Source organism: Scleropages formosus, chromosome 15, assembly GCF_900964775.1.
Source record: "Scleropages formosus chromosome 15, fSclFor1.1, whole genome shotgun sequence".
In the NCBI taxonomy this organism is placed as follows: domain Eukaryota; kingdom Metazoa; phylum Chordata; class Actinopteri; order Osteoglossiformes; family Osteoglossidae; genus Scleropages; species Scleropages formosus.
Window position 1 is genome coordinate 19,615,910 of NC_041820.1, and position 120,987 is coordinate 19,736,896.

The 120,987-nt window shown below is 45.2% G+C and overlaps 8 protein-coding genes across 13 annotated transcripts; 5 read left to right on the forward strand and 3 right to left on the reverse strand.

Moving 5' to 3' along the window:
* Positions 1 to 1,377: 1,377 nt before the first annotated feature.
* Positions 1,378 to 23,038, forward strand: mthfd1a (methylenetetrahydrofolate dehydrogenase (NADP+ dependent) 1a, methenyltetrahydrofolate cyclohydrolase, formyltetrahydrofolate synthetase). Of its 2 annotated transcripts, none has more exons than XM_018727732.2 (28): positions 1,378 to 1,590; positions 5,166 to 5,250; positions 6,979 to 7,038; positions 7,376 to 7,429; positions 7,531 to 7,667; positions 8,464 to 8,564; positions 8,688 to 8,824; positions 9,026 to 9,137; positions 9,256 to 9,383; positions 10,100 to 10,197; positions 10,363 to 10,536; positions 10,687 to 10,823; positions 10,988 to 11,034; positions 11,116 to 11,223; positions 11,345 to 11,419; positions 11,543 to 11,645; positions 11,810 to 11,886; positions 12,021 to 12,161; positions 12,268 to 12,336; positions 12,822 to 12,933; positions 13,210 to 13,349; positions 13,590 to 13,631; positions 15,217 to 15,317; positions 15,437 to 15,614; positions 16,058 to 16,165; positions 16,354 to 16,506; positions 17,426 to 17,538; positions 18,493 to 23,038. In XM_018727732.2, the coding sequence occupies exons 1-27, from the start codon at positions 1,553 to 1,555 to the stop codon at positions 17,513 to 17,515; spliced, it is 2,805 nt and encodes a 934-aa protein (XP_018583248.2). In that variant the 5' UTR covers positions 1,378 to 1,552; the 3' UTR covers positions 17,516 to 17,538; positions 18,493 to 23,038. The 2 variants fall into 2 exon arrangements, with proteins under 2 accessions (XP_018583248.2, XP_018583247.2); XM_018727731.2 differs by lacking the exon at positions 1,378 to 1,590 and adding an exon at positions 4,673 to 5,080.
* Positions 23,039 to 24,100: 1,062 nt separating this feature from the next.
* Positions 24,101 to 28,668, forward strand: LOC108919389 (uncharacterized). The gene is made up of 2 exons (XM_018727351.2): positions 24,101 to 24,703; positions 26,210 to 28,668. Exon 2 carries the CDS (start codon positions 26,226 to 26,228, stop codon positions 27,957 to 27,959), a length of 1,734 nt encoding a protein of 577 aa, XP_018582867.2. The 5' UTR covers positions 24,101 to 24,703; positions 26,210 to 26,225; the 3' UTR covers positions 27,960 to 28,668.
* A 6,014-nt stretch (positions 28,669 to 34,682) lies between these two features.
* Positions 34,683 to 39,172, reverse strand: zbtb25 (zinc finger and BTB domain containing 25). 2 transcript variants are annotated; one of them, XM_029258643.1, is made up of 3 exons: positions 39,099 to 39,172; positions 38,003 to 38,189; positions 34,683 to 36,755 (listed from the first exon to the last, which is right to left on the reverse strand). In XM_029258643.1, the coding sequence occupies exons 2-3, from the start codon at positions 38,173 to 38,175 to the stop codon at positions 35,618 to 35,620; spliced, it is 1,311 nt and encodes a 436-aa protein (XP_029114476.1). In that variant the 5' UTR covers positions 38,176 to 38,189; positions 39,099 to 39,172; the 3' UTR covers positions 34,683 to 35,617. The 2 variants fall into 2 exon arrangements, with proteins under 2 accessions (XP_029114476.1, XP_029114477.1); XM_029258644.1 differs by lacking the exon at positions 39,099 to 39,172 and adding an exon at positions 39,018 to 39,085.
* A 677-nt stretch (positions 39,173 to 39,849) lies between these two features.
* zbtb1 (zinc finger and BTB domain containing 1) lies at positions 39,850 to 45,784 on the forward strand. Of its 2 annotated transcripts, none has more exons than XM_029258744.1 (2): positions 39,850 to 39,914; positions 41,981 to 45,784. In XM_029258744.1, exon 2 carries the CDS (start codon positions 42,011 to 42,013, stop codon positions 44,150 to 44,152), a length of 2,142 nt encoding a protein of 713 aa, XP_029114577.1. In that variant the 5' UTR covers positions 39,850 to 39,914; positions 41,981 to 42,010; the 3' UTR covers positions 44,153 to 45,784. The 2 variants fall into 2 exon arrangements, with proteins under 2 accessions (XP_029114577.1, XP_018582788.2); XM_018727272.2 differs by lacking the exon at positions 39,850 to 39,914 and adding an exon at positions 40,206 to 40,456.
* A 1,856-nt stretch (positions 45,785 to 47,640) lies between these two features.
* LOC108919344 (glycine-rich cell wall structural protein-like) lies at positions 47,641 to 49,238 on the reverse strand. The gene is made up of 5 exons (XM_018727271.1): positions 49,207 to 49,238; positions 48,882 to 48,939; positions 48,589 to 48,599; positions 48,448 to 48,468; positions 47,641 to 47,945 (listed from the first exon to the last, which is right to left on the reverse strand). The coding sequence occupies exons 2-5, from the start codon at positions 48,895 to 48,897 to the stop codon at positions 47,757 to 47,759; spliced, it is 237 nt and encodes a 78-aa protein (XP_018582787.1). The 5' UTR covers positions 48,898 to 48,939; positions 49,207 to 49,238; the 3' UTR covers positions 47,641 to 47,756.
* A 7,488-nt stretch (positions 49,239 to 56,726) lies between these two features.
* ccdc9b (coiled-coil domain containing 9B) lies at positions 56,727 to 79,560 on the forward strand. Of its 2 annotated transcripts, XM_029258498.1 has the most exons (14): positions 56,727 to 56,978; positions 60,554 to 60,661; positions 61,894 to 61,998; positions 62,114 to 62,263; positions 62,482 to 62,628; positions 65,583 to 65,660; positions 68,390 to 68,574; positions 72,562 to 72,611; positions 73,142 to 73,192; positions 73,737 to 73,833; positions 74,947 to 74,980; positions 75,239 to 75,911; positions 76,013 to 76,095; positions 76,715 to 79,560. In XM_029258498.1, the coding sequence occupies exons 1-14, from the start codon at positions 56,880 to 56,882 to the stop codon at positions 76,739 to 76,741; spliced, it is 1,887 nt and encodes a 628-aa protein (XP_029114331.1). In that variant the 5' UTR covers positions 56,727 to 56,879; the 3' UTR covers positions 76,742 to 79,560. The 2 variants fall into 2 exon arrangements, with proteins under 2 accessions (XP_029114331.1, XP_029114332.1); XM_029258499.1 differs by lacking the exon at positions 65,583 to 65,660.
* Positions 79,561 to 86,275: 6,715 nt separating this feature from the next.
* LOC108919505 (uncharacterized) lies at positions 86,276 to 88,889 on the reverse strand. The gene is made up of 2 exons (XM_018727495.2): positions 88,850 to 88,889; positions 86,276 to 88,365 (listed from the first exon to the last, which is right to left on the reverse strand). The coding sequence occupies exon 2, from the start codon at positions 87,719 to 87,721 to the stop codon at positions 87,035 to 87,037; it is 687 nt and encodes a 228-aa protein (XP_018583011.1). The 5' UTR covers positions 87,722 to 88,365; positions 88,850 to 88,889; the 3' UTR covers positions 86,276 to 87,034.
* A 2,191-nt stretch (positions 88,890 to 91,080) lies between these two features.
* On the forward strand, positions 91,081 to 116,437 carry plcb2 (phospholipase C, beta 2). Of its 2 annotated transcripts, none has more exons than XM_018727294.2 (32): positions 91,081 to 91,369; positions 92,977 to 93,054; positions 93,815 to 93,883; positions 96,545 to 96,685; positions 97,837 to 97,916; positions 98,197 to 98,250; positions 98,450 to 98,525; positions 98,725 to 98,825; positions 99,117 to 99,283; positions 99,484 to 99,630; positions 99,834 to 99,991; positions 100,503 to 100,585; positions 101,769 to 101,853; positions 102,532 to 102,718; positions 103,774 to 103,853; positions 103,943 to 104,039; positions 104,450 to 104,534; positions 106,116 to 106,240; positions 106,590 to 106,741; positions 107,228 to 107,392; positions 107,492 to 107,591; positions 107,766 to 107,870; positions 107,965 to 108,026; positions 108,405 to 108,501; positions 108,895 to 109,623; positions 109,885 to 110,068; positions 110,958 to 111,093; positions 112,304 to 112,380; positions 113,103 to 113,177; positions 113,321 to 113,378; positions 114,311 to 114,397; positions 115,112 to 116,437. In XM_018727294.2, exons 1-32 carry the CDS (start codon positions 91,286 to 91,288, stop codon positions 115,277 to 115,279), a joined length of 4,092 nt encoding a protein of 1,363 aa, XP_018582810.2. In that variant the 5' UTR covers positions 91,081 to 91,285; the 3' UTR covers positions 115,280 to 116,437. The 2 variants fall into 2 exon arrangements, with proteins under 2 accessions (XP_018582810.2, XP_018582809.2); XM_018727293.2 differs by having other exon boundaries at positions 110,961 to 111,093.
* The last annotated feature ends 4,550 nt before the right edge of the window (positions 116,438 to 120,987 follow it).

The window sequence follows — 120,987 nt, forward strand, 5'->3', positions numbered from 1 at the left end:
TTTCAGCATTCAAGAAGGGTTTTTAAACACACCTCTGCACGCACTTTTCACTTGCGATCTTAATAGCTACATAGATGCATCACACCATTTGCTATGATTGTACCCTGGTTAGAGTAACACCTTTTGCTTTCACAGGACTGCGCAGACTGAAACAGCCCAGCTTAGAACAGTGGTTATCTATAAGTGTCATAACATTACCATTAATCTTAAAAAAAAGCAGGATCTGTGTATTGCTATTGCTGTGCATCAGACTTTGCTTCAGAAAGTATGTGCAATTAGCCTAGTAAACATTACCCTACCATTGATTGAGAACTTTCTAGAGCTCACTTCTACAACGTTACCAATCAAGTTACAATTCTAATTAAAATACTTTTGAGTACATTTAAAGAAAAAAAAAACTAAGTTCTTTGTAGACTTTAGGTCCTAAAAGATTAAAGAGGCGCAAAATGCCCTTTCTGTTAGGCGTGACTCACGGAATAACTCAAGATGAATTTATGCAAACTTATAAAAACTGAGCTCTCGCAATACGCAATCATGAGTCTCAACCTAAAGTGATACTGATGAATGACAGGTGACATTGGCCAATGAAATCCACGTAAGAAGGTCGCGGACGGAGAGGAGGTGTTTCTATTGGGTCACATAAAAGTGGCTTGATGAGTTTAGGGAAACCTGTGACTAGCAGGGCGAATGACCAATGAAATCCACAGAAGAAGTCAGCTGACACAGAAGGTTGGTTCGCAGTAAGTGTTCAGTTATATATTAAACAGTTAAACACACACTTTCAGAACCGCTTGTGCCATACAGGGTTACGGGGAACCGGAGCCTACTCGGTAACACAGGGCGTAAGGCCGGAGGAGAAGGGGACACACCCAGGACGGGACGCCAGTCCATCGCGAGGCACCCCAAGCGGGACTCGAACCCCAGATCCACCGGAGAGCAGGACTGCGGTCCAACCAACTGCGCCACTGCGCTACCACACCCCCCCTAAACAGTTAAACATTAAATGCAAAAATTCAGCAGTAAGGAGAAAATGGTGACACAAATGTAACTGAGTAAAGTACATGTGACTCTACATACATGCTCTAATAAAAGTTTTTAAGAACTCGCTGCCAAGAACTATTCTGAAAACTGAAAATTTTCCAGAAATTTACTGTTGGTTTGTTGGGACACTCATTGTAAGAACTGAGCAACTTCATGTGAGACAATGTCTTTAAAAACTGTAGTTGAAGTAGGCTTGGGCTTGCCTGACTGGTTGAATACTTTGCATTCTGATTTGTCAGTAAGCGTGCCTGTCTTTTTGCTGGCCTCAGTCTTGCCCAATACCGTACAGGAGAATACCGCTAAGCTCCGCCTTCCGCAACATGTGTACGTGGTCACGTGGGTCCTTATTCATGAAGGACAGTACGAAGTTCCACTCGGCGTAACATGTGCGAGGGGGTGTCGTCGCTTACATTAAACAGCCAGTTTTAGGTGGACGTTACACAGTACAGCTTGAAGTCTGGAGGGCAAAGTGATCCACTGAAATAAATTTTAAAAAAAAAAAAAAAAAAAAATGTCTGCACAGATCATCAGCGGAAAGGAAGTTTCAGAGTAAGTCCGCGCACGCTTTCGGACTCCGTCCGTGTGTGTGTTTTACATGTTTTTTAAATATGCAGCGAGTGGCTGGTTTTCGGACGTGTGTCTGCCTGCACTGCACGCGTGTATGCAAAGGATGTATGGTCCCTACCTAGTTCAAACGATTAGATCCTCATCATGAGTTCACAAACTCATATAACCGCGTGCTGTGAATTTGCTTCGCGTGGGCTGTGCAGCAGAACAGATGTAACCGGTGGACATGGACGAGTTGTACCTCTCTAGTTGACACAATGTGTCCATTCTGCACAGAGCTGGGGATCTGAACATGAAAGTGACGTCACTGCACTCATCGGAGGGGCTGGTTTCTGTGCTCTGGGTGTGTTGACAGTTATGCAGTAAGTTGGAGATGTCAAATAGTGCAGTTCTACATTTTATTTACCTGGAAAGACCAGGCAAATGAAATCATGTATAACTGCAATGATTGTATCCTGTGGAGAGGCAGTGATCAATCAATTCAAAGGTTCAAAGTCTCAGATGGCCTCTTGAGTGAAATGCTTGTTACCTGAAACTCAGTAGACTTGGGGTAAAGTACAACAGTATTGTGAAAGCATCCAGTTCAGCTGCAGGACTGACCTGTCGCCACTAGTAGTACAGATTTGTGTTGAAGCCTTGATGCTGATAACAACAAACTGTTTTATAGCTTATAGCAATCTATTTTGACATTCTGAAGTTTGCATGTCTTCCCATTTTTGTGTGGGTTTTCGCCCACAGTCCAAACATGTTTTAGTGACTCCAAATTGCCCCTTGTGTGTGAGTGTGTGTGATTTGCCCTGTGATGGACTGGCATCCCGCCCAGGGTGTACCCTGCGTCAAACACTGTGTTTGAAGGGTCAAACTCTGGACCACTGTGACACTCCATTGGGAAAGCAATTATTGATTATAAATAAATATTTAATAATGAATTAAATTAAAAAAAAAATCTTATGAGCTGCACTCTACTTACTGGAATGTTTTTACCAACTGAACACCAATTACTGAAATATCCTCACTTCATAACATAAAATATTTGAAGCAAAAAAAATTACATCAACCAAATATTGCAGGACATTTTCAAACAAAATAGCCACTGTTATTGCACAGATCTTAAAACGATTATTAGAACTATTACATATACTGTGTATAACCTTAATTCATGGATCAAAAAACAGTGAAATGAGAAAACCAGAAATGTCAAACTCAAAGAATTTTAGTTAATATTTGATAGAATAAAACACAACCATGTAAAGATAACCTCAAGTACACAGAGTCAGCATTATAAACCTCAGACTAAAGAACCTAAGGATTGAATCTATCAGCTTTACATTCTTTCTAAAAATAACATTCTAGAAAAATCTTTAATATGTTATTTAAAAAAAAAAAGAAAATGCATACACAGTGAATAAAAAGACAGTCGTCCTGTTATGTCAAAGGTATTGAAGCAAGTCTGGTCCTGGTTGTGTCAAGAAGTATTACAATCCACTGAATGCCTTTAAAGATTATTGTTGTAACTTCCTAAAACAAATATTTGCCCCAAACTCAATATCTGTGTATCTTTCTAGGGTCCAAATGCAAAAGTTAGATAATGAGTTGTGTGCTTTCATTGTGTAAAGCATCATATCTTTGTGACTTGGTTTTAATTCTATGTTTAACCCATGCTTGTCACAAGACTTTTTGCATGGCTTTTAATTGTACCCCTGACTTATCCCATTAGCACATGTTTCAGAAGACAGGCTGGGGCCTGAATGAAAATCTTTTCAGTTTTGTCTCTTTACCAAGGACCTTTTCACTCCCTTTTTTTTTTTAAATTTTTTTAAACTGTCACCATTTTGATTTGTAAGGCAGGGTAATAAAGATCTGATGCCCTGTTGGGACAGATTTTGCAAGAAGTTGCATATAAATATTTATTTATTAGCCTTTCGAAGTTAATATTTTGCAGGTGTGGTTTATGCTCATGTTTCTCGGTATATATGGAGGATGTTAGTGATGCATTTTCTTCTTTGCAATATTAATCTGTGTTTTTGGCTTTGCCTCTGAATGTCACTGTGACACAGTGTTACTATTCACAACGTCTGAAACCGCTTGTCCCATGCGGGGTCAAAGCGAGCCGGAACCTAACCTGGCAACACATGGCGTAAGGCTGGAGGGGGAGGCAACACACCCAGGACAGGGCGCCAGTCTGTCACAAGGCACCCCAAGCGGGACTCGAACCCCAGACCCACCGCAGGGCAGGGCCCGGTCAAACCCACTGTGCCACCGTACCCCCCTAACAGTGTTACTGTTGTTTCAGTAAAATAAAAAAAAATAAAAACTTTTCACAGGGACAGCTGGTACCATAATGGTTAGAGCTACTGCCTTTGGACCCAAAGGTTTGCAGGTTCAATCCCCACCTCTGGCTGTAGTACCCTTGAGCAAGATACTTACCCTAAAATTGCTCCAGTAAAATTACCCAGCTGTACAAATCGGTAAATAATTGTAGGTAGACTAACGTTGTAAGTCGCGTTGGAGAAAAGCGTCAGCTAAATGAATAAATGTAAATGTGTGTGGCTGTGAGATGTACACGCACGTCCTGAGTTTGCGCGCACGAGGACGGCAGCGTTCGTTCGTGTTTAAACAACGCGGTATAACACGGTGCAAAACAGAGAAAAATAAAGAGATCCCAGTTTCATGCAGTCTAACACAGTCCTTTGTGGCGATCCTCTTTTTTTTTTCTTTTCCTTTTTTCTCCTTTTTTTTTTTTTTTTTCCCCCCCGTGAGTCTTGTGACTTCAAACTCTGGAAGAAATCTCAGGAGTGGTTTATGTAAAAGCCGACGGGAGCGGAGAGAGTAAGCGCGCTTCCTGGTTGAGCTCAGAAGCTGGGCAGCGAGAGCAGCAACGAGAGGAGTGGAAAGGGCGGATCTTCTCAACGAAAAACTCTTTCGAATGCTCTCTCTTCACAGGTCCTAAGTTGCTCTCGGTCCACTCCCATCCGTCACGGCTCCCGATTGGCTGAGAGGGCTGCGCCTTGCCGACTTCCCCCACCGCGGTTACTCCTTAACCCGTCTTCCCTGTTCTTCCACGCGGAGAGCCTCGATGTGGCGGCTATGCGCTACTTCTACAGCTTGAGGGAAGCGGTCTGGTTTACTGGCAGTGTGCCCCTCCCCCGCTCTCACACCCGAGGCTCTCCCGCAGAGAGAGCGAGAGGCCCGTCTTGGGCCTGACAATGGTGTTCGCTCCGGCTCCCTCGGGCTCCAATATGGACGCGGCACCGATTGCCAATCGTAGCTGTTTTTTACCTGCACGGCAGTAGCTGTTGCTTGGGTGGGAAAAATTGGCTATTCGGAACACCACTCTTGCTTCTTTCCCCATCTTCGTGCTCCATCTTAAGGTTATGGTGTCCTGGTCTGGCCTGAGACTCTGTCGGCAGTGGCAGTGCTTTAGAGGAAGGAGATCCATGGCTGCTGTGGTCTCTGGCAACAAGAGCTCTACGTAAGAGCTGCCTCATGTCCCCCATCTGAGCGTTGGTTTCATAGGCCCTTCTGTTGGCCTGATGGATTTGTGGTTCTGTCTTCAGACAGGTGAGGAAGAGGCTGAAGAAGGAGGTGGAGGAGATGAAGACCCGTTTTCCAGGTTTCCGACCCGGTCTTGTAGTGCTGCAGGTAACCTGAGGGGGTTTTTGCCTTTTTTCTTTTGATGTTTACCACGTTTGTTGCGTTTTACCCTCACAGCCATGTATCTCTGTCTCTCTGCTCTTTCCATTGCTTGCTCCTTCAGAGTGACAGCAGGTAAGGTTTCGTGTCAGAAGGTTGCGTGCAGAGCCGCGGGTGTGTAGAAACGCCATCGGTTGACTTTGGCTCTCCCACCTCAGCGTTGTGTCCATTAGGAAAACGCCCCTGGCAGAAAAACTAATTCTACTGATCAATTATAGCTTGGAGCTGACAGAAAAATCAATTTAAACTCCGTGTTCCACAGATAAAACGAATTTATCATTATAAGCAGACTGAAGGCTGAACATGCTGTTTGTCTGAATTTCCCAGAGGAACAGAATTCAGACAGTTTTTGTTCAGTAGAATTAATATTGCAGTTTAAGGGCATAAGTAGAACACGTTTGCAAAAACGTCTTTTGATGCCCTTTTTTTTTTTTTTTCTTTTTTGCAATGATTTAAAAATATTAATATGTTCAGCCTTTCCCTGTGTGCAGTTGCAGAACTCGATTAGTAACTTGGCACCTTATAAAACTGTGGAGTGGGTGGGACAGAGGGCTGGTGGCACCATGAATTGTTGTTGGACTTTATTCATTCATTATTTATTATCAGTTACTGCTACACCTTGCGGTGTTCCCAGGGGAAGGGAGATTAAGAGGAAGTGTTATTTTTGTGTTTTGTGGACGTGTGTATTTTTAATGTCTTCAAAACTGGACTTGCTTGTTTCAGGTGCATAACTCTCACACATTTATTCATTTGGCTGATGCTTTTCTCCAAAGCGACTTACAACGTTAAGGTCACAATTATTACATGCTTAGAATCATTTACCCATTTATACACCTGGGTGATTCTACTGGAGTAATTTTAGGGTAAGTACCTTGCTCAAGGGTAATACAGCTGGAGGTGGGGATGGAACCTGCGACCTTTGGGTCCAAAGGCAGTAGCTCTAACCACTACGCTACCAGCTGTCCCCAAAAATATGACTAAGGTCCCAGTGAGGATCAAACTCGCGACCCCTGGTTTACAAGACCAGTGTTCGTACCACTGAGGTACGGAGCCTCTGTTTGTCCTCTGTCTATTGAGCCACTCACGCACACTGTCTGAAACCGCTTGTCCCAAGCGGGGTCGCGGCGAGCCGGAGCCTAACCCGGCAACACAGGGTGCAAGGCTGGAGGGGGAGGGGACACACCCTGGACGGGACGCCAATCCATCACAAGGGACCCCCAAGTAGGACTCGAACCCCAGACCCACCAGAGAGCAGGATTCGGCCAATCCCGCTGCGCCACCGCACCCCCCCCCCCAGGTGCATAACATTGTCTTCAAATTCGGGTGAAATTATTTTAATGCAACATGGATCATGCTGAAAGATCGCCTCCTTTGTATGAATCTGTCTGAAAATTAACCTGAGGTTAAAAGATCTGGCTAGGAGGAGGATGTTATTACACTTACGTCCCGAATGCTCCCATCAAAATAGAGCCCAAGGTGGAAGTCAAGGCCTCGTTCTTTATTTAGACTATTTTTATGGTTACACTTTAACAACACCACAGTGACTTTCAGTGGGCAGGCTGCTCTCAAGGGTAAACTAAGTGTTTTCACAGGAATTGGAATCTCTCAGTTGTGCCCCAGATCAGCTTTCATAGTGACACAGGGCGTTTGAGGGGAGTGACGCTGGCTGTTTTCCAGGTGGGGGACAGGGAGGACTCCAACCTGTACATCAGCGTGAAGCTGAAGGCCGCAGCAGAGGTAAAGATGGGAGGAATGTTGACATAGCGGTACTGCGGATGCTGGATTTCATCTTGTGATCATCGGATATTATCGCGTGGTATTTTCAGGATGTCTTTATTAAGATGACACTTTTAAGACGGCATGCCGTGTTATTGTTATACACAAAATAACATGTGACAGTATATTCACAGCTGTATTTGCTAGGGTGGGTACTTTGTGTGACAGTACTAGAGCAGGAGTGGAATTCAGATGAGGGACTGTCATACTGAAAGGCAACAGCCCGAAGTGATTTTCTAGCCATTGCCCAGCATGTGTCCCCTCTGCTCTCTCCTAATTGCATCTCTGTTTTCTGAAGATTGGAATCAATGCCAACCACTTGAGGCTGCCAAAATCTGCCACGGAAGATGAGGTGGGGTTTAAATCAAACTTTGACCTTCATGTCCACTTGGTTGACCTGTGTGATTTGTGAAGCAAGGCCACAGTACTTCCCCCACTTCGTCAACCCTGTAGGTGCTGCGGAGCATCATGGTGGTCAATGAGAACCCTGCCATTCATGGACTCATTGTCCAGCTACCCCTGGACTCTGTCAACCGCATAGACACTGAGAAGGTCACCAATGCTGTGGCTCCGGAAAAGGATGTGGATGGGTGAGTTCTTTAATGCTTCTGGCGAACCCCTAAAGTCCAGTTCTACAGCTTTGTCTCATCTATTGAAAAGTTCAGTTTTTGTGGAGGATTCTTACGATTTGCGACTGGATTTGGTAGTCCAAAAAGCGGATATGTTCTGGTTTTGGGGACAGTGAGACGTCCTTTCTCCCTTCTCCTCCTCTAGCTTTTTAGTCAAACTCCAGGGTAGAGAACTCCAGGGTTTGGAGCAGTTCACATCCAGAGACTTTGAGCAGATGGCATAGGCCGTGGTCTTTGGATGATGTAAACCTCTACAGCACGCACCCACTGACATGTCTGGCAGCGGAGCATCTGTGCCCCCTTCACAGGAAAGGCTGTGTCCTGCCGTATCTGAGCGGCTCAGCGCATAATGGTGCAGTCACGTCTGAGGTTTATTTACATAGTAGGAAATGTTAAGACTGATAGCGTTGTACACATGGTTAAAGATAGTTTACATAACGTGAATTTGGAATGCAAATATTAATTTTACTGGTCTGGAGTATAGATAACTTGGATAGGATACTATATGAGAGTCCAGAAGGAGACCAAGAGTGACCAATTGGCCAACTGACAGACCATTTGGACCAAATTAGAATTTGACTGGAAGTGTGGAATAAATAACCTCTCAGGAGGATTGTTGTAGTATTGAAACAAACCTGATGATTGCCATGAAAGCTGAGTTTGTGTTAACCGGATGCTTGAACGTATTTTGGCCTCTAGATACAAAGGAGAGCTTGTAATCACAGGGAGATCATCTTAATTTCTGTATTATTCCCAGTCTGACCAGTATAAATGCAGGAAAGCTGGCCCGTGGTGACCTAGGAAACTGCTTCATCCCCTGCACCCCCAATGGCTGCATGGAGCTTATCAGACAGACAGGTAGGTGTTTGGCAGGTAGAGCCACTAACGCTACTAGCAACTTTTAAGGTCAGTGGAATAAAATTAAAATGAATGCAAGAGTGAATGGCTCAGGTTTGGTTGACATAAGACTTGTATGCTGAGGTGTGTCGGTGGCGGGGAAGAAGGCAGTGGTGATTGGCCGCAGCAAGATCGTAGGAGCGCCCATGCATGATCTGCTGTTGTGGAACCATGCCACGGTGACCACCTGCCACTCCAAAACAGTAGACCTTGCAGCTGAGGTGAAAAGTCCATTTCCTTGTCAATTATTCATTAGATCTGCAGTGTGAAATCAAGGCCCTTCTTGCATCATGGCCTCTCTTACTCTAGGTCCTGTAATGCTAAGGTTTGGGGTTTACCTGTTTTTATTCACTTTTTAAGTATTAGTGTAAATACTGCAACTGTTTCTATTTAAGCAATCAGATGCAATCCCCTCTCTGCAGGTGAGCATGGCAGATATCTTGGTGGTGGGGGCTGGAAAAGCTGAGATGGTGAAGGGGGAGTGGGTGAAGCAGGGGGCAGTGGTCATTGACTGTGGAATCAACCATATCCCAGGTGCGTGAGGACTGCGCTGAGAGTGTGGTCTGGGACTTGAAGCCTCGATTCAGTGTTGGAATCATTAGGATGAGCAATGGGGCTTATGATGAGCTTGCCTTGTGTCTCTGATTCCCAGACAGCACCAAGTCCAATGGCAAGAGAGTAGTGGGAGATGTCCACTATGCATCCGCTAGGGAGCGAGCAGGATTTATCACCCCCGTGCCTGGCGGCGTGGGCCCCATGACTGTCGCTATGCTCATGCAGGTACCTCACTGCTCTGACTATCATGGTAGCCACTTGCAGTATGTTTGGAATGCTCTATAATGACACGAGTGTTCTGTTGGCATGAGTGCCCATTGTGATGTTCATTGCATATGAATAGCGTGATTCACTTGTGCACCATTTCTAAAAATCGTAGCTGTAATTAAGGCAGGGAAAGAAGCTTCTGCAGTCATTCTCAATTATGAATGATGCCCATTTCCGGCTTTTAACCATGATGCAGGTTGCTGCAGAAAGCCACCTTAGCATCGCTTTGGGAAGGAGTGCTGTTTCGGATAATGAATTCAGATTGACTTGACAGCTCCGATTTAAAATTTTAAAATGTATTTAGTGAGGCTCACATCAGAATATTGATCATACGCTATAATGATTAGTATAACACTGGAGTTGTTTTCCTCATGTAAATATCTGTCAATGTAGAGTTGGCTGCATTTTAAGGGTAAGCCATCCAGGAAGATGAAATACCTCAGTAACTGAAATAATTTTCAATTGTTTGTCATCATGTCTTTTTCTCCCCAAAATTAGATAGAGTGCATGAGAAGTTTCTTGGTGCAATAAATGTTTTAATATTGCATTTGCATGTTTCATTTTGTCTGCTTGGGTTTTTTCCAAAATGGAAAATCTCATTAATTTCCAAAAAGCATTATAGCAGTTTTAATATTCTTAGGTGTTAGATTGTTGTACTTTTTTCCCCACCTCAGAACACAGTGCAGAGTGCAAAACGCTTCCTTCAGATGCACCAAGGGGGAAAGTGGAATATCTCTTATACCAAATTAAACCTGCAGACACCAGTGCCAAGGTACTGAGTCTTTCATTGATTTTATAAATTAAGTTATTGTTGAGTTGTTAGTATTTGCTGTACTACATTAATAATTTGGCTGCCCTGAGGGGGAAGTAACGTCAGTGCTGTGATCCCTGATCTGGGATTCCTATGGTTGTGCGTCATCTTGTTGCATTCATACAGGGACATAGTGATCTCACGCTCCTGTCCACCCAAGCCCATCGATCAGCTGGCCAGAGAGGTCGGCTTGCTCTCCGATGAGGTGGAAATGTATGGGAAGACCAAGGCAAAGGTGCAGCTGAGCGTTATCAAGCGCCTGGAAGGGCACTCTGATGGGAAATATGTTGTGGTGACTGGGTAAGATATTCTGTTAAATTATACCTTGGTGTATTTTTAGAGGAAATTTTATCTACTGCATTAGTTTTTACAGCTGTACTATGGGGGAGGAGTTATTTTGGGGTATTCAGATTAATGAGCTCAGTTGCTGTTCTTGGTCTCTCCTCTAAGCATCACTCCCACACCCCTGGGTGAGGGGAAGAGTACCACCACGGTGGGGCTAGTGCAGGCAATGGGGGCACACCTCAACCTCAACGCCTTTGCTTGCGTCCGCCAGCCTTCACAGGGCCCCACTTTTGGGATCAAAGGTCAGCATTGGCACGAAGAAAGTATACTTTTTGGAGCATACGATCCCCACTCTGTAATAGGTTGTGGATTGCTTTTCATGTTATGTAGAAAATTGTTTATCAGCAACTGCTTTGTTTGATTTAATGAAGAAAAAATGATTTTGCATGCTTTTTTTTTTTCTCAGGGGGAGCAGCAGGTGGTGGTTATTCACAAGTCATTCCTATGGAAGAGGTATTGTAGTGTCTCCTCATGTCCGGTGGGGAAGGTGGTAACGTGCAGCAGATGCGTATCTACTGTTCTTATTTCTCCTAGTTCAACCTCCACCTTACTGGTGACATCCATGCCATCACAGCAGCCAACAACTTGGTGGCTGCTGCCATCGATGCACGGGTGTTCCATGAGGCCACACAATCCGACAAGGTAGCGATGACAGGGAGCAACTTGTTGGATGTTCGATGTTTACTGACGGCTCGAATCCACCTTCGTTCAGTCTTAACACTCTGTCTCTCTTAATCTCTTTTTCTTGTATCGCTTTTTACAGGCACTCTTCAGTCGGCTGGTTCCACTTAGTGGCGGACAAAGAAAGTTCTCCCCCATTCAGCTCAATCGCCTGAAGGTAAATGCTGTTTGGTTTGGCATTTCAGTGGTAATGATGACTCAAACTGAACAGGTGATAAAATAGCAGAACAGATCCAAAAAAAAAAAATCAACATTCAGTTTCATTTGGCTTTTTCTTCAGAGACTGGGAATTGAAAAGGTTGACCCCAACACCTTGACCGAGGAGGAGGTAACCCGCTTTGTCCGGCTGGACATCGATCCAGAGAGCATCACCTGGCAAAGAGGTATCTTGAGTTGAGAGGAATGAGGTTTCTCCAAATGTGTTTTTTTTTTTTTTTTTTTTTTTTTTGTTCTTTGCATTCGTTATATTTCAAAATGCAATTGCTGGTAGCTGGAATGCCTTTAGAAGTTGCGGCAAAGGCAAATGAAATCCTTTGCTCATTTACAGTGATGGACACAAATGACCGGTTCCTGAGAAAGCTCACCATTGGCCAGTCTTCCACAGAAAAGGGCTTCACAAGGACTGTAAGTGGCTTCTGACAATGGCCTAAAAGCTGGTACGGCATCATCGTGTCCAGTTACACCACGTTCAGACCGTGATGTCCAACCTATAGAGTTACAGTATCTAATTTGAAAGAAGCACTTTGTGCTCTTTTCAGACACAGTTTGACATCTCTGTGGCCAGCGAAATCATGGCCGTGCTGGCACTCACAAGCAGCCTGGAGGACATGCGGAGTCGTCTGGCTAGGATGGTGGTGGCCACCAGCCGGAGCGGAAAGCCCATCACCACCGAGGATCTTGTAAGCGCTGTCTTCATGCCGTCTGATAACTTTTTGCTTCATTTACCCTAGGTGTGCATGTATTCTACAGAGAGACTGTCTTTAATGGTGCTGTCGCCTTCTGCAGGGTGTTAGCGGGGCGCTGACGGTGCTGATGCGGGATGCAATCAAGCCCAACCTGATGCAGACCTTGGAGGTAGGTGTGTTATATGGATAGAGAGCTGGGAGGCTATGTTAAAGATGCCCCGCCCCGACTCCTAGCTACCCGCTTGTGGCTTCCAGCCAAGACTACTACAAGAGCATGCACTGGAAAAAAGTAGCAAGACAGTGTGGGCAGGCAGGACGCCAGGCATCTGTTGTTGGGAGATTGGCTTAGATCACATGGGCTATTAGTTTCAAATGCATACAGCATGTGTGGGCAACCCTGCAGTAACTGAACATGAAGAAAACCACCCACAATATAGACAGGAACATCACAGGCGTTTTCGATGTGTGTTTTGAAATCACAAACAAAGTGACAGTATTCTTATCTTAGCTGCTTTTTAGAACAGAACAGGTATTTTTATGACTTGTGTTGTATTTGTGCTGAAGTTGATATGATCAAGGCTGACTGCTTTGCTCTCGATGCATGGGGGAGGCTCTCCCCTTGGGTTTGAATCCTGAGCTGTTTTCCGTCCCCAGGGCACCCCCGTGTTTGTGCATGCCGGCCCATTTGCCAACATCGCCCATGGCAACTCCTCCATCCTGGCTGATAAAATTGCCTTGAAGCTGGTGGGCCCTGATGGGTTTGTTGGTGAGCGAATCCTACTGTGACGCTTCTGTCGAGTTGCGTTGCGTTTACCCTGGCCAAATGGCTGAGCAGTTGTTGTTGTTATAGAAATAACAGCAGAACATTTCGCCTAGTGAAATTTTTCTTATACACCTTTTAAAATAGGTTTGTTTTATTTATTTATTTTTTTTTATAATATAATCCTGACTGTCCCCTCTCTTCCTGAACCTCCCTCCTGCCCTGTCCCACTCCTGGTATAGTCCTTGCAAATACTACTAACGCACACACCTTTCCAAACAGTAACGGAGGCAGGGTTCGGAGCTGATATTGGCATGGAGAAGTTCTTCAACATCAAGTGCCGATACTCAGGTCTGCGGCCTCATGTGGTGGTCCTGGTTGCAACAGTCCGAGCGCTAAAGATGCACGGGGGTGGACCTACGGTAAGGAATGCCTGAGGGTGTAGAGCCACGCAGCCTTTTTTAATTAGCAAAAATTGAAATTGGTTGGACGTTTGACGTCAAAATGAATAATTTTTTTTTTTTTTAGTATTGGAGTGTTTCAGTTGGAAGACAGTGGGAGGAAGGTGCAAAAATTTGAAGACGTGCCCTGTCCCACCCTAGCGTTCAGGGATTTGGCTAATGGGACACTCTTCTCCTCTCATCTGTGCTCTTTTCTTGTAGGTCACTGCTGGGCTAACTCTACCTAAGGAGTATACTGAGGAGGTAAGTCACCTGTAATTCTTCTCTCTTTAAGTAGAAGTTACATGATTGATCTTTAGAATGGGGTGGGACAATGAGTAGTGCTGCTGTGTCACAGCGCCTGGGTGGTGCGAGAGAACGTGGGTTCGATCTCCACTCGGTGTGTGTGGAGTTTGCATGTTCTCCCCTTGTCTGCGTGGGTTTTCTCTGGGTGCTCTGGTTTCCTCCCACAGTCCAAAGACATGCTGTTCAGGTTCACCCATAGTGTGTGTGAGTGACAGAGGGAGTGTGTTCCACTGATGTATGGATGAGTGACCCATTATAAATAGTGTATCTAGCAGTGTAAATCACCTTGGTGAATAAGGTGTGTGGGCTGGTAACACTACATAGAGTTCATTGGAAGTCGCTTTGGAGAAAAAAGTCTGCTAAGTAAATAAATGTAAATGAATAGGCCATTAAAATGGGTAGTGTTTATAACAGGCAATATGCTCTTGATATTTCATTTGACTTTTAAAGGTGACCTCAGGCAGCAGATAATTGAAAACTTTATCCTCTCAAAATGTTAACCCTAACTATAAGGATTAAATCTTAGCATAGGCTCTCTCTTCTATATTAGCTGAATGATTTAAATACAGAATCAGCTGAATAAATGGGTTAAATTCCAGAAATGTTTAGGTGATGCTTTTCTCTGATGTGACTTAGAATGTTAAGCCACCTGCAATTATTTACCCATTTATAAGGCTGGATAGTTTTGTTGGAGCAATTTTAGGGTAAGTACCTTGCTAAAGGATACTACAGCTGGAGGTGGGATTTGAACATGTGACTTTTGGATCCAAAGGCAACAACGCTAACTGCTACGCTACCAAACTACTCGCAGTTCTAGTGTGTTGCCGGCAGAACTTCATTCACATCTTTTCCTTCATTCAGTAAATCTGATATTTAAGCAGACAAATATAGACCAATTTCTCTTATGTGGGGGCGTGGTGGTGCAGCGGGTTTGGCTGGGTCCCGCTCTCTGGTGGGTCTGGGGTTCGAGTCCTGCTTGGGGTGCCTTGTGATGGACTGGCATCCCGTCCTGGGCGTTTCCCCTCCCCCTCCAGCCTTGGGCCCTATATTGCCGGGTTAGACTCTGGTTCGCCATGACCCCCGGTTGGGACAAGCTGTTTCAGACAGTGTGTGTGTGTTTGTTCTCTTCTATGTAGTTGTTTTATAAATACGCTTCTTTAGAGGACAGCTTCCTTGTTCTCTGCCTGAAATGTTAATTATAATGATAAGAAGAGGAGTAAGAATAGATGTCCATTAAAAATGTTTCTTCTCATGTTTTCCTGGTACCTAGTGACCAAGTTAGTCTTGTTATCAGTCGTTAACATGTGTTCAGAGCTTTCAGAGACCATTCTTATGTTACGCCTGCTATACCAAGTGGGCACTGCTTGTACTGAGTGGGTGGGTTGTTTGACTTGAAATGCTGGCATTGCTCTCTGTTCTGCAGAACTTGGAACTGCTGGTTGATTGGTTTTCTGATTCATTGAAATCTGAGTATCTGGATTTTTTTTTTTTTAAATGTGTTGATTGGGTGATTGAAATGTGGGCATTGCTCTGTGCCTTGTAGAACCTGGAGCTGCTGGAGAAGGGCTGTTGCAACCTGAGGAAGCAGGTGCAGAATGCTATGGCCTTTGGGGTACCTGTGGTGGTGGCTGTCAATGCCTTTAAGTGAGTATCTCTAAAAATGGTTTGGGCTCGTTTCTGACATCTCACTGGCTTCAGAACTCATTTCCTCATCCCTCTAATGGCTCATTTTTAAATGACCCCATGGTCCTCTAATTTTGAAGGACAGACACGGATGCTGAGCTAGACCTGGTTTGCCGCCTGGCTAAGTCAGCAGGAGCATTTGATGCAGTGCACTGCTCTCACTGGGCCAAGGGGGGCGCTGGTGCCGTTGCATTGGGACAGGCTGTACAGAAGGCAGCAGAGGCCCCTAGCGACTTCAAGTTCCTCTATGATGTTGAGGTAAAGGCTGAAGTTGCTCCCTCCTTTCCCCAGGAGGTCTGTGCTGTGGAAATCAGTTAATGTTCTCTGTATTGCAAATCACATACCAGAGCATCTGATTTCCTGGTTTTCTTGTACACTGTAAATTCTTCACATGCTGTGACCGTAATATCTTGATTGTCCCTTCCGTACACTTTTATAACTCGAGGAAATGTATCAGAGGAAATGTATCTAATCGTATAATCCAGGCTCTAAACATACTTCATACATTTGTATGCATGCATTGCAGTCGCAGATGGGGAAAGGAAAGGAACAGAGTGTTGCTGTAGTTTGTCTCTTTTTCAGATAATAGAATTCCGTCCTTGTCTGTGGTTGATCTGTTCAGCGCAGCTCCCATTCTGAACACAGAAGAAACCCGAGAGAAGTAAATGACCTGTGTGCATGTGTGTCTGTGAAACCCACAGCTGCCTATTGTCGACAAGATCAGGATCATCGCCCAGAAGATTTATGGCGCAGATGATGTGGAGCTCCTCCCAGAGGCACAGCACAAGGTGGAGCTGTACACCAAGCAGGTGAGGTCCCAGGGGTCCGGAGCAGGCATGCCTAGTACGACCTCTGTTTGTCTTGTTTCTGCGAGTCACTCGGTATATTCTAGACCTTGCTGGTAATGTCTGATTTTGACTGTTTCATCAAAATATTAATAATTTTCCAAAGCGAAATATTTCACATTAAGACATGGATATTTTTGTTTCATTTAAAGGGCTTTGGAAATTTGCCCATTTGCATGGCCAAGACCCACCTTTCACTATCACATGACTCCGAGAAGAAGGGGGTGCCCACTGGATTCATCCTGCCCATTCGGGATATACGTGCTAGTGTGGGTGCCGGGTTCCTGTACCCACTAGTTGGCACGGTAAGTGCTCTAGCTAAAGGTTGTGAGTAACTTTTGAAGGAGATGGACGACGTTCAGAATACGTATGCTTTTGGCAGTCAGGGACCTTATTAGCTAGCTGTTGTAAAAGGTTTGACTGCATAATGCAGAAGTGCACAGAGGAGCACAATTTGTAAGGCAAGTTCTAGAAAGATGTGAGAAGTGACTTATTCAAGCTGATCTGAGAACCTCATTGATCAGAGACTGGTTTGCTGTATTAATTGTATTGCTTAGGAAACGGGAAGTGGGGTGGTTTAATCAGCAAGCACTGAATTTGTCTTTTTTTTATTGCTTCCGGTAATTTATTCACCTTATTGATGATAAACTCATAGGATTTATGATTCCTCCCTCCTGTGTGGAGTTTTGATTTAATTGTAAATCCTGCAGTAGCTAATCCCACTCGAATACAGCATAAAGAAATGGTCCTACTGTTTGGTAAATAGGAATTTTTCTTATTATACTTAAAGGTGTTGGTAAAGTGAGGGGCAGCATGTTGGCACAGCAGTAATGCTGGTTCCTCATAGTGCCTGAGCAATGCATTTGGGTGTTGGGTGTGCTGAGTCTGCATGTTCTTCCCGTGTTTGCAGTCTAGAAGATATGTGCAGAAGAAGGCACTGGCAAACTAGTTCTCTACCTAGGAGACAAATTTGACTGAACGGCATGTCCCCTACCCTAGTTAAGCATACAAATTTGAGAAGAAATGAGTGTGCGGTATAGTTATTTGCCTGTGTAGTCTGAACAAACACTCCTGTCCAGGCTTACCTGACCAGTAGCTCCATCTGTCTTCACAACTGTGTTCAGAAGTCTGATGGATTAAGCAAGTCTCACTGACTGAGTGCCTGCTATGAGCTCAGCTGTCAAAAATAAACTTGGTTCTTTGTTCCCTGACCCACCCTGTTAGATGAGCACCATGCCTGGACTCCCCACCAGGCCTTGTTTCTATGATATTGACCTCGATCCAGAGACCGAGCAGGTTGATGGGCTCTTCTGAAATGAGCACAGCTGATGGTACAGGTAAGGAGCCTGGTCCATTGAGGGGGAGGTTACAAATAGTCAAGACAGCAAGTTTCAACCAGAGGTTTTTGTTTTCACTCCATATTTTTGAATTTTAGATGACCATGTAGCCTTTATGGAGTCACTTGGTTTTGTTTATAGTCCCTTTCCATAGAGGATTTTCTGATATAAGCAAGGAAAATGGATAAGAAAACAATCTTAATTCAGTTAATGTAATTTTATTTAGACTGTTCTCTACAAAGCTTATCGGTTAACACTGAACTGTCAGTTGGCCCCAGTAGATACGAAGAAGACACTAGTGTATAGTGGTTAGAGCTGCTGGCTGATGACTCAAAGACTGCAGGTTTGAATCCAGCCTCCAGGTGTTGTACCCTTCAGCCAGGTACTTGCCTTAAGTCACTCTAGTAAGATTACCCAGGTGTATAAATGGGTCAGTCATTGAAAGTTGCATTGAAGAAGTCTCAGTTAAATAAGGAAATGTATTAAAATAAATGCTTTGGCAACATGGTGGTACAGCGAATAGCGCTGCTGTCTCACAGTTCCTGGGGGATGTGAGAGGACGTAGGTTCGACCTCCACTCAATCTGTGTGGAGTGTGCATGTTCTCCCCATGTCTGTGTGGGTTTTCTCCCACAGTCCAAAGACATGCTGTTTCCCCCATAGAGTGACAAGAGAGAGTGTGTTCCACTGATGTGTGGATGAGTGAGTGACCCATTGTAAGTAGTGTATCTAGCAGTGTAAGTCACCTTGGTGAATAAGGTGTATGGGCTGATAACACTACATAGAGTTCATTGGAAGTCGCCTTGGAGAAAAGCATCTACTAAATAAATATATGTAAATGTAAATATGCATGGCAAGAAAAATCCACTCCCAGGAGTTGCTGTCCTGATTTTCCTTAATACTTCTTTGTGGGCTTGTTTATTCTAATTTACACCATTATTATTTTCTCTTATAGTTTGGTTCGATTGACTGGAACATGGCCTGACCTTCAACTGGAGTGACCTGCAATTTGCCCATCAGTACTGTGATTTTATTTTTATTCCTTATCAGGAGATGTTTGGTGTGTTAGTTCAGTGACCCATCCCTGACCAATTTACATTTACTACTGATAACAGACTAAGTCAGAGGTCTTTAGCCTTCAGAAAACAGTTTTTACTAACACATATTGCATTTTCGGAGTTAAACTGCAACCGTTCAAAAGTAATTAAATCACAACTGACTGCAAACAAAAATACCTATCATGCTCCCCAATATATGTGACTCCCCCCTCCCCCAGTGTATGCTAGACCCCTTTAGTAACCCTTTCATACCAAACAGTGGCTGAACTTCTAACCTTTGAAATCATTAATTACTCAAGTAGGTTGTTAAGAGTTGGGGGGCTCTTTGTGCTGGCTTTGTCTGAGCAGTTTCTACTGCAGACTGCGAGGCCTTGTGAAACAGTTGCCGTAAAGCTTGCCTATGGTGAGCCCATCTGGTGTTTAAAATAAAAAAAAGCCTCTACTCTGTAGTGCCAGCCAATCAGATCTTTAGTTGTTTTTCAGTATTATTACTCATCTTTTCTTAATTGCTTTTGTGTTCTCTATTTCTGATTTCTGCGGGACTCTGCCTTAGTCTTGACTGAATTACTTTAAACTGTACTAAAACTGCCTTCTGAATTTTTGGGGGGAGAAATTTAGACCTTTTGTACAGCAATAGGAATAAATCCTAAATAATTTGCGAATGAAATTGCTGTTTTTGTCCTGTAATATTCATGTTGGTAATTATTATTACAAGTTGGGTTCAGGGACACTCCTGCTAAGTTCAAATAAGCATGTAATGATGAAGACACTGATAAATCTAAACAAACATACAGCACTGCTCCTCTTCCTAACCTAGATAATAAGCCTATACCTTTGCGCCTTTGCTTAACGTTGGTAATGTTGGGATGATGTTGGTTTAATATATTACATCTTGGGAAGCCCACATTAGCCGAGGGCTGCTTGAGGGGACCTGCAAAATCACATCTTCTAAAAGCAGTTCTACAATACTTTGGGGAAACTGCACTATATCTTCAGAAGATAATTTCCCACTGACCTCCTGGGGATTTTATGTTCAGACCGTGCAAAAAGCCTTGTTTGTCTACATGTCCTTACCCTGCAAATTACAGTTGCTCCCAAAACACTCATTTGCATAGACCTGTGTCATGTCAGTTTTGGAAGACTATCAGATTTAATAATTTCTCTTTGCCGAAATAAAAATACCCTGGCATGGAGACACTTTTGGAAGCCTGGGAGTTGCATAAGATGTCTGTATAATAAGAATGGGATGTGTAGAAAAGTGGGTGTGGCAGTGTGTCACTGGGAAAACGCATGAGACACTTTGCGTCACTGAGGCATCCGTCATCCTGCCAATGCCCTCCCTTCTTTTTTTTTTTAATTTTGCTCCGTCAAACCCCACCAGCTTGTTGTGAACGTGAGAAAGCTATCCGTTGACTGCTGAAATCTAGCATCATGTGAGTGTTGCAGAAGTGTCTCTGGTCATGTTGAATATTTCATCGGGGGGGACACCTCACCTTTCCACCACAGCTGTCATTGCCGCCATCGGAAGGAGGGAAAGGGGAAGGATTTTCTAATGTTGTCGCTACCTCTCTCTTCAGAGAATTCCTGTCACGTAGCATTTAGCACAATGTCCTCAAATCTCCGGCCAGCCCTGTGGTTATAAAACCATTAAAATATATATGCAGAGAGAAAGTAGCTTGCTCTCTGAAAAGTGGGTTCTGGTTTGTCATCAAATGTAGTCATTATAACTAACCAAAGCAGATGGTCAAGAGCTGCAGATGGAGGTGACTAGATCACTTCATATCCAAACTAACCACTGACCCCATTTCTAGCCTATTTAATTTCGGAGGTCTGGGTTTGAGTCAAGTCTGAGGAATGTGATGCGGAGCAGTCTGGCTCTCATCTGGGAAGTACTGCAGTTTCCTTTTAGCATTCTCCAGCCTTAATTATTCACTTCGGTGTTTCCCCAGAAAACGGCCCTCTCTTGGTAGCATCTTCTCTGTGCTGCTCTTTATGTTCCCAAAATAAATACAAAGAACACGTGTTTACACATTTTACGCATTTTTAAGATAATGTGTTGAAGAAGCAATGGGATTATGTTTAAAAAAAAAAAAAAATCAAGAATATACAATTGCTGGTCACAAGTTAAGCAACTCGAGCTTCTGGTTTCCTCATTCCAAAAGATACTCGGCATCCTCTCCGCTGCTGTTCCTCTAGGCTGATGACAAATTTATTAATGCTGGGCTGTGGGTGGGGACTTTTCCATCAGGCTCTTTATTCAAAGCCTCTGTGAAACCCATCATGTCCCAGCATTAAAGCAATTAATAACCAGTGGAAACTGACCCCCTGCTTGGTCTTGTTCCTCCCTTGCTGTTGACTTTCAGAGGTATAGAGTGAGAGCACAGTGGCCAGGCTGTTTTTGAAATTGGATGATTTTGGCAAATTAGACAAAGCAAGCCTGATGCGTGCTCATTGATTTAATGCAGAAGTGTGCGTCAGAGGATTAACGCGCGGATGGCTACTAATGACCGACGTGGCTCACAGTGTTCCCAATTTGATGGTAATGGATGAAGAGAACCGTTATGCATGTCTTATTGGAAATTATCAATGAATGCACATAGCACAGGAACTATTGTGAGTGTGGTTAGGCTCTGCCTACTGTCAACATGTTTTGGTTTGGAATTGGATTGACTCCACTTTATTATTAGGTTGGTCAGCAAGACTTGGTGCATCTATTTTGCATTAGCTGCAGTGCAGGCTATGGTGAGTGCATTAATACAACTTAATATTTGGATGCCAAGTGTGAGCATAAAATAACCATTGATGGAAATTAGTGGGATTGTCATCAGTTGTGTGTTTGCAGATAGACTCGCACAGGATTACACTGACAGGTAAGAATGGGGCAACTCTCAAAAACTGGTCCAAATCCAGTGGATTATCCACTGTATCTTAAAGAAAGTCTTTACACCTTAATACACTTCATAGCCCAGTGGACTAAAATGATCTAAATAGTATGTGTATGTTTACCATTCTTTTGTTGCTCGGCCAACACTAGTGCAAAACAAATTGTAAGTTTCCTTGGTAAAATGTACAATGGCACCGCCCATCCTGAGACCTGAACTGGAAATTTTCAGGTGTACCCTTAAACACTACGCCACGTCCTCTACTTTTTGATCCATAATGCATAAAAGTTTGACAGATTTGATCTTTTTACAGTGTCATCACAAATGATTGTTTTCCAGCAGATGGTAAAAGATGGTTCTGTATCAGTACCAGCTAGAAATTGCTCAAGGCGTAGGCATTAGGCTCATTTTAAAAGAGTTTTTGTAATTGTGTCAGTGGGTTTTCTGTGTTTCTTCCTCCTCTTTGCCCCTCCTCTTTTGCTCAAGGGCATCTTGACAGGAATATAACCCTGGAAAAAAGCAATTTTTGGTGGCTGTGCAATTTGGAGCTGATCCGATAACCATGCGGACAAACCGCTTTAGTGGAAGCAAAGGGCTGTTCTTGCCGACAGCCTCGCGTGAATCTCATTGCTGCTGTCTGATCTTAGATAAAGTTATGGGCAGAGCTCACCTGTCTGGATTGTGTGGTAGTCACTTGACTTTTACCTTATTATTTCATGTGTGCACAGAATGTTATATTCCATGACTTTATTGTTCTGCAATGGCTGCTTGTATACAAGTTACTCTGTATGGCATTTTTCATTAATTCTGAATACATGTTCTAAAGAATGATCAACACCGTTTTTGTCCATGTGTACAGATTCATACTAGCAGTAAAATAATGACAATTTAGGTCTGATCTGATCTGATGTTGATTTATCTTGGTTACTTGGTAGTTTAGTGGAAATGTTCACCTCTGTTACTCTTCCATAGCCTTAGGCTTTGAAAGCCCGGGAAAGACTCCCAAACAGAGATCACTTAGTAATGAACTTACAAATATAAAGCAGTTGACTTTGGTGGGCCAGTATTATTAGCCTAGAAATGAGGTTGGAAAAGCTCAAGGGGTACAGTTTCTAATTTGTGGTGTAAAGGGGAGCGATATTAATTTTCAATTGTGATGGAATTGAAAAGCCAGGGCAAACGAGAATGCCCTACTTAGAATTTCTCAATGTGTACTTCAGTGTAAATTGATGGAACACAGGACATTCAAAAAGCACACAGCCTTCGCATTTCTAATTTTTATCATATTGCATCATCAATCTTATTGTAAAACCTGCCTGGAGAAGTAGTAAATAGGCTGCAACATATAGCAGGCTTCCGAAACAGTAGCCTTTTCCGAGGAGCATTTGTCAATTAGCATACCTGGCTTCCCTGGTCATTTTCCCCTGCTTTCCAATTAAAGGGATAAATATAGGAGTGTTGTATCTCTGTCACTTATAGAAAGCACTCATCTTCTCAAAAACTTTGAGGGTAAATGTAATTACAACATAAAACATAGGATAACACTTGCTGTGGAGAAAAAAAGCATAATTTAAAGCCTTTAACATTTTTTGTTTCCTTGGAAAAATCCCTTTAAGGTTTTTTTTTTTTTTTTTTTTTTTTCCCCCCCCCCCCCCCCACACTATTCCATGTAATCTCCTTCACAGAAGACAATTTACGTGGTGGACATTTTCAATGAAGTATGTGAATATCTTTTAATGAGAATCTTGAAATAAAAAATGTTATTGATATCGTGCTGTGAGAAGCCAGGAAGAAGTTGGTTGTTCTGCTTTCGCCAGCAGTTCTCAAAGAAACACTTCAGTGCATCTATCCAGAGACCAAACACTAGTTTGGATCCACATTAACACCCTTTTAAATAGTGTGGGCGTGGGAAAGGGAACCGGATGACTTTTAGAAAGACGTTTAAGGCAACACATCTTGTTTATGTGACAGCAAAACCTGATACACCACACTTGTACCTTCAAATAGGTTGTCTACAAGATTATAAGATGTTTATTACATTTACATATTCATTTATTCACTTAGCAGATGCTTTTCTCCAAAGCGACTTACAATGGATACTATGTAGTGTTATCAGCCCACACACCTTATTCACCAAGGTGACTTACACTGGTAGATACACTACTTACACTGGGTCACTCATCCATACATCAGTGAAACACACTCTCCCTGTCACTCACACACTATGGGGGAACCTGAACAGCATGTCTTTGGACTGTGGGAGGAAACCGGAGCACCTGGAGGAAACCCACACAGACACAGGGAGACATGCAAACTCCACACAGACTGAGTGGGGATCGAATCCATGTTCTCTCGTACCACCCAGGCACTGTTATGTTGTTGTTATTATGTGTACTGTGTAATAGTACAGAGTGGAACATAAAGGACAGCAGGTAGTATAGTGATTAGAGGTGCTGCCTTCAGACCTGAAGGTCACAGGTTTGAATCCCACTTCCACCTGTAGTAGGTTACCTGTAAGCATGGTATTAACCCTAAAATTACCCAGCTGTAAATGGTTGAATAATTGTAACTTATTGTAAGTCCCTTTGGAGAAAAGCGTGTGCTAAATGTTTTTTTTACTGAAAATGTATGCATATTCAGACAAATTAATTTTAAAAACCTACACTATTGTGGTAAGTTGGATGCTGCAGAAATATTCCCAGTGCATGGCCCACATTGCTGTGACTATTGCTACTGGTAATTATGCACAGTTGTTTAACTGGCTGATTCGTTTCTCCAAATGAAATTCTGAAATGCTCCTTCATGCATACACTTATAGGGGTGTGTCTGCTGGGCGCATTCACTAAAGGTACCGCAGCAGCGCTGGGAGTGGGACTCAGTTCGGGGACCTTCAAGCTACCTGTGTCGGTGTCCTTCCCCGCTTCGCTGCTTAGTGCCCCATTGACGCAATTTAATGTCGTTTTTCCTCGCGTGGTAGTGAATGGCATCTTTCTCCATTACAACCATTCGATCTTTGAGTTTCCATGGAAACAGCGCCCGACACCTCCCTGACCGCCGGACGCCTCTGCGCGCGCCGTTAAAGGCTCGCGGAGCCCCGCGCGGCTGTAGAAGGCGGGCTCCTCGCGCCCGTGTGGGACCTGCGGCTTTATTTTAAACTTCGGAAACGAGCCGCTGGTAGAACGACCTGGGAACCCCATTAAATACGCCAATTTCTTCTTTTTCAAAGGTAAATTGAACATTTTTTCATCTTACTTTTATTTTTAGTTAATTTATTGTATGCAATACCGCGGCGCGCTTAACAACAGCAAAGCTTGTACTTACAAAAGAAAGCACTGGCTACATTTACTTCTGTCTGAGGTACATTTATGCCAAATAAATGGTATATAACATTTTCATTTAAAAAAACTACCTACCTACCGTCGAGGCATTTTAATAAGTGTTTAAACTAAGTCAGCATGAAGACAGTATTAGCAGAGTATACGTACTTGTATTTTTGTCATAGCGCCGTAATGCGTCTAAATAGCGTCATGTGTGGATAAATTTAAATCACATGATTGTGATGATTATTCCGTTTCTACAAGTTTCGAGTATACGAACATAGTTAGGAGTATGTTAACTAGGAGCATGTGCTAGTGGTGTGTTGTGGTTTCTGAGATAGGTTCGGTCCAGCAGGACATAGTTACACTGCCTGTGGGCTCTGCACTCAGGGGTCTCGCGATCTGGGCGGGGGGCGCTTTGCGTATCAATCCATATGTTCAATAAATCTACTTGTGTGGCGGAATCTGGATGCGGGTCGTGGTTCGTGTATGGCGAATGCGAATTACGATGCATGGTATTTCCAAATTAAGCCCAAATTAAAAATTACCACATTTATTTAAAATTAGATGTAGTTCAAGTACGGTTGTTTCCTTAAGAATACGTAAAGTCGTCGGATATTCAATCCATACAAACAGTAACTATGTCCCTTTCTGCAAATACCCTTATCAGGCTTATCATGTACACCGATCAGCCGCAACATTAAAACCACCTGCGTAATATTTATGTAGGTCCCCCCTCCTGCCGCCTTGAACTAAAGCGGGGTACGCGGTAGTGTAGTGGTTAGAGCTGGTGCCTTTAGACCCAAAGGTTTCAGGTCTGAATCCCACCTCCAGCTGTAGTACCCTTGAGCAATGTACTTACCCTAGAATTGCTCCAGTAAAAATTACCCAGCTGTATACATGGGTAAATATCTTTACATTGTAAGTCACTTTGGAGAAAAGCATCAGCTAAATGAGTAAATGTAATTAGTATATGAATCAGTGGGCATAAAAATAAAGATCAAAAATGTGTAACTGTTTATTTAACTCTACCATTGTGACCCATTCTTGCTGAAGGGACTGGTTAATTGTCCATGATTATCATAGTGTTCTGAAATTAAAGACAATAAAAAAAAAAAAAAAAATGAAGGAAACAAACTTGTTTCTGAATAACTGAAAAATTGTTGTGAACTGGCAGCATCAAACATTTAGCATTTAAATATACAAAGCAGTTAGAAATCCCAAAATATGTTTTAATTTTTTAACCTTCCTCTTTATTTGTTTTGAGCTTTTTCAGTAAACATCGTTTTAAAAATCCTAAATGAATTATCCTGGTGTCATAAATGTATTAATACCTGTGTCCGGTGCATGATGTGTTTTGTATTGTGAAAAGAACATTATATGCTGGTGAATTTATTAAAATATAGTTCTGATAGTGTTGCCAGGTTTGTCATGTCATCCCAGAAGTCTCCATCTGCAGAGACTCAGGAAAAAGTAGGACTGAAGAGGAAGCTGACCGGTCCTCCAAGACTCCTGTTGAGCAAATCCAAGTCAAAAGGCCCCCACAAGGAGAAAGAATACAGTACAAATAACACTACTGGCTGTAATGGGACTCAGAGGGGATCCATGTCAGAACATCGGTTGGCCATCAGAGAAGAGTCACTAAGGGCTGCATCTGAAGATCCTGAGAGATCCACAGAAGAGTGTGGAGAAACAACACCTAGAGATCCAGCTGGGTTGTCTGGAGGCCCTGTCATCTCAGAAGGTAAAATGGGAGAAGAACACACTAACAGCAAACAAAATGTGAAAAAACATGTGAAACCGAGGGGTTGGAAAAACTGTTGCTACCCTTCTCTCATTTGCCTAAGAAGAAAGCCAGGAAAGCTAGAAAAAGTGTTGGCCAAGGAAGGGGATCAGTGTGCTGGAATCAGTTTCTGTGAAACACAGTCCAGGAGCTATGTAGACTCTGGTGAAGACAATGTTAAGGGAGATGCAGTTTCTCTAGTGGGGACAAAGTCAGAGGTTACTGTTTGCACCAACACTTCTGGTACAAAAGGAGACAGATTCACAGCTGGAAAATGGGGGACTTTTAAGAGACTATTAGGTACAACCAAATATGCCCCAGAGACCAAAGGAGGTCTTCCACGGCAGGCGCCTCCTTTTGAACCTGAGAAAAGTCCCCATTCACATTTTTCCTTCAGGAATAAATTAGGCACTCTCTTAAAGAACAGAAACAAAAAGCCTTCTCCTTTCTTCCAGGAGAGATTTGTGGAAAGCCATGAATACATAGAGGAGGAGAACATAGTTCTTTCAAACAAGTGTGCTGATGATCTTATGCCAGACACAGCTCATGTTATCCAAGAGGGAGGATATTTGGAGGGGGGGGAAATGTGCAGAGGGCCATGCTCTGAAATGCTGACTGTGAGCGTGGAGGTAACTGCCATAGCTTTAGGGGGCAAAGAAAGCCGAAACCTCCCAGAACTAAGCATGAGCTCTCTGGAGCCTGAGGATCACACACCCACTCAAGGTCAGAAGCAAGGTGGAGGAAAATCAGCAGAATATGCAGAGGAAAGACTAGATTCAATTAATGGGATGTTGAGAGTAGTGGATGCTTCAGAGATTGGAGATGCTGCAATACTTGTGCCAAATGATGTATTGTTGGAAGAGAAAAAGGAAACACTGGTTCTAAAGAAAGATCTAATCTCAAATGTACCAGGCAAAACAGACAGGGATTTCAAAGAAGCCCTGCTACAGGAAACGGGACCTGTGACTGATAAATGCAGGGATTTAGTGGCAGAGTCTCATGACTCTGAGGAATATGACAGTGTAACAGAAGTAAACTCCCCTCCAAACAGTACGGCAGGTGAAAGCAGTGTGCAAGATGACTTGCCCTTGAAAAATGTGGAGTTTGACTGTGCAGTATGTTGTGAGGAAATTAATGGGGCTGTAAAAAACATTAGTGATGCTTCCCCTATAGAGAACCTCCAGTCTGGTGACAGTGGCTACCAGTCAGAGCTCAGTGCTGAGAAACTTGGTCCTCAATGCAATGAGATGTTACTTAGGCAGACTGCATATAGTCTGGTTCAGGCAGCCATAAAGGCTGCTCTGGATCAGCTTGAGGGGGAGCTGAAGAACAGTACAGTAAGCACCCACAGAGAGCTGCAAGAGCTTCAGGGTCAGGCTTAAACCTTCTGTGTCCACACCAGGATGATTTGTCCTGCAGGTTAAATAAACATCTCCAGAGTTTATCCATTTCTGTTCCCCGGCTCTGAGGACTATCAGACTGGATTAAATTAACTTCAGAATGCCCTGGAACAAATCTGTTTTCTTCTGCTTATTATTAGGGACAGTTATGAAAAACCGTGACACACCACTCCAGTTGAATTAATTGGAAGACATCGGATTTTCATAGTCACAGGATATGTCCCTTTCTGCAAATACCCTTCTATAGACCAATCAGCCACAACATTAAAACCACCTGCCTAATATTCTGTAGGTCCCCCTCATGCTGCCAAAACAGCTATGACCTGTCGAGGCATTGACTTCATAAACCTCTGAAGGTGTCCTGTGGTATCTGGCACCAAGATGTTAGCAGCAGATCCTTTAAGTCCTGTAAGTTGCAAAGTGGGGCTCACGTGCCCATTGTAGACACTTTCGACAGTGGACTGGGGTCAGCATGGGCTCTCTGACCGCTCTGCTCAGCCCCATACGCTGCAAGCTGCGATGCACTGTGCTTTGACACCTTTCCGACATGGCCAGCATTAAGGTTCTCAGCAGTTTGTGCTACAGTAGCTCTTCTGTGGGATTGAAACAGATGGGCTAGCCTTCACTCTCCACGGGCATCAATGAGCCTTGGGCGCCCATGACCCTGTTGCCGGTTCACCGGTTGTCCTTCCTTGGACCACTTTTGGTAGGTACTAACCACTGCATCCTGGGAACACCCCACAAGACCTGCAGTTTTGGAGATGCTCTGACCGTGTCATCTAGCCATCACAATTTGGCCTGTGTCAAAGTCGTTCAGATCACTACGCTTGCCCATTTTTCCTGGTTTCAATACATGAAATTCAAGAACGGACCATTCACTCGCTGCCTAATATATCCCACCCCTTAACAAGTGCTATTGTAACGAATCAATAATCAATGTTACTCACTTCACCTGTGAGTGGTTTTAATGCTGTGGCTGATTGGTGTATATTTAAACAAAAAAAGGATTTCTTTTAAATTTGTTTGTTTTGGTTGAATTTGAAGTAAAACTGTAGATAGAAAATGAAATATGTGCATGAGCTCACTGTAGTCTATTATTCTACAGTTTCACTCAAGGTGATTCAGTGTGACAAGGAAAGATTATATGCTGCACAACAAAATGTTTAGAATTAATTCTGTTTTTACAATGAAAGTTTTAGTTCCCACATTCCCACATGAAGAAGCACTTGTGCTTTGCAGCAAGTCTCCTTTACATTCAGCATTTTAGTATGACTTTCTACACGGCAGGCGTATGACCTCCTCCTCTCTGCTAAATAAACCCAAGTATCAGACACCTAAGTGATGAAATATTTTTTTATGTGCTCTTTTGGATTGTCTGTCCACCGCAGTGATTATTTTATTCCACAGGACTCAGAGCCTCTCCATTAAGTTGTTATAAGAAATAATATTAGGCATTGAATTGTAAGGCCCCATTCTGATTTTTAGGCAATTTTCTGTCCCTTCCCACCACACTTTGTTCAGTTTTAATATCACTGGTTCACTATTGATTGGTCCATCCATTTTTTTTTGCCATTTTAAATAATATCCATGGCATTTACAGTCTCAGTGTCAGTAATGTCTGTGTGGCAAGCAATGCTACAGTTCTTGACTGTCCTGCAGGCTCAGTGGTGTGGGCAGATTGACCTTGAGTGAAGCCAGTGAATGGGACTGCAGGCTACCTCTACTTTGATTGGTAGCAATCTTTTTCCAGGCTTTGGCTTTCTAGATATGGAATAGAGCATAATAGACAGTAGTTATGAGCTGGCACTCACACACATATTTTTAAAATTGACAAAGTTTTACACATGATATCAGTGCCAAACTATAAGCTCTGCTGGAGAAGATCTTGAACAATGGCCTTACTCAAAAGGCAAAATGACAAAACCTTTCTTGAAACTCAGTTTCTTAACTACTATGGGGCCAGTGTTGTGATAAAGTATATAAAAGGTCTAAATGAATAACAGGATTCATTTAATCTAGTGCTCCGGAGAAATGGAAAAACAGAACTAACAGAAATGTCAAATAAAGCAGCATCTTTACACAACTACTCAGGAGTTCACCAGTAAGCACATAACAGTGTCGACCACAGGTCATTAGATAAAAGCACTGACAGAGGAAAGGCGGGTTGTTCCTAACATCACAACCTCTCTCTGTCTTCTTCTTGGCTCTCTTTTTCAAAACAGGCCTTTGATAGTCCCCAACTTGCTGCACCTTGTGCCCACTTCCTCCTAGCAAGCCGATTTTCCGTCCAGACAGGAAGTGGGTGTGGTGAGGCTTCAGGCTACCTCAGTCTGTTTCATATTTTTGATGGATAGCAAAGTCCAGTAACCATTTACTCTCTGCAGCAATGCATGACTGGCACATTAGCTGTCATCTCCTGCAGTGTGTCTGATACTGGAAGCCAGATCAAACTGATGATGGGCTTTGTTTTTAATTGTACCTTAATTTGTTTTTAATGTACCTTATTTATTTTTACATTTTTTCGCCTCATTGACTTCCATTCACTTAGTATGTGAACAAGTATTTAACACTTGTGACTGCAGAGGTCTTGTTTCCATGGCAATGAATCAGCTCAAATGCAGACAAAACCATTATACCTGTCAATTTCATATAAACTAGCAGTAGTACAGACCTTTACTCTTGGAGCTTACTTCAGGAACCATACAGTCCTGTCAAAAATGCAGGGGGTTCCAGGAATAGTATGGTTCTTTTTGCAGATTGGCGTGCCAGATTATAGGATGTGCGATGGACATTGGACATCTTTGATAACAGACAAAAAATTACAATTTCCCTGACCATCTGCCATTATTTTAGCCTCCCATTAAAATTTTTTGCACAGACCATCCATCAGAGGCAAAAAAATTATACTTGTGTAAGACTGAGCTCCTTCTTATCCCTATCTCTGTTTCACCTATTGTGAGCTTACAATCAGCAAGGACCTCATGACCATGACGTCCACCACAATAACCAAGAACCTGGACATCATCTAAGACAAGCACCTGGACCAGTACTAACACAAAGCTGTAGTTAGCAGATCTGCTCCTTCCTTACTGTTAGGATAATGTTGCTCGGATTACTCAAGCTCCTTCAAACCCGAAACCGTCAGCACATGTTTCCTGACCACAACAGCTCATTCAAAATGCTGCTGCATGACTTAGCTAAGCATTCCCATGTCAAATCTCTGTTGGTCTCCCTTCACTAGCTACCCATAAAAGCTCAGATCAAGTTAAAAACCCCTCATATTAACGTTCTGGGTTTCCAGGGGAGCAGCCCAGTACTTTTTACAAATGTTCCGTTAATCGCCCTGTCTTGATCTGGGCGTTCTGAATCTTCAGGTTCACCGATTGTCCTTTCTGAGATGCCATGAAGTAGGATATTTGTGCCATTTTACCCCTTGACTACAGTGGGAAACCATTGACTCCACTGACCTGCCTAGTATTTTTATACATGTTGCTAAACTAGTGAGCACTTTACATGTCTTCTTATGGTACACTACAAGTCACTTGTCTCTTGATTATTTACAACTGTGTTAACATACTGATTTTTGTAAGGAAGTGAATAGTGAATATGGACCTTACAATGACCAGCTTGCTAATGTACACCAGCGTTCAGGTTGTCTGCCCACTGGTGGCCTATGTGAAGTGAGTCTGCTTTTAATTCTTTGCACTTTCTGTATCAGTTTCAGTGTAATGTCTCATTTTTTAATGTATGTATTGTATCTGAATGTGTTCAAGCTGCCTTGAAGAAAAAAAAATCTGTGAAGTGAATAAATGTAAATATAAGCAACACATCTTTTTTGGTTTTGAACAGCCCTCTAGTGGTCAGAAGATGCATAGATAGGATAAGGCTCAAGCATTCTTCTGTATTTTTGGGATATGACATAAATGTATTTTATATAGTGCATATAAAAGCAGCAATTTACAATAAAAAGACATAAAACCACAATAATAAAACTAATTTGGATAATCAAAGTTACAACAACAAGACATCAAAAAAGACAAAATAATACAAAGACAAAGAAGGCGTGCTCAATTGTGCCGTTTGAAGGCAGTTCTAAAGATGTAAGTCTTAATCTACTCAGAAGTTTTTAAGAGCAGAAGAATCCACAATACTCTTGGGTAGCACACAATAGCAGTTTGGGGGCAGAGCAGGAGAAAGCCTCGTCTCCCACAGAGTGTAGAGTTTGAGGAGCCTGTAAAATTCCAGAGTCACATGAACGAAAATTGCGAGATGTGAAATAGTTTGACAGAAGTTTGCCAAGGTACAGAGGTGTCAATCCTTGTAAAGCTCCATAGGTAAGAATGACGATTTTGAGGTCGACCGGAACCCTAGGAAGCCAGTGTCTCCTCATGTGACGTGGTCATTTACATGGGACTTGGTGCGCATTCTATCTGCTGACTTTTGAACATACTGGAGCGTGTTTAAGGTATATCTTAAGGCTTCAGCAATGAATTACAGGTGTCTGTCCCAGAGAAAACAAATATTAAATTGCCTTTCAACAACAGAAAAAAGGTAACATGGGACACTGGCTGTGTTTCTTGGGTGAAAAAAATATATTTTAACAGTGCTGCCCACAGGTGGATCAGAATTAAGGCCAGCATTACATACTACTCCTATGCTTTTTAATTTTGATTGAAACTGAATTACTACAATATTTATGCATGTGGATCCAACATTTACCTGGTGAAAGTGAAGGGGGATGCCAAGAAGCATAATCCAAGTCTTGTCACAGTGTAGATGTAGAAAGTTTTGAGCCATCCAGGGTATAGTATTAGAAATGCACCTAGGGGTGGTTGAGACAGCTACAGAATCAGGTTGGATGGAAATTTGAGCATCAGCATAGAAATGATACCTCAACTCAGGAAAATGAGTTAATATGTTACCAAATGAGAACATGTATACGTTAAATAGCAAAGTGCCCAGTATTGCGCCTTGAGGAACACCAAACTTCACAACTTCAGAAATGAAAATACTGTATTGACAGAAATGTGAAAGCAGCAGCAACAGTGAGTGGAATTGGACGTGAACCATTTAAGTGCAGTATTTTAAATTGCAAAGACTGTTTCAAGATGGGAAGTAAAATGACAGTTACTGTGAAAAGCAGTGCAGATGTCTAGGAGAAGCAGAACGGAAAGAACCAAAATCAGTAACCATCAATAGGCCATTAGTAGCATTTACACAGGCAATTCCTGTGCTGTGTAAGCTGGCTGAAGCCAGATTGAAATTGCTCAAGCAGATTTTTGCAAAAAAGGGCAAGTTTGAGATAGCACTGTATTTTTTAGGTTATTTGGGGCCATACTTGTTTTTCGGATATGGGTTTGACTTACGCAGTGTTCGAGAACAAAGGGGCTAAGAGCTGAAAAGCAGGACTGAAACAGAAGAGAAGGGTTAGCACCTAATGGTGTTTTATACACGTTGTCAATATCTTTCCAGTGCCTTGTTTCCTTCCATTCATTGTCTCTAATGCTTATCAAGTTCTGGGTCACAGTGCTCCAGAGCCTATCCCAAAAACACAAGGTACAAAAAGAGGTAGGGTACAACCTGGAGAGCAGTGCATCACAGGGCAGCCACACTCTTGCACACGCTACGGGTCGAGTCATCAATCCACCTGAAATCTGTGGCTTTGGAGTGTGAGAGGAAACTTTAGCACTCAGAAGAAACCCATGTGAACACGAGGAGAACATATGACCTCCACACAAAGCTACATACTACACCACCGTGGCACCCTGCCTTGTTTCCTGTCTGGGACTAATTATTCAGAATATCATACATAATGTTTATGGCTTCGATAAGCCTACATTTTTTTTTTAATTTACAGATCTTTCAATTTGCTTTGACAAAAAATAGAAATTGTGGAAAACCAAATATAAAAAAATCTCTTGACAACTTCCCATAAATATATATATCAAAAGTCTGGAAAAACATTTTATTTACAAATGACTTTTTTTCTAAATATTCTTCAAATGAACACGCATTAATATGATAAAGAAAAAGAAATGTCTCTTACTGCACTGTAAAGGTTACCGAAAAATTGCAATATATAAACCATTAACCAGAATAGACAGGGTGGATTGTAAAATGAGAGACTGTTGGAAGCCAAAAATACAATTTCCACTTATGCTGTTAATTACAGAGTTGGAGGATAAATAATTGCAACCATGTGCAACGAATGTATTTAAAATTTTTCTTGTTAACGCAAATAGCTTTACAATAAAATACTGCAGTTCAGTTTTTCTCTGCCTCGTGTTAGTAGCTTGAACTGTCATCACCAACACAAAGCTGCGTGTAAAAGCACATTTTATGCTGATTGCCAGAACTAATGTCTGCCAATATTAAGTAAAACTTGGTATTTTTATTTTCCTGTTATAAATAAGCCCATGTCCTTCCCATCTCACCATGCACATATCCATCAAATTTAAATTTATAGAATCTTATTAAAGCTTATATTGTTTCTTTATAATTTATTTTCCATCTGCAGTTGTATGCAAAAAATAAATTTTAAAAAATGTGCTCATTAAAGATTTCTTATCACAAATTGTAGTCTATCTTCATCATTACTATAAAATTTAAAAATTGGAGTATCAAAAGAATAAGTCATTCATTATTGCATTAACTGGAATTTTATTGTTATTTTTCATACTGTGTTTTCTAATTAATTGTGGATGATAAATATACTGTTTTAAAATATTTTACAGTCAGTGGCCTATATGATATGACAGTGGACTTGGTTGATATGATGGGGAAGTATTCTGTTCTCATTGTCACAATGTATTTCAGTGGATTCTCATTATGATTTAAATGTAAACTCCATTAGGACTTAATTGCAAACATGGTGTTGCAATACTGGAGTCTGAATCTTTACAGAATCTTGTCTATAAAATTTTGTCTGTATTCTCCACGTTACTGAGTTCCAGTCCTTGCAACTGGGGGAAGAAAAAAAAAAAAAAAAACTGAACAAAAATAAGAATAAAACTTGAATTACAACTGTATAGAGAGGGAAAAAATGGCCAAAAAAGTTGTCGTGCATTTCATTATGACGCTAATAATTTCACAATGAAACACATCCTCTGTTGTCCCATGCTGAAAATGAGATTTGCCCAATGACTGAACGAAAAACAAAATTCCACATGAGGTTCAGTCACAAGAATGGAGAGAATATCTATAGTACCTTGTAGTATGTCAGCATACCGCAGTTAAAAAAAAATAAGAACCAGCGTCATGAATAAAAAAGACTCGACTCTGCCAGTGTTGCTCGTTGAGATAGCTGAGCATCTCAGAAGTGTAAAAAAATACCAGTCAGTGTCCCTGCATCCGAATGCATTCTAATTCATCAAACCAACAGCCTAAATGAGCTGAATAAAGGAGTGACGATGACACGAGCTCTTTACACCACTATTTTACAACTGTGTGGACGTACACTGCGCAAATGACTAGATTCACAAATACTGGAACGAACAACACGGCATTATGGGAAGCAGACACATGTCGGGGTGTGGAGCTCACATGACAGATAGCGGGGTGGGGGGGTCTAGACAAAGGACGCGTAAAAGGGAATGTCTGAAGGAGGCCTATGGCCTGTCCCAGTTTTTTGTTCATTCGTTCTATTCCACGACAACGGTGTCGATGCTCTCCTGGGAGATTTCTGAGTCGAGCGAGTAGCAGGAGCTGACGTTGTCCTGAGCGTCCCTGGCGCCCTCCTCGGCGGCGAACTCGCCCGGGCTCTCGCAGAAGTGCTGCGAAGCCTGAATCAGCTGGCTGCACAGGTGGTTGTAGCGGTGGTAGCGGGCGTGCTTTCCCGTGTGTGTGTACATGTGTTCCTGCAGCTGGCTCTTCTGGGCGAAACGCAGACTGCAGATGGCGCACGCGATCTTGCGCTTCCGCGAATTGCCGCCGCCGCCGCCGCCGCCGCCCTTCAGCTCCGCCGCTAGCTCCTCGGACAGGGCCTGGCTACGCCGCAGCGCCTCCTCCAGGCTGCCTGCCTCTGGCTGTTCGGGCCCCCCGGGGCTCTTCCGCAGCAGAAAGCCCTGCTGGAGGCGTCGTTCGTCCGGGCCCTCCAGCTCCTCACCCCCGGACCTGGGGACCTCCCCGACGTGGCTGTTCTCCAGGACGGCGCCAGGCATGCCGAAAGGCAGCGATCCAGCCGCGTGGCTCAGGAGGTGCTCTCGCAGACCCTGCCGGGAGCCACATCGCTCCCCGCAGAGGTGGCAGAAGAGAACGCGGGGGCTCTCCTGGCTCGGGGACGGGGAACCGGCCTGGGACTTGGGCGCCACCTCCGTTTCCATCTTCTCCTGCTTTATCCTCACCGGCGCGCCGGACGCCTCAGAGTCCTCCCGAGAGGCTGCGGACGGTGAGCGGTGGAGGCTGGCCGGCGGTCTGACCGAGGCCGCCCCTTCTGGGCCTACGGCCAGCGGCGGCTGAGTTGGAGGTCTCTCGCCCTGGCTGGTGGAACGTGGCTCCTCCGGACCCCGCACCTGGCCCTCCTTCAGACTCAGGCGCTCCTTGGTGGCCGACTGGGATGAGATCTGGATGCCATAGAGGTTGGACATCTTGGTGGTGTCTGAGTCCGGTCCACCCTCGCCGCTGCTTCGACACAGCTGGTAGGCATGCAGGAACTTGATGCCCTCTTGCAAGCGGCTCTGGTCCACCTGCTGCTTGGGACCCATGCCCGTGTACATGATGTGAAGCAGGTAGCTGAAGATGTCCGGCTGGATGTCTGTCGGCTGGATCTTAATGCACTCGCTGCGTGGGGGGACAGTCGGTAGCACAGAGCTTTTGACAAAAGCTGACTGTCGTGCTCGTGAAAAACTAACAGTGCCTTGTGAGGAGGGTTTCACATCTCTCAAATACTCTACATTCTGCTCATAGCTTATGCTGAAACACTGTCTGATGAAATGTTACACTACTGAGTGTACAGTACACTGGTACACCCAAATGGCAGGAAGATGGGACTGGATTAAATCAACTGGCTAACAATATGACACTTGAGTTGTGCATGTTTATAGGATGAATCAGCCAACAATGAACACTGAATCAGAGCCTGTGTACATTTTATTTTCAGTGATTCTAGTTTTTGATTAAATTTAATCACAACTACATTGCACTCATAATGTAATAATACCGGTAATGGGCAGCTGGTAGAATAGTGGTTAGCGTTGTGACCTTTGGGCCCAAAGGTAGCAGGTTTGAGTCTCACCTCCAGCTGTAGTACCCTTGAGCAAGGTACTTACCCTAAATTTCTCCAGTAAAAATGACCCAGCTGTATAAATGGGTAAGAAATTGTAAGTCACTTTGGAGAAAATAATTATTAAATGTAATAAATTAGATTAAAACATGTCTTGCAGTGTATGTTTTAATTATTATGTATATTATATACTTCCTAGACTTTTGCAGAACCTACCAAGAAAACAGATAAGCTAAATCAGCATGCTTCTATTATACTTTTATTGTTTGTATCGATAATTATTCAAACCGAAAGTGGCCAAATGCTGACAAACGCAGCACATGCTTATGAGATGAATCAGGCGAAAATCTACATTAAATAGGATATTTTCTTACTTTCGGTCATTTTAAAAAGGACTATTTTGTTTCAAGTAATAAATTGTCCAGGATATTCCCTGCTTTGCACACTATCATTCCAGGAAAGGCTCTGAACCTACAACTCTGGACTGGACAAGTGGCTGATTAAAATGGGATGAACTGAAGGCATTTAGAGTATTTTTGTACCTATTATAGCCTCTGCTGAGTTTTTATAGAGACTAAGGAGGAGATAAACTGAGGGATGCTTTTCTTGATTACACAAGAATAAATGGAGTTATGAACATACTTCTGATACCAATTGTGTCTGGATGTTGCGGACCCTGTGCAATTATGTAAGGAACACATGTTCTATAGAGATATTGTATATAATGATATTTATCTTCATCTTTATCCAGTTAAACTTATGACTGCAAAGTAACAGACACTGAAGAGTTAACTAGGTTTCTGACCTGGACTGGTGGATGAAGATCATCTTGAAGTAATTAGAGAAAGCAGCCAGAACAGCACGGTGGGCCTTGAAGTAGACGTTACCGATAGCGACGGTGCAGTCACAAAGGAAGCCAAACTCCCTCTGAACGTTCAGCTGCTGGAGGAGGAACAGGCTGTGGCTGGATACTTCCATGGTGCCCTCTCGACCTGCCACACACAGCACATGCTAGTTACACATATCATCAACAACTTGTTTGTGAAGGGCGCCCCCTACTGGTCACACTCATGATTGACAGATGAAAGCTGGACAAAGGTGGGCTGTTACATTTATCCCTTTAATTTAAAGTAGCCTTTGGCTTTCTGGATTCAGTGGATCACCACGTACACAAATATGCAAAGCCGTGTGCAATATGCATAAAGGAATCATTTTGGTGACAATTTCTATCCCACCTGAAAATCCACCGATAATATGCCTAAGAGATGATAAAAACGGTGAGGTGTGACGTAAATGTGCTATGTTACATGCTGTCACTAGGCGTAGAGCCGCCGATGATGACAGCAGCGTTGGAGTCGGAGCCGGAGCATGAGGGTCTCTTTGTATTTTAAAGCATGTCTGTGTTTAAGGGCAGCGATCGCGCTCGCTGTGCTGCGTCTCACACACGCCTCCCCCCGGCAAACACCGCGGCTCGTCCTTCTGTGATGCTGCGCGCACACACACCTGGCTGGCACACGGCGCATCGAGCCACAAACTTGTCACTCGCATGCATCCATAACGTGCCCTTACGGGTTTTCCTGCTGGAAAAAGGGCACGAGACGCCGGTGCGTCTGTTTGCCGCGCGTCTCAAAAGGGGCGCACGCACGAGCCGCCGGAGTAAGCGTTACCACCGATCCCCCCCATCATGCATTACAACTAGATTGCAAGATACCCGAACTAATTCCAAGGCACCACATCCATTTTTTTTCAAAAACGGTCTGCGCTGGAATCGAACGCTCGCGCTGGAAACCCCAAACCCCCGCGCGGATCGTGTCACGCACCCGGGTCCACGCAGCCAAACGGCGCACATACCGCCAAAAGAGCAAGATCATTAACATCTACGACGGAAAACTATTTCTTACCACCTATGCGCGAGAGATGGGCTTTGATTTCGTATTTGTTGCTGCGGGGAAGTTCTCGCGCGGTCTCGCGCTCCTTCGCGTGCGAGCGCAGTCGATTTTTCTGCGTCACGTGACCACACTGTAGCCGTACATTATTTGAGCAAAAGGCACTTTCTACCTGAATTTACCTGTATTTGGCGAGTGTTTGGCGCTGGCGCGAACCGTTTAATGGACTTTTACTCGCTGTCAGGTGTTGCTACGCGGTTTGATGTTAGCGGATCCAGCGAAGTAATTCCGTGTTCATGACATTTGATTTCACATTTTTGGTGCTAACATACAGCAGTGCTTGCGATAAAAATGGTTTATTTTATATTTCTCTGTCTCGGCTGTCATCAGTTATTTAAGGATAAATTATCGGAGCACTGGAGACAGCGAGACACATTTGCACTGGATAGACTCGCTTTTTATGGGGGTTTCTGTGAGGGTCCTAATAAGTTGTGGAGAAAATCAGTATATTTCACTGAACTGATTTGCACACAAATCTTGGGCAGGGAGGGTACAGGCTTCGAGCACGGGGGACACGCCCACCCTGCATATGTGTCTTTTGACACGCTATCTTTTAATATTCTTCACAAACCTGTGAGGGAGAAGGGGCTCAGATATGGGGGGGGGAATCCGTCTTTTTAAGTTGTCCGTCTGCTCCGGAACATGAGTGAGACGCACAGCTGGAACTGAATCTCCCACTTTGACCTCCACTTCAGAACTTTCGCTTCACTTTTGCTGAAGAAACTGAACGGCCGCAACGTCGTAAACGAATCCTCAAGATTAAACTTTAAAGTAATTCAATTTTTTAAATGTATTTCATAATACGTCTGCTCTGTGTTTACCTGAACTAATCATATTTTAACACCATGTGACGGCGCACTGCTGCAAATGGTCCTTCCTTATCCAAAAAAAAAAAAAAAGAAATACATCGAGGATTCACTGATCTCGGTCACACTGAAGACTCGGCCGGCCAGCGCGTTACGCACCGTTTACCCCGGTGCTCCGGGGTATTCCAGTGCGCTGCGGGGTGTACGATACAGTGCGGTGCGGTGCGGTGCGGTACTGCAGGCTGCAGTGAGGGCAGGCGGCGGGAGGGCTGGATTTGCGTGAGCGGGGCTGGATCTGCTGTACACAGCCTCAGTGCGGTGACAGAGCTCGCAGAGCGGCTGTGCGGAAGTTCTTTCATCCGTGCTGCAGGAGGGGTTCGCCTCTCTCTCTGCGATTATTCTCGCCACAACTTTACTGGGATAAAAGAGGGGGAAAAGCGCGACTCCCGCACGATACCCAGCCCGTTCGGAGTTGGCCGCCTTCTCTACGCGCTCACCTGGTCGCCGGTAAGAATTGTGTGCGTGAGAGTTGTCCCGCTTCGGAGGATCATTCCTGCGTACAGTATAATGTGTGTGTTTTTTTTCTCAGCGTGAATGCGGGAAGTAGCGCGGGGGTGGCGGTGCGTGAGAGCTGAGCCGTCCGCGCTCTACCGCCGCGACGCGCTCTCCTTTCCGCCCCCAGGCTCCACGTCCACCCGCGAACGCCGATCCGTGGCTCGCGGCGATGCTCGCGACGGCGAAGGCCCGAAGAGACATTATTTTACACATAGTTTTAATGACTTTTGGTGCGGTATGATTGACAGCCATACTGCCCGCATGAGCGAGCGCTGGCGCGAGCCAATGAGCGCGCGCGTGGGCGGGATGAGGAAGAGTCCCCTCCTCGCGAAACTGTCAGTTAAAACCGACGCGCCGCCGTCAATGGGGGCTTTTATTTAAAGTTCTCCGTGCCCGGTGTTCCACAGAATGCGAGCTGGTTTCATAATTCAGACGGTGGAAAATGTGGAGTTTAGTATGAATTCTGAGTGGTCGCTAAACCGCCGTCCCTCCTCCAGCTTGGCCCCCGCCACACACACGCACACACACACACACACACACACGGTGTTCGCCTTCCGTGACACGGTGTGTTGTAAAAGACGGCGAGCCTTCCTCCCACCGAACCCGTGCTAACACGAACTGGCCCGTGCGTGTCTTTTAGCCCGCTAAAATGTCCCCGGGCTTAATTTTCTTTCCTTCGGGGTGTCAATAAAGCTCGTTAATAAACTAAGTTGAACGTGGCAGACAGGAGGGTAGCCCCAGTGCTAACAGTGCTTCACTTAGCCGCCGCTGGGGGGGTCAGAGCTCAAAATAGTCGTCGCGTGAGCTCACGTTTACACCCAAGTGCGCTTCGGGCGCGGGAGAAACAGGAGGTATGTGCGCGAGGCGGTCTTCCCGCCGTATTTTTAGTAGGTGGACGCCGTCGCGCCAGTGAGGTACCGGCCTCTCCCTGGCGCGCGGTGCCGGCGTTGTCTCGCGAGGCGCTCGCGCTGTCACCCGAGTGACGGGCGCGCGGAGGTCCACGTGGTCACCGCGAAGCGAGCGAGCGAGCGCCCGCCCGCGTGCCTGTCAAGGTGAACCGCGCGCACTAAAATAGCGCCGTGCGCGACTGTAAGGCTCGCGCGAGGTCGTCTGCCGCGGACGTGCTGTGGGGGGGGGGGGGTCCGCGCTCCTGCTGCTGTTTTGCGTTATCTCTCGAAAGATAAAGTTTTATTTCTTCTGAAGTGTGAAGTTTGCGGATAAATGAAACACCTGCTGCGCTCATCTGAGAAGAGGCCCCGAATAAGTATATATATATAAAGTGTGAAGGTGTTATTCAAGCAGCACAACTAAGTGTGTGAGAAAGAACTTGCCACTTAGTCCAACAAGCATGGGCCGCTTTGCGGACTTTGTCACCAGTCCTCTGGGTTTGGGGAAGAAATCATGTGCACCGTCTTTGAATCACCGCAGCTCACTGTATCTGCTCTTTCTCTCCTTCTCGGCTGAGCCGCTCTGTAGGCAACGTGTAGGCTCTCCCAGCACCCCGCGATGACTAGGCCGAGTCACAGTGAACATGTCCTCCAGCAGCTCAACAACCAGCGCGAGTGGGGCTTCCTTTGCGACTGCTGCATCGCCGTGGGTGACATTTACTTCCGAGCCCACAAGGCCGTGCTGGCGGCCTGCAGTTCCTACTTCCGGATGATGTTCATCAAGGACCAGCAGGTGATGGCGCGCGTCAACCTGAGCAACATGCAGATCAGCGCCGAGTGCTTCGACCTCATCCTGCAGCTTATGTACCTGGGTCGCATCTCCGTGGGCAGCTACGAGTTTGACGAGCTCAAGGCCGCCATGGTCTACCTGCAGATGTACTACATACCTGACTCCTTGGACGACCTCAAAGATGTCCACAATTCCAACCTCGTGCCCTCGTCATCTTCTTCGTCGTCCTCGTCGTCCTCGTCGTCTTCCTCCTCCGCACTGGCTCTAGCCGGGAGGAAGATGATGTTCGGCGTGCGCATGTACGAGCAGCAGCTGCAGCGTCAGGGAGCGGCTGAAGGGCAGCGCTCGCAGACGGCCACGGGTTCCTCTTCTGCCCTTCAGGGCATCGGAGGCTCTGCTGCCGGCGTAGGCAAGCACGCGGATGACGTGGGGCTGTCCCTCAGCTTGCCCATGCTGATGGACAGCGTGGCAGAGCAGCCCTGTGATCTGCGCAAGAAGCCATCGGGCAGGAGCGCCACCATGAAGGAGCGGCCACGCTTCGGGCGCACGTACACGTGCGACGACTGCGGCTTCGTCTTCAGCTGCGAGAAGCTCCTCATTGAGCACATCCTCACCTGCACGAACCGCAAGGCCTTCCTGGCTCCCAAGGCAGTTGCCGGGCCGGACAATGACTCCAGCAAGGCGGAAAGCTCCGCCTCCGAGGGCTCCGAGGACCACGGAGACGTCTGCAAAGGCGAGGCCGACGGGCTCAACTGCAAGTCTGACAAGGAGGCCTTCAGCAAAGAGACCGTGATCCGCTCCGTGGGCGCAGGCTCGGACCATCAAGCCAAGTCGGTGAGAAACAGCATCATCATCAAAGTGGAGCCGGAGGAGAGCTCCGAGCTGGATGCCATCCAGGTGGTGCAGGTGGGGGAGAACTGCCGGGAAGGATGCAGCATGCTGAGGAGACGGTACAAGGATCTGGTCAGGGACCAGGGCGCCTTTGACCACGACGAGGACGTCGGCGTCTCCGCTATGGAAGACTGCAGCGACCCCTTTGAGGGTCACATGTCCACTAGCGAGGACAAGAGCACGGGCACGCGGGTGCGGCAGATCAAGGAGGAGAAGGAAGGCCGGGTGTGCCTGCCTTGCGAGCTGTGCGGCGCCCTGCTGACGGAGGACGACCAGTCCGCCCACTACATCGCCAGTCACATGGGCCACATCTGCGCCTGCGGCAAGTGTGGCCAGATCCTCATCAAAGGCAGGCAGCTGCAGGAGCACGCCGAGCGCTGCGGGGAGCCCCAGGACGCCGAGACGGACTCGCTGGGGGACGACTCGCTGTCGGAGGAGCGGCAGGTCATGGAGGAGAGTCTGATGGAGGCCGACGGGCCTTTCGAGGGCGAGCTGGGAGGCCACTGCCACGACTACGCCGATGACGGCTGCCTGGCCTTTCGCTGTCCGCACTGCGGCGTGCACCTGGAGGGCGAGCGGCAGGCCGTGGAGCACGTGGCCCAGTGCCCCGAGCAGGAGCTGCTGCGCTCCTCGCTGCTGGAGGAGGGCGAACGGGACCACCGGCGCAAGCACTTCTGCAGCATCTGTGGCAAGGGCTTCTACCAGCGCTGCCACCTGCGCGAGCACTACACCGTCCACACCAAGGAGAAGCAGTTCTCCTGCCAGACGTGCGGCAAGCAGTTCCTGCGCGAGCGCCAGCTGCGGCTGCACAATGACATGCACAAGGGCATGGCGCGCTACGTGTGCCCCGTGTGCGACCAGGGCACCTTCCTCAAGCACGACCACGTGCGACACATGATCTCCCACCTGTCGGCCGGCGAGACCATCTGCCAGGTGTGCTTCCAGATCTTCCCAGGCAGCCAGGACCTGGAGCAGCACATGGATGTGCACCTGTACATCTGCGGCGTGTGCGGGGAGAAGTTCCGCCTGCGCAAGGACATGAGGAGCCACTACAATTCCAAACACACCAAACGATTATAATGACGGGAGGTGGACGTGCTTTTGTTTTTCTACTAACGCGTGCAGACGCGATGGCCCTTGTGCTTCTTGGTGTCTGCGTTTGTCTGGTACAGAAGCCATAAATGTGAGAACAACAGTAACCACCTCAGCACCAAAAAATAATTAATTAAAGACAAAAAAAAAAAAAAAAAAACTAGCGTCAAACATAACTTCCAAACCGTATGAATATAAGCTGCAATATACATTTATGTAACGTTACATTTTCAAGCAGGGCACCTAATACAGTATATCAGTGTATAACAAGCATATGTAGTAGTATTGCGTGTACGTTTTTATTCTCACTCACGTACGTACATTTCATTTGGTGCAGGATGTTGCTGCGATGTCGCTCGTTTCGGCCTGCGTGCGATTTGGCTCGTATCACGACTATCGGTGTAGATTTTGGCAGACCTTCCCTGAACGGGCCTCTCCGGATATTTAGTGGGCCCTACTTTATTTATTTATTTATTCTTTTGTTTACGAGATGCCTACTTTGTTACCCACATCCAGTATGGTTTTGTGCTTCGATCCATTTTCCTGTTGGCCTCGGAGATGAAAAGTGGTTTTTGGCTTCTAGTGTTTTCCTGTTCCCAGAAAAGCACATCAGCGAACCTTTGACAGCCGTCCGATCCCCTGGGGAAGCTTTCCCGACTCCAGGATGCGAGTGTGGGGGGGGGGGGGGAGGGATGACGCAACACTTGGACTGGCACGCCGAACAGGGTTTTACCGCGCTGCGTCACAGCTGGAGTGTTATATTTAAGGTCACCTGCCTCTGCCACCCAGGGAACGGTGCTGCCGCAGAAGGCGAAGGTGCGCGTGAAAAGTGCCGCTACGTCGCCTGATTCAGAACACTAGGAGCCGTGTGTTCGGCGTCGCCTGCGCCGACTCGGTGCACGTGGACGTTCGCGCTCAAGTCCTTGTTTGATCCATTTCATGTTAACAGCTGTATCTTTGCTAATGCAACAATGTTCTTTTGCTCTGCCTGTTATGTTTACATTTTTTAAAAAAAAAAAAAAAATCTTAATACATTTTCTTCCTGCCTTTTTTTTTTTTCTTATTTTAAGAAATATTGTTAGCTATGTGTGATATCAAAGTTCTTAGCGATTCAACCCCTTTTCGCACTCTGTGGCACATTTGGGTAGGAAATGGTACCCCGGCTTTTGAAATCCCTGACGAGCTCACCCTCAAATTTTCTGGATAGTTCTGAGAAAGTGGTTTAAGATTCCGTGCCTCGTAGGAGATTGTAAATTGAATTTTCAAGATGTACGAGCAGTCTCGGAGGAGCTGGATTAGTAGAGCAGGTGAAGATTATAGAGTTATACACGTAAAATTCCCTGCCAAAACGGCTCTGGCCTGCTTCTCCTGGGCATACGGGGGAAAAAAGTCAGAGATATTGTGTCTTTGCACCTTTTTCTGCAAACTTTGTTACATATAACTTATGTATACATTTAACATTTCAATCGATGGACCCGATACGTGGTCGGATCCATATCTGATTAGTGTATTGTTGTAACTTGACTTTGTTATCTTATAAATACCATCGTTTTTTTGGTTTATTGATAATTGAGTTTGGTAATGAGAATATGCATCTTGCCATATTTCACTTTTTTTTTTTTTTTTAAAAAAATCCTGTGTATTGAGGAATTGTCCAAGTAGCTTTACTGTTCCAGCGGCGGGAGCACTTTTTGCTGAGGGCTAAATAGTTTTTTTTTTTTTTTTTTTTTTTTTTTTAAAAGGTGCTGAATTTTACTGTTTACAAATTCCAGTGACCTCTTGGGTGAAATTACGTTTTAAAGGGATCTTGTACGTCATGTTTGAATAAATTACTGTTTGCTTGGTAAATGTTTGCTTACTCAAAGGGAGAGGAGCCTTATCCTGCGTGTTGCCCCTCTCCTTAAGAATAGAGGGCAGAGAAACTCCGAGTCTCCGTAGAGAAGCTCCATGTACCGATGAGCCATCTTCAGGCACAGGAACTTGTTTTGTGACTGCGCACGTGGCTTTTCCTCCCCAAAACCCAGCTCATCGCGTGCAACGTTTCAAAACCCGACTGCAATTGAGTTGTCCAGGTAGCCTCACGTTTCACGGTGTCTCGATTCATCACAAATCTCAGCGGGGCAGTTGAACAGCAGTGCATTATGGGTTGCGCACTGCGTGGTACTAAGCTTTGGGAAGTGACGATACCGTCGCTGTGGAGGGGTAGCTAGTAAGGGGGCAGTTGGTGGTTAAGTGGGTAGAGCTGCTGGACCTCCAGCTGTAGTACCCTTCGGTGCTTACCCTGAATTGCTGCAGTAAAATTACCCAGCTGCATAAATGGGTGAATAATTCTAAGTAGCTTGATGTCGTAGGTCACTTTGGAGAGAACTGTAAGCTAAATGAATAAATAAAAGAGCAAATAAAAAAACTTAAGAGGCACTATGTGTCGGCATCTCGCGCGCTTCTGTTCGCGAGGCCCTTCTCGAACGCTGTCGCTCCCATGTGGACCATGACCCCCCCCCCCCCCCAACCCCCGAGGTCTTCAGCCTCCGATCAGAAGTGGGCTGTACCCCGAAGTGTGAACCGACTGGTTGTAACCGCTTTTTCATCTGGGTCTGACGTTCCTGAACTCGCACGGAGGAAACTGGAGTACGGAGCATCGCCTGCGGTTTGGCTGAAAGGTTTAGCACAATAGTTGTGCCTTTCCCCTTTTCTTCAGACCCCCGTGGGACAAATGTAAAGATTTGTAATGCGACGGTGGTAAAAGTTAGGCAGAAAAGACCCTTTTGTCATTGGCACTTTTGATAAAGTCCGAACTGATGCAGAATATATATAAATATATATATATATAGATACAGATATTTGTACTCTTGAACATTGAAAGCTAAGAAGCTGTGTAATTTTTCTTGCCAAATAACGAATGCTTATGGATTGATGTTCACAAGTAGGGGCCGTACTTCAGTATCGACCTATTAGTCCTACAGTCGTCGTCTTGCTGGTGTTTGAGCGGCTCTCCGGTTCCATGGCAGTTCGCCTCTGCGTTCGAGGGGCGCGGGTGTCAGACAGACTGTATTTACGAGGTCATACCTACGTCGTTTTGTTAGAATTGTGTTTTTTTTTTTTTTTAAATCTTCTGCAATAAATGTTTTAATTAAAAAATAACAACTGTTCTGTTTTTTTTTTCCCCCCCGATCCGTATGGCAAAGCAGGAGGAATTTGCAGATAGGGGCCTGTTGACGCCCTAGGACCGTAAAAACACCTGGGCGAAAGTACAACAGTTCCTCCCATAAAATGAGTTTTGCTTCAGGGCTGGGTGATGTCCTTGGCGAGAGAAAACCAGTCCTCTCCCCGCGTGTCTGTCTTAGCTCGTTTCCTGGAGTTTCGTCAAAAGTCGGCTTTTCCCCACCGCTTGGTTTCGGTGTTTATTCATCTGAGCGAAACGCCGTTTCGCGGCGCATCTGGATTCCAGCTCGCAGAGAACGCACACGCACAGCATGTTTGAAACATACCATTTTATTGTTGATTTGTCTTTAACACATTACAACGGTCGCAAAGGAGCTGTATCATCTTCTTGCACAATGTGAGTTGCACAAGGAAGGTTATCTTAGTTCCTTCACTGACCACCTTGGTCGCCTCCTTGGTCATGACCATGTCCATGACTGCCACGCCCATGACCGCCGCCACGCCCGTGACCGCCGCCGCCGTGCCCATGTCCGCCGTGCCCATGTCCACCGTGCCCGTGGCCTTGTCCTTTTTCTCCTTCGCACTTCTTCTCTCCTTTCCCGCCCTTCTCACACTGGCCCTGAAGACCCAACGAGAGCAACGTCGAACCACAAAAAACGACAAGGCGGAACTTGTTCAACAGGAAACTTTTGAAATGAAATTATTTTAAATTAAATTAAATTTTAAATGTGCCGGGTGTGAAACGAATGACCTGCACCAACCACTAGGGGGCGCCACACCACATTTGCTCCTCCCCTGCTTTGGAATGGTGTGACGGTGGAGCAAAAGATCATTGAAACAGAAATGCCATTCGCAGCGTGCAAACTCTTGGAAATTCTTCGGCGCATGGCACTGAGGGCTGTATGCCAAACGAGAGGAGTGAAACGGGGGAGCTATGCGCGACGTCGTTATGGACGGAGAACTTCCTAGCCGCGTTCACCACAGCCGCGCTTCCCCTACCGCGACAAGCTCGTGCTGTTCTTCCCGACATGACAGTACTGTGGCACTGATGTTTGTACCCTGTCTCTGAAACTCTTTCAGATAAACATAGAAACAATGACAATGAGAGGAAGAATACTTACATCGTGGCCGTGCTTAGCCTTCTGTTTGCCCAAATGACAATAAAGATGGATTAATCATTTCATCTGCAGGTGTTGATATGTGATGTATAATGTCCATGCACTCATGCAGAATTTTCTAGAAAAAAAAGTTTTTTGTCTTACCTCTGGATTTTCTGTGGGGAAAAAGGGCAACGGTGTCAGTATTTCAAACGATACACAAATATTGCCAAAGCCTGAAGGCTTGTAACAAATTGCTGCAAGCTTTTGGTCTCAGTGTTGACCGCAGATACGAAACCTTGAGAATAACTGCAGTGATATAGTAAGACTTGGTGCATTAATGGTTTCGCGAGTTTTTCAGTGTTGTTATTGTTAAGCCAGGGGTGTGTTGACCGTGCCTCTTGGCATGTCACCCAGAGACCGATCACACACACACACACGCACATACACACACTTACTTGGCTGATCGCTCATGATGCTCTTGTCGGAGACTCTAGATGATGATGTAGACAGCTGCTGCGACAGAAACGAAACGGATCAGTTGGGAACTCGTGGCGTTCGATTCCGTAACACATGCGCCTGCATTAGATCTACACATTTATTGTAAATCAGTGCGCTTAGCTTTGTATAGAACATTATTGCATATTATACGTTATATTATTTGTATGTCTTTTAACACAGGCCGAGCTGTGACCCAAAGGAGCTGGCTATAAGTTGAATGCGTGGAGTTGCTCACACGGAAGAGCGAGCACAGATCGAGCGATGTAAATGATGGTGCCTCACCTTGTGCTGGAGCTCAGCGGTCTGTACCAGCAGGGTGCTGTACCGCGGTATTTATGGCACTGGAGGCAGGGCGAGGCAGCGGCTCCAGACCACTCCCTCCAGCTGGGAGCCAGGTAAAGGAGGAGACGAGACTGGCTGGCGCGCTTCAGACGGTGGAAAAAAAGACAGACAAACGGAAAACAACAGACTCGAAGCGCTGACGGCGCGAGGTGTAAGTTTTGGTGTCCGATGGTTCGACGTGCGTGCTGAAGGCTGTCTTCCTGCCACGAAGCGCCGTCGCGAACGCTGTGGTATGATTCCATTCGCGGTTTGCACTCCTCGTGACTTTGTGATTCATGCTCCTTGTGGCAATATTTGATACACAGCAACATTGTGAGCAAACAGAAAAGATCAGTGGCCTTTCAGACTCTCAAAAACTTCTTTATGCTCAAGAGAGACCGTTTCAGACTCTCTCTGCTGGAATCGGTATCGGAACGCTTTTATGGTTTACGCGCGCGCCGTGCTGAAGCAGCCCTGCTGCGGACTGGGGTGCGTCCACGACGTGCCCTGCCCTCGAGGCCTGCTCTCCCAGGAGCGGCTCCGCACCACGTGGATCCCACGCTGGATGAGCGCTTACTGATTTTCCACGGATAGACGGAGGCTGTATTCGTGCGTCCGTCACCGGCTTGTTTTTCACATACGACAAAAGTCAGATTCGGGCTCAGATCATCTGACGTACTCATGTACAGCTTTGGATTCTTTGAACATAAGGACTACGAAGGGCTTTATGTTTTTCTCCTCTCCCCTTTGTGAATTAATTATGGGTTTAGTTTGCGAAAATGATGATTACACTTTGACAAGTAAAAGGCGACGCCTTATTTCTCATGAGCTCCCAAGTGAGGAACAATCTCATAATGCCTCTCCGCCGTTCTCATTTTATGTTGAAACCTGAAAATCCACTAGAATGAAACTGTAGGAGGGCAGAGGTGCAACGCCTCTCTTCTGGGTTGCCCAAGACCTGTGACGAGAGTCACCAAGGCAACAGAGAAACTCTTTCTTCACGCCTTAGACGCGAGCATGGCGAGACACGATGAGGGAGGGCGGGACACGACGGGGCAAGAAATCCTCGTCTGTCCGCACCTTGAAGCGATGGCTGAACACAAGGCACTGCAGTGTGAGGAGCCTCGGAATTGTGAGATACGGATCTCAACAATGCAACGCCTAAGGGCATTTCCATTCAGCGCTCGACCGGTAAAGCAGCGAAGAGGACAATGTGAGAAATGCAGGCAGTTGAATGAACGATTGTAAAGTGGAGGATCAAGGATCTTGCTTTTACACGTGCCGACGCAACAACGATAACGACAACAGCGGCGCGAAACCGAAAGGAAGCTGCAGTGGAAGAGTGACCCCTGTGCTCCTTCCTCCACACACACGCTCCGATGTCCGCGTTCGCGATTCCTTCCTCGTTCTGGTTCCAGATTGTGACCCTTTCGGTGTTTCTGCTTTCCAACAGCGTCAATTAAAAAAAATCCCGTTTTTTTTTTTTTTTTTTTTTTTTTGGTTGACTTGACAAACAGGAAACATTTTAGTGAGGTTTTGGCAAGGGTGGTGACAGCCACAGCCGACCTGTTTGACAAGCAGTTCATTTTTTTTTTTTATGTGTTTCAAGAGATGAGAGCCTATAGATGTTAAGCAAACAAGAAATGAATTTCAGGCCTGCAATTTCTGCTAACAAAGATGACACTGTAATCCACCAACATCAACAGCCACTTGTTGCACTGAGCCACAGCCTATCCCCAAAACACAGGGCATAGGGAGAACATCCTGGACAGGACAGTGGTTCATTGCAGGGCATCCCGGGTGGGACTTGAGCCCCATCCCCACCACACAGGGGGACACCTGCCAATCCCCTTGCGCCACCACACCCCCCAACAGCGTGATCAATTTTTCAAAAAGATAACTCAAAGCACGATGTTCGTCCTTAAAAAAGCCGATAGTGTAGTGGTTAGAACTGCTGTTTTTTGGACACAGAGGTTGCAGGTTTGCGTCTCACCTCCAGCTGTAGTACTCTTGATTAAGGTACTTACAGTAAACTTGCGCCAGTAAAAAAAAAAAAAAAAAAATTACCCAGCTGTATAAATGGGTAAATAATTGTAAGTAGCTTTGGAGAAAAATATGAGCAAAATGAAATAATGTAAAAATAATACAGTAGTGAAGCAAGAGGGTGCAGTGGACTTGCCTGGGTCCTGCTCTCCTGTGGGTCTGCGGTTCGAGTCCCGCTTGGGGTGCCTTGTGATGGACTGGCGTCCCGTCCTGGGTGTGTCCCCTCACCCTCCAGCCTTGTGCCCTGCTTGTGTTGCTGGGTTAGGCTCTGGTTTGTTGCGACCCTGCTTGGGACAAGGATGTTTGGACGCAATGTGGTTATGTGTACAGTAATGAACTGCAATTTAATACTCGCTAAAGACCACACCAATAGAAGCATCTTAGTGTAGTTAACAGACAAAAAGTGGTTTATATAAGTCAAACCTTATAGTGTTTCCGCAGGCCTGGTAAGGCTTTCCAGAGAAATACATTAACAGCGCAACCCCTCACATTATACTCAGATCTTGTTGGTGTAGCATTTATTTTCTCGACTTCGTTACACGTGAATATTAACCAAATAACAAAGTGTGTGCAGAAGAACCAGCCGCCCGAATCCGACGCTGGGGGACCACTTGCGTTGCTTTCTAGGTAAGGAAGAAACAGAATGAAAAGCAAAAAAAAGAAATACAAATATACAATTTATTCTTTTTAAAAAAATCAGCAGAAAACCTTGCATTTGTTAAGGTTTTTGCTTCTGATTCATTTTAGTTGTTCACTTTCAGGGAAGCCCAAACCTGCGTCTAAATTAACTTTAATACTAGCCTGTATTCATAAGAAGCTCTCCTCCAGCACATCGGTATTTGAGTCAGTGCTGTTCATTCAGCGGGTCACACCCATGCTGTGTAGAAGAAGCGGAGAAATAAATTCTCTTTAACATTTTGCTATATGTCCATGAAGATGGACTCAGTCCGGCGTGCAAGCGAAGGACACTGCAGGAAGGATTTCGTACTATATTGTACCTTGAGCCATGAACATCAACCAGTGGACACAGAAGAGAGCTAAGACGCGCCTGACTGCTTATTTTGGGTCACCAAGATTCATAACGGGTTGTGCAGTGGCACAGCGGTGCAGCGGGTTTGGCCGGGTCCTGCTCTCTGGTAGGTCTGGGGTTCGAGTCCTGCTTGGGGTGCCCTGCGATGGACTGGAGTCCCGTCTGGGGTGTGTTCTCTTCCCCTACAGCCTTGCGCCCTGTGTTGCCGGGTTAGGCTCCAGTTCACCGTGGCTTCAACCAGTGTGTGTGTGTGTGTGTACGGACAAGATTCATAATGTCTGTTTCTGAGAAAGGAACACAATACCCCTTTTCATTCACATGTACAGTACTGTACTTTATTGTGCTGGTTTCAGCCAGTGTGTGTGTGTGTGTGTGTGTGTGTGTTTGCAGTGTACTGTACACTCACATGGGGCTGTGCTCCACCTTTGGTTCTCTGTCGCCGTCTAGTGGCAACACCGGGAATTCATCTCTCTGCAGTTCACTGAAATACAGTACAGTAAAGTACAGTAAATCCCCTGCCAGTCTTACATGTTTTATGAGTCCAAATATAAATCTCCTCCTCCATACTGTAGACCCTCTGTAACATTTAGTGGAACAGCATTGAATTACATCATTAGTCTGGACAGATATGAGGCTTGTGCCATCCTTTATAAATATTACTAAATATTGCACATCATATCTACTGAGCTGTGAGAATGGACTTGGGTTCAAATCTGGCAGAGCTGTGTGTTCATGTGGGTTTCCTCTGGTGTTCTGCTTAATTCCAGTAGTCCAAAGACAGTTGGGGCATTTCAGAATAATTGTTGACTCAATATTGTCCTTACTGTAGGGATATCTAAGAGAATGAGTGTGTGTGTTCTTGTCCTGCCACTGGCTGGCATCTGGTCCAGGGTGTATCTTGCCTCCTCACATCTTGTGCTTCCTGGAAGGGCTCTGAACCACTGACATCCTGCATTTGAAAAGTACTGATTGATTCATGGATGTTATTTGAAATATCTAATTTATTTTTTTACTTATAAGAAAAAGTCATATTTGTCTTATTTATTACAGTACAGAAATGAACAGTTTTCCCATCCATAAACACTCGTTGCATAAGAATTCAGACTTATTAGACTTACAAATTATACACTTATAAGTCTAGACTTATAAATTACTGTATACCACACACATTTACAGAACCGCTTGTCCCATACAGGGTCGCGGAGAACCGGAGCCTACGTAAGGCCGGAGGGGGAGGGGACACACCCAGGACGGGACACCAGTCCGTCACAAGGCACCCCAAGCGGGACTCGAACCCTAGACCTACTGGAGAGCAGGACCCGGTCCAACCCACTGTGCCACTGCACCCCTGCTGTATACTAATCTTATGAATTTTATCATAGTGTAAAACCATCTATCATAATAATGACCACACACACACATTGTCTGAACCACTTGTCCCATTGGGGGTCGCGGGGAGCCGGAGCCTACCCGGAAACAGAGGGTGTAAGGCTGGAGGGGGAGGGACACACCCAGGACAGGACGCCAGTCTGTCTTATGATGACCAATAAAGCAAAAAAATTCAAAGTGCTAAAATAAGTTGAAGAAGCAAAGGAAAGCCTTACCTATCAGTTTTAAACGAGAAGTGACTCTCTTAAAAGGCAAAATCATAAAAATGACTTTTTTTCTGATGTACTGTTCTTTAATAAACAATACACACACACACACACACACACACACACACACACACACACACACACTTTCAGAACCACTTGTCCCATACAGGGTTGCGGGGAACCGGAGCCTACCCGGTAACACAGGGCGTAAGGCCGGAGGGGGAGGGGACACACCCAGGACGGGACGCCAGTCCGTCACAAGGCACCCCAAGTGGGACTCGAACCCCAGACCCACTAGAGAGCAGGACCCAGTCCAACCCACTGCGCCACCACACCCCTTAATAAACAATAATGCTTTACAAATAATTAAACAGACTGTAATTAATATAAATAACAATAATTACACTGCAAGTAGTGTTCTGTTAGTACTCTCATAATATAAATAATTATGTATATAGTTCACTTCAAAGAAACTTCTCAAAGTGCTTCAGCTTAAAAGAAAGGTACGTGGATTACAACTTTAAAGCAATTAAATTCACTATAAATATCAGTATTTTAAAAAAGAGGGCAAGAAAAGAACAAGAAAATCCATCTCATACCAGTGGCAATATCACCAGTTTACCTGAAACATGTCTTTGGACTCTGGGAGGAAAATGAAGCACCAGGAGGAAACAACATGAACATGGGGAGAACATGCAAACCCTGCACAGACTAAGCTGGGAGCTCTTAGGAACCAGTGCAACTTGCTGTGATGCTGTATTACTGCCTAACAACAATAGCATGAATGATGAGAAACAAATGATAAAATAGGTAACAAAAATGGCACAGAAAATGTGCTATGTACACACACACACACATACACGGGTCTTAATCTTGGATTTAAAGGTGGAGGTATTCTAGACTTGGTTTTGAATTAAATTTTTTGTGTTTAAAAAAACAAGCACGAATGCTGCATATTTATTGAAAACTATGAGAATCTTTCGAGACACTCTAACACATTATCTATTTTTCCTCGTTTAAATTAATAGCAAGTAAGAATTTGTTATTCACTTTACAGGTAGGCTTTCAGTACAGTTGATGGTGTAGGGACTAGAGCTGCTGCCTTTAGGTCCAAAGGGTGCAGGTTTGAATCTCATCCCCAGTTTACCACCCTTGAGTGAGGTCTTTACAGTAAACTTGTTCCAGAAAAAAAAACCCTATATTAAGGGGTAAATTGTTGTAGACAGATTAACATGGTAAATTGCTTTGGAGAAAAGCATCAGGTAAATGAATAAATGTAAAGAATGAAATATGCTTATTATTGCAGGGAAGCCTGTGGTACCAAACAGTTCCCTGAACCTAAAAAATACTGTAACATTTTTAATAATTATTTCTAATGAGCTCTAATTCCTTCACCTCTGATAAAGCTATTTTTATATTTTTACAATTTTGAAGTTGTCTACAGTCCTTTTCTATTACCTGTAATTCAACCTCAGATTTCTCATCTTTTCTTTTTTGAGAGCTGAAGTTGCCATAATATGCAATCTTAACACTATATACATTAAAGAACTTTGTAATTCCAAATTTGTCACCAGTGGACCTTTGATGCTGTTTATGTTATGTGTTTGTGTGATCGGTGAGAGAAGTGTTTTGTGTTCTTTTTGGGATTTGCTTTTGTGTATCAAGTGACGTGTTGTGCTAACCTTCTCTAATGTGAGGCCCGCAGAGCTCAAACGGAGCCCCTGTGCATCAAAGACCCCCCCCTCGTGTGGAGTCCTGAAAGGCCCTAGGATGACACCCGAGTCTGAGACTCGTCCGCGTTCACATGTATCTCCTGCCATTGAATGTAACTCCGTTGGTTGTCTGGGGGCCCATTAGCATGCATGGCCATTGGTGTGCAGGGCCTGTCCTGCATGTGGAATCGTGGGAAACCGTGGACCTGCCCCCTACCAGTCCATTCTCACTATGGGTCCCTACAACAGCTCCACAGCATGTGATCTCACACACACACACACACACAGGAGCTGGACTGTTGGACGATCAGAAGAAATGTGTCTTCTCTGAGCTGCAGGCTGGTGCTCGTGGACGTGTAACGGGGACGTGACACACAAACGTACACGTGAAAAACTGGACTGCATGTGTGTTCGGCTCAGAGGGCTATTTTCTTCTTGCGGCCTGTATCTCAGGTCGCCAGAATCGTTGGGCTGTGCCAGTTTTCGGTGAAGCTCAGATAACTGAATAATTAAGCCGAGGGTCATTTGTTCCGCTGGACATTTTGCAGTGTAATTCAGACACGAATTATGACCTCTTCTCCTCTCCGGGATTGGAGCTTGTGATCCTTGATTCGGGGAGTACTGCTCACGGTGTGACTTTCACGTGGAGGCCATGGCTTCGCCCGGGAGGAATGAGGTTCGGCGGTGTGTGTCACCTCCCGGAGATCTCAGAGGATCATGTGTTTAGATCCGGATTTTCTCCATCAAATCGCTCTTTTTGTCATTTATTTGCTGCTGACAGTAAGTGCTCTGTGTGGTATTAAACTTTTTTTACTGTGCAAAGGTAGAGTCTGGATGATGAGGCCTGGGTGGTATTCAGGGATGGTCATGTGCTTGCTGCCTAGACGCCTTAGGGCTGTTTTTCGGTGGCTGCGGGCAGGCAGGGCTGTACCGGCGGGTTGTTGTCACTGTAACTTTGCCTGAATGTCCCTTTAAATTCTGAGGGGGGGCGCGGCGGCGGGGGGCAGCATCCAGAACGGTGAGTAAGCGATCAGAGGAGGGGGAGGAGGCGAGCTGGGGGAAGGGGGGGTGTGAAGGGTAATTTTACCCGGAGAGCAAGTGTCCGCGAGCGAGAGAGGGAGCGAGCGAGCGAGCGCGCGGGCAGGCGCGCGGTGGGTCGCCGTGAGACACGCGACGGTGCGGGGGCCGCGCTGCGCGTCCGTCAGCCTCGCTGGCCGGCCGTCCGCCGACCGGGGCTCTTTGGGCAGTCAAGGCATGATCGCGGACCCCTCGCAGCTCCCTGCGCCGCTCCCGGCTCACGCACGCTTGGAAGGAGCCCAGGATCGGCCGCTGACAGCCGAAATGCACCGACCCGTGAGTGGCTCCCCCCCCCCCTCCGTCCAGCTGTCCCTCCCTCCCTCCCTCTGTGTGTCTGTCTCTCGTCCTCCCTCCTCCTCCTCGGCGCGAGAGCGGCGCACGCGCTGGACCGATCGGCGATGCTGCTCCCGCACGGCTCTTTTCCGCTCCTCGCACCCGCGACCAGCGCCGGCGCTCACGCGGGCTGTGAGTGTGACAGGAGGAGCGGCCGTGAAGGAAGTAGTGTGTGTGTGTGTGTGTGTGTGTGTCAGCGCTGGCCTGCTGCTGCTGTGTTTCTGGGCCGCTCTCTGTGTGTGTGCGTGTTTTTGTGGATGAGGACTGTGGTGTTCCGAAATATGCACTGTTGTTACAACCTCCCCCCCCCCCCCGGGTCTCCACGACAGCGTTATGATTCTCCCCGCGCGCGGCTCTCGTGTCACTGTCCCCCCCCCCCTGCGCTCGCGGACGGTCTCGAGCCGCCGGACTCTCGGGGAGCTGCGACTTCCCCAGAGAAAGAGGCCGCTGCCGCGCTGGATCTCCTGATGACATTTTGAATCGCTCTTGTTGTTACACTGCAGCTGTTTCTGAGAACTCGAGTCTTTCCTCTTCATGATTTTCTCGCACTGGTGTGTGTGTGTGTGAACACACACAGTATTGGCAACTGTGTCGAACCAATAATCCTGCTTTGATTTAAACAAACGACATTTACTTGTGTCATCTGACCTAACTGGAGAAGTTCTCCTAGTTCCATGACCACGTCCTTGCTGTGCTGTTGATGCCGTGCCGCGTACTGCATGTGTTTGTGTACTGCTGTGCTCTCGATGGAAGCCGCCGCCGCGCTGACACAGGGCCCAAAGCGCCAGTGAGCCTTTCCGAAAAGAAAGAGCAGACGCACATCCTGCTGATACCCTGCTCATTGTCCTGCTTTGTGTGGAACGCCCCCGCACGGCGTTCTCTTTTGTTGTCACCGCGGCAACAGGGGGCGAGCGGCGGATCGACCTTGCCAATCCACCCCCCCGTGCACCATGCTGGTTGTCTACCCTTTAACCCTGTGGATGCCCAGCCCCCTGTTGTTTCTGTTGGCATGGCAATACGGTTCCCCTCCCCACGCCGGGCATGAGGGTCTGTCCGCACGTGAGTGGGTGAGGGGCAGTCCTGTAAGCAGAGCAGCGCTCTCAAACTTTCCATTTCCGTATCGACGGGTTCTGACTGGGTTCTGGGCCGTCGGGGCGCTTTTCAGTTCTCAAGCAAAGCTTGCGGACGTGTCGGTCACGTCCTGATTTTGTGCTCTTGATATCATGAGAAGGTCCCGTTGGAGCGGGGCTCTGCTGTGCTGTCCATGCGTTTGCTCACTTGTAAAATGAGATGCTGATGTTGGTTGTACAACGGAGTGAGACGTCAGACATGCTGCGAGCGTGGTGCAGAGGCACAGGGGGGTTGCCGGGAGTCCTCGCCATCCAGGTGTGTGTGTGTTTGGCCCTGTTTTCGGGTTGTGGGCCAGTCAGGTGGAGGATGTTGCTTTGTATTGACAGTGCAGCTGTGGACTTCCATCCCCGTCGCTCCGCCGTGAGTGTGTCTGTGCTTCTTAGACGGGGGTTCCTGAGTTGGGCTCGAAGGATCCTGCACCCCCATAATGCCCCAGAAGCTTGGCATCCCATCCTTCCCTTGTCCCCTCCCGGGTCTAGAGTCCAGTCCATTCCCCTACAGTAGGTCCAAAGCTTGTAAGCATACGGTGTGGCTGGTTGTCCAATTCCGAGATCCGAGTTGGACCGCGAAGAGGAAAGGTCGGCTTGGTCGTTTTTGGTCTATAGTCCTTATGCTGCTGCACTGTTCACATGAGTCAGTGCAGCTTTTCATTTCCCTAATGGAGTGATAATTATCGTAATTGCAACCATTTGCTTTATGATCAGAGGCACCACAGCCATTCAGTGACCTTTACATTTGGATGGGTTTGATACCGATATTTATTTTAAGCTCCGTGATGGACACGGATATTTATAAAAGCTGAAGTTCTGTGCTGTGGTTTCGGACAACAGGAGAGTTCAGCTGTACCTCTTCGCACCTCTCTGAAACATCACGCGTCTCTGGAGCTATAGACTCGTTTGCGCCCTGTAAGAGATGGACACCTGCGACGTCATCTTTTTACACGAGGCTGCCAGGGAAGGGGGGGCTGAAGAATGCTGATGGCAGCAGTCCGATGTTCCCCACACGATAACTGACCCCGGTAACAGCCAGACTGTCTGTGTGAGCTCAACACGTGGAAGGAACATGGACCTGCCGGAGTTACGGGCTCAGTTAGTTCAGTAGATGTCTCATGGGATGAAACTGGGGTAATCGAACCCGCTCCTGGGTTTTTTTCTATATATTTTTTTACCTTAATTGTCAAGTTGATGTGCGGCATGGCGTTGTCACAGGTGTTACTGGCTTCGGATCCAAAGATCACAGGTTTGATCCCCACCTCTGACTATATTACCCTTGAGCAAGGTAATTACCCTAATTTGTTGCAGTTAAAATAACCCAGGTGTATGAATGGGTAAGTCACTTTGGAGAAAAGTGTCAGCTCAATGAATAAGTGTGTTTGTATCTAAACTCCGATGGACTGCTATCCTGCCCAGGGTGTCGCTTTTCTGCTCCGCTGGATACCTGTGATAGGCCCTGGACCATGGTGTCCAGAGGTCGGTAATATAGTGAGCATAAATGTAGGTGGCACGGTGGCACAGCGAGTAGCGCTGCTGCCTCACAGCACCTGGGTGGGGGGAGAGGATGTGAGTTTGATCCCCACTCAGTCTGTGTAGAGTTTGCATGTTCTCCCTGTGTCTGCATGGGTTGGGTTTCTTCTGGGTGCTCTGGTTTCCTCCCACACTCCAAAGACACATTTCCATTATTTTAACTCGTATTGTTCCGACCAAGAAGTCCTGCATTAAGAAGGTAGAAAAGTACTGTCCAAGTTGCCTCGGGCAGATAGACTGGGCAGGACTTTGGTGCGGAAAGTTCCTACGCAAGAGTTTGCAGGAAATTTGCGGTCTGGATTTTGTAGCACCTACAGATATCTCACAAACAGAATTAAATTTGACTTGGTCTTTATTTGAAATGTCAGTAAACAGTACCAGAGAGAAGGAAGAAAATGGAAGAAGACTTGTGAGCTGTTGACAAGACATACTCTTATCCTCAGTCGATCCCAAACTGATTTAATGCGTCTATAAATTTTGCTGCAGTTTAAACATCCTTTCCCTGTGCGCAGGAGTCGGGGTAAAGGGTACGTTCACTTTGTTTTACTCAGGTTTACTACATACAGAGCTTTTTGTGAGACAGTTTTTGCTGTCCGCTTGCTCCTTAATGGCCCAGCAATGGGCACCGTGGCCACAAATATACCAGGACCAAGCAGTACCCACACTTTGTTTGTTCCTTTGTACGTTTCATTGAGTCAAGTGTGTGTGTGCTGTGTTGTGTTGTGGTGACATGCTTTCTGCTGTGCGGTTTCCATACAGTGTGTGTTGCTTGACATCTCCGCTCCACTTTACGGTAGCATGGTGTGTTTGAGCCCTTTCTTTGCGCTGCATTAACTGCTGGCGGATCTGAACCCTGGTTTGCAGAGCCCCACAGAGGCCATGTTTAAAAAGAAGGAGCAGAAGGATGTGGAGTTGGATCGCAAGATCGAGGCTCTGAGGAAGAAGAATGAGGCCCTCATGAAGAGGTACCAGGTATGTGTGGGCGGCACGGTGGCACAGCGAGTAGCGCTGCTGTCTCACAGCGCCTGGGTGGTGTAAGAGGACATGGGTTTGATCCCTGCTCAGTGTGTGTGGAGTTTGCATGTTCTCCCTGTGCTGCATGGGTTTCCTCCAGGTGATCTGGTTTCCTCCCACAGTCCAAAGACATGCTGTTCAGGTTCCCCCATAGTGTGTGAGTAACAGAGAGAGTGTGTTCCACTGATGTATGGATGAGTGACTCACTGTAAGTAGTGTATCTAGAAGTGTAAGTCTTCGGGTGCTCTGGTTTCCTCCCACAGTCCAAAGACATGCTGTTCAGGTTGTGTTTCTGTGTACAGTGTGTACACTGTGTTTCACAGGCTGATAACACTGCATAGAGTTCACTGGAAGCTGCTTTGGAGAAAAGCATCTTCTAAGTGAATAAATGTAAGATGTAAATGTGTGTGTCCCTGAGCCAATGCAACCTGGTTCTTCTTCCGGCCCCTGATGTGGTTCTGGTACCTTCCATTCATTGCTCTGTGACTCATGCTCCCGTGTGAATAATTTTTCTGATATCATACAGTCCTCAGACATGACCATTTCCCAGAGAAGCAGGCAGTATGGTACTTGGACTGGGACCAGAAATCCCGGGGTACCCTTGAACCCTTGAGCAGCTTCCATCACCTTGCTGCAGTAAACGTAAATGCATTGGTGGATGAACGTGAAGAATTCTCGACAGTGTGAATGTATTAAAGCGCTTGTCAAGAAAATTAATAGTCATTTCCCTTTTGATTCATCACTGCTTTATACATGATAAAATCATCACACCATTTTCTCAAAACTATTGTTTCTGCCACCAGAGTACAGTGGCAATAATGACAGTTCTGTCATGTGGCAAAATTCCCAATCAGAGGTATGAAACCTTCAGTCCCCCTTTGGAGAATATGAAGGATGGCAGGGTTGTACATGTCCTCTTCTGGACTCTGGCAATATATGCCTCCCCCCCCCCCCCAACTCTAGGCTCTAAGTTCTTTATTTTTTGGTTTTCATTTGAACAGGTGCGTTGTAAGAGCTGGAAGAACTTTGCAGAAGCAGGTCGCCCTCATGCCGCTACTCGTTGTCGTGGCGACGTGGTGCACCTTGAATGTTTTGGCCAATGGATGATGGGTATCAGTCACGACTGCTGGGGGTGCGGTGAGCTTTACGGATGCTGCCGAAGAGCACTCACTCACGTGTGTCCGTTGCAGGAAGTGGAAGAGGACAAAAAGAGGGCGGAGCAGGAAGGCATGGCCTTGCAGGGCCGCAGGGGCAAAGCGGAGGACCTGACCATCACCATCAACAAGTCCGCTAATGTGAGTGCTGCGCACGCTCCCAAAAAAACACTCGCACACGGTACAGTATTTGACGCCTGTTAAGATAAGACTCGGAGGCTAAAAGTGAGGACCGACGCGTGGTGTTCTGGAGCAGGAAGGACGTGTGGTGACTAAGAAGTCTGGGACCGGTGGTGCGGCAACCCCTCGGGCGACGCAGGAACACGTGGAGGGGGAGATCAACCCTTTCTGCGCAGGACGGGGCAGGAGGAGGCAGCTGCTGGTCACCACGGGGGGCAACACCAAGGCAAGCAGAGCTTTTGATGCACTGTCTTTTTTATTCGACTTGTTCTCCCAAGGACACGGTGACCCTACCTCCGATTTCGTGCCGCCGAACAGCTCCGGCCGGTTCATTAGCTCCGGGTGTCGGCTGCGGAGGCTCGGCGCGCAATGATCGCCGACTTTACTTTCATAGCACCTTCCTGCCTCCTGTCACTGTGGTGTTTCCCGCCGTTTCGGTGGCAGGGAAAACGGATTGTGAGCGAGCAGAAGGGGGCGGACCAGGCGTCTGCCCCCGGGGGGCCGAAGGAGCCTGCGGGGGAAGAAAAGGCGGTTGAGCCGATCCGGAGGGGAAGGCCACCCCAAGTCTCCAAGAGGGACGCTGGAGTGCAGGTGAGACTCACCGAGGTGGTAGAGCAGGCGGAGGAGCCGTGCCAGGAGTATCCCTGGGACAAGGAACACATGAAATCCTCAATAATTCACCCAAGAGTCAATTTTCTGATAAAGACAAGAGTGTGCTCTGCTTTTGAGTACTACTAGTTCCCCATCCCCCTGTCTTTCGCTCTTTCCCCCATGTACCCTGTTGTCCCACCCCCTCATCTCCTGCTCCGTCCGTCTGCTCCTTTTGCCGCCATTGCCGTATTTCACAGACCTGTCAGACGTATAGGGGCCTTCTGCCCCAGGCGCATAAAAGCTGGGAGCCAGGGGCCAGGATTTGCTCTGGGAGTTGCCAGGGCATGGGGGGGGGTGGACGTCACGCAAGAAGCCTCGGCCCCCAGAGCTTCTTGCGATGTGCGTCTGTAGCTGGGCTTGTCTACCAGGAACACCGAACCCTTTGTAGCGCGCTGCGTGGTTCATTATGAGATGGGGACATAAGCATGTGTTCAGCTGTTCACAGCCTTCTGCAAGACACTCACATACACACACACACACACACACACACACATATACACACACACACATTCCTGGCTGAGTCTGTCACTCGCGCTGTTTGTCTCTGGTACTGCACACAGTTAAGTTCAGTTTGGTTAGTTTTATCTAGTTTACTATTAAAAAAAAAAACTCCTGCTGTCTCGAGCAGTTTTTCTGTCTTCTCACAATCTCACAATGTTGTTTTTGTTTGGAAACCCAGAATGAAGTTGCTATAGAAACTCAGCATTGTGAGCTTGTTGGGAGCAATTGAGAGTAGCCTAGTTATGAGCCCATGATAGGAAATTCAGCTGGTTGGTCAAATGATCTCTGTGTGTGTGTGTGTGTGTGTGTGTGTGTGTGTGTGTGTGTGTGTGTGTGTGTGGGGTATGTGTGTTCTTGGTTCTGTCCCAGAAAACAGGGCCGTTGCTACTCTTTGCTGACTCCCTTTCCTATTTATAGGGCCCCCGGTGCGAACCTCGGACCCTCCGTGATTCAGCACTGGTACAGTTTTATACGGTAGCCTTGTTGCCTTGGCAGTGTTAGGGAATGTATGCAGTGGGATGTTGTTGGGAAGGGCTGGCAGTCGCGGCGCGAGGGAGCGGTCGTCTCTTATTGATGTCCTGGAGCGGAGAGCGGCTTGACGAGTCTGCGCCGTCAGGCCCCACCCGGTGTCAGACAGACTTTCTGCGAACAATGCCAGACCCCGGACAGAAAGTGGACCGAAACACAAAACACGAGGAAGAGATAAATTCCTGGGTGTGGCGTTCAGCCCTTTGGGCTCGTGAACGGCAGAAAGTTCCGGAATGTGTGGCAAAGTTTGATGACTGGTCTGCTGATTTGCTCTGCAGGAATTGGATTCGGCTGCCTGCCAGCGGCGCTGCTTACATTCTCGGGCGCCCTTTGCATGCCGAACTCCTGGAGCCCTGGGTTAGTTACGCTGCTGCTGCACCACTGCAACCCCCTCCAGGCAGCAAGTGACTTTTGCAAGATGTGGTTGTGTTCTGCAGAGCAACCACCACCAGCACCAGCGTGGGAATTAGGTAGAAGCTGGTATAGGTGGGGCCGTGGGGGGGGGGAGGGCAGGTGCCAGACCTGCCCCAGCCTTCTAGCCCCTCCTGGCTGCTGTGCTTGCAGCGTGGGGCCCTATCCTACCCCCAAACTGAAAGGAATCGTTTAATCTAATTAACATTTTGCGGCGTCTTGGCCTGAATAGACTCATTATTGGCGCCGACGGGAACGAGGTTGGCCAAGAGCCAGGGCCTGGCAGGAGAAAGACCGTTTCTGAAGATTCGGGTGGAGGGGGGCCAGCAGAAAAACTGAGCCGGCAGCGCCACAGCGGCCGCGCGTAGGATTGCGCCCCGTCGCCGCCGCCATCATTACCGCCCGTCAGCCCTCGGCCTGGGGAGGGGGTCAGCGCCCATGCCCCCAGCCCTGCCCGTGGCATTGTTCGCTCCTGGCGCTCGCAGCGAGGCGGCGCCATCGTGGAACGTGTGTGTTACACCGTGGGGGGCTGTCGATTGCCAGAACGCATTGAGTTTATACGCGGAAGTGCTCGGTCGTAAACATAATAAAGGGACACCTGGCACCGGACTGTACGGAGGCCACTGGATGGAAAATGTCACTGCCGCACAGGCGGTCCGAGAGTAATCTGAAAGACTGATGTATGCGGCTGCAGTTCTTTTTAAGTGCTGGGTATTTTGTGGCCGCAGAAGAGCACCGCAGGTTCACGTTGCCCATCTTGTCCACTTGGGAGCAGTGTTGAGCTCCGAGTCCTTGAGCTCGGGTCCCGGGGCGTGCGGTGTCTCCACCCCGCTGCAGCACCATGTTTGGGCAAAGGTGGCTCTTACCCAACACGCTCTGCACAAACGGCCTTCCTTCCCTATGGTACGAACCGCGCTCCTTTCCCCGAAGGAAAACTCTGTCTTGCTGTGATTTCGTTCTCCTCTTTACATCGACTCATCGCTTTTCCTTTTCCTCCAGTGCCTTTTTTTTTTTTTTTTTCCCACCAACTGACACATCACATTAAACCAAAGGCTGTGAAACATCTGGAATTACTCGCCTACTTATACACCCATATTTTCACATAAATAGTAACCCGCAATTTCTCATGAATGTTTCGGTGTCCCGCGTGCTTCCAGTTCCCATGTGTTTGCTTCTCAGATCCGAAATTCAGGCGGTTCATTCGCTGTGCCTGTGGGGGGGAAAAAATAAAAACTGTTTACGTTTTTATTTGCTCGCGTGCGCTCGCATAAGGGCCTTTTAACATGGAAGAAGGCGAAAGCAATTCGACTCCCCTGGTCTGAATGTGCATCATTATATGCGTAGATTTTATTGTACCTTGTTATGAGTGTCGGTAATCAGTGTAGTGAAAAGGGGGCTTGTTGCCTTCTCTGACGTGCTGCTCTGTTTGTCATGTGCTGTTTGTCTCCCTCAAGGAGGAGGAGGGGAGGCAGGAGGAGCTGCGCACAGCGGTGGAGAGTGCTAGGCTGGCGGAGTGTGACCCCTATTACCAGGTAGGACGGTTACATAACGGCCCGCCCTGCGTCACCGGGGGAACGGATCCGCCGTGTCCTTAACTGCCCCCTCCCGGATCCACTCTTATTGTTTAGCCTGCGCTCTCATCCGTCGATGACTTCCCCATTAAATCAAGCAGTTAGCGTGCTCTCGGCTCTAAACGAGACAACAGACACCTGGGCGCACGCACGCAGGTTCACGCACGTCTCTGGATTACGGAGATTGGACTGGGGAGCAGTAACCGGGCCATGTGAAACGTTGCCGCGTTTACTCCCTGTTGGGGAATATTACTGTAATACACATACCCTATCTTCCTTGTGCCAGCTGGGAGTGATCAGCCACCCTTGTTTAGATCGCATGGCTACCCTTGCGTTTCCAGCGTCACCATTGTCCTCTCGGCACATCATGAGCGCAGTTTCTCCAAAGAGGTGCATTATGGGTCTGGTTCTCAGACTCGGTTGTGTGGGGTTTGTGCTTATCCGGAGACTCCCGATGCCGCTCATCAAGTTACGCTACATCACAATGAGACTGCACCTTGGCGTGGTGTGATGGCTTGTGCGCCTCCGTGACCTAATGAGCTATACAGGTTGGTCCTTTCGGATATCCAATCATACCTGGAAGGTCAAAGGGTAGAGGCCAGACAAAGTCCAGTCTCCTGTCTAGGCTCGGGCAACCTGACAGTATCCAACCCTCTGTCATGCTATTCCTCCGGCGCGGTTGCGTCGGACCCAAGTGCGGGGCACAGGAAGCTTGGTCAAGGGGCGGTTCAGTAGACGTTGTCAGGGAACAGGCGAAGGGTCACCGATGTACAAGCAGAATCCAAAGGGGCAAATCCAAGAACCGTAATCCAAGAAACAGGCGAGTGATCAGGCAAACCAGTGAGTCGGAGACGAGGAGCAGGGCGAGGAACGAGGAGCAAGACGAGGAGCGCAAGCGATCAATGAGGCCGAACGAGGTTCCGCATCGGGCTGTGTTCCGCAGCCCCTTCTTAAGCTTGCGCTTGCTAATTCGAAGCAGGTGTTCCCTGTTGCGCAGCCGTGGGGGGCGTGACACCCACGCACTCATCCACGATTAACGATCATAATTCTTCTCATCAATTTGTGATCGCACTCACTTATGGGAGGTGTGGCAGTAAGCGGAGGTTTTTTATGCCTTTGTAACGTTGATGGAAGAAGAAGAAGAAGTTACACTATGGAATGGTTGTGGTTTGTATCTTTGGATTCAGAGTGTGAGACACCAGCTGCAGCGACATACTGGCATTAAAGCAAAATCGTTTGCGGAAAGCAGCGTTGCATATTTTTCTGTACCGTGAAATACCGGCCGGAGCAGCGCCAGTGCCGGTGGACAGCTTTCCTTGAATTGTGCGAGGATCTCTTCCCCTTGCGGCAGCGTCCCTCCACCGTCCCTCACCGCCTTGCATGTGAGAGGAAATTCCCGCTGGGACAGGAAATTGAAAACGCTAATTGGTGAGAGAGTGGAGCCAAGCCCAGGCAGGGAGAGCTGGTTCTTGAGTGGCCCTCGTGTCCTCGAAGGGCTTGAAGGAAAAACAGAGCGAGCGAACAGGCTTCGCCACCTTGCCCCGCTGGGCCGCTTGTTTACCTGCCTCCGACTGCCCTACATCTCCGAAGAAAAACATCCTGTCCACGGCCCCCGTCTCGCTGCCTTGTTCTCTTTTCCATGCTGAGTCACCGTGAAACGACTCCGCTGTGAGTGCTAAAGGTTGGAAATGGCGAAGGGCGGCACATTACCGGCACTTCGTGTGGCGCGGAGGGAAGAATCCTGAAGGAACCCGGCCTGCGGGCGAGCCCACCTGGCCGACGCCCTTCACGCTCGGTCGTAAATTAGCTCAACGTGCGACCCGTCGGCTTCGGTTTTGCTGATTGATTAGGTGTTCTGGAGCGTTGACGCGCGCGTGTTGCGAGACGATAGCTTGTGAGGGCGGAATGAGCTGGAGGGCGAAGGGGAAGGAACCGCGTCGCAGGAGAGTGAATGTCAGGTTTGGTCTGGGAACCTTGCGCGGTATGGGCTTGCTTTTAGCGCACAGCTGTGACGTGCTACGCCCTCATCTACACCTATGACTCATAACTATGGACTAACGCCAGTGGCAACATAGCGGCGACCTGCCAACATGGTGTATTAGATTCCGTACCCCTCCCCCACACCTCACCCATGAAGGTAAATGCATTCCCATGATGCTCAACATCCATCTGGGCCCCTGGCTTAGAAAGCCGTTGATGTTGCAGCAAGTCTTCATTTCTGGGCTGCGGCGGAACTCATACGTGCCCAGGCAGTCCTGCGTCTTCGATTGCGAGCCCCCGTAAATGCCACAGCGCCGTCATTACTCTTTAAAAATAGACAGCCGGCTCGTTTTCGCCAAATAGCGGTGAAAATGCCCGTATGTATCGAAGCAGGGGTTGGAACGAAAGCCCGAGGGTCTGATGTTGTTCGTATCGATCGCTGCAGTTTTGAGCTGGTTCTCTTGGGGTCTGGCTGTGGGTTGGGTCCCTGTTATCTCCTCGTCTTCAGGACTGTTGAGGGTAACACTGATAATAATAATACTGATCATGGTAACGCTGTCATTGAGGATGCTGAGGGCGTGCGTGTTTATTTATTTGTGCGTTTGTCCTTCAAGGAAAGTTCTGGGCTCAGATGTGCGAACTGAATGTGCGCGGCATGTCCTCGTCTTTGGGTCAGGAGGGATCCAGCACGGTGCGCTTTGTGTCCCCAGGAAAGCGAGGAGCCCGGCGTGCAAGCGCTTACGGATCTCACCATCCCCACCTCCAAGGAGGAGCAGCTGGAGTACCTGCGCTGGAAGAAGGAACGCGAACAGATCGATCGTGAGCGCGTGGCCCGTCACAAGAACGCCAAGGGCCAGTGGAGGAGGGCGTGGGACATGGACAAACCCGAGACAGTGTGAGCCAGCGATGCTTTCCTCCGGTTTTCCCTGCAGTTTGCCGTGCCTTTCCTGTCGTTTGTGGCCCCAGCAATACTGGAAACCATTTTAGTGTCATGCACTTGTGCCTGGGGTTCGAGTCCCACTTGGGGTACCTTGTGATGGACTGGCATCCTGTCCTGGGAGCATCCCCCCCTCTTCCTCCAGCCTCACGCCCTGTGTTGCTGGGTTAGGCTCCGGATCGCTGTGACCCCGCTCAGGTCAAGTGGCTTCAGCCAACGTGTGTGTGTGTGTGTGTGTGTGTGTGTGTGTGTGTGCGTGCACTTGTGCCTCTTCCATTTCGACTGTCGCAGCTTGGAGCATTTTTGGGTTAACTGTAATCGTGTTGTGTGCGCATGACTTCTTTCGTGCCCTGTTTAGTTTTGTTCATGCTAACAATGCGCATATACCAGAAAGAGGATCTGAAATGGAAAAAAATATGTCTGATGTCTCAGTTGGGATTTGCCTGTTTTAAGAGAGTTCATAATGTGGACTGCAGTCCTCCCGTTCAGAGGAGTGACCTTGTGTACTGAACGTTGGTCTAGTTTTTTTCTGCTTTCAGAACCCCTGCCTCCCCTGATTGAGAGGGGAAGAGCATTAGCACGGCTCCTAAGTCCTGTATTTCACACGTCCATCAGATGACCCGGTGTAACTCAAACACAACACACACACACACACCATCTGAAACTGCTTGTCTCATACGGGGTCGCGGGGAACTGGAGCCCAACCCAGCAACACAGGGCACAAGACTGAAGGGGGAGGGGGCACACCCAGGACGGGACGCCAGTCCCTCGTAAGGCACCCCAAGCGGGACTCGAACCCCAGACCCACCAGAGAGCAGGACCCGATCCAACCCACTGCGCCCCCCTTTACAGATTTAATGTTATTATTAAAACAAAACGTTCTAGTCAGTGACCTATTTTGTTTTTCCACTGACAATGCATTTACAGTGCCTTCAGAAAGTATTCACCCCGCCTTCTTATCGCCTTTTTTCTCTGCTGTTTTATCAAATTAAAATTTACTGGATTCAAGCGCTATATGCGTTTAACTTACGTGGATTCGGTTTTACGTGGATCACTGCAGAAGAGCTCGTTTATGATATTTTTCCAGGGAAAAATGTATAAAAAATATTCAGTGGTCTGTGAATAAGGCTTCTGAACACACTACATGTAGACTCTGCTGGTGATCCTACATCAGCACTTTCTGGGTAACTCAAATATCCCTTTATCTTACATTTATTCATTTAGGTAACACTTTTCTCGAAAGCGACTTACAATGTTAAAGTTACAATTATCACAAGCTTACAATTATTCGCCCATTAATACAGCAGGGTAATTTCACTGGAGCAGTTTGGGGTAAGTACGTTGCTCAAGGGCACTACGGCCAGAGTTGGCAGTCGAACCTCCGACCGTTAGAGCCAAAGGGAGCAGCTCTAACCACTGTGCTATCAGCTGTCCCCCAACTTCGAAACCATTTTCTCTTTCATTAGTTCCTCAGTGTAAAGGGTATATATTTCAGTTTTTTTCAGTGATTAAAATGTATTTTTCATAAACATAAATTATATATCTTTTTGTAAGTGTAAGAGTATGGTGCCATATTCCTTAGGGTTGACATAGTTTATATATGATTTTTGGCTTCACGCACTGTGCCAATCCCACAAGCCTCCTATGTACAACTCTGTTGTGCATGTAAATTGTATTTGTATACCTCTGTAATTTTAGACTGAAAGAAGTATGTCAAGGGGGCACGGTGGCACAGTGGGTTGGACCGGGTCCTGCTCTCCAGTGGGTCTAGGGTTCAAGTCCTTCTTGGGGTGCCTTGCGATGGCCTGGCATCCTGTCCTGGGTGTGTCCCCTCCCCCTCCAGCCCTATGCCCTGTGTTGTCAGGTTAGGCTCCAGCTCAGCATGACCCCGCTTGGGACAAGCGGTTCAGACAGTGTGTGTGTAAGTATGTCAAGATGCTTCTTAGAATCATGTAAAAAAAAATCTTAATATTGACTTTATTGATAAGTATTCACACCTATTTGTGCGAATGTAAATTTTCCCAGATGTATTCCATTTTCTTCAGAAGAACTTTGCACTGTGGGAGGAAACCAGAGCTCCCGGGGGAACCACACACAGACACGGGGAGAACATGCAACTCCACACAGGCTGAACCGGATTTGACCCTATGTCCAAACAGACAAGATGCTGTGAGGCAGCAATGCTTTGCACTGTGCCGCTGTCCCACCATTTTTAGGGAAAAAGCTGAATAAATATATATTTTCATTAAATATGTTGAATTTATTTATGTTAATGGTTTCTCCCTGCTCCATATCTGTGAGTTGAGGTTTCACGTCAGAAAATACGACAAAGTTGATGGGGACGACATTTTCTGAATGCACTGTATGCCAAATTTTAAACAATATTCCAGGAAGGAAACGGAACAGACAGTCAGTGTCATACATCCGAAGGACACATTCACCTGAAATTAATGAATGCGTAATATGTGCATCAGCTCAGCAAGCAGTTTTTCGCTGAACTGTGTAAAAATACTACTGGCAAGAAAAGATGTCTTCCATTTTGTAGAAATTAATCCCTTACAAGCTGCCATTCTATTGATTTTGTCCTCTTGTGATATTGATTTCTGTCGGAAGGCCAAATTGAATCAACTCATTAAGTGTGGAACAACGCTGACGCATGCAGACCTAAACTGAATAACAGTTTAAAACCATGAACAGTGGCATTGCAGAACAAATGGGATGGAAACAGGCATCCGGCTGAAAAGTACCACTACTTGTATTGGTGTTTTAGTGTTTATTCCTGTGGGATGAGTGTAGCAGGACACGGACACCCCTCGCATTCACAGCATACTGTGAAGCCATCCTGCGGCATGCCTCGCTTTCTCATTAAAATGTATCGATAAAGAAGTATTGTAGCCGCCCCAATGGACAGTGCCTGTGGCAAAAGTCCGGTCTCAGCGTCTCCCACCAAAGGCTTTGACGCTCGATGTATCACTGGTAGACCAGCAAATACCGCTTAGGTACACACATACACACATCGTCTGAAACCGCTTGTCCCATACGGGGTCGCGGGGAGCCGGAGCCTAACCCGGCAACACAGGGCGTAGGGCTGGAGGGGGAGGGGATACACCCAGGACGGGACGCCAGTCCATCGCAAGGCACCCCAAGCGGGACTCGAGCCCCAGACCCACCGGAGAGCAGGACCCGGTCCAACCCACTCCGCCACCGTACCCCCCACCACTTAGGTAGACCTCTCGAATTTCTGAAACAATGAAAAATGAAGCTGATACTTAAATAATTCTCCATTTGACCCATTCATAGAGCTGAGTATCTTCATTGGAACAGTTCAGGGCGCATGCCTTGTTCAAGGGTACTACAGTAGGTGAAAGGTTTGACAGCCGTGTCCTTAACCACTATGCTTAATGGGGAAGCAGTTTGTGTGAAAACGCTCGAAAACCACCAACCCATGGGACTCATTGCCATTATAGCTTTAAGAGCAAGGTATCTCGTGCTATTTCGTTAGGCAGCGCTACGATTAATTCTCCCTCCTGTTTGTTTGGCATATTTTGGTAACCACACTCAGACATTTCCTCTATCTGAGCCTCTGGAACTCTTCAAACACAGAGTAGTATGTGGCTTCCTCAAGATGGGACAAAGTTCATACAAATAGATGTCCTAAAGGGGTGAGGCACTCAATGTAAATCGAAGCAAAGGGACTGGAGCTATTTTTAACGCCAAGTGGAATGCCTTCCCTTATTTGGGAAAGTTTGATAATGCTCCAGCGGCTGTCTAAAGAGTCGGAATGTCTCATTTATCCAAGCACCCTGTGCGAGCTGGAGGAGCAGAATAAACAACCCCTGGCTGTAATGTGTATGCGTGTTGCAAGTGGTCCCACTTTGCAGGAGAAGTCGATGATTGGTTTGCCTTGGGTTCTTCACTTGCTGACTCCAGATTCTTTGTCTGTAGGTTTCGAGAGAGATTTCACAGGGAAGCTGGTCGTGAAGGTCAAGCCAGAGGTGAGCAGCTGGAGCCTGACAGAAATCTCAGAATGAGCAATGAACGCCATTCGCTCGTGGCAGAGGAAACACGGCAGTCTTACATAGACCTGAGCACTGCTTGTCCCACTGGTTTAAATCATCATGACAAACTGGTCACCGGATGGTGTTTGGAACCTGCGCACATGGTGTTGTTTTTGTGTGGTCTAAAGCCTTCAGACATGGCCCTTTCAATGATTACTGTTTAAGTGTAAAGAGCCACTTGTCTCCTTGGTCTTGGAGTGGGGTGTTGACTTCCATCGACATTTTTGATCAGTCCGAGCTCAGTGTGGTCAAAAATGCCTTCATCTTGTTATGGTTAGGCATTCAGCAATCCTAGCAAAATCTTTTGACTGCTATGTATAAATACGGATTCGTCTGTCAGTTCTGAGGACACGGTCTTCAGATTGGAGTCTCTGTTGTTTCATATCTATAAACTGAAGTATGAAATTAGGATGGTGTTTTGAGAAGGGCTGTCATAACCCAAGTGAGCTCGCTTTTTGTCTTTCCAGGAGGAAGAAATGCAAGAAGAGGTAATCCCAGACTGTATGACGAGTCACGGGGTGAGTTTTAAAACCTGTGCTCCATTCCATTTTGGGGGCTTGTTAAACAGAACAGTCCCATTGCCATTTTCCAAAGATGTTGATTCAAGTGATTTCAAAGACTCAAGTTTTGACTAAGATAGTACATATGACTAAACGCATTGTTCAGTCAAATTGTTTTCTTTTCTGTCTATTTATGGCACATGCTGCCTTTGGGAATCTTTTTTGATTTGGTTCTGGAACCTTAAAAAACCTCTGTGAGAGATGCCTGGATTTTCACATTTCTGCAATGTAACATTTCAAAAATGTTCATGTTAATGGATTGAGAAATTATATAACTTATAAAAGTCACATGTTCTAAGTATGCACAACAATTTAAATTATGAAAGTTTTGATGAAGTAGTGTTTTCTTAATGTAATTATTCTAAAATATATTGTCAGCTGAACAAACAGGATTACAAACGGTAAAGGTGAACATCATCATATCTGTATAAACAATTCCTAAATAATTCTATGCAGTGGAATTGAGAATGAATGTATTGGATCTTTTCCTTGGCGTGTCAAGGTCAGCCGCATCGAAACAGGGACAAGGCGAGCAAAAGCATACCGACTGTCGGAAGCAAGGCCAAGGGCAAAGACCGATTGACTGGGAGGGCAAGGAGGTAAGCTGGGGCAGTTGGCTGGAGCAATTATTGGGCTGTGGTGTCATCTGTTGCTGTCATAAGCATTTCAATTGTGACAGCAGTGCATATAGATTGACATGTCTGTAAAAGTACCTGTCGAATGCATTGATCTCACACTATCTCATAAATGCTGTTCACGGGACCTGGATTTGTTTCGAACAGCAGTTTCACTTTATGCAACATTTCGCCCCCAAAATAAAAAAAGCAAACCAGTAATAGATTCAGACGCGCTGAAGCCGTAAGGAAGGGGGGGGGGGTTTGAACCCAGCACACAAGTGGTATGTGGCATTTCTAGGGCAGCGGCTAGAGCTGTCACCTTCTAAATTGAAAGCCCCAGGTTCAAATCCTCTCTCCTGCTCTACTACACTTGAATATACTACTTACCTTGAATTGCTCCTGTACAATTTATCCTGTTGTGTCAATGATTAAGCGTAACTGTAAGTAGCTTAGTAACCTCAGACAAAGGTGTCAGGTATGTAATTGTTAATGATAATTGGTTGTCGAAAGACCCTGTATTTTTATCTTAGCAGACAGGGGGATGAACACAAATGCAGAAATCTAAAGACAAACCTATCAACACACAAGATTGTACATAGATCTGTGGACTGAAGCAGTTTGAATGCTTTTATGGAGCCCTTGATGGTGCTTGTGAAAATAAAATACAACATCACAGTTGGCGTCCGTGCCTTCTCGTGGTTGGATGACGCGTGTGAGTGCACTCAGGCCTCCTCGGTGTGGGTTACTGTCGAAGTGGTCACTAATGGAAAATGACGGTGCTTATGGGATGTGGTCCTGCTGATGGGGTGCACGGAGGCCTCCCGGAAAACAGGGCTGGATCGACACTCAGCCGGCTAACTGCTCGGAAGAGAGCTCCATTCCACACTCCCAGCAGAGCACACAGTGGTACATACCACTCCTCTCTGCATCAAAGTTTGATACATCCATCTCTCAACTTTCAGTAACCGCTCATCCAATTAAAGGTTGCGCTAAAGACAGATAATAATTCATCTGATGTCTTGATCGATGGAATGTGGTAGAAACCACAGATGTGAATTACTGTGAGTTATTAACTAATAACGTTTGGCTTTTCAGATGGGACGCCAAGGAGGGAGAAGATCACACACAGGTCAGGGACTAAGTGGTGTCTACTTCACTATGTATGACTCGTCAAACACGGCTTTCTGTTTTTTGTCCGAGTTCTGAGGCAAGACAGTAGCCACGAATATACTGACTTTGTGGTTCGCGTTCCCAAATATAAAGTGAAGGAAGATAATGACAATTTGCAAATGAAGAAAATACATTGATTTTTGTACTTATGTGGGTGTCTGTTGTACTGATCTGTATTACCATCTCATTCCTGTATTTTTCCTTCTTTCTGCATCAGCAAACTGCAGAAACCACTTTAGAAGAGTTCCTGGAGGAGCTGGATGCCTTTGGAGAACCTGAAGTTGAGGACACCCCTCCACTGGAGGAGAGAAGAGAAGAGACTGCAGAACAAGATGCCCAGAATGGGGTGATGGCTGGAGAGCTCCCTTCTAGGGATGAGAAGGGATGTGGAGCTGGTAGTATTGCTCTGGTCAACGGCCGTGAAGACAGGGGGCAAGAATCAGCCAACTCTGAGCCACTTCCCCGCAAAGCTACAGAGAAAAAAGTCCGTTTCTTGGCAGAGGTCACTAGAAGCCCCATGGCCAGCACTTCAGGCCCCAAGGAATTGGACACCTTAGAAAGAGACTCGCACCACAATAATGCCACCAAAGCAGGAGTTTATCAGCTCAGCCAGCAGCATCTGGTACCGATGCTTGAGGGTCCCTTGACAGGTGGTGGTGGTCAAGAACAGGAACTCCTGAGTGGGCTGGTACAGGGGGCCAGTCACCCACCGGAGCTAGTGCAGACAGAAAGCCTGTGCTCCTCAAAAGCCTCCAAAACTGCAAAGTCTGACTCCAGAGCTGACAACACACCCATTGTCAACTCTGACCTGGAGCACAAAGCCCTGGACGCAAGCTCGTGTACCAGCCAGTTTCTAGAACTTTCTAAGAGCAGTAACACCAGGAGCCCAGGTAGAAATGGAGTTGTTCTAAACTTTTTTCTACATGTCCTTCAGAGCAATTGAGATTGTAGGTTTGTTCCTTTGAAACCATGATGTGTCTTTCATTTTCAGGGGAGAAGATCGACTCTAGCTTCTCCGTAATGAGCATGGACTCCGAGTCTTCACATCGTGCTCACAAGAGCAGCACGGACAAGGTGAGGTGATATACGCACCACGTACAGATTCCCTCACTTCTACCCAGATATCGTTCAGTACTGTCCTGAAGACTTTGGATGGGGTTTTAATGTTCAAGGGTCTTCTGTAGGACCAACTTTGCTTAAACTGACAGGATATGGAATAGCTGAGGGTGCGTGTATAAATATGAGCATGTGAGTCTATGAGTGTATATGATTAATAAGGGAACACAAAAGAGCCGGGTCACAGCAATGTAGACACGGGCAGTATGCTGAGGAATTGAAAATACATACAGATGTATAATACAAGAACAAAAGGTTGTAATATTTAGTCAAAGCTGTCATGTAGTGCTATCTAAGAAGTCAAAAAAAACAGTCATCAGATATTCAGAAATTAATCTGAATAAATTTGAATTATCATGCATTTTAAATTTTAACTGAAGAGAGTTTGACACATGATTCAGCCACATATTTGTGGAGGGACTTCCCTGTGTGGGACAGTGCACTTAAATACATCGAACCGATAGATACTTCGTTACGTTTAGCCAAGTGTATATTATAGCTTTTAATCACTCGAATTGTACGAAAGGGCATTTTTAACAATTCATTCTGCTTTTTTTTTTTTTGTTTTGTTTTTCAGGCAAAAGAAAATGGAAAAATAGTTTGAATATGAGGAAGCGTGCACAAAAGCTAACAACTGATATGGCGTTGCATAATTACAGATGTGAGATAGCTGGGCTTGTGTGAAAATCTACTTAAGCAAATATAAGATAGTAAATCAAGTCATATAGTGGACAAAATTAGGTTTCCTTTGCAATGTGGGACTCTCATTATGAGCACTTTATTATCTATAAAGTAGACTAATGTTATTATGGTTAAAATGCCAGCGATTTCCGTTTTGCTTAAAATCTTGTTCATATTTGTTTTGATTTCTGAAATTATCCGTAGCACCTAAATAAACTAAAAATTGGACACATAATTATTTAATATCATTTCTTTTCCTGGATTATTTAATTCCCTGGTTTTGCTTTGCACTGCTTTGTACTACAGGGGCGTAGTGCTGGTTTTAAAACTTTGACTTAGTAAATGTAAAGTAATAAATAAACTATTCTTTTTGGCATAAGTTAACTATGTCAGATATGTCAACAGCAGTGTGTTAAACGTTGATGTGCTATTTTCAACGGGTAGATAAAGTGTTTGCACTTGCATCATATGCTGTTCATTTGTACTGAAATATAGAGCATCATATGTCACTTCAGTTTTTCTGTAGCTTAATATAACGGCTGCAGAGGCCAATAGGTTGTCTTATTTAAGCCTAAGCAGATGAATTATACTAATGGGTTTAATGTTGAATATCATGATTAGTTTCAGGGAAGTTATGTTTCAATGTAAATTGGTAGTTTATGTCGTCTCTCTGTAAAAGTTACAGTTTTGAAATCCGGTATCGTGAATTGCATGCTGCTGCTGTATCACTTCTGTAATTGATGACGTAGAACTCAACTGTGGAATATTTAACTGTATAAAGACAAATATTACAGTGTACAGCAGTAGCTTTCTTTTGGACTTTTTCCTCTTTAGCTCACCAGAAACGCTCTGATGATAATAATATCACTTGTGTAGAAGATTTCGAGGCCAATACAGGCTGTGTTTTTTATTCTTTATTTGGGCAACTGAATGTTTGACTCCTATTTGACTCAGCATCAGCATTTCTTGTACATATTCAGTAATAAGCAATCTTCTGTTCAGGAGAGATTGGATATTTATATATAAATACAATTAAAATATTTATTTTTTCCATATATTTTGCTTTCACCCTAAGTTTAGAGAGCCTTAATGTAAAGGGAAAAAAGTGACAGGCACTTTTCATTTATTTCTAAGATACGATGTATATGTAAAAATCCGACAGCTTTAAGAAGTGTAATGGTAGCGCATTTTGTACATTTCAATTTCTATTGTCCCTACCCCTCAAGGATGTTCAATACAGACTGGTAGCGGTCCCAATTTGGTTTTTTTATATTAATTTTGATTATAATGTTGAACAGTTCCAGGCCTTGTAATAAATTCATGTTGCAGTAAAAGTTCATTATTGAAATTGAACAAAGCAAATGGTCTAAATTAATTGTAGAGAAGCATGAATTTACTATAAATAGCATGAATTTACGATAAAAGGTCTTTGAGGAAGAAATTAAATGCTAAGCATTGATAAGCATTTGTAGTCGGAAGTCCTCTTATTTTGATTGACATTTAATATGTCAAAGTGGAAGCCTTGTACTTGATTTGTGTTGATGTGGTAGTAATGATGGTTCTGGTCCTGCTGCTCTGGTCTGCTGCTGTCACAAGATTTTAGACCTCTTGTTCTCCAGTCTTTGGTTTATATACAGTACGTGTGTATATCGGCTGCAAGCCCACATCACACAAATATGCTGTTCATTAGATGCTTGACTCCTTGAGGGGCTGGGAGCTGCCAATAGTTTAACTCACTGGCGGTACCTTGGCTGTCATGGGGTCAGGGGCCTCGGAACAGACCGAGGTTCTTTTTTTTGCAGGGTTGTTCTGTACGGTTACAACATACACCCTCCTTTTTGGTTTCACCTCCTGTGGAACACATGCAAGACTGCTAATTGGTCTTGTGGGAGCAGAAGCATTTTTGCTTAATTTAAACTCATAGATAAGTTGAACACGACTAACAAGTGTTTCTGGGGTCAGCATGTGCTCTTCACTGAAACCCCACCTTGGCTCTGTTTCCTGCCTCACACCTTTGGATGTTATGGGTTATATTTGTTAAGTGTTTCACTGTGAGTGTTCAAATGCTGTTCTTCCTCAACCCATCACTAATTTTGTTTGTATGGTGTCATTAATTATTGACTTGTCATTGTTGTGTCTACCCTAATTCCCATACTTTACATTTGGACACTGTGTAGATTGTCCAAAATTGTTTAAATTTCCTAGGAATGTAGAAATATGACCTGTGTGGCAGTATATTAATAATTATGTCTAATTTTTTTTTTTTTTTTTTTTAGAATGACCCCTTAGCTGTGGCATGAAAACAAAAATATAGTTAACAGAAAAGTAAGCCATGCCAGAGAGTTGTCTAAAATGTTGCTGGCCTATAAACATTTCATATTTCTGAATAACAATAGTTGATTTCTGTCTGGCTTTTAATCTTTAAAATTTTCTTATGATTATTGCCTCTGTGAAAGAGTTGCTCAGAAATACTACTGACACACCTTCTTAACCCGTGATTTTTTGTGTGTTTGTGTGCATTTTGTGTAGGTAATGTATTTGTTTGACTCTTTGTGATTTCCTTCCAGGTTAAAATTGAAGCAAACATCTGGTTTCTTTGTTTTTCCCAGTGTCCAGTAATCTGGTTTTAAAACTATTGAAATGTCACTTGTCTAAATTCAGCAACAAGCCTTACAAAGTCTCACAAAGTGGGATATTTGCCATTTTTAAACAGTGATGTCTTGTAACTTAAATGACTGTAGCCTTGTTAAAAATAAATTTTTTTAATTCCCATATTTGTCCGAGCAATTTTTACAAAAATCATTTAAAGAAGTGATACCCTAACAAGAATGTTTCACTGTACATTTTCTTTAAAATCAGTTCAATTGATTTGAACTACTCATATACAAAAACTGTGCCACATATCTATTTAGGTCTACAAGGTGTTAGATGTTACGTTCACGCCCACAACCCAATTGACAGCACCTGACTCCAGTTCCTGACTAACTGCTCACCCTTTAAAAGACCCTTCTCAGCGCCCATACCTTTGCGGAATCTCCTTAGGGACAACCGCCCTTCCTCGTGGCGTCTCGTTCACACGCATCTCTAGTTCACAATTCATGTTCTCCGGTTTTCGACCCCTCGCTTTGTTTCCTGACCGTGTCCACGGATCCATCTTCCAACGCCAATCACCGCTTGATCGACCCTTCGCTTCATCCCCTGACCATGCCCGTGGATCTTCGCTCTGACCCCTACCGCCGATCGACCGATTCTTCTCCTGTGCCCGACACCAAGAACTTGCCTGATCCCTTGACTCCAGACGAACGACTCTGCACTTGGGTCCAGCCGTCCCGGCTCCCTCGGTTCCGCGTGACAGTAGTCTGTACCCTAAACAAATTTCAAAATGCTACACAATACTATTCTTGTGCAATAACTCAATTTATTCAGTTTGCTTTTTCTAAGGCTGTAAACTAATTAGTCAAAGGAGGTGAAAAGGACGCAAAGTTGATCCCAGAAGCAATGCAGTGAAACTTCTTCGCAAGAAGGGGCCTGGATCACTCAAAATCAATGAACGCTCCATTATATACAAGATACCCGTGACTTTCTGTCCACAAGAGAGAGGTCTGACTTTTCAGGCTTGTAACTGAGTGCCACAGGTAGATATTTAATGCTTAAAAATTTTTGACAACTGGATCTACTTTTCAAATAAAATCATTTATGAGGGCATAAGCACAAGAATTTCCACAAGCTCTTCAGACCAAGAGTACTATGTACAATCTTTAATAATGATGTGTGCTCAAACAACAGTATCTGTCTAGAATAACTCACACAGACACACAGAACCACTTGTCCCATTTGGGGTCGAGGGGAACCGGAGCCTACCCGGCAACACAGGGCGTAAGGCTGGAGGGGGAGGGGACACACCCAGGACAGGATGCCAGTCTGTTGCAAGGCACCCCAAGCAGGACTTGAACCCCAGACCCACCAGAGAGCAGGACCTGGTCCAACCCACTGCACCACCACACCCCCATCTAGAATAACTCTTAAAATAAATTTTCTTCAATTACGCTTTGAGTAAGGAAATCAAGGATCAAGGAAAAAGAAAAAAAGTTTAGCTCGGCTGACAGGGTTAGGGTTAAAGCAAAAAAAAAAGCCACTGAATACTTTATTTAGGGTGGCAAAGGAAATGTAGCAGAGAAATTACCGTATTTAAATTCAAATTCAAATAAATGGATAAGAAGTGAAATCTGTGTAACACTAGTTAATTATTTAGTAATTTGTATCTACAAAAATTGATGATTTTAAATGACTGACATTTAGTGATCATGTTCTGATGACAGAGTGCTTTTACTTCATTTCCATGTTGATGTATGTTTCAGGTCTCATCATTTATTAATTGAGGTGATAGCAGTTGATTGCTTTGTTACAGTTTACAAAAAAATTTTCCAAATATAACATGATTACCTTTCAAATACTTTAATGTATTTCACATATTTCAGCGAAATTGTGTTGGCACGGTCAAACAGGCCAGCGTTTGTATTGTTTATCATCTTAATACAATTTTCGCAGGCCGTGATGGGTGTCTGCTGAGAAGACCATAGCACAGAGGATGTTTTGTTCAAGCAGGTGAGACCATAGCGGGGTGGGTGTTAATTAAGCTGGCTCCATGTGGGAGTTCGTTCTGATTAATTTGAAGCGGCCTCGCTTTGGGAGGGATGCGGCAGAAACCCCTCCCCTGACGTCTCTGTAGCAGCGATGCGCTTTTAATCACCTTTTCCCTGCAGCCTCTCTGCAGATCAGCTCTCCCCGCTGCCATTGCCAGCAGGACGCTGCGATCTCAGAGTCATACCCATCATACATTGTCCGTGGACACTTTGGTAGGGCATCCAAGGGTGAGCTCCGCCCAGAAATGCACACGCAGGTTTCCACCCACTGTTCATCCTTTTTTCTCTCAGGGGGGGCACTGGCTGTAAGCTTTGCAATTGCTTACTTACTACTATTTTGAGCAGAGCTTCACAGAAGTCACATAATACATCCTTTCATCCTTCTCAGCACGTTGCTGCACAAATTTGGCTGGAAAGGAGAAACTCAAAGGTGAGAAAACAGGGGCCAGAACCTGTTGTCAGAAATGATTGTACAGTTTTGTAAAAACAAAATTTTTACACAGAAGTATTAGGTTGAACATATGCTATACTACACTATACTATACTATACACTGTACTGCACATTAACTTGTCAATCAAAAATTTGGGACAAACCCCACAAGCTTTCATGTCTGCCACTGTTTCCAGCAACCTAACACCGACCCATCTCCAACTCTCTCCTGTCTGTCGGTGTCCCGACTAAAATCGTATTTGGCACAAGGACCGAAAAGGTCATAAGGAGGTAGTGCCTGATTTTCTTCAAGCACCATAACGGATGAGCATGCTTTTGGAGAGCAGCTCTTTTTTGGTGGGCTCTTGCTGCTGTGGGCTGGGCGAGCAGATTCATGTCACCAGTGCTTCAATGAATCTTCACATTCTGGGTTAATTTATCAGCATCTTCAATAGTATAATATCACATCACAATATCTGGTAACTTTAATTCCACAGTAATATAGAACCTGGCTCATGCTTGTTTTACCATGCCATCATAAAACAGCTACATTTCACTTTTGGTAGCACACTTGTCACAGCATAACTGGAACATGATACTGCAAGTGCAGGTCCTCTGGGACTTTCCCAAGAGATGTGTGTGTTTGTTTCATGCCTCTTCGATGTAAAAGCTGCTTATACTTTTCCAGTGACAATCTCCTAAAGCTCAAAATGGGTTGGAAGAGCAGAATTGTCTCCAAAAGCCTTTTTGTTCTTGTTTGCTGAGTTAAGTTCTGAAAGAGAGTTACTGATCTCAGGTCACTTCGAAACGTAACCCTCTCAAAATAATTTAGTTTTACTGCAGGCAGTCTTAACACCTCTTTAAACCTGCAGTTTTATGCATCTGCTAGCACCATTTGATGATCCAGTTTTCCATGGTTTTTATTTTAAAAAAATTGATGAATAACATTTTGGAGAAATTCATTTTAATGACATCATACCCTTAGATATCTTGTCACGACAAATCCTCACTATGCATGTGGCACACAAATTCGCACAGTTTCTCAGTGTTCCTGGTAACGCTTTGTTTCATGTTCAAGATGACAGGACAAGTCCAGTAGATTAGTTATGCCCTGGCTTTAAACAGTTTTTACCTGGCAACAAGTAGAAATTTGAATGTGAACTCCTACTGCCTGCAGTGTGTAGGGTGAGCTAACCCTAACCTCACTGAATGCCACCTGCATACACCTGAAGAACATCCAGTCAATCAGCATGCGCCCCCCATCCCCAAAAACTCCAGGGTGAGGGAAACCAATCCAGATCTCCTTGGATCTCCCGAGACTTTCTGTCCATTGCCGTGCCGAACCTGCCCTTCCCCCACCACACCCAGCAAGGAGCAGCACAAACACGTCCGCTAAGCTGCGGGGGCTTTTATTGACCTGGGCCTGTTTGTAGAAGCTCAGATCTCAGCATGTTGACAACAGGCAGCCTTTGTGAGGCTTGGGTCTCATGTTTCATATGTTAGTACTCCAACATATGGATATCTACCTGTAAAATGCCTCTTTTGGTAATTCTTGAATGTCTGCGGATATTGTACTTCATCATATTGTACTACATCATTACTCTGGTGGAGTGTCCTTTTGGCTGAAAATTTTTCCTTTTTGAAAAATGGCCTCTCTGAAACCAAGACCAGGGTTTTTGATATATAGCCTGAAGAGAAGTACACTGCAGCATTTTGTAAAAGTGGAGAACAGCTCTGAATTTTTCATTCTGCATACAGCAAAACCTGATGAACACACCAAGATGACTTCCATGATGGTTAGAGCAGTAACTGGTAGCGACGCTTGTTAAGGCTTTTTGCTCCGGTCTAATTTAATTAAATAACACGGGAGACCTGCCTCTGTCAGCTTTTCTGGCTAAGAAAGGCAAGGTTGAGTTTCAGGAATATATTACCGGGCTGCAACCAAAGCAAGCATGACCCAGTCTTCTCCAGCTACCTTCCTTCCTTCCTGAAGCAGCGCACACTTGCATAAAAGCAGTATGCCTGGCAGCATTGCCATTTTGATCTCTGTCCCTTGTTGGTGAAACAGTGAGAAAAAGGTCTGCGTTTCCATTTCTTGTTAAATAATGTAAACCCACCATTCTTTCCTAACGTGAACCAAGAGACCTATTACGAGTTAGCTTGAGTTCCTTTTCTCTTTTTTCTCAGCTTTGCGTTAACGATTTACACACACACACACACACACACACACACACACACACACATATATCCAAGGACTGGTCTCCTTGTGCTGTTTGGTAAATTTGCTTTTGCACAAAAGTTGGTGCTGGAATCTTGGTCTTACCCATAAAAGTCACAGGGCCTGAGACTCTAAGATATAAACTTTTACCTGCCATGATGACCCACCCTTTGACTGGTCCACGATCATGATCACGTCACACCGGGTACGCCGTCATACTGTCCTCACAGTGTTTTCAGCTTCCTCAGAGGTAAGAAGCACTGGGCTGAGAACCGGCGACGCTGCTTTCATAAGGGTGTGATGGACCTGGGTGGGCTTTCCTTTCCTGTCTCACTTTTCACATGGCCCAAACCCATGTTGCGCCCTGTGAGTGCTCAGGTGTCGCCAACGTGTTGAGCGGAGTTGCTGAAGCGAAAGGGTAGTGTTTACAGCAATCGGTGATGTCAGACACCCCCCTAGGAGGGAAAACAAGTGCTCTGCAAATACCCCATTTTACAGCCTGCCCAGCCAGAGTCTGAACTACTGTAATAATGGTGAGCTTGCTCATAAAGGAAAATTACAAGTACGTACTATAGACATTAGGAATTCCCAGTGCTCTGTGAAAAATGCCAGTAGTCCAAGAGCCCACAATTAGAGTTACAAACTGGTAATCACAGGCCCAACTGGAGCCCTGCACTCAAAGTGCTATTTATCCATCAATTAAAGCATCCTAGTTATGTTATTCTAGTTATGTTGGTGCAGACTAAATATCTGACTTTACATGCTAGTATATGTTTCATCTACTTCTTCATTCCGTCTCTAAGATGCACAACATGCACACCTACACATCCATTAAGAGAATAATGTCAAGTATTGGTTTCTGTTAGTTGATACTAAGGCGAATTAAAAAACAAAACAAGAGGATGAACACATCCTTGATGCTTAAGTGTTGTGTTTGGGTGCTTTCATCATTAATGCGCACCTCTTGTTCTCCCGAATCCTATGAAAAATGTGTCTAAAAGTAGGCTGAAAGTAGCGTAGGGCTGAACGGTATTGTGTAACGCCTCCCTCCCTTCTTTGTTTAACTAGTTTTCAATCAATAGACAACCTTCGCATGCTGTTCCAGAAAAAGAGTAGCAAGAACTGCAGTGTTTTTTTCCTCAGGTTCAGCAGAGCATAAAGTGACTCAGAATGAGGGAAGAGAGAGCTCTCGGAGTAGCTGCTATGGTGTATCTGCGGTCCTCTCGTTGGGAAATAACTGCAAACGTCCTCATCGCGGTAGACACACAACCTCCATCGCTGGATTTCCTCAGGGTGGTGGTACCGACACGGGGATTATTCCATGTGCGGCCTTATCGTTATTGTTATATAATCTGGCCCAGATGAAAGTCGTATCAAGCGGCACCTGCTCATTTTCTTCGTGCGATTATCCAGGAAAAATAAATAAATAAATTGCAGTGTAACACATGGGAATAGTGTGTTTTTGTGCATCTTGAATAACATATTTGTGTCGATGGTTAACACTGACTTACAGTGAACATGATTAAGCAAATAAAACTACACGTATGTCCAAGACCTGAGGTCAGACTATATTTTCAAATCAAAGTGCTGCTATTAAAGTGAAACTGAATTTGATAGACACCAAATGTGCTTGTTAGTGGCTGAACACACAGAGCACCAAGCTTTTGTGATGCAGTGTAATAACCTCAGTAATTAGGTTTAATCCTGCTTTAATTCTTTAATTTTGTCCAATTTTGTCCTTGAGATATGCCAGGGTCCAGTCGAGACAACACGAGAGCCCTTTTCTTTGAATAAAAGAGAAGCTCGGAGACCCCGCCATCATGTGCGCTTTGATCTTGGAGAAACGAGCAAAATTTTGATATAACGTTAAAAAAAAAAAAAAAAAAATATATAGCAATAAACGCACCATCTAATATGCGGGGTCGCATCCGCGAAACTACGGCGACAAAAACATCCAGGATCATCTTCCAAGATTATCATTCCGTCTGTCACCATTGTTTCGTGTCCAAAAAAAACTGGCAAAATTCTGGCACAGTCACATTATACACAAAGAAAACGCGGCGAATGAAAGAAAGGTCTCAGAATGATCGTTCAAAATAAAAAGTGTTTAATAATAAAATGATTTCTATTATAAAGTCTATATATTAAAGCAACTTTGCGTGTGAATTCAATGTTTTTCTTCAGAACCCGAACAACAACGCATTTTGATAACGACGTTTAATTGCTATGTGATATATATATTATATTTATATATATTTATACATACCCTTTGTACATGATTTTCATAAAAAGTATCTAATTTCGCTAAAAGTTCTATTGGCGGCGGCATGGACGTTGTCTATGTACACCAAATACAGGACATTTACAGGGGTCTATGCACATACCTGAGCTTGTCTAGGCCAGGAATCCTCATTTATTAGTATAAATGAAAATGCTGCTGAACCGCAATAATAAAGCCTTTCCGTCACGTATATAACTCATTAGAGGCCATGGCTCAGTCTCCATTGAAACGCTGTTTCAGATTACATATTATTATTTACATGCTCTGAATCCTATGCTTCTTCTTGTTGTAGGCTAATATGTTTATTTATGTACATACATATACTGCTAGTTTATGAATAGTAATAAGATCTAATCCGCCGTCAGAATTTTCATAACGACCTTCATCATGTCACATGTCCCTAACAAATATTACATAGAGTTTAAGGCATAACTTAAAAGAAAAATGCAGTGGCTTGTCAAAGTCAGGGTCACCTTTGAAAAGCATGTATATGGGATCACAGTCTGGCTGCTGCACACACGTCGTCTTCGCGTTATGAAAGATCTGCGCACATCCCAGCGAAGCATCCATGTCCTCGGGATCCACGTCCTCCACGGAGAGGACCCCAGGTGCCGTGAACGTGTCACGTCCTCCCGGTTCCTCACTCACTGCCATACCTTCGGGGTATGGTCCCTAGAACCCCTCTGCTGCCTTTTGTCATCAGTGCTGGCAGCTGATGCAGCATCCACACCAGATGCTGTGAGATGATCGGGCTGTAGTCCACTGGACGTTTCGGACAAGGACGCGTCTCTCTTGTAGCGTGAGGGTGAGGAGCTCTGTTCTTTCATCAAATCCTTTTCATCAGCGCCACTTTGGGACATCGGGATCACCGACCTGGCGTTCCTCGTCGCTGAGCGGCCGTCCGATGCGTACTGTCCAGGGGGATCGGAGTTCATGGTGGAGCTCATGCTTCTCGCAGCCCAGTGAGACACCTTTGGAGATGCGACGTCCGAGTCGGTGGCGTTCAGCATCAGCAGGTCCGTGAACGTGGCGTTAGTGTCTGTGACATTGGTGTCGATGATGGAGATGTTGCTGGAGATGTTTGCCGTGGCCGTGACCCCCTCCACGCTGGCTTCTCCAGGCGCCGAGGACGCGGACGTGGGCTTCCATATTAAGCTGTAGTAAATGGCCAGGATGATGGCAGCGAGGGACACGGACAGCACGTAAGCGAACACGGTTGCCAGTCTCACCCACTTTTTGTTGGTCTTCGCGGCCATCTTCGCCTTCTTGTCCCCGGTGTATGTGGCGGGTTTGCCCCTCTCCATGTTGGGCATGAAGTCCCGTTCCCTCATGTTGCCCCGGTTCTTCCCTCGATGCTCCACCACCCCGTCCGTCTTGGAGGATTTTGCTGATCCACAGTCCAGGAGAAAAGCGGCAGTAAATCGGCAGATATACGTCTAGCCCGGTGTCTGCTGTGCTGAGAAATGGATCTTCTCTCTCATTCAGCTGACCATGGGGAGCGCCGCAGCCCGTCTCTCAGATCCATCGCAGCACCTCCATTTGTGCGCAAAAAGGAAGCGCAGAAATGTCACCTCTGCTCTGGCCCTCGGATCCCGACAGCCGTCGTTTATGATTCCAGCGAACGCTCCATGGACAGAAGGGGCACAGCTGCCTGGAGCTACAGCATCCGATGAGCGATCACAGTGATGCAGCGAGTGAGACGGTGAGGGACACCAGAGCACCAGTGCCTGTCTGTCTGCTCTGCCGAGTGGGGACGCTTCTCAGCTGCGCGGAACGAGGAGGCGGACCAGGGCTCTTAAAGGGACGGCAGCCTTCTCTGGTACAGCTCAGCCTCCTTCCAGATCACAATTTCGGGCCCCGAATCGCCCGAAGGTCCCGCTCGTAAACCGCGGGAGCGCTTTTGTGCGGCGATGCGCGTCCCGTTTGGCGCTCGAGACTGTCCAGTACTGCTGTGCCTTCTTGATCTGTCCAGTGGCTGCAGAGCATGGGACATCGGCGTTGTGTTAATCAACATTGAACCCGTCTAGCTGTGTGAGGACATCGGCTTAAGATTCTTTACGCTTGGAAAAGCACACTTTGTTGAAGACATTTTCGCGCATTTGTGCATTGCTTCAGAAAAATTAAGTGATCTTGTCCTCTGCGTCAATCATACACCCAACAAAGGGGAGGGGGTAGTGTGGACTTGTCAGTCCAAAACGCTGAGTCAAGCTTAACGTGTCCGTCAGTGTTTCTGTCCAACTCCCTTTAGTGCGATTGCTAAAAATTTTTGGACCCCCACAATACCCGACAAGTTGGTAAGACCCTGCTGAACGAATAGGACGTAGCACATATTCCTTTAAACTGTTCCCTTTCATTACGACACAGCCATGAAAAACAATATTTCCCATAATTTTTGATGTGCAGCTTTACGCGTTAGTATAAAACACTTGCTTTTCAAGTGTAGGGGACGGTAAACTCACCGTACTTCAGCACCTGGGACAGCGGCGCCGGAATTCCTCCATAATTATTGGAAAGAGAAGCAATGGCGTCAGCTCGTGTGTGTGTGTGTGTGTGTGTGTGTGTGTGTCTGCTTTGAGGGATCATAATTAGATGAAAACTGAGCTACAAAGAATATGCACATAGACACATCTCTGCAATGATATGTTGATACATATTACACCCATGCATAGCTGTTTTAATATACAGTTATATATACATTATATAGTTATCAATAACATGTACTCAGTAGGTCTTGTACTGCATATAAATGAAAATTAAGATACTCTGTTTGCATCGTGTTAGTAGGATGATGGAGTGAATCGCTTTTGTACTGTCATTGTTACTGTATAAGATTTGTTGAGGAGATGTGACCTGTGTGGCATTACTTGGTTCATATGTACAGAGCTTATACACAATTTTTGTAAAATCTGGTATTCTGTGGGACAAAATATTTTTGTCTAAGGAAAAATGTGGTCTGAAAGCCAAAGACTTTTTCCTCAGTCTTAACACGTTTCATCCGGAACAATCTTTACAGAAATGTTCCTTCTGATTCCCTACGGGGGGCGGTTTTCGCCCTGTTACAGTGCCCCTACAGTGGCCCTGCAATGCAAAACAGGGCGGCCACTCAAATTTTGGCAGGGCAGATGCGTGGAGAAGTTTGAACCACGTAGGCCTGTGAGCCACTTTTTTGTGTGGTACCGAGGACTCAACTCCCATGCGGGACCCTTTCATCCCAAACCCGTTCTCTCAAAGACACTAGAGCTGACATCTGACAGGAGGCTCTGCAGATGGACCTGAGTTTAGTGCTTGACACCTTTGGTGACGTGGCTACCATCAGAGGAGAGGAAGCCCAGCAGGAGAGCCAGGATGTGTTAATATCATCACTGCCTGAGTGCTTCACTGTGGCACTGCCTGTTCATGCAACAGACCGAGCAGCAACAGATTTCATCTTAATTACCTATAGACTCCTAACTAATGAATACACTAATGGTTACAATAAGAATGTTAAAAGTTACTTTTTTTCAGCTTCCGTAATTTTACCACAACGATCATTGCAATTGCAATTCTGTATAATACACGTCTGCAGCCTTTAAAAGTGTAAACTTTCTGTGTCTTTATCAGGCTAGAATGATCAGAGCAGAAAACCATCCGTTTTCTCTTGTCATTGAAGGAAATAGTTTGTTGGATGTGTATGCAATAGGCTGATAGCAGCGCTGTGGATGCTTGATAAGTACAGATATGACAGAGAAGAGCAATGCTCTCTCACTGCTGCGTAGCAGAGCGAGAGGATCATGTGATTATAGAACTGTGTTTCGACACTGCTGTTTTTTTTTTTTTATGTGTTCCTCATGTGAATGGACTTCCTGAAAGCTACGTTATCAGGAAGCGGAGAGTTATGTCTACACATAGCATTCAACAAGAGCTACATTTTGAACCAGTGACTATAACAGGCACTTTATATGGAAAAGGTAATCTCCTAATTTCATCAGATGCTACTTATAACCTATAACACCCCCACAGGATTTAGTTCAAGTATCCCCTCATCATGAGGAAGGTTTGTAAAATATTTTAAAGTAACTGTGATGTGCTGAGTCATATGGGACTTTCAGTCGAACAAAGGGAGCTCATTACTTAACTATGCAATTGCTTTACTGTGCTTGCTATATAAAAAGCTTCTCTTAACGCATCATTTGTGTCCTTGAATTCTTACGTGATGTTCCTGGCCCTTTAAAATTTGCATAAAAGGTTGACTCCAATCTGGCAATTTGAATATTACTCAAATCTCTCTGTCATGATCTACAGATCCACAATTTTCTATAAATCAAAGCTCTTTACAACATGAAACCTGTTTTATGTATTCAGATTAGGAAGAGCATGAAATTCATAATTATGTCTTGTCACAACACATTTTCCTATAAACGGGTTGTACAAAAAAAAACTGTTAAGGACTTTTACATCATCTGTAAAAGGTGTGCTTTCTTTATACTAAAGTTTTGACATGTATATTTTCAGATGTGTTGTGACAGTGTATTCAGTGCGCCAGATGCCACTTTTCGAGTGTCTGATAATGTGCAGTGTCATCGTCTTGCTGGCCCTACATTTCAGGTCAGTTCTCTTGAAAGTGGGCAGGTCACAAGGGGTGTCCCCTTCGTCTTTGCACTCATTTGCAAGTGCACTGCCTGCCACCTCTCCAGTCATTTCTGGAGAGTTTTTCAGGTACCCTGCACTTCACCCGCTTCCTGAGTGGGGAAGACGTCGACAGCTCTGTGGTCAGGTTGAGATGGTGTAGGGATTTCACATCCGGTGGTGTCAGTAATAAAGAAAGCAAAAAAGAAAGAAAGAAAGAAAGAAAGAAAGAAAGAAAGAAAAAAGAAAAAAAAGACCAACTGTGCTGAGAAACACGTGTAGAGGCAGAAATGGAGAAAAAGCCCCGTAGTCTGGAGCCTCCGGATGTCAAGGACTATCTGGTCAAGGGAGACAGGTTCACAAAGTGGAAGGAGGTAAGGAAAGCTGGCAGACAATATCGCATGTCTCTTAAACATAATTTCTGTGTGCCTGTATTAGCAGTGTAGATGTTGGGTCTTGCTGCAACCACCAAAATGCTTCAAAGATTTTTGCTGTTCTTATAGGTGTTTTATGTCCTAGCAGCCACCTCTGAGACTCCAATGACACAAGACAGATATGTTTTTTGAGAAATATTAATGGCACAACGCATGCATGACTTCGGTGTTTCACTGTAAACCTCTAACCTAGGACCGAATTTTCTAATCCGTAGATTTATTTTAGATAGAGCACAGTTTTCTCGTGCATGAAGATGAAAAGACAGCCTAAGAACTGTTTCTTGTTGGTAATCTTAGCTGTAGTCTTGGGAGGTTTAAGACGGCCTCAAAGAATTCTGGGAAATTAGCTAGGCGATGTAATTCATCAAGCAATTACAAGAGAAAGAAAAATGGGGAAGCAAAGATGAAACCTGTCATTCTTGAAATGAAACAAACCTGGGCTCGTTTTTTACTGTTCTTCCAAACTGAATCATTGCTTGCTAACTGTAGAAGATCTTGCACGAAAGGAATACATAATGAAAATACAATCCTAAAAATAACAATTTTTAAAATCTTTCCGAGTCAGTTACGCTTGCCATATGTTTCAGCCATGCACTGCAAACACAGAAGCAGCATTTGCAATATATGACTCTTAAAAATGCTCCACTTTTTAAAAACAAAACTTTTAGCCCGGCAAGAGCATCTGAGCGTAGATTCCAAATTTAATGACTCTTAAGGTCAGTTTATCAAGACACTTCGTAGTTTCTTACTTTACCAAGGTACTGACTGCTCAGTATGCATCGTCTGTCTTATGATGAATATTTAATGATCCTTGGGGGAAATTCTGTTGCATACAGAATAGCTGATACTGAGACATATAGACACTACACATACGGTATATAAGGATGTTCCTTCAGCTTTTGACAAACTTTTACCACCATGCTTGCTCTTAATAGTTGCTTTGAAGAGCCTTTTGATGGTAACCGAGAAAAGGGGAACCTCTACAACCACACACTGCCACTCACTCACGCACATATACTGATAACTACTGTTTTGTAATATACGCTTGAAAGAACAAAAGTGTTTTGCAAACTTGGAGGAGGTACAGTTATATGTGTGTGTTCTAGCAGCATGAAGAGGCATTTTATGAGTGTATGCGCAGCAGAAATGTTAAACTCAGCTGCAAAACTCAGCTACTCCCTCAACTACCTTCTTCACCTTTTCTGAGCTTCAAATCTACTCTTGATTCTTCTGGCTGGTTACAGGAATTCTGCTTTGAATAGTTCCTTAAAAAAGTACTCTGTGTAAACATCAGCCACATATTACACAGTACAGCTGCTGATCAGACATCTGATGTGGTCATTCTATGGTTTTAAAATACCTTACAGCTTGGCGGCTTGACTTTGAGAGATGTCATTTTTTTTACCATGTTAAATTTGCGTGGGCTATTGTATTTCTGGTCAGTCGAAGACCTGGTGCAGAAATAAAAATGAAACTACGTGATACAGATTGGAAGGAACATATGTATCTGTGGCAATTGACAGCACCGGTGAAGTGTGTTTTTCCAGGAGTCATCACGTACGTCCCCTGTCATGATGAAAATGGAACCCAAAGGCTACTACCTCTACTGGACCAACCAGAGCAGGGTAATTCATGTTATGGGCCGAATGGAGCATTGTCCTTTCTGGAGTTTCAGATGTAATTAAAACAGACCTTAAAGCCTGAAAAGTGTGCTGCCTATGTGTGGTTAGCACGTGCAGTGTGTGCTTTATGGTCTCTTTAGCTCTGATGACCATGCGGTGTTACAAGAGGGTCACAGTAAGTTCAGGCCTGGGCATGGCATGATGGCTCACTTCCAGGTCCACTGAAGCAGCACTCTACAACAGTTAGCACATACTGAATGGTTTGCATTGCTTCCAGATTGTGTGCATTATATGCAACATACACAGAGCTACGAACAGCACATGAATACCTGCCCACATGCAGCTTTCACGTCACAGCGTATTCAGACACCGTGTAGCTCATCATACATGAAGTCCTTTTCATGTTACATGCGACCTAGCCTGAATCACAGAAAAAAGGCTTATTTTTAAGTAATATAATGAAAACCTTTACTTCCACTGCATACACATCCGCACAATTAATAAAAATCCACAAAAGCTGCCAGTGAGCAACAATTATGACGATCTGTATATACTGCATGCTTGCTTATCCTCAGATGAATGACTTGTTTTTCTGATGCAATCAAACTCATTAGTCCTTATTTGCTGGAACCAGGAATCTACGGGTGAAATCGGGACAAAATATCACATGATACGTGCATAATGGTAACAAAGCCATGTTTTTTATTTGCCCTTTTGAGGTGATGGGTGGCAACAATGAACAGAATCCTTGTGTTCTCTGCAGGAAACAGAGTTCCTGGATGTTGCTACCATCCGGGACACAAGATGTGGGAAATATGCAAAAATGCCAAAGGTAGGAAGAGTATTTTGATTCTTTCGAACAAGAAAAATCAATGACACAGAGGCATCTGTGCAGCTGTAACGTGAATTTGCTCGACTGAAAAGCTGTGTTTACATGTATCCGCAGCAACAAGAGTGTCTCTGAGACAGGCAGGAAGAGAAAAGGAAAATGAGAGATTATCATCGGTTGCATGCTTTCTCATCCATGCTTTGGCCTCTGCAGGCTCCTGTGATGTGACACTCTTGGAAGTAACTTTTCAATCCACTAGGAGGCTCATAAATCATATACCTTCTTTTAGTAGGTAACGTCACTGAGGCCTGGGATGCAATATGCCTGATTGAGGGCAACTCATTATGTAGGGGTCCACATACCATTGGCATGTCAGTTTATCTGTTTGACTCACAAAGTCTCCCTTTGTTCACCTGAATGCTTATTGTATTCTGTAGCTTTCCTGGAAAAAAACATGTGCAGTAGACAGAAGAACCCGTGTGCAGGTGCACATAGTCACCGTGTGCTAGTATGCCCACTGGGCTTCACCCCAGGGCTGCAGGGCCTTACCTGCAGTTGCTGCGTGCAATTTGCATTGCAAAAAAACTGCACGCCTGTCATCACGCACCTCTGGGTATCAAGGGTTTTATGTTGCTCACCCAGGTAGTTTAGATACTGAAACTTGGTTATAGGAAAATGGCAGTAAGTGCTGAAGTCTGCAGCAAAATGAGCTAGATTAAAAACTACTGCATGTTCAGAAATTCTTGAGATGAGAGCTCTTATGAAGATATTTGTAGCTGTATTTATCATTTAGCACTAGTGACCTCGCAAGACCAATGACTTTTAAGCTTTGTGGCTCAGACCTTAAACTTTTATCATATTGACTCCAGCACTTAGAGAATCATACAGAATATCAGGCAGCGATACGTAGATGATGACTGCATTTCCAAGATTATGTGTACTTCAACGTCGCAGTCCCCTCACGGCTAACAACCTCGGTCAGAGAAAGAAGACAAGTGCCATTATTGCTGTTTTTGTGAGGCCTTGTGGCTTGTGGGATTAATTTTAGAGGAAACGCTGATGCATTCATCATAAACGTCCTTATTTTCCTTGGTGCACAGTTTTTGTGGATGATCAAAATCAACCACATTCACTTACGTTATGCTGTCACTATGAATTACAGGGCTGAGACTCATTTGAGTCGGTTTACAGGTTGGTTCACTCTAAAGTCAGTCTGGCACAGTTTCTCACGGTTCTTTGCTTCATGCAAGCATACTTTCAGAGCAGTTTTTGCACGCACGTTCACACAGAATGGTGGGATGCACCCCCACGTATTTCCGTCGTCCAACCTTGGGAGCATTTTTACAAAAGCCAAAAACATTTTTGCTAGTTATCCTCTGCAGAACAGAAGGACCATGTGTACGTTGTAAAAAAACCAGGAATGAAGCTACACTGCCCTAAAATGTCAAAGGGACCACAAGAATACGGTATATTTGTAAAAACTACACACACTACATGAGTCCCGAGGGCTGATATGGGTTGATTTTTTTCTTTTACTTTAATGGACCCATCCCCTTCTCATGGTTTTGAAGGTCCAGGTAGCTGAATTGTACCATAACCTGTCTACCACAGCAACACCCAGCTGACTTTGAATGACCCCCATCTCGCACCTGCAAATAAGGGAAAGGAGTGGAAGGAACAGGGGACTGTACTCTAGTCTATTCCTTCCTTTTGCAAAACCATGGGCAATCCATACAAATCCCAGCACCGGCTGGAATTGTCCTCGATCTCAAACCAGTGACCTATACATTGTGTGCAGACCTGAGTCTGCACTGTAATAGTGTTCACCAAACTGGGTTGTAGAATCTATGGCGAGGGTACCTTACGATTCTGCGCAAGTGGTGGGAAAAATGGTTGCAGTCTACCATCAGAGCACGATGAGAAAGAACAACGCAAGTTGAAGAAAGTTAGGTAAATCTGAGGCAGCCATTTGATTGCACACCCAAACAATCCATTTGTGTTTTTTTTTTTTGGCCTATCCAAAGCATTCAGAGATGGTCTCATTTCATACATGCGGACAGCTGTCTGGGTATGTCACCGTGAAGATTCACGTTGCAGGCAGCTGTACTCTCGATCACGTAGGTGTGTGTGCGTGTGTTTGCTTCTTTTCTGTAAGTGTTGGTCTCACAGGTGGAAAATTCCACCTCAATCTCAGGCTGACCATCTCACCTTCAGTTTTGCATGACGCTTGTCATTTGCCTGCTCGGCTGACTCTCAGCTCGCGGATGCCTTGGGTAGGAAAACCATGGATACGAAAGGGCGCCTCTTAACCTGATCTCTCAGGGTGAGAGAGAGGTGTGGGGTGGGTGAGTTGACAGAAGGCTGAGGTATATCCATGCAAACCAGTCTGTGGTTTAGTTGCAACAACAAAGCTGCAACTTGCTGTAGAGACTCAAAGAGAACTCAACGTGTTGCACATCCATACAACACTTTCTGGTGGCCTATTTTTGCCTCCTGTTAGCTCTTCTTAACAACCACAAAAAATTTCATTGTGTCTCTTTTCAGGCCTGATTCACATCTGCAGGGAGGATTTAGCTGATAGACAATCAGCAGGAAAATAATGAATGATCTTTTGGAAAATACTGTTATTGCTGTTTTTGTTTTTTTTTTTCTCAAAAAAACCAGCATCCCAAAGTCCGCAACGTTTTCAACATGGATTTCCCGGACAGTAACCATTTGGCCAAAGCCCTGACTATCGTCTCAGGCCCTGACACTGTCAACCTGACATACCACAACTTCTTTGCCTACAAGGACAAAATAGTACAGGTAGGATATCACTCATAAATCACAGGTACACTGAACTGTCACTCAGACAGGAAGTGTGTGGCACAGCGGTAGCACAGTGAGTAGCGCTGCTGTCTCGCAGTGCCTGAGTGGTGTGAGAGGATGTGGGTTTGATCTCTGCTCAGTCTGTCTGGCGTCTGCATGTTCTCCCTGTGTCTGGGGTTTCCTCTGAGTGCTCTGGTTTCCTCCCACACTCCAAAGACATGCTGTTCAGGTTCCCCATAGTGTGTGAGTGACAGAGAGTGTGTGTGTTCCACCGATGTATGGATCAATGACCCATTGTAAGTAGTGTATCTAGCAGTGTAAGTCACTGCGGTGAATAAGCTGTGTGGGCTCATAACACTACATAGAGTTCATTGGAAGTTGCTTTGGAGAAAAGCGTCTGCTAAACAAATAAATGTAAGTGGTCCGAATCCCTGCTAAGTACCCTTCATAACCCCTCCCCTACTACCTTCATACTTTTCTGCTGCCTGAGATAACCCTTTTAATGATACATTCTGAAGCTGACTTTAAACACAGGAGGGGGGCATGGTGGAGCAGCGGGCTTGACTGGGTCCTGCTCTCTGGCAGGTCTAGGGTTCGAGTTCCTCCTGGGGTGCCTTACAACGGACTGGCGTCCCATCTTGGGTGTGTCCCCGCCCCCTCCAGCCTTGCGCCCTGTGATACTGGGTTAGGCTCCGGCTCGCTGCACCCTGCTTGGGACGAGCAGTTTCAGCCTGTGTGTGTGTGTGTGTGTGTGTGTGTGTGTGTCTAAACACAGGACACAGTCATTGCCTACATCTTCGAAGGGAGCCTGGCAACACACAGCACCTGAATTTATGTGCATTTAGCTGGCATACATTTCCTTCTGATGATGCCAAATGTGCAATTTTTTTATCAATTTATGGGACCAATATCCGCTGTCAGATGACTGTGGTTAGACACAGTCTCCAGTGAAACCTTGTACACAGTGTGATGACGGATTATGAAATTATTTTGACTCCCTCTAGCGCTGACAAACCGTTTTGCCGCAACAGCCTCGGTACTTACAGAGCTGCAGTGCACAGTTAGTTAATGGACGTGTTCAGAGCAATGAATTCGCACGCACACTAAGTACGTCTGGCGTGTTTCACCTGGCTAATGTTTGACTACAGAACTGGGCAGACGATATCCTGGCCATTGCCTACAACACACTGAGGAACAACTCCTGCAGACAGGTCTTCCTGGACAAAGCGTGAGTGAATTGCTGGATAAAGTGTCCTTCTGCACTCAAAAATATACCTCAATTTTATTTACTCTTTTGAGATAGGAAGGAGGTACAGTAAATGTTAGCCTTCATTAGAAGCTACGGGCATATGGTAAACTCAGGATCCCTGCAGGACACCGTGGTATTTTTTCTGAGACTGCCCCTCTTCTCGACACACAGTCCTACGTCTTCAGAGTTCGTTCAGCACAATGACGCGTCCTGCAGGGACCGGCTCAATAACCCGTCCACCCTTCTCCGTGTCCCACAGGTTCGTCCGCATCTCCCTACAGACCAACAAAGATGGCAAGATCCCCGTCAAAAAGTGAGTGGGGTGGTGGGAGGCAGCTGGCCGATCATTTTGCGTCGTACAGGAGCAGTGTGTGAACGCAGTTCTGGTGTAATAATGATCGAGTGTCGACCCTCAGATTTGTATCTCAGGATACGGCTGCACAGATAATCCAGAAGCAACTGTAATTTGCCACAACCGTTAGTGTACCTCCTGTGTCGGCTCTTTTCCTCAGTGTTTATAAAATGTTCCCGGCGGACAAAAAGAGGGTGGAGAGCGCCCTGGCTTCAGCCAACCTGCCCAAAGGAAAGGCAAGTTTTACCTGACCCGATGTCGTGGCCTCTGGTTGTCTCTATTGCTCCGTTTTGTTATATTGTCGTTTTCACCTTCAGGGCATTATATTACAAATCATCTGACATGTCACAAACCTGCTCATCCCGATGTCATCTGGAGAAGGAGCTCTGTTGGTCCTGCGCTTACGATGCTGGGAATTTATCTTCTCTTACACAGGGGGACACCATGAAGCCAGAGGTTTTCACAGAATCTGCCTTCAAATCCTTCTTGATGAATCTATGCCCCAGACCGGAAATCTATGAAATATTCTCATCCTAGTAGGTCCCCTTTCTCAGAGGAGATTACCTGAAGTCATTGCATGGTGACTGATTCCATTAAGAATCATCGTGTTACGCAAAGTGACAGCACTGTGATTTTAATAACCGTTAGGTATGACCTAACCACTTTCTGCTCCAAAACACAGTAGGTTTATGTACAGGATATGATTATATATAGATATTCATTATTATTCATTTTATGCACATTAATTTTTGATGGTGAACTTCAGATACGGTTCTTTGTAATTTTCTAAGCCAACCTTCCTCTCTTCCCCTTTTTCTGACACGCAGCTCTGCCAGGGGCAAGCCGTACATGACAAAGGAGAATCTGATGAAGTTCCTCAACGAGAAGCAGCGGGACTCGCGACTCAACGAGGAGCTGTTTCCACCCCTGCGGCCTGACCAGGTGAAGGCACTCATCGAAAAGTATGAGCCTTCCTCTTCCAACTCCAGTCGAGGTGAGAACACCATGTCATCAATGTGCGTCCTGCGGGTGGGAAAAGAGAAGGGTGCTACTATGTGCTTGTAACAGTCATGGGCATCACAATTTGAAACCCCCTGTCAGACTGAACTGCTGCTTCGTGGTAGATTGGGATTAAAGTGTGTTTCTGGAATTATGTGCAACATTTCGTTGATTCGTTTACATTACAATGCACAGGCAACATCTCTCCAGAAGGCCTCTTGTTCTACCTCATGGGGCCAGACACTTCAGTTGTATCGCTCGGCAAGCTTGCCAGGCATCATGACATGACCCAGCCCGTACCTCATTACTTCATCAAGTCCTCTCACAACACCTACCTCACAGGTTAGTAACAATCCGAAGTGGCGAAGTTAAAGTTGCTGTTAAGTATCTCAAAATTACCACTGCTGCTAACAGAAAGTGATTCCTCAGGAATGACATATACGGATCATCTATGATCAGTATGAGACTGGATCACGTTTTCCAGTTCTCAATTCGCTGCACCGTGTGGGGTTTGATGGGAGTCTCTGCTTTGCTCATTTGGACAGCGGGCCAGTTTTCAGGCGTTTCATCTCCAGAGATGTACCGGCAATGCCTGCTGGCAGGGTGCCGATGCCTGGAGCTGGATTGCTGGAAGGGCAAGCCTCCCGATGAGGATCCCATCATCACCCACGGCTTTACCATGACCACTGAGATCCTCTTTAAGGTGATGAACACCACCCACTCTGCTCACTTCCAGCAGTTTCTTTAAAAAGCTTAATTATTTACCAGATGGGATTTTTAGAGTTTCTTTAAACAAAAATTCTCATAATTTAGTAGACTTATCTTTGGAGTCAGTGGCTATCTGATGGCCTAAATGAACTCTTTTCATAACTCTGTGGGCATGTCGTAATGTAACGCCCATATGTCGACATACTCAAAAACACACAAGCAGAATGCCTCTGATCACACAATGTTCCTCACCCTGCATTTGAGGATAAAAGGTAAGCTTAATGGAAACTAATGCAATAGCACACAGTTTCCTCTGGGCTTCTGGCACATCTCAGCGTGTGGGGTACATGTAAGCTCTGCGTTGTATCACTGTGTCTCTCATTGGCCAGAAGATGTGTTTCTGTCCCCTCCCTGGCACCATGCCCCCATTGTCCACAGAGCAGGCCGTATAAGGACAACAGGAGTCTATGTTATCCCTGATGCCTTAATCTTTTTCCTTGTGGCAGGATGTAATAGAGGCCATTGCTGAAAGTGCCTTCAAGACTTCACCATACCCGGTCATCCTGTCCTTCGAAAATCATGTTGACTCGTAAGATTGTCATCACACACTGCTTTACCCATTGTGTCACAAGCAAATTTGTCTCTAGGCTCAGACTAGATGGTGATTTGCATTTTCGCTGCTATAGATTTTATTGACATGGATGGATGGATGGATGGATAGATGAATGAATGAATGAAAACCTAGTTAGTCCCAGACAGAAACCACACAAAAATAGTACTGCCTGAAAGTACATGAACCACTTGTGTCCCTTAGTTTTACCATGAAATGGTTATTTAATGAGAAGCAGTCTTTTTCATTTGATATAGTAGGTGTATAACTACCTGTTACCATAGGTTGGCTTAGCAGAAATCATGCACATGGTAGAAAAACAGAAGTAGTGCAAAAATAAGTGAACCCCAAGTTGCATTGGTTAAATCAAGTAGAGTCTGGTATATAAATCATAATAACATATACATTTCATAGATACATTTTAAGATTTAACATTTAGATATTATAAGTATTTTATACAAGCAAAAAGACCATCCCTGTAGGGTTCACATACTTTCAAGCAGCACTGTATGCTATTGCTATAACCATATGCAAAATTAAAGGACTATTCACTTTAGTACTAACATTTGAGGTTTGTACTTTCTAAATTATTGCTCTGAATCAGGAGTGTGAACCCTGGTCCTCACAAGCCATGTGGAATTTGCATTTTGTTCCAAATGAGGATTTCATTACTTTGCCTTGCTTTGATTTTTCACATGCATTAGATGTCTTAAGTTTAATTTAAATTGAATGTATTAGTTGAATTTTATGGGTTTTTTTTATTTAGCTGATGCTTTTCTCCAAAGCAGCTTACAATTGCTTACCCATTTTTTATCTTGGTAATTTTTAGTGGAACAAGTACCTTACTCAAGGGTACTACTCATTTACACATATTCTGTAGTTTAACAAATGATCACTTAAAAGGAACAGCAACTATTAGCGCATACATTCACATATAACAGTTTTTCGTTTGGTTTAATAAAATCTGTGAAAATGACAATGAGTTCTGAAGCAGTTTGCTCAGGTTAATTTATATTGTTGTATTGTGGACACAGTAAATAAAAATCTTTCAAGGCTGTTTAATTTAGAACTTGGCTCTAATGAAAACAAGCTTACCACATGGCTGCCTTGGACCGAGGTTTCCAATCCATACCGTAAAAGATTAAAAATATGTATATTTAAGGGTCAAGCAGCAGGAGAAGATGGCCAACTATTGCAAGACCATATTTGGAGAAGCCCTTCTTATTGACCCCTTGGAAAAGTACCCTGTGAGTACAGTAGTTAAGGGCAAAACTTACATGCTGTCTCAGTCATATGACTAACTGGAGGATCTGTTATTGTAACGAGCCAGAAACATTAGCCTACATATTTTCATAAATGTTTTGAATGTTCCGCATCTGACACTGAGGATGTTTTGAAAGAGGTGGCAGTGCTGAGTCAGCCATTATAAGTCAAATCTTTCGGCTCTCCCATAGCACAGCCTTTAAATTCAATTTGGTCAAGAGACTGGAGCAGAATGATACTTGATTTTAAGTGCTCTATGCTGTCAGACAGGTCACCAACACTGAGTCATTTGCACTGCAAACGTGCCCCTATTAACACTGCCACGGATCCCTGGCACAGTCATTCATCTCCCGTGTGCTGCCAAAAGGCAATAAAAAAATCCCAATAACTTTATATTGCCCTCCACCCACCAGCTATCACTCATCTGTGTTTGTATTCATTGATCCACGGACTGAACCCATGCTCACCTGTCTGAAGTGGAATAACCCAAGCTGTTCATCCTAATAATTGTTTCCTTTTCACTTTTCTCATGGTCTCTCTCTTTGTTTGCCTACTTGCTTGTATATTTGTTTTCTTATTCAATCCTTTTTATTTTTACCTGCCCCATTACTGGCGCGCTTGTTCGAATGTTGGCCGCGGTGTTTGTTTGTTCTTCCCTCCAGCTCGAACCAGGCTATCAAATCCCTAGTCCGGCCGAGCTGATGGGGAAAATTCTGATCAAGAACAAGAAGAACAGCAGCCCAGAGAAGCAGAACCAAGTGGCTGCCAACAAGACAGCAGAGCCAGACCAGGCAGATCAGGGAGAGCAGCAGCAAGGCCCATCTGACTCTGCCCCACAGGAAGGCCAAGGTGACAGCACCCTTGGCACCTGTTGCATGTCACTTACAGGCTGGTTATCACACTCACCCTCTGCTGCTCATCCAGTGATGAAACATCAGAAGCACCACACACACACACACACACACACACACACACACACATTTTCAGAACCGCTTGTCCCGTACGGGGTCACAGAGCCTACCCAGCAACACAGGGCGTAAGGCCGGAGGGGGAAGGGGACACACCCAGGACGGGACGCCAGTCCATCACAAGGCACCCCAAGCAGGACTCGAACCCCAGACCCACCGGAGAGCAGGACTGCGGTCCAACCCACTGCGCCACCACACCCCCTCAGAAGCACCAGGCTCTAGCAATATGACACTAAAAGGCCAACCAGCCTGTACTCTGAAATCATGCTGTCACAATGGTCACTTTCCCGTTCGATTGCTTCATTTATGATGTACTCACTCACTCACACACACACACACACACATTTTCAGAACCGCTTGTCCCATACGGGGTCACGGGGGAACCGGAGCCTACCCGGTAACACAGGGCGTAAGGCCGGAGGGGGAGGGGACACACCCAGGACGGGACGCCAGTCCATCGCAAGGCACCCCAAGCGGGACTCGAACCCCAGACCTACCGGACAGCAGGACCGCGGTCCAACCCACTGTGCCACCGCACCCCCCTCACTCACTCACTCACTCACTCACTCACGTTATTACTACTAGTATTAGTATTATTATTAGTATTAGTATTAATATTATCACCTGGTTGGCTGATCATACAGTCACCCAGAAAGAAGTTTTACATTGGAATTAAGTTATTTACCAGACACTGAGCTTCTGACTTGAATAATGGATCAAAATATCTATACCTGCATTTTTTTGCAAATAACAGTGTACAACAGAAATACTGTCTCAGGTCTATCGTTAATAATTTAACAATATGAACTGGTTGTGGGGAGGCAGGTTTTTTAGGTGTCCCTGATTCTAAAGTCAGGGGCAGTCCTTCATCTGAAAGTCGATGAATGTACCATGCTCAGCGTGTGTTGATGATAAAGGCCTTTTGCTCTGTCCTAGACGGGGAGGTGCAAGAGGACCAGGAGGAGACGGAAGACCAATGTGAGCAGGATGAGGAGAAGATGAAGAACTCAGATGAGGTGGAGGACAGCATCATCTCCTGCCACTCAGTCCTTTGGGCCAGTCAGTCTGCCTTCCAGTTTATCTTCTGTTATTCTCTTCAACCCAGGGTACAGCAGGGCAAGAAGTGACTGCCTATGAAGAAATGTCTGCCCTTGTCAACTACATCCAGCCAAATAAATTCATTTCCTTTGAACATGCCAAGAGTAAGTAAGGTTTGAAGTAAGTAGAGAATACATGGGTATTTATGTAAAGAATTTGTGGAGATTACGGAATTTAAAAACATGACGTTAACCGTAACATTACATGAGTAACGGTATGTAGAATTGACAGGAAATAGAAAGGTCTTTGAGACAAATAATATAATGCAAATTTATGGAGCAGACAAGAGATCGGAAGAGAAGTGAGTCTGAAAGATGTGTTCTGAGACCCTCCTTGAGTACTGAAGGGGATTCAGCAGTTCTGAGTGAGACAGGGAATTTTCAAGTGCATGATGATCCTACTCATCCTGTCTGTGTCACTCAGTCCTTGTGCCAAGGCCGTGCTTGTGATGTGCCATAACTGGAGGTCTGCAGCAGCTCTCAGTGACACTCCTTGTCTTATATCATTTGGCCAGAGAAGAACAGGAGCTATGCGGTCTCGTCCTTTGTGGAGACCAAAGCGACCGACCTGATCACCAAGAACGCTGTGGAGTTCGTCGAGTATCCTCACATCATATTGAGTTGACTGGTTAAGCTGGTTTTGTTTCTGTATATCCCACTGGGTAACTTGTACCTAGATAGAGCAGGTTATTAATACTATTATTGTAGTTACTTGGCAGATGCAGTATGTAAAGTAACATGCAAAGCTGTATGTAAGCTCACTGAATATCACAAACTAGCACTTTCTCACACCTTTTCCCTGGCGTGTTATGAACCGATTTTAAGCTGCTGGCTCTAAGAGTGAAGAGCAAATTTCTAATGCTTCACTTTGAGGAGTCCAAATATCATGTGAGCAATCACCTCTAACTAATCTCAGCCTGTCTGATTTAGTCACATCCTTTGCTTATAAAGAAGGCCATCAGCCCACAGTGAGAGATTTTAAATTAGGTATATCAGGAAAAGTGCTTCTTCACTTTGGGTGCTGAGTTTCACTGTCCCATTGTTGGCCAGTTACTCTGTATAGCGGATGTGTTGTTGAATTTGAACCAGCAGTCCTTTGGGTACAAGTGTACTGCAACTACAGGCAGTCCCCGGGTTACGAACATCCGACTTATGTACCACCCCCCCGTAAAGCCTATTATATTAAAAATTTGAGTTACATACGATGGTTCATAATAACAAATGGGCGGTACTTTGTGGCGCGCATCAAAACATTGCACGTCTACAGTGGTTCGTCAGTTCGTGGGCGGGGTGCATGAGCCCAAGGTAGGACAAAGACTTCCTTCTTTTCAGTCGGACCACGTTGCCGTTAACGGCGTCTTGTGTATTACTGTTTTTTTCCTTTTAATTCTTTTGTTTTTACCCTCCAAACCATTGCACAAAAGAGTAAATGTGATGCAAGTGATGGTGATGCATCCAAGAAAAAGAAAACGATCACGATTGAAACTAAAGTGGAAATAATAATGCGATCGGAAAAAGGTGAAACACACACACACACACACTCCTCCTTCCCCTCCTCCTCTCTCTCTCTATTATAAATACTATAGTAACATTTATTATTATCTCTTTCTATGTTTCTCTCTATATAAATACTGTGGTTAAATTTATTATTATTACATCATTACATTACATTAATAGGGGGCACAGTGGCGCAGCAGGCTTGCCTGGGTCCTACTCTGGTGGGTCTGGGGTTCGAATCCTGCTTGGGGTGCCTTCTGATGGACTGGTGTCCCGTCCTGGGTGTGTCCCCTCCCCCTCCAGCCTTGCGCCCTGTGTTGCCGGGTTAGGCTCCAGCTCACTTATTACCATATATTGTTATAGAAAAGATGTTTTAGTGTATCAGAAGTGCTTCTTTAATGTTTTTTATGCATAGAAAGGCACACAATATAGTACGACAGACATTTGACTAACGGACATTAGCTACGAACTGTACCTAGCTGTTCCGACTTATGTACAAATCCGATTTGAAGACCGATTTAGGAAGGGAACTCATTCGTAATCCAGGGACTGGCTGTACCTCTGCAACTTTAAACTAGTGCCAGTCAACCGATTGCCGTCAGAAGCACAGCTCTGTGTTGACAGTGTACATCTCGCTGATTTCCAGAGGCCTCACGATTAGTGGTTCCTATACAAGTTTTTCAGATATAACAAGAGGCAGATGAGCAGAATATACCCAAAAGGCACCAGAATGGACTCCTCCAACTACAACCCTCAGCCATTCTGGAACGCAGGTTGCCAGATGGTGGCGCTGAACTATCAAACCATGGGTAAAAAAAGAAATGAGCAGTTTTCCCAAGTCATTCCTTTGTAATAACTAGAGCAATGATAATGAATATGAATGTTCATGTAATTACTTTTGTCATCATTTCTAATGCCCTGCTCTGGAATACAGAGTATCTTGAAATTATTTTGGATTAATCTGATGCATGTAAATGTATAAAATGTACTGAAAATAAAAATAGCCATAATGGGTCGTTGAAAAACTTAATTTTTTAAACTGTACCACTAGATGTCCTTGCTGCACAAGCAGATTTAGGGTCAGCAGCCGCTTCGGATGGATAGAGGCATAAAGATAATACATTTTGCTCTGTGCTGATTCTTCTATGCATCCTACAGATTTTCCAATGCAGCTGAACATGGCGTTGTTTGAGTTCAACGGGAGGACAGGGTACCTCCTTAAGCATGATGTTCTTCGTCGAGGCGATAAGAAGTTTGATCCATACACAGACAGGATTGACACCATTGTGGCCAACACTCTGACAATCAAAGTAACTGGAGCTATGCGCTTATGGTTATACAATCATGTAATGTGTGAAATCTTATTGCCTTACCCCTTTTCCTCCTGTCATTCTGAATGATATGAGATGTGGGTAACGGGATGGGGAGCTTCACTGACACATGTATGTGTGGATGTCGATTTGATGAGTCAGTGCTCTGCACTGCTGGTTTATGTTGTCACTAGCAAAGTTGCGGTGGGCAGGTTCTTCCAACAGGTGAAGGCTGTTGCTCTGTTGTCTTTTTCCATGTATCCCTGAGGGATCACAGAGGGGCTGTTTGGTTTGGCTGAGTATCTCTTTCTGCTGTTTAGTATTCCGCTGTGGGGGTGGGACGCTCCATGAGTAGCTCTGCTTTGTAAATGAGAAAATTGCTCTGCTTGCAATGATGGGAAACTGTAAAGGCATCAACCAAGTGCACATGCACCCCAAGATGAAACTTGTTTGCCAATGACATTTCCCATCCCTTGTCTGGCCTAGATCTACTCAGGTCAGTTTTTGTCAGACAAGAATGTAAAGACATCAGTTGAAGTGGAGATCATCGGGTTGCCTGGTGATCCCAAGCGCAAGTACAAGACTAAACTCTCAGCCACAGCCAATGCAATCAACCCCGTGTGGAACGAGGAACCGTTCGTCTTTGAGAAGGTCAGCGTTAAGTTGCAGCAGATATAAATTGCCCAGCTGTGCTGTGATGTCAATTTTAACTGTAGAACATTTCTAAGAATTCGCTCTATTCAAATACAGATTCTATTGCCAGAAATGGCATCTCTCAGAATGGTGGTCTACGATGAGAGTGGGAAGTTCCTTGGACACAGGATAATACCTGTTGATGCCATACAATCAGGTGAAAGTGGAGCAAAATCTCTACTTTAACAGCCTAGCACTCTATAAACAGTTTGACTGTTCAGTGTTGTTCAGAAAGACCCAGCAGACAACTTTCCAACAGCATTGTGACAATAAAATGAGTCAGCTGCCATTGTTTTGTCCCTCTAACTCCTCTGGGTCTCTGGCTTTGTAGGCTTCCATCACATCTGCTTGCGCAGTGAAAGCAACATGCCGCTTCCTCTGCCAGCCCTCTTTGCGTACATTGAGGTGAAGGACTACATACCAGCTGCTTTCGCAGGTATTTCATTCAACATCATGGCTCACCGAAGGATTTGGGAGTTACACAACTATATTTTAAGGCACTGTATATAGACATTTGATTTGTGTTCCAGAATTCAGCGATGCATTGTTCAACCCAACAAAGTTCTCTGACAAGCCGAGCAAGTCCACGGAGGTAAATCGGTCACAGGGCTCTCTGTCAGAAGTAATGACCTGGTGTAGAAAATATCACCAACCATACATGTCACTAGTGTGTGCCAAGTGTCACACAAAGATGAAAATCACTGCAGCTTTGTGCAGTATTTGAAAAAACCTACTGTGTGGTTATAAAAAAATACAGCAGTATGATGTTTCAGAAACAATCTCGAAAACTATACATGTGCCGGAAATATTTACATTGATATAGCTGGAGCTGCAGTATTGAATCGTCAAATAGTAGCACATGAATTTACTGCAGTAATTGTACTGCTGTACATGAATCACTATGCTTTTTCTTCTGTATTGACAATATGTAGCAATAATACTACATCTCAAGCTGTGATCCTCTGTGCAGGCTGAGGCGTACTTGTCCCCCTACGAGATTCCCATTGCCTCCAACCCAGGGCCAAAAGAGGACAAAACGGAGCCTTCAGGCACACTGCCAGAGCCAGGTAGTATAGGGGTCATCTTCAGTCACTAGAGCAGCAAATAGCCTAGTGGTGGACTTGCTGGTTGAATCTGTTATAAAAATTACCTGCTGCTTGAAAGGACAAAGTCTCTAATTTGCTGACCAAAGTTTCAGTTAAATGGCAAGTAACATATAATAATGATAAAATAATAATATAAATGTCACCATATATACTGCATGAATACATGATTTTATTGCTGGTCTCAGTCTAAAACCATTTGTATGCAGTACTGCACCAGTGACAAACTCCAGTTTCCAGCTTCACTGTGCTGTGAAAACTAGTGAAGGATATTTGGTGCTCTCGAGACGACTGGCTTAGTGGTACCTTAAAAAAGTTGTCTCTCTTGATTCACTTGGTCTCTTTTACATCTTTCAGAAGCATTGTCACAGACTCAAGCCACCTCTTCCCCCTTGGAGGATGCCTCTGTCCAGAATGGTCTGCCTGTAGAGCTGCCTGCATGTGAGAATGACACACCAGATTCTGACCCAGGTTCCAGCCAAGATACCCCAGGGACCATCAGCGATGATTCTTCTGTGGATGCTTCTATTGTGGGAAATTCCACCATAGCTCTTGATACATTAGAAAAGGCACCACCCACTGACCGGAATGAGAACTTCTCAGGCAAAGAAGACACAACCCCTGATGTGGATCCTACTCCCATAGCTTCTCCATCTTCCAATCTTGACAGCTCCTCATATGTGGAAACCACCTCTGATGTTCCCCAAAACCCAGATGTTGACCCCAGCCCCGTTGTTGAATCCACCTCGGATGTTGCCCAAAACCCCGATATTGATCCCAGCCCAGATGTGGAGTCCTCCCCAGGTGTTCCCCAGAAACTTAATGTTGACTCCACCCCAGATATGGAGCTCCAACCTGAAGAAGCCCCAAATTCTGATGTTGACTTTAACCAGAATGTGTGCCCTGACTCAGACATCTCTGCTCAGGAGGTTCCTACTCCTCCAGTTGAGGTCCCCACCCTAATAGTAGATCCTGAAGCAGATGTAGAGCATCCCCCAAGTACAAATGGGGATATGACTCCTTCTACAGATGCCCCAGTTGCTCCAGAAGACAAAGCAGAGGCCCCACCAGCTAATTCTATCTCAGGTAAAAAACACAACTTATATTTACAGTGTGAATACATTGTAGGCTTTGATGGGTCAATATATGCTTTTTTTACCTAAAAAACACTGCTCAATTCATACATTATTGGTTTAATCTGAGCAAACACACACGTTTTCCAGATAGTGTTGACCTCCACACTGCCCACCCTTAAAGCCTTTTCAACAACCCTCTCTTATGATCTCTTGAGATCATAACTCTAACATTGGCTGCACATGAATGCGTTGTCTTCTTTCTTTTCAAAAGAACTATCCACTGTAACATTTGAGGAGCTGAGGCAACACAAGACCTTCCTGAAGGTGACCAAGAGGCAGGAAAAGGACATCAAGGAGCTGGAGAAGAAGAACCAAAAGAAAGGAGACGAGCTGATTCAGAAGTACAAGGACATGTTCAAGTCTCTGAAGAAGAAGAACTCGTTGAAGAAGAAAGAGTAATGGGACATTTTAAAGATTCAGTTGTAGTAACTTTAGTCCTTCCATCATTCATAGACTCCTCCTATTCTGTTCTTGTTATTGCTGCTGCACCTGTTTTAATTTTAACTACTCACACTTGGGGGCGCGGTGGTGCAGTGGGTTGGACCGGGTCCTGCTCTCTGGTGGGTCTGGGGTTTGAGTCCCGCTTGGGGTGTCTTGCAACGGACTGGCGTCCCGTCCTGGGTGTGTCTCCCGTCCCCTTCTGGCCTTATGCCCTGTGTTGCCGGGTAGGCTCCGGTTCCCCGCAACCTCATCTGGGACAAGCGGTTCTGAAAATGTGTGTGTACTCACACTTGTTCATGATTAGTGAAAGATAAGTGCCATTGAATAAATTCTGGAGTTAGACTATCTCTTAACTAATGGGCTGTTCATGGAGTTAAAGAAAACTAAATTACATGGAAGTTGCTCAATAAATAACCCACCAATGCTTAGAACTGCTTGTCTGAAGCAGGGTCACGGCAAGCTGGAGCCTAAGCCGGCAACACAAGACGCAAGGCCAAAGGGGGAGGGGACACACCCAGGATGGGATACCAGTCCACCACAAGGCACCCTAGACAGGGCTTGACCCCTAAACCTGCCACATAGTGCACACTGGCCAAATCCACCATGCCACCACACCACTGCTCAATAAATATTTTAATATTAATGTTTTTCCTCTTCCGGTCACTTTCAAAGCCCAAAAGAAATTTGTTTGATTTTAGATATTGTTCTCATGTGTGTAGAAAGTGCTATTATTTTTGCGCTGACCTTGGTTTTGCTGTGTGGTGGGCACAGTTGCTACGGTCCGCAACTTCCCCATAGTTCCTTGCTTTGGCTCACCTTGTGGCCATGTCCTTTCATTGTTAGCAGTGACAAGGTGGATCCAGATTCCTTGAAGGACAGGGTTACAGAACTGAAGGCAAAGCTGGAAGCAGATCTCAGGGGGCTACGTAGTGAACAGTATGACCTCCTGAAGAGGAAGAAGGAGCAGCACGCCACTGAGGTATGTACCAGTCCCACCCAGAATAGAACTGTGGGACCTTGTGCAATCAGAAGATTAGAACTTGAACATAAAAACTAGCAACAGCATCTAGAAATAGAAAAACAACATCTAAGAAATGGAAGATAAATATCAGTATTTTCATGGAATAACAAAAAAGTACAATACCAGTAAATGACTCACACAGCGTTGCTGTTACTGTTTGGTGTTCTTGGTTGGTTCACAGGAGTTATTCAGTTTAAGTGCCTGCTCAAGGCTGTAAGAACAGTGAGGTGCCAAGGATTTGTAGGGAAAATTTTTTTTTCACTATTAAAGATCAAAAATCACCCATTCTTAATGCTAGTATGTCAGGTGGACTTGGACCATGTATGTGAATAGTCATAAATTATTGTTTAATCATTAATGAATTATTTATAACTGCTTATCCATCACAAAATTGCAGCAGTTCAGAGCCTGTCCCAAAGGCATAGGGTGTTATCACAGGGTAGCCGCACATACATTCACCCACTACAGGTGATACAAAGTCACCAGTCCACCTGAAACATATGTCTTGGGACTGTGGGAGGAAGCCGGAGCCCTTGGAGGAAACTTGGGCTAACATGGGGAGAACATGCAAACTCCAGACTCACTGAACGAGGCCCAAACTTTCACCCAGTCACACAGCACAGTTGCTATGTCACCCACTCTATCTGCTACACCACCATACTACCAATTATCATTTATATGTAGGATGACTTGAGAAATGATGGCTCATAAACATAAGTAATTCTTACATGTTTTCATGTCCTTTCAGTCAGGCATGGGTCAGATGGAGATCAGAACTGAAGCAGGAAAATATCCTTGTTCTCAGACTGAAAGTGTGCATTAGGTGTCCAGCATCAACATCTTGATAAGCAGGATGTCAGTCTGTTTTGTAACAACCAACCAACATCAACAACCCCTTGTCCCAAGCGGGGTCGCGGCAAGCCAGAGCCTATCCTGGAGGCACAGGGCACAGGCCTGAGGGGGGAGGGGACACAACCTGGGTGGGCCGCCAGTCCATTGCAGGGCACCCCAGGCAGGACTCGAATCCTGGACCCGCCACGTAGCGGGCAGCGGCCAAACCCGCAGCACCGCCATACCTGCCCCCCCATTTTATAACATGCATGTTTTTTGGTTTTCTGTACTTGTGACTGACAGTGACACTTCCTGTTTCCTTTATCTGCTGGGAAAGCAATTAGCGAAGCTGCTGGAGTTGGCCAAGGAGAAGCACGCCAGTGAAATCAAAGCGCTGCGAGAAGCTCGGGAGAGGTGGGCCTGCCTGTCCGCCACACTGTGTACCAGTCGGGTGGGGTTGAAGTTGAGAGGTTCAACTACCCCTAGCTTGTGTTCGCAGAACTACTGAAACATAACTTGATTCGGTTATCAACTCTGAACAGACCGAATTTGCTAAAAAGAAAAATCATTGACTGATTCACATTTTAAATCTATCAGAAAGGGTGTGCAGTGCCTAATATGTGTGGCATTTTGTGCGGTTGATTTGAAGGCGAAGTAGCCATAAACCTGAGAGCAGTGTTCGCTATTGCATGTTTATGATCAAGTGTTTTTTTGCAATCTGTTGACAGTGTGTGTGTTGCCCTGAGCAACAAAACAAACACAAAACCAATAAATGAGTCACCTTGCCACATGGATTGTTGCCACACAGTATCCTCACCTTGGCCAATGACGGTTTATGATCAGGCCTGTTAGGACAAGTGATTCTAATATCCCTCTAGGGGACAGCACAAGTCAGGAATCCTGTGGACCAGAACATCCCAGTTGAGAACAGTATTTACGTTCTGAACAGCCAAAAAAACGATAGCTGAGAATTGTATTGCACCTGTATGTCTTTTAAATTACTAATAAGATTGTGGTGTCCGTGAACCTTGAAAGTTTTTATTTTAATCCCTCGTCTGTTAATAAAAATGTTGTTTTCTGGTGTTTGTGTTATTTGAGTGCAGGAGTTGTGTCTCACGCAGTGTGTGTTTTCACAGTGAGACCAAGGAAATGAAAAAGAGACTGGATATAAGGTCAATGTCTTCCAGTAAATCAGGATCAGAGAAGGGCAGGTGAGGCTACCGAATTCAGAACAGTGTGACTGTGTCCAAAACACGCTCAGGTTTCTTTTCGAAAATTACACGCCCACCACATGCAGATTGATATTATTTCTCATGCTCTTTAATAACGCTGTCCTCATTTGATGTCAACCCAGGTCACAGAGGGAAATGAATAAAGGTCAGACGGAGGACTTTGAACAGATGTCTAAAGAGGTAAGTACACCTTTTTTTTTTTTTTTGCTTAGAAGAAAAATGTACAGACTGTTCCATTGGTACATGCTTTTTATTTTAGGTTTACTGAATTTGATGTACTGCAAGCAAAGTGTTAAGTGTACAGCAGTGATTATGAACATACCCATTTGTATAACACAGAGGGTAGAGTAAATGGGTAACTATGGTGACAGCCAATGAGAAGGTAGTGTTTGGCTGAGCAGCTGATGAGCTTGGAGCTACTAATGAACTCAATAGCTCCCATTTCTCAGAATGTCTTGACTGTAATCGATCTCGCACCTAGTTTGGCGAGATTTATGAGCTACGCTAAGGGTAACACCTTAGACAAACATCCTCTTTTCCAGAGAATAAGGAATGATTAGATGTGTGATGACTCACTGAAGGTTTCTGTCATATAATTCCATGTTTGTTCATTAAGATTCATCATAATTGAATCAGTGTTGCTCAGCATTCACCTCATTGCGCTGCTTTTGTTCCAGTTTGAATTAATTTCGCATTAAGGATTCAGGTAATTGTTTCAGATTTCAAATCTGCATCTAAAATAAATTACACTGCCCACAACAAAATTAGAAGTCCTCATCACTTTTGAATCAGAACGGGTGCAAGCTCATAAAAAGCTTCACCACACAAGACAGTACCATGTGGGTATGAGTCCAGACTGGTGCAAAGGTACGGTGACCTACTGTTAAAACTACTTTTCGAACCAAAGGTACATCATAACCCAGCTGTGACTGGGAGTACCAGAGCAGTGGTACTTAATCCCTCAGGGTATAAGGCATAGCCCCTTGGGGCGAATGAATAGTGACCCTATCAAGACCCCCTAGAAGGAGATGCATGTATCTCTCCTACAAGGCTTCTCCCCCACAGTGTATAAAGAAAGCAATGGGCAATCAATGTGTCTGGAACATCCACAGCTCCTCGAAAGTTACACAGCACAACAGCAGGCGCTGGAGAAGAAGCAGACAGCCACAGTGGAGCAGATTAAAGAACAGACACACAAGGTATGAGCTCCTCACTGCTTTCATATGGGCTGGGAGTCCAAGGCCTGGACTGACACCAGTACACAACACTCAGATCAGAGCTTTTGGGCGCTTTATTAAATCTGGCATCTGGTACATCAGATGTGCACCTGGGCCCTTGCCATCAAGAAAAAAACACAAGCCTTTCAAAAATCTTCACGATACGTGTTGGCTGCTGTGTTGGCAACTCGTACATATTTATGTCTTATTACGTGCCAAAGTTGACAGCATCCCATGCTCAAGTATTTTTGAAAACCTCATCAGGGATAAATTCCCTATGACAAATCTGAGTTTTGTTTTAATTAGTAAATACATTAACAAATAGTGCGTCAATAAAATAAAATAAACCTAAGTAAAATCATTTGTTTCAGAAGTGAAAAAAATTATATGGGAAAATTGAAAAAAAACCCACATAACTCTTATAACTCTTAGATACAGCAGATAATACAGGCTTTAAGGTTGTTTCTGCCTTCCACTCTGAAAGTCCATGGTTCAAATCCTCCCTTCTGCAGTAGGACCCTGAGTGGAGGTAGCTGCCCTGCTGTATAAATGAGTGAAGGGTAAAGCCGCTCATCCAACTTTGTAAGCTGCCTTGGACCAAGCTGTTGGCAATGTAGAGGTTAACAATAATGTTTCCATTTTTTTGTTTGTAACTCTTTTCCTGCACTCTGACCCCTGCTCTCCATTGGACCAAAGCTTAATGAGCAAGCCATGTGGGAACACCACAGTAAGATGAGATCTCTCCCCAATGAGGTGCGCGACGCTGTCAACTCCTGCATTGAAGAGCATTTCCCCGATCATGTGGACCAGAGCTCAGCCACCCAGGTAGATGGATGTCCATACGGGGACATCTTCCTTGGATAAGACCTAAGTCTGCTGCCTTGAACCAGGGCAAGCCATGAGAGGAAACCTTCTGCTAGTGTCTTTGCTTTGAATACAGCACACTACAGGTGTCCTTTTAGGCAGCAGCATGTTTGCGTTCCTTTTCCTACTCAGTCATGTAACTGTAGTTACCTACCCCTCAGTGCTGAAATCTGAACACTTACAGTTATCTAGGGGCAACTGAATGGCAGCAGAAGCAGCAGAATTTTCAATATGCATTTAAAACTATTGTTTCCAGTCTTAGTAATGCATTCGTAATGATGGCAAATTTGCAAATGACATCAAAAATTATAAGTATGTACTGTGACCCAGCAAAACAAAACCATGTCTTTCAAAGCAAGACCGTTATTTTGCATAATCGGAAACTGCCATCAGCGCCAACGGTCCCGGGATCGATGGCTGCGAGCAACACTCCCAGTGTCGATTACTGTAACGTAAAAGAAGGTTGCATCTCGGAGGAAGCTGCCTTCCTGTTAAAGAGGGGCCTCCTTTTTCTCAGAGCAGATGCTGAGCTGAGACGATGACTCACTCTGTCACATTTCAGCTTGACCCTTTGCATAGAGCCTTAATAATTTTACTCCCCCATGAGCAAACTCTGAAATTAGATTTTCGTGTCAGACGAAAGAAGGAATCCATTTGGAGCGCTCTTGAGTAGTGAACGAATTGTCATTGGTTGACAGGACCCTTTGTCCATGGAAACAGCAAAAGTTCAAAAAAGCTTTAATCCTGACAGCGCTCAGACTGCAAAATCAGGCCTTGAATTCGAGTTTGTTTTAAATAACGCTGGACTTCTTGAACTCTCATCCTGTTTTTGAAATTTTACTGCTTCGCATTTTATGAACCAACCACTGTTAGAGTAGGATGTATTCGAACTGGCGCGTAGCACAGCCAGCTGTAGTCACATCAGACGGTGAGAGTGGCTTATCCGTTTATGGATCGGTAATTTATTTATTCTCAAGGACGGAAAGCCTTTTGTGCAGTTTTCACAACAATGTACTGTACACCACTAGTGCCTGTGCTGTTCTAAACAGCAATTCTGCATTCATGTAGTGCCTTCACACATGATCACTGTGAAATGGGCTTAGCTGATGAATACTTACTCATTTGAAGAATATGACGTTTACACCAAGCTCTAAGGATGACCAACACAGTGCTTTACTGTGGATAAATTGCATGAAAAACACTACATATTTCTTTCTGTTTTTTTCTTTCAGTTAATTTTTATATATTAATTTAACTGACTACTGTTAAATTTGAACTTTCAACAATAGATTAAAAACATGAAATTTGAAAATATTTTCAAACAAAGATATAAAATTATTTGAAACACTAACTGTGCATTGTTTATGTTCAAAAGCAAGGTTTATTTAATAAACTTGGATGCCTGTGTACCTACTGGTTCTAGATAGCACTGTTTTGTGAGATGCTTCTATAAATACAGATTTTGCAGAATAAAATGAAATCTATATGATGTATGTTCCTCTAATTTCCATAACACTTTCCTGCTGCCAACATAAGACAACACAATAGTTTATGTCAATGGAAGGGCCATTTTCAGAAAACATGAACCCATAATTTGCTTAACATGACACCCCTAACTGAGCTTTTTTTTTTTTTCTTTTTTAATAATGATGGGAGGTTTTTTCTTCTACCATGTGACATTTGAAGAATCAGACCAAAGCTCATCCTTTGCTTTCTCAGCATGGGACTTCTACACTAGGGAGGGTAGAAGTCTGAACTGTCCCGACAAAATGCAAGAGTAGAGGACATTTAGTGAGAGCAGTTGTCTGGTGATTTAGAATTTTCCATATAGCTGTAGAACAGCTTTCCATTGATCTCCCAACAAGAATTTTGCCTTTGGAAATACAGAGGGTTTTGTCATTCCCTCAGTGGAAGGTATGAGCACCAATTTTTAATGACCCTGTCCAGTACACTGTGGTAATACATTCACATTTTACATTTATTTATTTAGCAGATGCTTTTCTCCAAAGTGACTTCCAATGAACTCTATGTAGTGTTACCAGCCCACACACCTTATTCACCAATGTGACTTACACTGCTAGATACACTGCGTCACTCATCCATACATCAGTAAAACACACTCTCTCTGTCACTCACACACTATGGGGAAACCTGACCAGCATGTCTTTGGAGTGTGGGAGGAAACCAGAACACCAAGAGGAAACCCACGCAGACATGGGGCGCCTACTCACTAATCACTGTGCCAGCCAATACCTTTGCAATAACATACAAATTGTAGTCTTCAGGCTAATACGCAGGTAGAAAAGAAGGCAACATGGAAGCCTCCGACACCTGATGTAAGACAAGAAAAATATCAGCGGGATGCTCACTCTTTCTAGGTATGCTAATTTAAAAAAATAAAGAAAAGTGCAAGCATTTTGAGAGCAGACTGAAGAGTTCTCCTGGTCCCAACCCATATTAGGAGTGCAGCTCATAATTTGTCACAATGATCAATATAATCTTTATTGAGCCCACAACCCCTGCATCCCACTCATGTAAGACTGAGTTTAGCTGTTGACTCCCCCCATCCCCCTGTCTGTGCAGAGAGTGGCCATTATATCCCCACCCATATTAAAAGAAACAGGTGGCACTCAAGCGCTGAAGAGCAAAGGGCAGTCAGGGAGTGTAGGGGTGTACAGTTATGCTGATTTGCTCAGGAGGAAAAAAAAAGTTGTGGGGTATGAAGAGAGGATGATGGGCGACAGAATGGGAGAAGAGTGAAGAGGGTCTTCTTGTCCAACCAACTTAAGCCCATGAGATGTTAGTGGATCTGTTCCTTTCCTTCTGTAGGGTGGAGAAAGATGGGAGTGTGGCACTGGGGGCTTTGTTTCGTCTTCTTACCGTTTGTCCCTATACTCTGATCAGTCTTCTCCTTTTGCACACGTTACTCTGGATGACTGTGCAGCTTTGTGATGTGTGTCATTGCACAGTCACTTGTCAGCTGCCTTGCACCACAATGCGTGGGAGTGTACCCAGTGTGAGGAGGGCCTTGCAAACACCAACCAGCGCTTATTCAGAGAACTGCTTTCAAGCCACATGCTCCAGTGGGCATGGATCGCACCTGCGCGAGGTAAACGTCATATCGGTGCCCGTCAGATGACACAAAAACCTGGTGAGAGGCCAGGAGCCACGAATGACTTTGGTCACTTTGGTCTGAGCGCTGTGTGTGCTGTGTGTGTGAGTTTACCTGCAGTTATAGTGCCCTCAAGTGAGTTCCTTTGCATAGTCTCTTTAACATTCATTGCGTCAAAGTATTTAACTGTCAGTAATATACATGTTTAAATAAGGCGTTGGGCTCACAGAAATTCATCACCATAATCAGAGCTTTCCACACTGCTCTGTGCTGCTATGATGGAGGGGTAAATTCTGATCTCCAGTGGCTATGTACCTCCCAGAAGGACATACACTGCAACAACCCTTGGGTAGTGCTTATGAAAAAACCTAAATAAAAAGCCTAAATAAGAGGTTCTCCCCATCCAAGTTCTTTATTGTGAGTTTACAAACCCACCAGCAGTTTTTCACATGAGGAGATCAGCTCTAACTTTGAATCAGATTCCAGTCTGTTGATGGAGACCTGTTGCCCAAGAGGAGGCTGGAATGGGAGATGCTGAATCATACCTCCCTCAAACCTCCTACGGACACATGGAATCAGATGGTGCTACTGGGGGCTTTTTTCCCTGAAAATCAAGCCATCCTCCCCTAACCCTCCCCGCTCTCCTCCTCTGCTCTTCAAGGCTCCTTCTGCGCTGCCTCTTGAATTTTAATGCGTCCATGTTTGTGCGGCCGCTCTGCTGGACTGAGTGCTTATCGTCAGGGCCGCCTAGGCAATGAATGGCCTGCTCCCCCGCCTCCCAGTGCCATCTGGAAATAGCGTTGCCTAGTAATTTCCCTGTAATGGCCAAACTCAGTTATTTTTAAAACCAACCCAAAAGGTTGAAAAGCAGGAAGCTCCAGCTAACACGCTGAGTGAAAGCGTGGTTGCTTGTACCTTTCACCTTTTCCTCCTACCTCCTACCTTCTTCTGGACAAGGAACTATAGCACAGGAGTGATGGCTCTGAAAACATCAGACTTTGACCATTACACTGATTATAGTAACACTGCTCTAACAATGCCACTACTATCAAGAAAATTAGATGTGATGTTGTTACTATGACAATAAATTAGAATTAATTGAGAACTGCTAATTAATACTAATAATTACAGAGTGGCATGGTGGCATAGTGAGTAGCGTTGCTGTCTCACAGTGCCTGGGTGGTACAAGGGTACATGAGTTCGGTCCTCACTCAGTCTGTGTGGAGTTTCCATTTTCTCCCTGTGTCTTGTCCATTTCCTCTGGGTGCTCTGGTTCCCTCCCACAGTCCAAGGACATGCTTTTCAGGTTCACCCACAGTGTGTGAGTGACAGAGAGAGTGTGTTCCACTGATGTATGGATGAGTGACCCATTATAAGTAGTGTATCTAGCAGTGTAAGTCAGCTTGGTGAATAAGGTGTGTGAGCTGATGACACTATATAGTATCCACTGGAAGTCCCTTTGGAGAAAAGTGTCTGCTAAATAAGTAAATGTAATACCTAATTCATTTGGTTTCCAGCTGCTGAATTTCCTGGTTATAGAGCAAATTTTGGTTGTTTCATGCCCTCCATTTACAGACTATTGTGTAAAATATAGAAGTGTTCACACCTGTGCTTTACAACCACTTGTAAATTAACTGAGACATGTACAACATTTGAGTTCCTGAGAAAAAACCACCACTCCGAGATTTCAGTTCCATTTTTATCTTCAATGAAGTTGTGAAAGGGAGAGGTAGGAAAGGTTTGTTTTCTCATTCCTTCTCCCGAAGTCTCCTTACGTCTCTGTGGGCGCTTTCTGAACTAAGCAGCAAACGCTTGGACTTTTGCACTCATCATGCAGGACTGCTGTATGCGCCTTGATTGGCACAGCAGGCCAAAAGTGACACGTTTAGGTCACACCATGCAACATTAGTAAACATAGCTACTACCGAAACCAAAGAAACAAAATAAATTAAAAAAAAAAAAATTATAGGGACCGAAGTCATAAAGGTTTTGGAGGAAAGCAAGGAAAATGGAAAGTGAGGTACATAGAGAATGTTATTTCTACCACTCGGAAAGCTGGTAGTGTAATGATTAGTGTTCCTGCCTTTGGATCCAAAGGTTGTAGGTTTGGTCCTCACTTCTGGCTGTAGTACCATGGCGCAACATTACACACCTCTATAAATTGGTAAATCATTGTAACCTTAACACTGTAGTTCACATTAGGAAAAAAAGTGTCAGATAAATATAACAGTATAGTGAAGGGGTAGCTGGGCCTCTCTGCTGCCACTGCAACCCTTTTAGGACAAGAGAGACAGAAGATGGATAGCTGGATGGATATAGTGAATTTGATTTATAAGTGACAAGTGCCCTAACTCTTCTTTCCAATGTGTCCATTCTCACTCACTATGACTCACCAGAGCATCTGATAATGTAATGTTTCAGAAGTGAATGAAGCCTGCTGTGGTGATCAACAACATCAATGTTCAAAATATGGCCTTTTTTAAAAAGAATACTTGGGGTAACACTGGATATAACTGAAGATTACTTTTCTGACTATGAAGTGGCTTGTTTTGTATACAACGTCACTGACATACTTGTCAAATACAGAAGAACCAAA

Coding starts and splice junctions, on each gene's coding strand:
- mthfd1a (XM_018727731.2), top strand. CDS start 4,983: ATGGTGTCCTGGTCTGGCCTGAGACTCTGTCGGCAGTGGCAGTGCTTT. Junction 13,632..15,216: donor CTAAGGAGTATACTGAGGAG/GTAAGTCACCTG, acceptor TGTGCCTTGTAG/AACCTGGAGCTGCTGGAGAA. Junction 15,615..16,057: donor AGTTCCTCTATGATGTTGAG/GTAAAGGCTGAA, acceptor TGAAACCCACAG/CTGCCTATTGTCGACAAGAT.
- LOC108919389 (XM_018727351.2), top strand. CDS start 26,226: ATGTCATCCCAGAAGTCTCCATCTGCAGAGACTCAGGAAAAAGTAGGA.
- zbtb25 (XM_029258643.1), bottom strand. CDS start 38,175: ATGGAAGTATCCAGCCACAGCCTGTTCCTCCTCCAGCAGCTGAACGTT. Junction 36,756..38,002: donor ATCTTCATCCACCAGTCCAG/GTCAGAAACCTA, acceptor CCCCCCACGCAG/CGAGTGCATTAAGATCCAGC.
- zbtb1 (XM_029258744.1), top strand. CDS start 42,011: ATGACTAGGCCGAGTCACAGTGAACATGTCCTCCAGCAGCTCAACAAC.
- LOC108919344 (XM_018727271.1), bottom strand. Junction 47,946..48,447: donor AGGCTAAGCACGGCCACGAT/GTAAGTATTCTT, acceptor TTGGGTCTTCAG/GGCCAGTGTGAGAAGGGCGG.
- ccdc9b (XM_029258498.1), top strand. CDS start 56,880: ATGATCGCGGACCCCTCGCAGCTCCCTGCGCCGCTCCCGGCTCACGCA. Junction 60,662..61,893: donor CCCTCATGAAGAGGTACCAG/GTATGTGTGGGC, acceptor TGTCCGTTGCAG/GAAGTGGAAGAGGACAAAAA. Junction 76,096..76,714: donor ACAAGAGCAGCACGGACAAG/GTGAGGTGATAT, acceptor TTTGTTTTTCAG/GCAAAAGAAAATGGAAAAAT.
- LOC108919505 (XM_018727495.2), bottom strand. CDS start 87,721: ATGAGGGAACGGGACTTCATGCCCAACATGGAGAGGGGCAAACCCGCC.
- plcb2 (XM_018727294.2), top strand. CDS start 91,286: ATGGAGAAAAAGCCCCGTAGTCTGGAGCCTCCGGATGTCAAGGACTAT. Junction 99,631..99,833: donor TCACAACACCTACCTCACAG/GTTAGTAACAAT, acceptor TCATTTGGACAG/CGGGCCAGTTTTCAGGCGTT. Junction 108,027..108,404: donor AGCCGAGCAAGTCCACGGAG/GTAAATCGGTCA, acceptor TCCTCTGTGCAG/GCTGAGGCGTACTTGTCCCC.